Below are 144,179 nucleotides of genomic sequence, written 5' to 3'. Positions count from 1 at the left end.
TTCATAGCACAAGAAGCAATATATATATATATTGAACAATACCTAAAGGACTGATTCTGTGGCTGTAGTACTGGTCCCATGCAGTAATCATGCAGGTGGACAGAGGTATCAATGGCATGCCCGGAAGGGGATACAAATGACAGTTGTGGCTGTATACTATCATCATTTGACAGTTCTAGGTCTAAATCGTCATTGACCGTATCACCATCATCATCATCACCTACGTCTTCATCAAGGAGCTGAAATTGCAAATGAAACTGTATAAGATAAATGTTTTAGTACAAAATCTGCCAGGCTATATGGTACACATTTTTCCAGGCTGTATTTGAAAACAATTCTTTAATCATTTCTTAAATTACAAAATTTACAAATAAGTGCTGTGACATTGTTTTTAAGCACCGTTGATATAACATAATTCATTTTGAGGTGCATGTAAGGAAGAACTTAAACTAATATAAGAAATAAAAAATACCGTTGGCTGGAAGGTTTTGGTAGCACCAGTCTCAGTTGGAAACATAGATGGAAGTGTATGCTGGAATGAAGGTCCTCTGAAGCCAACAAAATGCTCACTACACAATCGTCTGTGTTCATTCCACTGGAACGATCTCATGACCGTTTTACATCGCTGCACCCACACACGTTTTAAACGTTTGTTCTGAGGAAAACGGTGCAATGACACTTTTCTCCCATCAATAACCTTTCCTCTGTAAATTCCTTTACAAATACAACAGTACTTAGGGGTTTTCCTGCCCGTTTTCTTTATTAGTTTTGAATCTTTACTTTCCATTTTCACTTGTTGCTGTTTACTTCCTGGTTTGTGTAGTCCCCGGAAGTAAATTTCCGCTTTTTGCGCATGCCCACTTGAAGAGTATTCAGGGAAAGATAATCGAGTTATCGGAAAGGACAATATATCAAAGTTAAGACTATTTCAGTCAATTCCTTTTTATTCGAAAGTACTATTCGTTACAAAAAATTCAAGGGTTGAAAGCCATATATTTGGAAAGCAAAACCATGTGAAAAGAGCAGTCTTAATATTCAGCAACTACCCTAACACTCTTCCTTACATGTCATTTTCGGGTAAACATACAAAAAGGTGTGTATTTGCAGTCTTTGCCATTCTTGCGGAGAAGTGCCAAATGTTGACGATGCATTTACAGTGGTTGCTAAGCTCGAAAATCAAAAAGTGAAAGAAAAGGGCATCCACATGTTTCACGCCCAAATGGAGAAATTACAGTTACCTCTTCCATCAGCATCGTTAAAAGAGCGCTGCGCTAAATATCGGACGTCTACGCGTAAATACATTCGTACAAATGTTGTCGATTATACCGCCAATGTTGTTGAAAGGGATGCTGAGGTAAGTATTCCAAGTTCTACAATAACATAATATTCATAGTAATGTCGCCTGGGTAGAAGTCCATTTTCTATCGGCGTCATCAACCACAGTCGCAAACTTTCATTTCCGCTCTCTAGTTTGGACAGTACAATGAACGTGTTTACCTAGCACTGCTATTCCAAACAACCAGAGTAAGCTGCCAGGTCGTGGCATCCATTCCAAAGTTAAGGCCCTTGAATTGACAGTTAACTCAAATGATTGTGTATGCTCTCTCTCTCTCTCTCTCTCTCTCTCTCTCTCTCTCTCTCTCTCTTTGAAATTGTCGAAATTTGGCGAATGTGAAGTTACCAAGCACACTCTTCCTCTCTCTCTGATTTTTTACGTCAGGCCTTATTTACTTAAAACAGATGGAAATGTTGCTGTTCTTGTCACAATTGGAAGAAAAGAATGATGCGGAAAAAGAGAAACATTTCAAAGACCGGTTGTTCAGTTTGAAGTCATACGACAATTTGCAAAAAGGATTACGGTTCAAAAGATATGAAGTTATCGGGGGCTATAAGCAGTTCAAACAAGACCTCACCAAGGTTCGGCAAAATTATGAGAAAGCTCTTTCGGATTTTCAACAAGAAGAGGTAACATTTCTTTAGTAAAATAGTTCCACATTGTGCTAGAGCGCATTAGTATAGTTTCAATAACTATTACCCGAAACTTCACGTGGTTGCAATCTACGTTCAAGCCCGCAGTAAGCTCAATGTAGTGATAAGTTTGACACTGTTTCTGTCAAACCTGTAGATCAAAGACCTGGGCAGTGCCCCTTATATAATAGTAGCATATATTTCAGATCGAATTGGTTTGGAGCTCTTTTGCAAACCAACTTGTTCCAGTGGAAACAGAAATCCTTAAAAAAGACAACTCACTTTCCGAAATAGAGAAAAAGAGTAAGTATGATGTAAATCAGTCAGTCAATCAGTCAGTCATTTAGTCAGTCATTCATTCAGTCAGTCAGACAGCCGGTCGGTCGGTCGGTCGGTCGGTCGGTGGGTGGTCAAGGTTTCCGCTTAGTAACTGAAGAACGCTTGTGGCCAGGACACTCATACTAGTTGGTCTTGATTAGTAGATGAGCTTTATTTATTTTGAGGTCAGATGTGCCAGGTGACAGTGACCTTCAAGTGAAAAAATGTCACTAGTCTGTACGTTACTCTTCTTTCTGCTCGATATCTAAAGAACGCTTGGACAAAGGAAATTTAGACTTGGAACCAGGAACTTTATACTTGGTATACAGGGTGGTCATGACCAGTGTGTTCTACTCCAGTCCAAAAGTACAAATGTCATGTCCATTATTAATTATTTGTCACCTACGAAAACATTATTGGGGAGACAAACGATTTTTCACAAAAAGAAATCAACATGTATCTGTAGCAAAAATGGAAGTTTCACCTGATTCATTATTGATTGGATATTACCAAGATGTGCTGAATGGTCCTTATAACATGCATATAAATATATTTCATTCAATCTCTGCTATTAAAATAACTCTTACCTTTACCCTTTATCCTTGATCTAAATGTTTTACACATATAAATTATATCGCCATGCAATAAGTTGAGCTTTTTAATTGGTTATAGTTTCACTCATTTGACTTTAATTATCAAAGCAAACACGGATATGATAGTAGTAGCAGTAGCAGTAGCAGTAGCAGTTGCAGCAGCAGTGGCAGTAGCAGTAGCAGTAGTAGTAGTACTATGTTTTGTTTAATATGTTCACTCACATGCCAAGATCAAGTTCATGAGCAGTTTTGTGAGAATGTAGTAGTGGCAGTGGAAGAAGGTAGTGGTAGTTATAGTAGGAACTAGGCTGTGGTAGTAGGCGGTGGAAGTGGTAGTAAGAAGTTGTTGTACTAGTTGAGGTGGAATTTGTGTTTTGTAGTGGTCGTACTAGTGGTACTGGTAGCACTAGTTGAGCTGGTAGTGGTAGTATGAAGTAGGTTATGGAAGGAGGTAGTGGTATGGTAGTAGGTAATGGTAGTACTAAAGGAGATTGTAGTAGTAGTAGTAGTAGTAGTACTAGTAGATAGTGGAAGTAGAAGTGGTAGTAGGTAGTTGTAGTAAACAGTGGCCGTATCAGTGGATGTGGAAGTTGAAATGGCAGTAGTATTAGGAAGTGGATGTGGTGGTGGTAGTAGTTATGGTAGTGGTAGTGGCAGAAGGTAGTGGCCGTTTCATTGGAGGTGGATGTTGAAATGGTAGTAGTATTAGGAAGTGGATGTGGTGGTGGTAGTGGATAGTATAGGTTGAGGCTGTAGTGGTAGTTAGTAGTGGAAGTAGTTATGGTAGTGGTAGTAGTTATGGTAGTGGTAGTGGCAGAAGGTAGTGGCCGTTTCATTGGAGGTGGATGTTGAAATGGCAGTAGTATTAGGAAGTGGATGTGGTGGTGGTAGTGGATAGTATAGGTTGAGGCTGTAGTGGTAGTTAGTAGTGGAAGTAGTTATGGTAGTGGTAGTAGTTATGGTAGTGGTAGTGGCAGAAGGTAGTGGCCGTTTCACTGGAGGTGGATGTTGAGATGGTAGTAGTATTATGTAGTAGATGTGGTAGTGGTAGATATAGTAGGTAGTGGTAGTAAGTGGGGGTCGTAATTTTAGTAGGGAGTGGTAGTTGTAGTGATAGTGGCAGTAGGTAATGGCCGTGCCAATGGAGGTTGAAGTTGAAATGGTAGTAGTATTAGATAGTGGATGTGGTAGTTGTAGCGGAAGTGGTACCAGTACCAACCTCCTATCATTTTTGGTTCCGGAGATATCTTCGAGAGCATTAGGTAGTGGATGTGGTACTCATAGTGGTAGTAGGTAGTGGAAGTCTAAATGGATGTTGTAGTGGTAGTAGGCTTTGGCCGTATCAGTGAATGTGGAAGTTGAAATGGTAGTAGTGGATGTGGTGGTGGTAGTAGGTAGTGGTAGTATAAGTAACGGTTCTGGTGGATGTTGTAGCGGTAGTTGTAGTGGTAGTTGCAGTAGGTAGTGGCCATATCAGTGAAGGTGGAAGTTGAAATGGAAGTAGTATTAGGTTGTGGATGTGTTAGTGGTAGTGGTAGAAGGTAGTCGTAGTATAAGTGAAGGTTGTAGTGGTAGTGGGTAGTGGAAGTTGTAGTGGTAGTTGTAGTCGCAGTAGGTACTGGTCGTATCAGCGGATGTGGACGTTAAAATAGTAGTAGTATTAGGTAGTGGATGTGGTAGTGGTAGTGGTAGTAGGTAGTGGTAGTATAAGATATATATACTGTAATTATAGTTGTAGTGGTAGAAGGAAGTGGTAATGGTAGTAGGGTATAGGTAGTGTTAGTAGTAGTTGTAGTGATAATAGCAGTACATGTATGTAGTAGTAGTGGATATAGTTATTGGTATTAGGTAGTGCTCGTAGCTATCAGGTAGTAGAAATGACAGTTGTTGTTGTAGTAGGTGTAGGTAGTGGAAATAGGTAGTGATAGTTAAAATTGTAGTATTATAAGGTAGTGATAGTAGGTAGTTGTAGCGGTAGTGGTATTGGGTACCATTACGAATAAAGGGTGGATAAAGGCCTGAACTGAGGCGGAATCGGCGTGGAATCAGTGCGTTCCGCCTGAAGAATGTGCGTTCTGCCCTAAATTTATTGATGTTTCTTGTAGATTCCTAAAGCATATCATTCGACGTTCCAGGCTATAAAATAAAATACGGGCGAATTTATATACTTTAACAAATGTGTGACACGGAATTTCGTACTTCGGTTTTTTCTTAGCAACCTTTGGAGCTGGACATTTTGGTGGAGCGTAAATTCGAATTAGCCTGAAACAGCCAAAAAATATAAAATAATTTGAAAGTCATTAGAAATTATTTAATTGATTTTGTTCTCTTTATTTTACACTTCACACAGCAATGGTAAACGGTGAACATATTCTATGTTACTTTCTGTACACCGCATACTCCTTGTAAAAAAAATGATGCAACACAAATATAAAACTAAACGCTAACTAAGCAAGTTTGTAAACAAAATAAACAAAACAACCACTGAAACATCCTGACCATCATATCAATCCTGGTAATATCAGAAATCTCCGGGATGTGTATTGATATGACTAAAGCTAGTATTAAATCTAAATCACGGTGTATAATATGCTGGTCTTATTGCTTCCTACATGCATAACTATACAAATTACTAGGGAAGCAGCTAGACAGCTTGCTTAGTTAGACTCGTTCTGAGATAAACATGAATAATCTTTAGGCAATATTAAGAAGGGCCTTAAAAATCTCGCCTTATCGTGTGCCAATCTGGTCAGATTTCCCTCTGCGAACCTTACCCTTTAATAATTCCTGTCGTGTGTTTCTCAATATGTCCACACGGAGACCATTACGGCTAGACATACATGTTCATTTATAACAGATAGCTGGAATATTTACCCAGAAAACATTTGAACTTGCGTGGCTAACGTTGTTGTTAATTACGTACGGTTGCGTGTATTTTCCTATTTATGGAACATTAGCCGTGATTAATGAAAATGAAGCGGACTTCAGGATTCTTACAAAATTTGAATCGCAAAATAAAATACATATCCTGTGTGAGACTAGTAGATAATCAAAAGCAACATTTCGAAGGGTACTTGGTAGTGAAAGATAGAGGTAACTTTTTAATTTCTTGTTTTACCAGTTCTAAAATCGATATTGTCAGTTCTCACTTTCACAATTTTTTTATTTACATCGAGTAAAAAATGATTGCAATTAAGAAATGCTTTACAAAATATTTTGTTGGGAATTAATATCAAGGTGGTTACGGCTTTTTCACCCTAAAAAATTAGTTTATCCTTTTTTCTTTGGCATCTCGCAATCATTAAACTTCGCAATGAAATTCGTGTGTGTAACGCAAAAAGCTATCAACAATAACCCTCGACTTTTTGCAAACGTTTCCGAAAAGTTAGGATTGATGTCGGTGTTATCATAAGGAAGCTTGGTGGATTCTGCCAAGTTTATATATAATACTCATTTTAATATGTCCATATAAACAACAGAAAGTTAATTAAGTTCTGCATTATGATTGAATAACGGTTTTGGTCTTATTTAAATAAACAATCTTTAAATTAATAAAGTTATTAAATAGAAATAACTGCATATACATGTTTTCTTCTTGCTATTTCAGCAGCCACTTTAATCATCAGAATGCTCAACGAAGGTATTAAATAGCTTTCTCGTTTAAACCTCTATAGTTCTCAATTATTAAGCATGTATCTTAAATATAATATAAACTTTGTTTTCGAGATAAAATATGCGTAGAAATGAGAGCAGTTATATTTAAAATTGAACTATAGCTCGTGTATACAACTAATTTAAAAGTTAGCTAAATATTTAACTGTTATAAGGTGATTGTTACAATTAACCAATTTCTTTTACAGTTTTTGGAGCAATCTAGAAGGTCACTAAGAAAACTGAAGTCCACCTCCAATTTTGTAACCCCATGCAACTCTGATGTGGTAAGAATACATTACCAGTATTGCAAAATTTCCTATGCAAAAATAAATTGCGTGTTTTAATTTATGTTTAGCGTTTTCAAGAACTTGTCTAATCATCACGTCTTCTGACCCCCAAAACATACAAACAACTGAATGTTAATCAAACGGTGTTTACAGGAGTCATTGTTATCTTAATTAGTCCATCATTGAAATTTCAATTACTATGACAATGTGTTATTAACAATATTCATTAGTAAGAATGAAACCCACAATGTGTTTGCTGCAAGAAACCCGACAAATTGATTTATACCTGTTTGTTTATGGGTTTTTTATAAACTGTTTATTAAATGTTATCTGTATAGGTATGACTTCCTAAAATCGAACCACAAGACAGCAGTCAAGTCTGTGCCATTCTCATGGTTTTCCTTTTTCAAAACAGTGTGCAAAATAATCAACAAAAGGCTTAGGTAACCATTTAAATAATTTAGCATAATAGCACTCTTTTCATAACTCTGTCTTTAATAAAAACAAATTGTGATGTTGTGTGTGTGTGTTTTTTTTCTTTTTGAAAACCGGATGAAGTCTTGTTGAGATAGAGTTGGGATCCCTAATCATTGAATTACTTGGAGTTTAACCTATTAGTTTATTATTGTTTGTTTTATTATTAAGTTTCCTCAAGTTAATGCAGACTTTGATAAGATTTACCTTTTGCGTTTCTAATTTATTCAGGATTGTTGGGATAAGAGTGAGGTTTGTGCACGTTTACTGGTTTAAACCCCCAGTAAATTATATTGACCGTTCCAAGGCGGTACCTTACAATCCTTGATTAGCATACCTAGTTATTTTATATAGTATATATGCACCGTGTTGTTTGTGGATCTTTGTGGTGTTGTTCCATGTTTCTTGTTTGTGGATATTTGTGTTTGTGTTCTGTGTCTTCGGCGCTTACCCTGTGCCATTAAACGGGGTTTATGTCTAAACGTTTGGCTACTGAGCTTGTTTCTGTAGTTTTTCACATAAATATATTTATTGTTTTCGGTTATCTTATGATAAGAAGGTTTGCAATTTCTGTTTAATAAAAAATGATATTTTGTTTTCAGAGTATGTGAACTGACAAAAAATGCTGCCTAGGCGTTCCCTGAATTCGATTTAAAGTGGGTCATTTCTGAAAGGAGCACGTATGCGCGATATCAGTTGGCAAATAATTGATTGTTGAACAATAGGGAAGTACACATATGACTGTGAAGTGTACAAGTGACTTGAATTATGTTTTATAGCCCAAATGTTAATTTAGTGTTACTTTAATTATCTGGTCTTGACATTTTTTCTCCTTTTTCTTTATGGAATTATAATATTATTAAGCTTGTATAATGTTTTTCATTTCTTAATTAATGATTGATTTATATTTGAAATGTAGATTAAATTGAGTAAACTGAAGTATTATTATTAACATTGTCCATTAAATGCTCATAAAATTAAAATTCATTCAACTCCATTTGACCTTGGTATGAAAATCCGCCCATAAACTAAAACACTGTCCGTAACTGAAATTCCGTGTGAATATGATATTCCGCCAGTAATCTGTAATATTCCGCCTGTAACTGAAATGTAGTTCCGGACGGATTCCGCGTCCAACACTAAAATTTCTATTATTTAAAGTATGCCTGAAAAAAAATCTCAGCTCTAAACTAAAAGTTAAATTCCGATCGAAAAATTTCGTCCAGGTAATGGCTGTTTGACAGCAAAATATAACTGTTGTATATGTGAAACATTACCTTGCAGGCATCATTAAGCAAGTCACAAGTTTACATCTTTTTCAAAGCAGTAACATTACAAATAAAAACGGAAACATTACATATACAACAGTAACATTGCATATAAAAGTACGACATTTAGAAATACCACTTTGGAGCGCGCCAACAGAGATTTTAATATCATCAAGATATTCATTGGTAAAAATAATGACAGATGTATGAAACTTCTTTTAATTGTAACAGAGTCAATTTGAACAAGGTTTTTAACATAGCAGTTATTGATCAATACTAACTTCTTTGTGTTTAGAAGAGAAAGATGAAAATGCAAAATTGATGAAACAAAGGGAAGAGGAGATGGCCATCGAAACTCAAAAAGCACTTGATAAGCAAAAGAAGGAACTGCTTGATGAACAAGAGAGGTTACGTGCAGAACGCGAAAGGCAATATAAAAAAGGAGAACAGAAACTACACGAGAAGCTGATAAACATAGCGTCTCTGGCAGAAAATAAAGAAGACGAAACAAATACTCTTAATCAAATTGCAGCACTAGAAAAGGAAAGGAGAGTACTAAAGGACCAATTGGATAAAAAAAAAACTCAAGAAGAAAAGGGATTGTTCGCCAAAATGGTACAGATAGGAAAGAAATTGGTTTGTACTGCAGTTGATAAAGTGATCGATTTTGTCTCTTTTTGAAGACAATAGCGATAACAAAAAGAAAAGAAAACATGAGTTTAAACTTAAATAGAATTCTACAATGGTACTCATGTTTGCCCCGTAATTTGAAAGACTTATCACAGAAGAGCAAAAACTTTCTTCGGATAGTTTGGTTAGTACTTTTTATTTCATCGAACTCGTGTGAGTGTATTAATACCTTAGACGTCTATTGTATGCATATAGTGGGCATTTAAGGAGGCATTTGCATAAGGAAGTAAAGAAAACATTGTCCTTCCTGATTTTAATTATTGAAGTGGGTAGAGATGACAATATTCCTAGACAAGATAGATATAAATTAAATACCGTGTTTTCTGCACCTTTCTTTCAAATTAAACACGGAATCCTTCATAAGAACAACTGTTTTCGATATTTATTTATCCTTTTGGTAAATTACAACAATTGTATTAATTGTGGTTCATCTTATTTGGGAGTAAAGTGCATCTTTGAAATCTGCGTGTTGAGAAAAAAATCATTTCAGCAAAGATAATGTAACACTAATATCTAACTGATTTGTTCATTCTTATGTTTGTTTTGATCATTCAACGGTATTACGTGTTAAAATGCTTGTCTCTGAGTTATTTTAAAGGCATATTAGCTATATTGCATTGTGTGTTTTTTTGTTTTTGTTTTTAATTTAGGGTCATCGTACTAAAAAATGTTGTCGTTTTGTAAAGATACGAAAAAAGGAATCAAATTTAAAAAATGTGCTTGTGTAATGTATTGAAAACGATTGCGGGGATTTTACCACAATATGGAAAGAATATACTTTTTTATGTAAACCGAGAAAAAAATATATATCTACTATGATGTTGTGTAATCGGACAATAGACTTTGTAGCATTAAGGAATTGTTTTTGTGTATAATAATTCAATTATATTAAAAAAATTGGCATTGGGTACACTTAACCATACGCCGGAACGCCTTCATATACGCCTTGGGAAAGGGCCGTAGCTGATGTTGGAAAAACTCGTGAATCAATCCCTTTTTATATCCTAAAGCTTTGTTACATTGCACTGTTTCTTTGTTGTTATCTTCATCATATATTGTGAAAATGTATCGTCATGCAATGAAATATGTTTAAACTAAAACCTCATACATGCACGCACTGAACAATGTCGGACAAACGAAATCACATTGTGCCGCTCAACGAACATTTCTTAGTGGAGAAAAAAGTCTTTAATTTTAGCAGTTTATTGTTGATCTGTGTCCGGCTAACCTTCTTTGTGTTCCGCTATTGGATTTAGCGTTAAGTCAAATCAATATCGTCAAACCAAAAGGATAGGCCTGTCATGAGGCAATGTTATTTATGTCGATGCGTTTTTATTTGTCTGAATTGATCAAATCGAAACGAACATAATTCTTCTTAAGCGTTCGGGTGTATGGTAAATCACGTTTGTGGGAATGTTTTGCTAGTAAATAACAGTATAAGCATGCTTGAATGATATCTGTTTTAGTTTAATTTATAATTGTGCATTTGCTTTTATTGATAGTACATAGCTCAAATAGTTGACATGGCGCCTTCAGGATTTTGTTTATAGGTTTTCAATTAGCAATTTGGGGACATGCAGAATTCAATATAAAACACTACAATACTAATGCATTTTTATACAGTAGGTTGTACTCGACTGGAGTATATTTTGTAGATTCGGATTTTACGATACCCGTAAATGTTTTGGGTTGAGCTGTACATGTCACTGTGCTATACCTGTTTTGTTATATATAATAGTTTCTTTTTTGGCATGAACTATTGATTGTTGTGGTGGTTGAATGATTTCGTTTTTATGGAAGCGTACTTCTAGCAGATTTATATTTTCATTTTGTAACAGGCTCAGGAACAAAAATTACAACATTTTAAATGAAACATCCAAGTCATATCATACAGAACAAAAACATTCATAACGCTATGTTATCAGCAATTTAAAAATATCGTTTTTGTTTGCATATTGTTCTTTCGCTCGCAACACAACATTTTGTTTTAAACAAAACCACTTCATAACGAAAAAAAGTCAAATGTTGTATTTTCATTCCAGTGCTCATGACATAGCGAATACGCAATTCTTGCAAGAAATCAACTACTATGCACTATAAAACAATTCATACAATAGGTTTAATCCTTTGCGAAAGTTTTTCAAATGACCATAACAAATGATAATGGTCCCGGTGTTATGTCAGATTTGTATTGTTTTACTACTTATCGCTAAAGTCTAATGTATTATGAGAGACATTTATGTTGCCAGAAATGCATAATTATTGTGAGTTGCTGTTTGTTTTTATTGTCAATGTAGTTTTAGATTCCAAACTGTTATGTAGTTCTTGCTCTGTGTCTTCAATAAAAAGAGTGTATTCAATTGTTTTCTACTATTACTATATATCCATGACTCTATTTGCGAGTCCAGCCACTATATCATGGTTTACAATTCCTGTCATATGAGTTCTTTGAAAAGAACGTTACTCTACACAGGATATTTCCATCCTTAACAACGGGAGATCGAAGGTGGCAACAATGTTTTAAATTGGTCAAATCTTAAAGATTAAGGAATATGTACTTGTTCGATACAAGTGGTGTGTAGGCTTATTCATACTTGCACTCTTGCCTTGCCCATTCAGCAAGTGCTCTGGTAAGATTGTAAATAATTTAAGGCTTTATGAGAAAAGTGCATAGACAGAATGTAACCTGGTAAAAGCTACCCTGGATCTTTAACGCGCACAAGTGTATAGCACTGTCTCACGGGACCCCCATTTAACGTCCCAAGGAAGACGAGTATTACTTTTTTAGTGGTGCGGCGGAGAATCGAACCCTGGATTGACAGTGTATGTAATAGACCACGGATCCGCCATAATGTTCGTCCTCTGTAATTAAACAGATTTGGTTATTAAATATTAATACTATACTCGGGTAATTATATACAATGCGACATAATATCAGACTAAATTACTGATGTCCACAGTCGCGCATTCATACGGGACTTGAGATGTTGCTGTCTCTCGTGTTTTTCTTACGTTTTACAATGTATAATTCATTTCATGTGATATATTCGAGGACGTCGCCAAGTTTCGTTGAAAGAATTGAGTATGAGAGAAATGCTTTTTGGAATAAACTTGCGATATTGTAACAGACAACTCTCTAAAAATATCAAATGCATCTATTTTATACTTATGTTGTGCATCGGTGACATGTCAATGGGTACAAAAGTCCGCTACTTCCATAAAAGTAAAACTTCATTGACGTCCAAAATGTTTCGTTATCATTTGCTTGGCATTTGCAGAAGATCCTGCACTTGTTCATTGTGGCACGTTTTAAAGACGACAAATTGTAATCAAGTGCGAGAACAAGCGTAAATGTCATGACAAAACAGGAACCAAGTATACAAGGAAAGATGAATGTTTCACTGAATGTTCTCTGAATAACATTTGATATAAAAATATTCTGAAAAAATGAACACATTATTATTATTAAGAAACAATTTGATCATTTTTTATTGTTTTCATTGTTGTGATATTTATAGAACAAATTTTCAAAGAAACGCAGCAAATTTCAAATATCGTGTATTGCTATTCACCAAACTGTATACAATATTTTTCAAATCGAAAGCGATCGTAGCTACCTTTTCGTATTATGCGCAAAAACCCTCGATTTACGACTATTATGATTTTTGTACACCGACAAAACGGACGAGGAAGGTAAAACATTTGACGTTTTGGCAAACGATTTACGAAATTAAGACGAAAAGACATGCTTCCTTACAATGTACAGTGCTTTATTCATAAGTATGTGTAATGTCACTTTAAGGGTGCATGTCAAAATCAGCAATGTCAAGTCTAGAAAGCTGACACGATGAATGAATAAGGGATAGAAACGGCTTCAATGTGAACTAAAGGTAAGGTAAGTTATAAGGATGTTTTTAACCAAAATGGTAATAGTTAATTAATAAAATACTTATTAATTTGGTAATTTCATATTGGCCCAGTTACTTGTCCTGGGTCAGCTGTATTTGCCTTCGCCCTTTCGGGCTCAGGCAATTACAGCTAACCTCGGACAAATAACTAGGACAATATGAAATCACCATATTAATAACATTATAATAGTTATAAGATGGAGATGCACTTCTAAATTTACACCTGTGTCTCTGTTCTAAGGTATCAATGAACAAAAAAGCGTCGCAAATCTCTATAAAGAAAACACATTGAAATTGATAGGTTCATACTGTACAACAAGTAGAAGGCGACCTTTGATCCAAATGGTACGTCAAATAAACTGCGTTCTGCCACAAGGAAGTAACATCCTCTGATACCTCTGTTTTTACCTCTTAAAGTCAACATGAGTGTCTGTTGCATACTTACTATAAAATACAATAATGAGATGTTCGAGACCGTATGTATTTTGAAAATATGTAATAGCCGTAGTTTTATATATATATATATGTATATATATTTTCTTATAAATTTAAGCGAGAAAAATACGTTAGTTATACGTCTTGGCGAAAAGAACCACACATATATGTTCGCATGCTTTTAACATGATTTAAATATAAACCATCTGTATTTACGAATTGTAGAAAAAGCTGTTAAATATGGCAAACTTCCCAAAACTTCAGTGGATCTTGATGTAAGTCCTTGTTTATTTTTGCTGGATTTGCAGTCCTGCCGCGCTCGACAAATTTCTATGGAACGCAAAACTTGAACCCCAAAATAGACAAAGTTGTAAAAGTTATCTTTCTACATTTCAATTGAACCATTTACATACATACAAATTATGATTCTTATAAAAAATGTACCTTTAAAGCCGAGAATCCTAAAATGTATCAATCAAGATCATTTATAAAACCACAAGAATGTTGGCGAAAGAAACAACAAACAAGAAGAAACGCTTCAATAATACAATAAAAACAAAAGGTACTAGTCCAGACATATACACACAAGCAACTGAAGTACGAAGACCAAAAACAAACCACACACTGTTAAAATAGCTTCACCGATAAATAATTGGATAACCACTTTGGAACGGTCAGTGAAACACGCGTTCACTGGAACACGAGTCCCAATACGACATACATTATCAACATATCGTCGATCGTCATTGATGAAAGCTCAAATAACCTCATAGAAATGGTCCGTGTAAACTAAAAGTATGAATTCACTTTCAAATTCATACCAACGTTTACTTCATCATCCTTAAGTATGGATGATGACGTCTTCCCCTTTCCATTAAAAGTTATTTGTGTGTCTATTCCCGGGGCAGCTTTTTACGTCTTGCAGTGTCAGGCTAAATAGATCAAACTAACTCAAATTTGATTTATTTGAACATAATTACATACAGAATATCAGGAACAGCCATGGGTGAAACATTTATTTTTGATCATAACCATAGTTGTAACAATGATATGTTTAATTAAAACGTTTGTAATCTAGTTAAAAAGTTATAAGTGCGTATGAATGAAACAATGTCTACCATGAACAAAGTCGGTAGAGATCAGTGGATGCACACAATGTAGGACTACTCCATAACAGATGAATGAAAAAAATGTCTTCCATGAACAAAGTCGGTACAAATTAGTGTATACAAAAGGTGTATTTCTACTCTTTAACAGTACAAAAAACACAATTCAGATATACTAGTTTAAGACAACTACTGGAACTACGTCATGTAAATGTATATAACGTCACCTTAGTGCAAAAACGCAATATCTGCTTCTATATCTATACGCAGTTATTGAGTTAAGGTGACAACCCTAACACGTGATGTAGATTATGAATTAGTTAAACTATTAGTTCAGTAAAAGATAATCTAAAAACAAAACTTTTTAACAAACAAGATGGCGGCACCGACCAAAGTGAAGGTCACAATGGTAGAACATGGGAGATCACTCGCACCGTTACATTGGTTTGTGTTGCAATAGCAGGATTGTCCGGATTTCATGATATCTCTGCACGAGAAGAATTCACTGTCCAGGAGGTCGGATAGGCTCGAATTCCAACAACTTCGGGTCACGAGAGTGTGCTCTGTAATTGAAAAACATGACCGAACTTAAGTAAGTATCAAAGGTTCTAGACCTCCGGTTCATCGATGTGTGAACTGCAATTCTAAAATATTCGATGTTAATATTTACACTAGTTTCAAAATGTATGCTTGCTAATCAAATATAAACGCTTCCAGTGTTTTTAACACAATATGAATCGGGTTTTTTAAACAGTGGGATTGTAAATAACGTCACTGGTTTCATCGACGTTTTAACGCAATTAAGCGTCATTTAACCTATTAGTATTAGATTAAGAGGTTTCCGAAAAGTTTGCGTTCATCGGGATATGAATTCAATTGAAAGAATATGCTTTCATCTAAGGACGCGCAAAGGGCGTGTAAATATGTAAATATAACCATTTAGCTTTAGGCTCAGGTACATCATATTGTAAAATGTATCCCAGTTTCTATCCCCACAAAGTACATTCGAACTGCATCTTTAGTCGTACAGTTTGTGTTGTGTTGGCTTTTCATTCTGATAGGCAAACAATTTAAAAAACAAAAGTTTTGCATAAGCATCGGAGGTCATCTGAAATAATTCCATGTGAATTGCAAGGTTACACACGTCGTAACGTTAGTAAAAAGAGCACAACAAATTGTTCTTTATACACCAGTTGCAAATATGTAGATTGCCATTGTGAATACTTGCAAAAATGCATGGTAACACCCGTACATGGTTAGTTACATTCAAACTTAATTATTTTACAACGATTGTGAAACAAAATATTACAACACTATATTGATTAATCTCCTTGACACGATGTTACGGGAGAGAGTGGTCTTGTGTTATACATGGTTGTGTTGTGTTTTCTGTGTTTTGGCGATCTAAACTCCCACTTACTGAGGAGAGCTACATGAACACAATAGTTGGATTTCAGCCATTCACTTAAATGAATTCATTTTATTTTATCTCATTTTTAAATCATTCTGTAAGTGAAAGGACGAAATAATAAATAAAGATAGAATGGTAAAACGCCATCACGCGAAGTTGATCAGTAGTTCGTGATATTCGTGACGATTTATATTTCAAAAAAACACTGCACTCTCCTAGATATACCATTTTTACAACTTTTTTATATTTTGTCTTCGAGAGAGCATTTTTTTGCGTAAATATCTGCAAACCAATGATATAAGATTGCTGACAAAAAATCAGATTGTAGATTTTCCTATTTCCGTTCGAAAATTAATGTTTTATGGCTTAATCCGTTACTAACGGTTTAAGAAAAATGCATAAAACATCACTTTTTGAACTTAAGTAGTTGTCAAAACGTTCAACGTAAGAGTGCAGCTATAAGAAAACTTGTCAGAATGTAAATAAAGTTACACATATTACGTTTATTATTGTCTTTATTGACAATCTTCGTACAAGCCACCTGGTCTCCCTCGCACATGCGCAGATACTGGTCAGACTCGCTTTGAGTCAGGGTTAGCGTTTCCCCACATCCGGGTTCTGTCAGGCTGCTGCACTCATAACACTTCAACTTCTGGGCTAATGTGTAAAATAATATTTATCATTAATTGCAGTTTTTGAGTGTTGTACAAATGAAAATTGAAAATAATGGGTTCAATGGTCTTAAATTAATAAATAAATCTGGCGGTTAAAATCTGTTGAAAAGGCTTTCAGTCCAAATTAATAGGTAGTATTTTTGTCTCGAGTAAAGTATTTGGTACAAAAGTGAAAGTTTCCACAGAAACTTTGAAAATCGTAGTTTTGGTACGCAAGCATTTACATTTTTCTTGAACGGGATGCTAGGAATGTGTTTATAAAAATGTTGTTAATTTTATTCGGATGAAAGGTTAAGTTATCGGTGCGCAGGAACGTCTGATTACAATGTGAACTTGTTATTAAAATAAAAAGAACAACTTTTTTATGTTCTTAATATGTCAACAAGTTCCCATTTGTTGTATATGAGAAATGTTTGATATATCTTAATGTACGTACTTCTCTTTATTAATTGCTGGTTTTAATATGTTTATCAAATATGTAAAAATAAGATTCATTTCTTCATAGTAATAAGTATATCTCAATGTACGTACCACCGCTAGTCACTCCAATCAATACAGCAAACAGAACAGACAAAACATTCATTTTTACGATATTCTCCATTTCCTTTCTGTAACTATTCCCCGACTAAACGAAAGGATGTTTTGAAGGTCACCGCCTCTGGCGCAGAAACTGGTCAGGCAGTTCATCAATCTGTTTACGCTCGGTAAATCTCGGAAAATATACGTAATTTTCAGAGACAATCGAATCACACTCGGCTATTGTCGGAAAATATCTTGTGAGATTGCCGAGTTGTTACGATTGTTTCCGTACTTCACGGAGACAGCCGAGATGTTACGATTGGCAGGTCATGTCACCGTTTTTGGACGGGCTGACACTAATGACCATTTTATTTATCATAAATCTAGAAAGGCCTATTACCTGCGAAATTGAAACGTCATCATTGTAGGATACATCCTAAAGCTGGTATGATATGTAATATGCAGTGCTAAACTTCGCCTAAGGGGAATAAATGTCGATATGTATTGTGATTTCGCCATTTGTTAAGTCATTTTATGTCCGTTATAAAACTGTTCTGTGCGAAAGTTGAAGTTCAATAAAATCATTTCAATGTTTAACAAATAGAGTTAGCATAAAAGCTAGTAAATTGACAAAGAAGTCAGAGACAAAGAAAGCAACAATTAATAGAGATGCATATCAATATGACACGAACACTAAATTACAGAAAAATAAGGTCGTTGCTGTCAAACAGAAAAGACAGCTCGTTAAAAAATAGCGTGCTTGGTCAGTGCACGACTGGCCCATGACCTAACGCACATTAAATGACATGTGAAATGTCTTTGTACTTTAAATAGACACTCGTATTCAAAACCAAAACATACACATGTCACATACAAGCAAGTTTAAACCGTACAAATAATTTCGTTTAAACAGAACGGTAGATAACTTGAATATTTATTTCGCATTTAAGATGGACTATTACTTTTTTTCCCGTAACAATGCAATACATAACAGATGCAAAACGAACATCCGTAATCTTTCGGGGCAAAAATTTAATTACTCACATAAAAGCTGCACTCTCACAGATTTACCGTTTTTACAACTTCTTATTTATTGTCTTGGAATTTTTACGTAACTATCTGCAAACCAGTGATAAAAGACTACTGGCAAAAGATCAGATCGCAGGTTTTTATATTTCCGTTCGAAAATTAATGTTTTATGGCTGAAAGCGTTACTAACGGTTTAAGAAAAATGCATAAAACATCAATTATTGTACTTAAATATAAAAATCAGCGATCTATTTTTTTGTCAGCAGCCTTATATCACAGGCGACCATGTATTTTCGCATAAATTGGCTCGTTTCAAGACAAAAAATAAAACAATTGTCAAAACGTTCAATCTGTGAGGGTGCAGCTTTAAGGCCAATGCAAAAGAGAAAATGACACTTTTAACGAATCAGAAGTTTACGTATGTGTAGGTCGAGGTATCCTGCTTTTCTGTAACGTGTCCAAATTCGACTCTAACCACTGGCAGCAGATTTTCTAATTCAATCATTTTTTTGAAATAATACAAAAAAATCTTTAACTTCCAAACCAAAAATTACAATAACAAAATATCGATTTTAAATATGCACTTTATACTGTCTACAGTCGAACCCCGTTGGCTCGAACTCACAAGGTCATCGACGCTCGAGAAATTCGAGCCAAGCGGAAATGCTTACCTTCAGTTTAAAAAAAAATCAGTTTTAAACATCAAGTTCGAGCTAACGAAGAAATCGAGCCAAGCGAGTTCGAGCCAACGGGTTTCGACTGAATATAAAATGTTCAATATTTTTCACATTTTTGGTTGTTGGCATTGGCGAACCCCAGGTTTATTTTACCTGTTAATACTGACACTAGTTTAACAAGAATGGTTTGTTTGAAAAATAGATTGGCTGAGACAAAAAATGCTCTGATACCATTACGGTGCATTCGTCAGAACAGAGCTACGTACAATTAATGAACGGGAAAAGTCCTGAGACTCAAGAATTGTAAGGGTCCTCTTCCTTCGACATTATTTTGAATGATTATCTGAATCTCGCTTATCATGGTGATACATTTATTACAATTTGTTTTGTAATATGTTTAATACCACATTTGACTCGGGAATCTTCCATGAAACATTGAGTTACCAATGCCTTGAATGATATACTAAAAATAAAGAAACCTATTTGCTTTGTAGATGTCAAAAATCATATAGCTCAGTTGATCCGATATTTTCTCTAAAAATGCTTGTTGATTTCTGTAACTGGACAATTCGACACAAAGATAATTCGGACTAGTCGATTCGGCACCAACATATTTGGCCTCTATATAACGAGAAAGATAAATATAATGTTGATATAATTTGTTTCACAAATTTGGTTCGTTTAATTAAAAGAATACCTTTCACAATTGATTCGATCATCCAATAAGGGTATCATGTATCATCTTCTCTCATCACAAATGGTCCAATATTACTGACATATGTACATCTTTGTGTCTATACGAATTGTTTATTTTTTACTATATCTGATCATAACGCCAAACGTATTTCTGCAGTTCAGATTTTAACTACATGTTGCTGTACACAATCATGTATACATTTGAGTACATTTTGCTTCTTAATTCTAAACTAAGATATATGTCAGTAAAACATGCTGACTTTGACTTTAGTAATTATAAAAATCACGTTCATTGGCAAAAAAAATATTCGAAAAAATGTGTACAGTACACAACCTCTGCTTATTGATCTTAATCTACTTGCGTTGATCGCTCTTGTCAGATCTCTGATTTGAGTATCTAGCTGTGCAGTTTTGGAAGTTTTATTATAGAAAGGGACCCTAAATGGTGCAAATAAACGAATATACAGGAAATTGGCCCCTACTGTGACACCAGTGCAATTAGCAGGAGATGCACAGCAGGGGAATATCATGCCAAACATTCCTTAAACTAGGCCTTTAAGTAACACATTTATTCAGATGTGTTTAGGTAAAACTTCAGTGTTGTTTTCCAGGAATGGCTTCGATACCGACAACCGGTGTGTATACCTGTTCTCCTTGTACATCGAAGAGTGGAAAACATCGGCATTTTCGTGTCGTTTAAAGGTTGGAGTTATGCTGCATGTAATGCCATACTTTTGTAAAAAAATGTTTTTGTTAATTGAAACCAGTTTCAAAATTTCAGCGTTTCTCTATTTACAACTTATTGATTTGCTGGATGTTTTTACATCTGTTATTTGAAATATGCAACTGTGTTTGTAACAGATTAACAAACGGCAAATAATTAGGATTTTGCTTATCTGTACATTTGTGATTTATTTACAAGTTTTTTTTCTGTAACGAATCTCAGGTCAATTATCTAATAGAAGGTGTTACGCTTTGATATCATAATTGTAAAAGAGTACCAAAATGAAAAAAAAAGTGTCGGAGACCGGGTTCGAACCCGCGTCGCCAAAATTGAAGTCCAGCGTCTTACTCACTGAGCTACAAAGGCATATTTGGGTGACATTATTAAGCTTTACACCTACCTCGGTAATATCACGTGATAACACCGACTAGCCAATCTCGCCTAAGGAATGAATTCTACCTGGTAGACATACACAGTAATCTTTTTTAATGGAAAAATACGAAATAACTGCTAAACCTAAATAAATTGTAAAATATGTGGTACTTCAGTAAGATTCAATGCACTGGTATTTTATCATACGTGAGACAGCCCATTTAACATGTGTAAATTAGCGTGACTTTTAAGTAATAAAATTGGTAGAAACATATAGATAGGTTATTTCCTTCTGACAATAAAAACAAAAGTATGCTACTGCTGAGGTGAGAAAATGGCCCATCTACTGGAAAATGAACCGTCATGACTCGGGGTGGGTCCAGGATGTGACGTCAAATGGGGCTTAGTTTTTTGGGCGCATCTCAGAGAGGGACCTTTCCCCTCGAAATATAGGCTTTATATTTGATACAGGGGTTTGGAGGTTCTGCTCTTCTATTTTAGATTATATCATTTTAATGCACCAATTTCTTTCTGGTGCCCTTAACAGAATCCGCTAACGTTTGAATGCAGTTATACTAAAATGAACTCTTAGGTGGATGGTGTAACAAAGGTTGTGTCGTCATCGTCCCTAATCGCCAAAGTGGCCAAGCCGGTAACACTGCAAAAGTTCAGTCCGTCTGGCTTGAGTCCTCTGGGGAACAGTATATGGCGAGTCAAGCGCATTCGGAACTCCTCTGCCATTTTTATCGAAAACAACCTCGGATGTATTTGGACGGTTTACATACTCAGAAATCGGTATGTTTAAGTCCGCTGCAAGTAGATCGCGTAGTAACTTAAATTATCAGTTAAACTTAATGACTCAACTCTTTGGAATCTAAATTTTGTTTGCAAAGATAAACTTCACTGGCAATCAATTTAAACTTAGATCAATAAATACAAGCTTAACAACTACATTTAAATATTAAATGATATAATTAAAAAATATACGAACTACTTCAACTGATATTCCGGCATACAACCGAGGTTGTTTTCGATAAAAATGGCCGAGGAGTTCCGAATGGAGACAAGCGTTTATGATATCATTTACTGAAATATTATTGTACTAATCGACTATGTGATTTCGGAAATATATTTTTGAAAAACAATGTCAATGTACTGAACCATTTCAACCCTAGCTGTGGTTTATTTTTCTTTACTTATTTGTATATTGTACTAACGTTTTAGCGAGAATTATTTACTCGATTTCCTCGTGGATTTGTATTAAATACCGTAGGAACAAGACAATTATAACAGGAAGTGAAAAACACAATTTGAAATAGAATTCCAAACCGTCCCAACCCAGAATTGGATTTTCAAAGCACTCTTGCAGAAAGCCGGTTTTCGATTCCTTAAATTTACACATGTAGTTCCATTTTCCATGTCGTGAATGGAAATTGGTTTCGCTCTGTTTTAGTATAACATATGTTTTACTGTTTAAGAAGGGTTTGTTTAGTTATATGTTCTCGAAAGTCTCTGTAGTACGGTATCAGTCGTTCCGGATGTTGGTTTATCAATGCGGGTCGATACCGGGTCATGAGGACAAGATGACACCGAACGAAGATCGTTTTGCAGCCGTTTCCAACCACATGAACATGAATGTATGATGCAGGTCCCGATGATACGATGATACCATCGGAATCATTTCAGGCGCTCATAACAGCAGTAGAATAAGTCGAAAAGACCTGTGTAGTGGCGAAATTTAGCCGATAGTGTATAATAATATTTTTAATCGGATTCCAGCTACAATTTGGAATAACCGGTAAGATTGTTGTGTCATGTCGATGTAAAAATGATTATTCTTTGCGCAGAACGCAGTGATATAGGCTTAGAATTGGATACTAGCTATAAAATTCGTGTCTGAACTGGACGTCTATCTTTTTCATGACGAATTGTGTTTTGGAAAGTTTCTGCTCTTGTCAATTATATATCCGAGTGGGTTTAGCTTTTATAGAAAATTGAAATATCGTCGATAAATCATGATAAATAGTTGTATTGTGTCCCATGACGTAATAAGCAGCCCATAAAATGTTGTATTTTTTATGTTCAGGGTCAAGACTGATATTACTCAACTGAGGCCACAGGCAACTATTTAAAGTAAGCCAGGGGCAGCTGTTGGGATCTGCATCATACTTTCAAGTCTCTGTGTTTCCAACCATATGGATACAGCTTTCCAAATTTCTATGTCAAAAATGTTCACCAAATACAAATACCATTTCAAAGGCTGTTTGTGTTGTTGTGTATTTTGAGATCATGTGAACAATTTGCGTTTTGAGTAAGTATATGTAATATTTATAAACTCGCAAACTCTTCTAGACGGGAAAAGGGAGGCGAAAAGCATAGACTTTTGAAAATAACTTACAATTTCTTGTTAACGACCTACATAGCCCGAGTAAGTAAGCATTGAAAAGACCCTTGTCATGTTGGGCGTATCTAGAGAAAAATGCACTGGTATTAACTGAAACAATACGCGCATCATGTTTTGACTAATAAAGTAGCTCGCTCATGGTTTGTAAAATGCACTTTTTTAATTACTAAATAAAGTGTGGCAAATCATAAGGATTGTTAAAATAAAAATACTAAAAGCATGAACCCTTCAGCATTGTTGATATTTGCTAAAATATCGTATTGGAGCCAGACCACAATTTTAAATCGCGTATTACTCAAATTAATTACGGCTGTGGTGTTGCGTGACTGGTTGATTGGCATTATCACGTGATGCTATTAATGTAACGTTATTACGTCAACATATCCCCCTCTATTGAAAGAGTTCCGCTGGGCGTGTGGACTTGGCTGTTTTCTACGTTTTTCTTGATTTACCGGCGTGGGTTCAAACCCCACTAAAACCAAAATTATTTTTAAGACTATAGTTGTATTTTTTTCTACAATTTCGATATCATAGATTAAAATAACGGAAAAAATAAGTGTTTTCAGATACATTACCGGGAAAACTAATTTTTGGTTCAAAAACATGAGCGAGTTACGTTAAAGTTAAATCGCTGTATTTAATATGATGCATTTATCTTAAGGTTATAGCTCAAACTAGAATCATTGTGAAGATATACTGTGTGAGAAACATCTACGCAATCAACGTCGTCAAGGCACTTATGGTCAAGCAGGAAGTGCAAAGGTACTACATTTTTCCAAAGCTCATTCGATCTGGTTCGATTCTTCAAATGGAAGTTTGCATGCAACGTAGATAGAATGTAGTTGGTTGTTTGTTACCGTGATTGTTCCCTATAAGGTACAGTGGTATGTTATATACGTATGAGAGTAAATATCAAGATTTTTATTAAGCAATAATCTGATGAAAATTATTGAATCCCAAATGTTCAACGCTTCATCTAAATTGCCTACGTGCCCTACTGCGTTCATACAGCATAAACGCAAGAAAAAGGCAATCAATTCTAAAATGTCAAGAATAAAGAAACAGCTTCATTAATTGTATTTTGATTGTACGATTCAAAGCTTCCTCCATTGAACAAACTATATTGTTTACAAGACAAGAACTCAACACAAAAATAATTCATTGTATATTTGGACAGAACCACTACAAGTAAGAATTTATTTTACAATGAAAGTAGATCAGTTCTGTGAAGTTTGGGCAGACAGGATCAATAACGATGACATTGGCACTTAGCATCTACGCAGCGACGCCAGCTATGGGAGCAAGAACCGTGTTTTCCGCTGTCGTAGTACGCATTGCAGTCATCCTTGCTTCCGCAGGCTAAATACAAATGTATGCTGTTATAATAGTTGCAATCATGTTTAAAATGTATACAAGTGTATGTAACACAGCTACTTGTTTAATTATCATATACTAGCATTCTTCAAACACATATATATTTAAACATATATGTAGGATTCATATCCGTGAATAGCCGAACAACCGTAGCCAATGTGATATAATTGCTAAAATTATTATCATTACGTTAAATTTGCTGAGCGGATTTGGAGGGCTGCAGGCCCCATTTTTTTCTCAAAAAAAAGAAAGATATAAGATGCCTCATATGGTAACTAATCAACAAGCTAAATAAACTTCACTCACATGAGGAGTCAACAGTCCTTACGCATGTACAGCTGTTACTCACGTGGAGAGGCAACGGTCCTTACGCATGTACTGATGTTACTCACGTGGAGAGGCAACGGTCGTTACGCATGTACAGATGTTACTCACCTGGAGAGGTAACGGTCGTTACGCATGTACAGATGGTACTCACCTGGAGAGGTAACGGTCGTTACGCATGTACAGATGGTACTCACGTGGAGAGGCAACGGTCGTTACGCATGTACAGATGTTACTCACGTGGAGAGGTAACAGTCGTTACGCATGCACAGATGTTACTCACGTGGAGAGGTAACGGTCGTCACGCATGTACAGATGTTACTCACCTGGAGAGGTAACGGTCGTTACGCATGTGCAGATGTTACTCACCTGGAGAGGTAACGGTCGTTACGCATGTACAGATGTTACTCACCTGGAGAGGTAACCCGGTATCGGTCGTTACGCATGTCCAGATGTTACTCACGTGGAGAGGTAACGGTCGTAACGCATGTACAGATGTTACTCACCTGGAGAGGTAACCCGGTATCGGTCGTTACGCATGTGCAGATGTAACTCACCTGGAGAGGTAACGGTCGTTACGTATGTACAGATGTTACTCACGTGGAGAGGTAACGGTCGTTACGCATGTACAGATATTACTCACATGGAGAGGCAACGGTCGTTACGCATGTACAGATGTTACTCACGTGGAGAGGAAACGGTCGTTACACATGTACAGATATTACTCACATGGAGAGGCAACGGTCGTTACACATGTACAGATGTTACTCACGTGGAGAGGCAACGGTCGTTACACATGTACAGATGTTACTCACCTGGAGAGGTAACCCGGTATCGGTCGTTACGCATGTGCAGATGTAACTCACCTGGAGAGGTAACGGTCGTTACGTATGTACAGATGTTACTCACCTGGAGAGGCAACGGTCGTTACGCATGTACAGATGTTACTCACGTGGAGAGGCAACGGTCGTTACGCATGTACAGATATTACTCACGTGGAGAGGCAACGGTCGTTACGCATGTACAGATGTTACTCACGTGGAGGGGCAACGGTCGTTACGCATGAACAGATGTTACTCACGTGGAGAGGCAACAGTCCTTACGCATGTACAGATGTTACTCACGTGGAGAGGCAACGGTCCTTACGCATGTACTGATGTTACTCACGTGGAGAGGCAACGGTCGTTACGCATGTACAGATATTACTCACGTGGAGAGGCAACGGTCGTTACGCATGTACAGATGTTACTCACGTGGAGAGGCAACGGTCGTTACGCATGTACAGATATTACTCACGTGGAGAGGCAACGGTCGTTACGCATGTACAGATGTTACTCACGTGGAGAGGCAACGGTCGTTACGCATGTACAGATGTTACTCACGTGGACAGGCAACAGTCCTTACGCATGTACAGATGTTACTCACGTTGAGAGGCAACGGTCCTTACGCATGTACTGATGTTACTCACGTGGAGAGGCAACGGTCGTTACGCATGTACAGATATTACTCACGTGGAGAGGCAACGGTCGTTACGCATGTACAGATGTTACTCACGTGGAGGGGCAACGGTCCTTACGCATGTACAGATGTTACTCACGTGGAGAGGCAACGGTCGTTACGCATGTACAGATATTACTCACGTGGAGAGGCAACGGTCGTTACGCATGTACTGATGTTACTCACGTGGAGAGGCAACGGTCCTTACGCATGTACAGATGTTACTCACGTGGAGGGGCAACGGTCGTTACGCATGTACAGATATTACTCACCTGGAGAGGTAACCCGGTATCGGTCGTTACGCATGTACAGATGTTACTTACCTGGAGAGGTAACGGTCGTTACGCATGTACAGATATTACTCACCTGGAGAGGTAACCCGGTATCGGTCGTTACGCATGTACAGATGTTACTCACCTGGAGAGGTAACGGTCGTTACGCATGTACAAATATTACTCACGTGGAGGGGCAACGCTCGTTACGCATGTACAGATGTTACTCACGTGGAGAGGCAACGGTCGTTACGCATGTACAGATGTTACTCACGTGGAGAGGCAACGGTCGTTACACATGTACAGATGTTACTCACGTGGAGAGGCAACGGTCGTTACACATGTACAGATGTTGCTCACGTGGAGAGGCAACGGTCGTTACACATGTACAGATGTTACTCACGTGGAGAGGCAACGGTCGTTACGCATGTACAGATGTTACTCACGTGAAGAGGTAACGGTCGTTACGCATGTACAGATGTTACTCACTTGAGTCGTCAATGGTCGTCACGCATGTACAGATGTTGGACGTACAGCCAGGTGACTCTCCAGTCTGACATTGTTCCTGGGTACATTGGCCAGGGTTTAAACAATATTCGGCAACACACGCCCCTGAAAAGAACACAGCTTTCCGTACTCCTTTTTTGCTAATAAAATCTTCGTGTATAGCCAGCCAAAATTTCAATACATACAAAGGCCTTAACAGGATTATTGGCATCACAACTAGTATAGCATTATTTGTTTGACATGGTGTCAGATTGCACTGCACAAATAATTGTATAGCGTGAAGGTGGTTGATTATGTGTAAGATCGCAAATGTAAGTATTTCACTGGCTGAAAACGTAAACACGCGGGCAACATGGTCAGGCCACGTGACTATATTTACATGTTTATTTTCGGAATTCCTCGGCCATTTTCCATTGAAAACAACCTCGGATGTATATGAACGGTTTACAATGGTAGAAATCTTTACAGATTAACTACGCTGCAAGTAGATCCCGTAGTTATTTCAACTTAGCAGTTAAATTGTATGACTTTACTCTTGGTAATCTTAATTATTTATGCAATAAAACACTTTACTGGCAAACAATTTAAACTAAGTAATACAAAATAACGTTAAACACTACTTTTAATTAATACTACTATTTAAAATTTTACGAACTATTTCTACCGATGTACCGGCATACATCCGAGGTTGTTTTCGATGGAAAATGGCCGAGGAGCTCCGAATGGTGTGAAAGTCAAGAGATGTAACGGAGCAGGATATTGCGATTGTATCCAGTTACATATCCCCGTTGTGCGTAGAATAAATTAGTTTTTACTAAGCTGCCAAATGTCAAAAATGAAAAAAAATTCTAGAATATTTATTTCATTCCAGCAGTACTATTTTTATACATTCAAACCCCGTTGGCTCGAACTCGCTTAGCTCGAAAACCTCGTTGGCTCGAACAGGATGTTAAGGACCCATCTCTTTAAACTGAATGTAAGAATTCCCGCTTGGCTCGAATTTTCCGAGGCTCGATGTATTTTTGCCGGTCCCTGGGAGTTCGAGCCAACGATATCAATACGTATCTGCTGCAAAGCATATTTTGAATTAATTATTTTGAAAATTGAATGTCAAGCACCGTCGGATACCAACTGCTTCCTTATACACTCCATTCATGAACGGATCGCACAAGGATATACGGTGTATGTCAAGCCGATCACAATGAACAGTTTCACGTGTCGACCTTGGACGTGTTTACCAATCATATCGAACTGTTTATAAAAGTTAATGCTAAAATGTTAATAATTACAATTTCATGAATATGTGGTGATAATACCAACTATTTCAACCATACTCTTCAAATAAATAAAAAAAACTTTTAAGACTACTGGGACCGATTTCTCCAAATTACAAAAGTCTGTTATTACACGATTAAGTTAAGCTCACTATATATGTTATTCAATAATTTGTGAAATATATACTTTTGTTTGAAAGGGTATTTTTTACTGTTAAAGTTATCTATCCGATTATAACGAAAAAAAAAATCAAATAAGGTTATAGTAAGAAATATTTATTTACAAATTAAGCTACTCAAGTTCAGCTTAAGAAGTTTCTAGAAATCAGGGCCAGGTAGGCATTAAATCATATTGTAGACTAGTACATGATTCCTTATCTTTAACATATTTCAGAATTTTGAAGTTACCTAAGCAGTGTATCTTAAATCATTTTAATGTATATCACAAATACTCAGAATATATATATTTAAGACGTAAAATAACATATAAATGTTAAGAACTTACCGATGAACACTACCAAAAGCAGTACGGTGATTTTCATGTTGATTTCTCGCAGACTTGTAAAAACTGAATCTAGTGCAAGTGGAAACCTTATCAGTAAACGGGCCGAATATCATGACTTTCGTAGGTCGAAATTGGATGTTTCCAAATTTGGAAATTTGTTGAACATTACACAGTCACGTTGCAGTGAAATATACAGTATACATATGATAGTAGTTGAAATAAGGCATCCGATGTTTGTTCCCTTTGGATGCCTGGTAGCCCCATTTTATTTGGTATCATTTGAAGAGTTAATAAAAAAGAATATAAGGATACGCCTCAAAAATGTTATAACAAAAAACATTTTTGACCTTGAAAGATTGCAAAATAGGTCATTGTTCGTCCGATGTCAGTTCAAATAAAGGACAAAAAAACAACAAATCAGTCTATTTGTAAATAATGTATGTGTAGTCTTTTAATTTAAATATTGAAAATCTGAATGAAAAAACCCATTTCATTTCAAACTCAGGCTCTTAAATTTCGATGGTTCACCAGGCATAAAATAATAAACACTGCCACTCATGGCTCGATACGCTGACAAGCTTTTGTGTACGGATACCTTAAACTTAGTGATTTTGCTATGAAACAACTTCTTCTTTTTGTCATATGGGCCCGTTTAGACTCGTGTCATAAAGGCCCGTAATGACGTACTGAGACAGACTCATGCCCTTTGGGATGGTATTTGATGACGTACTGAGTGAGACACTAGTCATATGGGCCCGTATTTTATAACTTTTAAAGTCTGACTCGGGTCATATTACCCCGTCGAAACGTATTGAGTTAGACTCATATCATAGGGCCCGTATTGAAGTATTATGTCAGACTCAGGTCATTAGAGCTCATGTTAAATGACGTATTTAGTCAGACTGCGGTAATGTGGGCAGTTAATAACGTATTAAGTCACACTGCGGCAATGTATGCCCGTATTAACGTATTGGGTAAGGCTGGGGTAATGTATGCCCGTATTAACGTATTGGGTAAGGCTGCGGTAATGTATGCCCGTCATAACGTATTGGGTAAGGCTGCGGTAATGTATGCCCGTATTAACGTATTGGGTAAGGCTGCGGTAATGTATGCCCGTATTAACGTATTGGGTAAGGCTGCGGTAATGTATGCCCGTCATAACGTATTGGGTAAGGCTGCGGTAATGTATGCCCGTATAAATGTATTGGGTAAGGCTGCGGTAATGTAGGCCCGTCATAACGTATTGGGTAAGGCTGCGGTAATGTATGCCCGTATAAATGTATTGGGTAAGGCTGCGGTAATGTATGCCCGTATAAATGTATTGGGTAAGGCTGCGGTAATGTATGCCCGTATAAATGTATTGGGTAAGGCTGGGGTAATGTATGCCCGTATAAACGTATTGGGTAAGGCTGGGGTAATGTATGCCCGTATAAATGTATTGGGTAAGGCTGCGGTAATGTAGGCCCGTCATAACGTATTGAGTAAGGCTGGGGTAATGTAGGCCCGTCATAACGTATTGGGTAAGGCTGGGGTAATGTAGGCCCGTCATAACGTATTGGGTAACGCTGGGGTAATGTAGGCCCGTCATAACGTATTGGGTAAGGCTGCGGTAGTGTAGGCCCGTCAAAACGTATTGAGTCAGGCTGCGGTAATGTAGGCCCGTCATAACGTATTGGGTAACGCTGGGGTAATGTAGGCCCGCCATAACGTATTGACTCAGGCTGTGGTAATGTAGATCCGTCACAACGTATTGAGTCAGGCTGCGGTAATGTAGATCCGTCATAACGTTTTGAGTCAGGCTGCGGTAATGTAGGCCCGTCAAAACGTACTGAGTCAGGCTGCGGTAGTGTAGGCCCGTCAAAACGTATTGAGTCAGGCTGTGGTAATGTATGCCCGACAAAACGTATTTAGTCAGGCTGCGGTAATGTGTGCCGTCAAAACGTATTGAGTCAGGCTGCGGTCATGTGTGCCCTCATAACGTATTGAGTCAGGCTGCGGTAATGTGTGCCGTCAAAACGTATTGAGTCAGGCTGCGGTAATGTGTGCCGTCAAAACGTATTTAGTCAGGCTGCGGTAATGTATGCCCGTCATAACGTATTGGGTAAGGCTGCGGTAGTGTAGGCCCGTCAAAACGTATTGAGTCAGGCTGCGGTAATGTGTGCCGTCATAACGTTTTGAGTCAGGCTGCGGTAATGTAGGCCCGTCATAACGTATTGGGTAAGGCTGCGGTAGTGTAGGCCCGTCAAAACGTATTGAGTCAGGCTGCGGTAATGTAGGCCCGTCGTAACGTATTGGGTAACGCTGGGGTAATGTAGGCCCGCCATAACGTATTGACTCAGGCTGTGGTAATGTAGATCCGTCACAACGTATTGAGTCAGGCTGCGGTAATGTAGATCCGTCATAACGTTTTGAGTCAGGCTGCGGTAATGTAGGCCCGTCAAAACGTACTGAGTCAGGCTGCGGTAGTGTAGGCCCGTCAAAACGTATTGACTCAGGCTGCGGTAATGTAGGCCCGTCATAACCTATTGAGTCAGGCTGCTGTAATGTAGGCCCGTCAAAACGTATTGAGTCAGGCTGCGGTAATGTAGGCCCGTCATAACCTATTGAGTCAGGCTGTGGTAATGTATGCCCGACAAAACGTATTTAGTCAGGCTGCGGTAATGTGTGCCGTCAAAACGTATTGAGTCAGGCTGCGGTCATGTGTGCCCTCATAACGTATTGAGTCAGGCTGCGGTAATGTGTGCCGTCAAAACGTATTGAGTCAGGCTGCGGTAATGTGTGCCGTCAAAACGTATTTAGTCAGGCTGCGGTAATGTATGCCGTCAAAACGTATTTAGTCAGGCTGCGGTAATGTGTGCAGTCAAAACGTATTGAGTCAGGCTGCGGTAATATGTGCCGTCAAAACGTATTGAGTCAGGCTGCGGTAATGTATGCCCGTCGTAACGTATTGAGTCAGGCTGCGGTAATGTGTGCCTTCGTAACGTATTGAGTCAAGCTGCGGTAATGTGTGCCGTAAAAACGTATTGAGTTAGGCTGCGGTAATGTGTGCCTTCGTAACGTATTGAGTCAAGCTGCGGTAATGTGTGCCGTCAAAACGTATTGAGTTAGGCTGCGGTATTATGTGCCGTCAAAACGTATTGAGTCAGACTGCGGTAATGTAGGCCCGTCGTAACGTATTGAGTCAAGCTGCGGTAATGTGTGCCTTCGTAACGTATTGAGTCAGGCTGCGGTAATGTGTGCCGTCGAAACGTATTGAGTCAGGCTGCGGTAATGTATGCCCGTCGTAACGTATTGAGTCAGACTGCGGTAATGTATGCCCGTCAACACGTATTGAGTCAGGCTGCGGTAATGTGTGCCGTCAAAACGTATTGAGTCAGGCTGCGGTAATGTGTGCAGCCAAAACGTATTGAGTCAGGCTGCGGTAATATGTGCCGTCAAAACGTATTGAGTCAGGCTGCGGTAATGTGTGCCTTCGTAACGTATTGAGTCAGGCTGCGGTAATGTGTGCCTTCGTAACGTATTGAGTCAGGCTGCGGTAATGTGTGCCGTCGAAACGTATTGAGTCAGGCTGCGGTAATGTATGCTCGTCGTAACGTATTGAGTCAGACTGCGGTAATGTATGCCCGTCAAAACGTATTGAGTCAGGCTGCGGAAATGTGTGCCGTCAAAACGTATTGAGTCAGGCTGCGGTAATATGTGCCGTCAAAACGTATTGAGTCAGGCTGCGGTAATATGTGCCGTCAAAACGTATTGAGTCAAGCTGCGGTAATGTGTGCCGTCAAAACGTATTGAGTCAGGCTGCGGTAATGTAGGTCCGTCAAAACGTATTGAGTCAGGCTGCGGTAATATGTGCCGTCAAAACGTATTGAGTCAGGCTGCGGTATTATGTGCCGTCAAAACGTATTGAGTCAGGCTGCGGTAATTTGTGCCGTCAAAAGGTATTGAGTCAGGCTACGGTAATGTGTGCCGTCAAAACGTATTGAGTCAGGCTGCGGTAATGTGTGCCGTCAAAACGTATTGAGTCAGGCTGCGGTAATGTGTGCCGTCAAAACGTATTGAGTCAGGCTGCGGTAATGTGTGCCGTCAAAACGTATTGAGTCAGGCTGCGGTAATATGTGCCGTCAAAACGTATTGAGTCAAGCTGCGGTAATGTGTGCCTTCGTAACGTATTGAGTCAGGCTGCGGTAATGTGTGCCGTCGAAACGTATTGAGTCAGGCTGCGGTAATGTATGCCCGTCGTAACGTATTGAGTCAAGCTGCGGTAATGTGTGCCTTCGTAACGTATTGAGTCAGGCTGCGGTAATGTGTGCCGTTGAAACGTATTGAGGCAGACTGCGGTAATGTATGCCCGTCGTAACGTATTGAGTCAGACTGCGACAATGTAGGCCCGTATTAACGTATTGGGTAAGACTGTGGCAATGTAGGTCCGTCATAACGTATTTAGTCAGACTGCGGTAATGTATGGCCGTCGTAACGTTTTGAGTCAGACTGCGGTAATGTAGTTCCGCCATAACGTATTGAGTCAGGCTGCGGTAATGTAGGTCCGTCATAACGTATTGAGTCGGACTGCGGTAATGAAGGCACGTCATAACGTATTGAGTCAGACTGCGGTAATGAAGGCCCGTCATAACGTATTGAGACAGACTGCGGTAATGTAGGTCCGTCATAACGTATTGAGTCAGACTGCGGTAATGTAGGCCCGTCATAACGTATTGAGTCAGACTGCGGCAATGCAGGCCCGTCATAACGTATTGAGGCAGACTGCGGTAATGTAGGCCCGTTATAACGAATTGAGTTATACTGCGGCAATGTGTGTCCGTCGTTACGTATTGAGTCAGACTGCGGTAATGTATGCCCGTCAAATCGTATTTAGTCAGGTTCGGGTAATGTCAAAATGCGGTAATGTATGCCCGTAATGAAGTATTGAGTCAGACTGCGGTAATGTAGGTCCGTTATAACGAATTGAGTTATACTGCGGTAATGTAGGTCCGTCATAACGTATTGAGTCAGACTGCAGTAATGTAGGCCGGTAATAACGTATTAAGTCAGACTGCGGAAATGTAGGCCCGTCATAACGTATTGAGTCAGACTGCGGTAATGAAAGCCCGTCAAAACGTATTGAGTTAGACTGCGGTAATATAGGCCCGTAATAACGTATTGAGTCAGACCACGGTAATGAAGGTCCGTTATAACGTATTGAGTCAGACTGCGGTAATGTAGGTCCGTCATAACGTATTGAGTCAGACTGCGGTAATATAGGCCCGTTATAACTTATTGAGTCAGACTGCGGTAATGTAGGTCCGTCATAACGTATTGAGTCAGACTGCGGTAATGTAGGTCCGTCATAACGTATTGTGTCAGACTGCGGTAATGTATGCCCGTATTAGCGTATTGGGTAAGGCTGCGGTAATGTAGGCCCGTCAAAACATATTGAGTCAGACTGCGGTAATGAAAGCCCGTCAAAACGTATTGAGTTAGACTGCGGTAATATAGGCCCGTTATAACGTATTGAGTCAGACTGCGGTAATGTAGGTCCGTCATAACGTATTTAGTCATGCTGCGGTAATGTATGCCCGTCAAAACGTATTTAGTCAGACTGCGGTAATGTGTGCCGTCAAAACGTATTGAGTCAGGCTGCGGTAATGTAGGTCCGTCAAAACGTATTGAGTCAGGCTGCGGTAATGTAGGCCCGTAAAAACGTATTGAGTCAGGCAGCAGTAATGTAGGCCCGTAAAAACGTATTGAGTCATGCTGCGGTAATGTAGGCCCGTCAAAACGTATTTAGTCATGCTGCGGTAATGTATGCCCGTCAAAACGTATTTAGTCAGGCTGCGGTAATGTGTGCCGTCAAAACGTATTGAGTCAGGCTGCGGTCATGTGTGCCCTCATAACGTATTGAGTCAGGCTGCGGTAATGTGTGCCGTCAAAACGTATTGAGTCAGGCTGCGGTAATGTGTGCCGTCAAAACGTTTTGAGTCAAGCTGCGGTAATGTAGGTCCGTCAAAACGTATTGAGTCAGGCTGCGGTAATGTAGGCCCGTAAAAACGTATTGAGTCAGGCAGCAGTAATGTAGGCCCGTTAAAACGTATTGAGTCATGCTGCGGTAATGTAGGCCCGTCAAAACGTATTTAGTCATGCTGCGGTAATGTATGCCCGTCAAAACGTATTTAGTCAGGCTGCGGTAATGTGTGCCGTCAAAACGTATTGAGTCAGGCTGCGGTCATGTGTGCCCTCATAACGTATTGAGTCAGGCTGCGGTAATGTTTGCCGTCAAAACGTATTGAGTCAGATTGCGGTAATGTGTGCCGTCATAACGTATTGAGTCAAGCTACGGTAATGTGTGCCGTCAAAACGTATTGGGTAAGGCTGCGGTAATGTGTGCCGTCATAACGTATTGAGTCAGACTGCGGCAATGTAGGCCCGTATCAACATATTGGGTAAGACTGCGACAATGTATGCCCGTCATAGCGTTTTGAGTCAGAATGCGGTAATGTCAGTCCGTCAAAACGTATTGAGTCAGACTGCGATAATGTAGGCCCGTCATAACGTTTTGAGTCAGACTGCGGTAATGTAGACCCGTCATAACGTTTTGAGTCAGACTGCGGTAATGTAGGTCCGTCATAACGTATTGAGTCAGGCTGCGGTAATGACGGCCCGTCATAACCTTTTGAGTCAGACTGCGGTAATGTAGGTACGTCAAAACGTATTGAGTCAGACTGCGGTAATGTAGGCCCGTCATAACGTATCGAGTCAGACTGCGGTAATGTAGGCCCGTCATAACGTATTGAGTCAGGTTCGGGTAATGTCAGAATGCGGTAATGTATGCCCGTAATAAAGTATTGAGTCAGACTGCGGCAATGTAGGCCCGATATAACGAATTGAGTTATACTGCGGCAATGTGTGTCCGTCATAAAGTATTGTGTCAGGCTGCGGTAATGTAGGCCGGTAATAACGTATCGAGTCAGACTCCGGCAATATAGGTCCGTTTTTACGTTTATGTCAGACTCCACTTATATGGGTCCGTTAAAACGTATTGGGTCTTAGACTGTGGTAATGTAGGCCCGTTATAACTCATTGAGTCAGATTGCGGTAATGTAGGCCCGTAATAACGTATTGAGTCAGACTCAGGTCATATGGGCCCATTTTTACGTTTTTGTCAGACTCCAGTTATATGAGTCCGTTAAAACGTATTGGGTCTTACTCAGGTCATATGGGCATGTTATAACGAATTGATTCAGATTCGGGTTTTAGGGGCCCGTAATAACGTATTGAGTCAGACTCCGGTGGTATGGGTCAGTTATAATGCATTGAGTCAGGCTCCGGTGGTATGGGTCAGTTATAATGCATTGAGTCAGACTCCGGTGGTACGGGTCCGTTATAACGCATTGAGTCAGACTCCGTTGGTATGGGTCCGTTATAACGCATTGAGTCAGACTCCGGTGGTACGGGTCCGTTATAACGCATTGAGTCAGACTCCGGTGGTACGGGTCCGTTATAATGCATTGAGTCAGGCTCCGTTGGTACGGGTCCGTTATAATGCATTGAGTCAGACTCCGGTGGTACGGGTCCGTTATAACGCATTGAGTCAGGCTCCGTTGGTATGGGTCCGTTATAACGCATTGAGTCAGACTCCGGTGGTACGGGTCCGTTATAACGCATTGAGTCAGACTCCGGTGGTACGGGTCCGTTATAATGCATTGAGTCAGGCTCCGTTGGTATGGGTCCGTTATAACGTATTGAGTCAGGCTCCGTTGGTACGGGTCCGTTATAATGCATTGAGTCAGGCTCCGTTGGTATGGGTCCGTTATAACGCATTGAGTCAGACTCCGGTGGTACGGGTCCGTTATAATGCATTGAGTCAGGCTCCGTTGGTACGGGTCCGTTATAACGTATTGAGTCAGACTCCGGTGGTACGGGTCCGTTATAATGCATTGAGTCAGACTCCGTTGGTACGGGTCCGTTATAACGCATTGAGTCAGGCTCCGGTGGTATGGGTCCGTTATAACGTATTGAGTCAGACTCCGGTGGTACGGGTCCGTTATAATGCATTGAGTCAGGCTCCGTTGGTATGGGTCCGTTATAACGCATTGAGTCAGACTCCGGTGGTACGGGTCCGTTATAATGCATTGAGTCAGGCTCCGGTGGTATGGGTCCGTTATAACGTATTGAGTCAGACTCCGTTGGTATGGGTCCGTTATAACGCATTGAGTCAGGCTCCGGTGGTATGGGTCCGTTATAACGTATTGAGTCAGACTCCGGTGGTACGGGTCCGTTATAATGCATTGAGTCAGGCTCCGTTGGTATGGGTCCGTTATAACGCATTGAGTCAGGCTCCGGTGGTATGGGTCCGTTATAACGTATAGAGTCAGGCTCCGGTGGTACGGGTCCGTTATAATGCATTGAGTCAGGCTCCGTTGGTATGGGTCCGTTATAACGCATTGAGTCAGACTCCGGTGGTACGGGTCCGTTATAATGCATTGAGTCAGGCTCCGGTGGTACGGGTCCGTTATAATGCATTGAGTCAGACTCCGTTGGTACGGGTCCGTTATAACGCATTGAGTCAGGCTCCGGTGGTATGGGTCCGTTATAACGTATTGAGTCAGACTCCGGTGGTACGGGTCCGTTATAACGCATTGAGTCAGGCTCCGGTGGTACGGGTCCGTTATAACGTATTGAGTCAGACTCCGGTGATACGGGTCCGTTATAATGCATTGAGTCAGACTCCGGTGGTACGGGTCCGTTATAACGCATTGAGTCAGGCTCCGGTGGTACGGGTCCGTTATAACGTATTGAGTCAGACTCCGGTGGTACGGGTCCGTTATAACGTATTGAGTCAGGCTCCGGTGGTACGGGTCCGTTATAACGCATTGAGTCAGGCTCCGGTGGTACGGGTCCGTTATAACGCATTGAGTCAGGCTCCGGTTGTACGGGTCCGTTATAACGCATTGAGTCAGGCTCCGGTGGTATGGGTCCGTTATAACGCATTGAGTCAGGCTCCGTTGGTATGGGTCCGTTATAATGCATTGAGTCAGGCTCCGTTGGTACGGGTCCGTTATAACGCATTGAGTCAGGCTCCGTTGGTATGGGTCAGTTATAATGCATTGAGTCAGACTCCGGTTATATGGGTCCGTTATAACGTATTTAGTCAGACCCCGGTCATATGGGTGCGTTATAACGCATTGAGTCAGACTCCGGTCATATGGGTCCGTTATAACGTATTTAGTCAGACTCCGTTCACATGGGTCCGTTATAAAGCATTGAGTCAGACTCCGGTCATATGGGTCCGTTATAACGTATTGAGTCAGACTCCGGTCATATGGGTCCGTTATAACGTATTGAATCAGACTCCGGTCATATGGGTCCGTTATAACGCATTGAGTCAGGCTCCGGTGATATGGTCTGTTATAACGCATTGAGTCAGACTCGGTGATATGGGTCCGTTATAACGTATTGAGTCAAACCCCGGTTATATGCGTCCGTTATTAGGCATTGTATAAGTCAGGCTCCGCCTATATCGGTCCGTATATGACACTTGTCATGAAATGGCCTTATGTTAAACAAAATATTGAATAAGGCTTAGGTCATATTATTTCGGCTATAAATAACTTATTGGGACGGACTCATGTCATTCGGGTCCTTAAATATGTATTGCGTCAGACTCGTGTCATTCGGGCCTAAAATTATGTATCACGTCAGATTCGTGTCATTCGGGCCCTTAACAATGTATTGAGTCAGACTCATGTTATTCGGGCCCTTAATAACGTATTGAGTCAGACTCATGTCATTCGGGCCCTTGATAACGTATTGGGTCAGACTCGTGTCATTCGGGCCCTTAACAATGTATTGAGTCAGACTCATGTTATTCGGGCCTTTAATAACGTATTGAGTCAGACTCGTGTCATTCGGGCTCTTGATAACGTGTTGTGTCGGACTCGTGTCATTCGGGCCATTAACAATGTATTGCGTCAGTCTCAATTTATTCTGACCCTAAAAAACGTATTGGGTCGGACTCATTTCATTCGGGTCTTTAATAACGTATTGCGTCAGACTCGTTTCATTCGGGCCCTTAATAATGTATTGCGTCAGTCTCATTTCATTCTGACCCTATATAACGTACATGTATTGGGTCAGACTCGTGTCATTCGGGTCTTTAATAACGTATTACGTCAGACTCGTGTCATTCGGGCCCTTAACAATGTATTGAGTCAGACTCATGTCATTCGGGCCCTTAACATTGTATTGAGTCACACTCGTGTCATTCGGGCCCTTAACAATATATTGAGTCAGATTCGTGTCATTTGGGCCCTTAATAACGTATTGCGACAGACTCGTGTTATTCGGGCCCTTAACAATGTATTGAGCCAGACTCATGTCATTCGGGCCCTTAACATTGTATTGAGTCAGATTCGTGTCATTCGAGCCCTTAACAATATATTGAGTCAGGCTCATGTCATTTGGGCCCTTAATAACGTTTTGAGTCAGACTCGTGTCATTTGGGCCCTTAATAACGTATTACGACAGACTCGTGTCATTCGGGCCCCAGTTATGTATTGTGTCAGGCTCATGTCATTCCTTAATAACGTATTGTGTCAGGCTCATGTCATTCGGGCCTTTAACAATGTATTGAGTCAGACTCATGTCATTCGGGCCCTTAAAAAAGTATTGCGTCAGACTCATGTCATTCGGGCCCTTAAGAATGTATTGCGTCAGACTCATGTCATTCGGGCCCTTAAGAATGTATTGCGTCAGACTAATGTCATTCGGGCCCTTAAGAATGTATTGCGTCAGACTAATGTCATTCGGGCCCTTAAGAATGTATTGCGTCAGACTAATGTCATTCGGGCCCTTAAGAATGTATTGCATCAGACTCATGTCATTCGGGCGCGTCAGACTAATGTCATTCGGGCCCTTAAGAATGTATTGCGTCAGACTCTTGTCATTCGGGCCCTTAAGAATGTATTGCGTCAGACTAATGTCATTCGGGCCCTTAACAACATATTGTGTCAGGCTCATGTCATTCGAGTCCTTAATAACGTATTGCGTCAGAATCGTGTCATTTGGGCCCTTAATAACGTATTTGGTCAGACATCATCAACAGCTGCAACACCTTTATTGTTGACTATCAGCAAATACAGAGAATCTAAACAAATACAAATTAGGTTTAATACGTTTTATTTTTATAGTCGCATTATAATATAATATAATCATCAACTTTTTGAAAGGTTATGACAAACTGTTTCTTTTTTTGAATCCATATTTTGTTGTGCATTAATAAATATAACATCTTAAACTGACCAATCATTTCAGGCGCGTAGGTGACTATACGCAAATTCGCAGTTGCGTAATGAATTTTGGACCGGCCGAATTTTTTGTCATACCAAAACCCCCGAATTTGAAATCAAAACCGAAGGGGGTGAAGGGGTTAATATGATGTCCGTCAATCGATCTGCGTAATCCCAAATTGGCCCTAGCTACGCGCCTGCATTTGTTCAAATCATATGGAACAGAAATGTGATTTTGAAAGCTGTTATATCATCTCTTATTGCGTCAAAATGTATTTTTGTTTTGTTTATTTTGTCTGTGAGTCAAACGAAATAAATAAAGTATTCTAGTGTATCTATCTTTTTTTCCTTGTACTGTTCGAAGTGAGGCCAAACGAGGTTGTCTGTCACATTCAAATTTACCCCAATCACTGTCCCAAATGAGGCCAAACCATAAATACAGATGCAGAGAAGACCATCTTATTGTCTTCTCTGTGTCTATGTTATCGTGTTTGATGCCTTAGCTACGATAGGGCACCCGCAACTTTCCTTTTCAATACACGCCCAAAATAATCTCTCTGGCTTTGCTTCCACTCGGGCCAGAGCATTTTACGCAGTTTGTCTCTCATACTGGCGTAGTGTGGATCACTCCATACCAGCTGATGCAGCCTCTTTGTCTCCATGCCAGGCCACCAGTATGTCGGCCATATATTTTCCCTCTGCAGGTATAGCTTCTCCAGCTTGTTCCTCCAGCGGCCCTTCCTAGCCAGTTCAGTTGGAGACATATTCAGGGCTGTCAGCACTTTCGGACATCTCATTATCACAAGAGGACCTTCCTGTATCAGCTCGTCAAGCTTAGCAATCAACTGTTGCTGCTGATCAGGGATCATTCTGCCTGTCAGCAGGTTTCTACTGGGGACCATGTAATAAGGAAGATAATTGGCATGAATGGCGTCCTTGAGATTCCTAAGACATGAGATCACATTTTGAAATAAATGTTGTTTCTTAAATATTTGTGTTGGATTCTGTTCTGTGAACCACAGCATTATATTTTTCAATAGATACGACGATATTACATCGTTTATTGGTTTCAGCTGGGATTTCGTAAGTAACTTGAGCAGAATGTATACTTTGTATTGTTTCCCATTCCAGCTGTCAGTTAGTTTTTGCTCACTGAATATAAAACAGACCCTCCACTCAATGTCTTTATGTTCACTACTTTTACAGCCTACAGGGACCATTTGGGCCTGGAGTTCAGATACTTCTGATATTAGGTCCGATGATGGCCAGTGGTGGTGTCTGGGTCTGTTTATCCACTCCGAGAGCAACTGTTGTTGACTGGTACAGGGGAATGCATAAACATGGTCCCAGCTAAGATATTCCGTACACCCTGTCAGGGCTGGTCCAGAAACTGTTTCATTTGTTTTATCAATAAATGATTTCCTGTATTTTGCACTTGAAATAAATGTTCTGCCATTGTCATGGACAAACAAAGCCTCTTCAATGTTGGAAATCTCCAAAGTCCCGGTGTGTTTCAATTCCAGTCTGAAATGTCCTGGGTGGCAGTGTTCATAGTCCATAATAAACTCATAGTGGGTGTCGGGCAATTGCACGGTGTCATCATCTGGTAATCTGCACAGTGTGTTATTGCTAAGAATAACACAATCAGTGTCACTCTCAAATGGTGCTGTAAATCCCTCACCCTTACTGCCTGCAGTTATTTCGGTTGTTGCCTGTCTTTTACCGCTCATGATCGCATCATGCTCTCTCCATGCCGCCCGCCTGTCGTGGACCATGGACTGACTGTAGCCAATATGGTCCAACATCTCACAAACACGTACAGACAACTCCTCAGAATTGCTAATTCGTACCCTTCTCCCTGTAACCAAACGGTATAACATTGGAAGAAGTAGTGAGCTATTATCTTACATCCCAATCTGTCCTATCCTCCCCCGTCTGTGTTCGACCATGGACTAACTGTAGCCCAGATAGTCGAACACCACACGCACGCACGCACGCACGCATGCACGCACACACACACGCATACAGATAACCGTTCCACATCACTACTATATGTTGATTTGAAACGCGATACTCGATAGTACGATGGTGAAAATGCGAAATCACGGACCTACGATGATGAAAACGCGAAATTACGATATTACGATTGTGAAAATGCGGAAGTACGATGGTGAAAAAACGATAGTTTATCGCGTGATCATCATTGTACTGTCGTATTATCGCGTTTTCATCATCGTACTGTCGCGTTTTGACCATCGTAGTTCCATGATTTCGCGTTTTCATCATCGTACTATCGAGTATCGCGTTTCAGATCAACACATTCATAGGCGATGGCCCTAACGGCAATACATACATCACTGCTTCCCCTTATCCCTTTAAACGGGCACAAATAGTGTTCGATAAAAATGAATTACTGATCAAAACAAAACAAAAATCGTAAGATTGTGAACAGATAAAAAATGATTGAGAATGCAATATTATCAGTTCTTCATCAATTATAACATTTTTTTTCTATTTTATTTTTGTTTTAACTGACCATTTGAAAACTACAATAATTTATTTCCTAGTTTTATTTAAAAATTATAATATGCTGATAACAACTTACGCCTTGATATTTTATTTCCCATCATATACTACCCAATATTCTAATGAGCAAATATTTATATAAACAGCCTGCTCATTGTACCTTCAATAGTGAAAACCCAATTCTGTTACTGTACTGTATGACCTTCCTTATCAGCTGATGTAATGTTAAAAACAAAATAAAAGTGCAAAAATAATAATTTGAAAACTTTCATCATACATTAATGCTAAAATAATTTATATTAAAAATGCTTAAAAATGTAAAAGAATGTTTTGAAAATGAAATGTCAGCTTTCATAATTATACCATATTTTGATATCATATCTTGACTGGTTTTGTATGGAGAAAAGATACGGTTTATAAACAAGTATACTATAAAGACAGCTCGTTTATAATGAACAAACCGAAGGTATATTCAATATATGGGTCACAATTACTTGTATTGATTTGAAAATGAATCAGTGTAAATTTGGTACAGTTTTTGGTCATGTTTTTTTGTCCAATCGTCAAACTGTAGTCTCAATATACAGATAATGTTTTGACAACTGTGTGCGTATCATCGCTAAATATTTACTTAAACACTTCATTTCTTAACAACGGTTGTCAGTTTCACATTATTTCTGAATTAAGTACAATGGTATTTCCCGTTTAAATTTGAGTTTATCAAGGACTAACCGCGCCCGTTGGCTGCATTATTGCTTGATCCCACCGTGACGCCATGGCGACTTGTGTTTGTGTTTAAATGCCATACGTGACATCAGATAGATGTGACAGCAATTTACAGTCAGATCCAGACATTGGAAGACTTGAAAGAAACAGAATGAGATACAAGAGATCCGGGTTCGATACCCTAGCTCCTGGCGAAGAGACCTCTTTGTACTTTAACGTGCTCGGTGTAAATCACAGATACACGGGATACAACTTTCCTGGGTTGAACGAGTACAAAGTAAACCATTTTTAACGCATAACCCTTTAAATGCCAAGCGCTAGGCAAGGAAGCTTCTGGTACCATATTTTAACATATTTCGGTTAGAAGCGGCCGGGGTTTGAACTCCTGACCGTTCGCACCCGAAGCACAAAACACCTGTATTTAAGAAAATGTGTTCAAAAATGCATTTTTCACTCCAGATTGGCACATATCATCCAGAATTCTGAGCCTCTAAACAAGTCAATAGTCTCAGAAGAGACTTGGCCACACTTTGCGAAGTTTTAGTTAAAACATATTTATTTTACAACGATTGTGAAACAAGTTATTACAGCATTATATTAATCACACTCGTTGGCACGATTGCGAGTGTGGTGAAACCGGAGAAAACCCACTTGTCCGGCTTGGTGACCATATACCAAACTCACATGCACCCAAGGCTGGAATCGAACCTGGGTCGCCCAGGTGAGAAGCGAGTCCGCTAACCACTGCGCTAACCGGACAACCTAACTGAGTAGTCTTCCCGGAGCCACCAGGAAGGCGCTCAAAGGCTTTCGACGATAGGCCTTAGGTGTACCACAAGAGTAGTATGAAGAACATACGATCTTGAATGAACAGACATCTGACAACTTAGCTGTAACATGGACATTGTTCATGGCACATGATTAAAGGCTGCAAATCGCACAGTTCATGTGTTCAACTAAGACCGGGCTACCCCAACCCACAAATCACAAACCTATCATTGAGCAAAGCAACCTTGAAATCATTTATAGGTACTTCGCTAATGATCCATGTTCTCAAATACTTAATTCATCGACAGTGCGTATGGTTCAAATGGTATTACTGGGACGATTTATCTAGCACTAAACGAAGATATAGAGGATACTTGTTTGTTTTAGTGTAAGATCGTTATATAATTCACAGAGTAAGCATCAAAAATTATATTTCACGAGTAGCGTAGCCACAAGTGGAATATATTGCTATCTTACACTTAAACAAGCATGTTTTTTTTTATTTTATTATATGCCAAAAATTGGAATTAAGTCATTGAGTTACACTCTTTTTTTTAAAAAAGGCGCCAACTTTTATGCGCATGTTGAAATTGTGTGCCAGCCCTGTCCGCGCTGACGTTTGATATGGCCGGCTTAAATTTCAAAACAGTTAAACATATCAAATTAACATTTTCACTGTCTGAAACAGTGAAATTTAAATTTCATTCACTGATATATCTCTATAAACCACTGAAAAGCATATAATAAAGCAGTATGCCGTGATAGGGTATACGATACAAAATCAATTTTGTGTCTGATGTTTTGTCTGCACAATAAAAATACTATAATAGTTCAATGTAAAATGGAAATAACTCTGGTGTTTCGTGGGCAATTTATCTTCAGATCAAACTTGATCTCACCATTGTAACCACCAACACGGTCACCAATAGTGGCTAAATTTGGTTATAAATATAGTTAGTTTGCACAAGATATGAACCTATTTTAATGTAAAACGGGGCATAACTCTCTAGTTACTAAGGTAATTTATCCGGGTCACGGACATTACGGACCATGGACATTACGGACCAGACATAAAGGACCAGATTTGGGGACATTACCGACCACATTTCGGGACAATACGGACCATATATATTTATTTATTTATCCGACAATCAAACTAGAACGAGACATTATGCCTACCGACTCATCATGAGTTTTATCATGATTGGATTATAAATAATAAAGTTATCAGCCTCAAATAGTTGTGCTGGCACCAAAAACATACCAAGCCATATTTGTCACTACTAGAAGCAAATTTAAAACATTCATGAGCTGATATGTCTCAGATAATCATATAACATATAGCCGAATGCCAATGCAATAATACACATTTTGTCATGTACATTGTATGTTATCTAAGGGCTATTCCAATAAAACATATAACCCACAGGGGAATAAAATACTATATCTATGTGGACGTCTTTTTTCGCTAATTTGGACCCTACAAGGGTAAATTTGCTTCTGTAGGGGGGGGGGGGGGGTGTGCATAATTTAAAAAGTGCCTTCCCCACAGGGGTTACATGTTTAAATGGAATAGCCCTAATGGGAAAATGCAAAAACAGAACCAATCATATTAATCGATTGTGTGTGTAAATCAGAGTAGTTTTTAAAAGAACCCCAGAAGCCTAAAGCAATTTTTATGTCACAACACTGTATACATTTCAAAGTAACAGGACGCACTAGGCATTTACAACCAACATATTTGCTACAGGAGTTTGTTTGTGTCATCCAGATTATTTATAGTAGGAGTGATTTTGCTTTCACTGCATTTGCCTTCAAAAATGTTTAGACTTCGAAAAGTGGAAAAAGATGCCAAAGCAATGATATAATAGCAAATATACGTTTATGTTTTGATTTTTATTAAATGTGCATATTGCATTAAAGCAGATATTGTGCGAAAATGTGTGTTTTAAAGCTGAACTCTCACAGATTTACCGTTTTGACAAGTTCTTTTGTTTTTTGTCTTGGAATGAGCCAATTTTTGCGTGAAACCAGTGATATAAGGCTGATAAAAGATCAGATCACAGTTTTTCTTATTTAAGTTCGAAAATTAATGACTTATGGCTAAAAGCGTTACTAACGCTTTACGACAAATACATAAAAAATATTAACATAAAAATGAAAACCTGCAATCTGAAATTTTGCCAACAGTCTTATATCACTGTTTTTTTACGCAAAAATTGGCTCGTTCCAAGACAAAACAAATAAAAATAAACTGTCAAAACATTCAATCTGTGAGAGTGCAGCTTTAATTCAAACATGGCTTCTTTTTAATCACGGAATGAGTGTCATATTTTAAACATATTTAGAAAAGAGCCAGTTTTTGCTTGGAGAAACAGGCTTTAGAAGGCAGTAAAATGCTTCAAGAAAATACTGAATAATATTATAATATGAATACAATATTCAAATTAAATCTTTAATGAATTTAATTAATTAAAGCAATTATATCACAATCAGTGGTTACATTATACATGTAAAACATAATTTGACTATGACAGGTACATAATATTTACACTATTGTAATAAAACTTTGAATTGGCCACCATTTCTCATCAGGGGCGTGTGTAATATAATAAATATTATAATAAAATATATGTGTAGGCCACTTTCTTGGGGTGTCTCCCCCCCCCCCCCGCCCTCGATTTTTATTTTAGCTATGTTGTGGTTGGTGCGTTTTGTTGTAACAACATTAATAAGAACAACAATATCAATCTTTTTTTACCTTGAATTAAATTTATATTAAGGCGCATTTGTCGGGATTTCAAATTTAAGCCCCTATGCCTTTATTGCAGATTTAGCAATTTTATTAATTTGATTTTCTTAAAAATGTGTAGGCCGCGGCCTACACGACCTAAAGGAAGCTACGCCCCTGCAGTCATGACATGTCTATCAGTCTTCCTTCACAAGCTCAAACCCCAGCTTTTACATGTAACACTTACTGAATATAATAATACATGCTCTATGTCCCTGCTGTTGTGTTTTGTCCAAAATGATGACTAGTTCAGGAGTAGTTCAAGTCTCACTAACAAACGATTGGCAAGCAAAACTATTGCCCCCATTTCTCTGTCATCAACACCAGTGAACATGAATAAACTGTCGCGAACAAGTTTAGAGTCATCACAGCACTAGCAGCAATTTCGAAAAAATATGACTGCTATTTGTTGGCACACACAGTACACATTTCATCTGATAAAGTTGTTATCTTAGTAGTTATTCTAAGTCTTGTCATAATTCTGCAACATTTTTTGAATCATCGTCTATGTGAATGCTGACAATATGATGGCCAGGAATCATCGCTAAACCTAAGATTCGAGGCTCCTCTTTCTTTCCTTCATTTCCTGAATAAAAAATAAACACATGTCATACTTTAAATTTGAACTTTTTTTAACTTGGTGAAATGCACACAGTTGAAATGTTATTGTCCTTCAAAATTACCCCCTTTTCCAATGAATTTAGATACATTGCTGAAAATAACGGCAATTGCCTTAAAACTTATTTAAAGACTGCCATGGCCTTTCCAAAGTCCTCTATTCAAACTAAATAAAAAAAATGAAATTGAAACACATTTTAAGGAATTTTAAGGGAGCACCATTTAGTTAACAAAAACATACAATGAAAGAAAAATATGTTCAGCAGACGTAGGTCCAAAAATCTTTAGATGTGACACAAATATTGTTACCTTTGTCATTATGTTACACTTCTAGGGCCTGTTGCATTAAAAGATCATTGTCATACTTTAAAAAAGGCGTAAATCTGTAGGATCATCCACAATACCAACATTTAAAAAAAACACCCTTCAATTTGATTTCTTATTGCTGGCTTGAATTTAATTCACAAAATTATGCAGCAAAATAATAATTAAATAACACTAAGATAATTTCAAGTAACAACACAGATCTCAAATGGAATGGGCCCCAGTTATAACACAATGGTTTCTTCATTCATTACCTGGTGGCTGCAGATATTCTTCACATGATCCAAGTATTACATTTCTGTCTCGGTCTGTACACAGAAACATGCCTGTAACAAATAAAACTTATCATAGACTTCAACAACTGACGTAAAAAATGCTATTTATAAGTTTACTACAAAAACAGGCATTAATAAATAACTGGGAATACAGGAACATCTCTTGATTTGCAGTAAGGAAGTGCGACACTGTTAATTGACTAGAAAAATTATATTAAAATAGCAAACACCAGTAAAAAACCCGCACCAGACATAGCCACAGGCTTTTTTATTTTGGACATTTTATGGATTCCTGCCATGTGTCTGACAGTTCCAAAAATCGCAGAAAGTCTCATGGTGTCTTTTATATATGGACTACTATCAAACAGTACAAAATGGAAATTATAAATTGGGTGACTAGTGACTAGAAATTTACATTCATATTTCTGTTCTCATCTAAAATAAAAAAAACTAAAGTTGTGGTGGTGGAGAAACAAATAAATGACTCCAACTAGAAGGAGATGATACAAGTAAGTACATGTATACCAATAAGAGTGCGTCCATCAGTCATCTCTACTTTCATACTCTTGTTTAGCCAACTCTGGAGTAGCATCTTGCCCTCACTTGCCTCAGGTTCTGTTTCTGCCACCTTGAAATGAAAATATGAAGTTTGCTTATAGTGGTGAATATGAGCAAACATCTCCAACCCTTGCACTGATAAAAACACTCCATGCTTGCTCAAATTTTTGAAATGTATATAGCTGGGCTTGTTGTATGTATATCTTTAGACCTTGTGGTTAAGGATAACCCGTGAAAGTGCAAGCACTTATTTCCAACGGGGTCCTTTGTTTTTGCTGAAGGGACAGCACGCTGAAGAGACAGTGGTGGGATACAAGGAAGTCCGGGTGCGATACCCTAGCTCTTTTTCGAAGTTCTTTTACATGCTTGGTGTAAAGCACCGATACAACTGTCCTGGGTTAAACCTTTACTGGGTACACCACTTTTCCAAGCACTACCCTTTAAATGCCGAGCGCCAGGCAAGGGCCTACTTGTACCAACTTTCAACGTCTTTTGGTATTACGCGGCCAGGGATCGAACCCACGACCTCCCACTCCATTGGTGGACGCTTAACCACTAGGCCACGGGGACAGTTGTTGACAGGCACTACAGCAAGAATTCAGTCTTGTTCATTCAAGTCTTATTTTGACGACTGAGTTTAAAAACAATAATTTCACAATGTATCATGGTGTTTAATCTGGGCAAAATTTATTTCATGTTCCTAATTTTGTATTGTGGGAGGACATACATGTAGTGTGCCAAAGCCTTTTTAAAAAGGCTCTGGGAATACTACATGAAATAAATAACCTTAAAGCAGAAAACAGGTCAATCAAACCAGTAAACTCAGGACTGTCCACCACATTTCTCTTGGACCAGGGTAGGGATAACAAATCCCCCCTCCCCCCACACACACTCCCTGCCCCTAGTCCAAATAATCGTACGTTGACGGATTTTTTTTAGATTTTTGATATGGCAAATCCTTCACATACAAATTGTTTAGTATCAAAAGTGGGTAGTTGTTCCGATCAGGATTCCGGGTTAAAGCATATAGCGTCTATAAAATATCATAAAAACAAGAAATATTACAAGATAATGTTATTTTATATTAGTTCCGTACGCACACAAAAAAATATCCAACTTATAATTATGAGTTTGACGGCTTTTCTTCATTTCATTCTGTCAAAACATAACGATATATACATGAAGGGCACCTGCAAGGCTCAGGGCAAAGTTTTAAATCGCTCGGTATAAACGAGGTCTATCTCAAAGCTTTGTCGGAGGAGGCCGAGTTATTACGATTGTATCGAGTTGTTCCCCTTCGCATAATTGTTATCTGTGTCAGTCAACTTTCGTTTTATTGGAAAGGTAAATAACTTGTTTTAATGCATTAAATGCTTGTTTAGTGCAAAATAACATTTCACTTACATGGTAAAATATGAATTTAACTCTTTATGATCAATTTCAACCATAAAATACTTCACTTAAAACAATTTCAATATTTTTAAAACACCCCCGTTTTTTGCACATTCCCGTTTAGACGTTAGGGATTGGAAGAATCCCGTATAACACGTCTATTATTTTAGACTATCCCTGCCCCCAGCTGTTGTGGGATAACATATCTAACACTTACATAGGTGCAACTTTTTAAAAAAACTGTTGCAATATTGATGTGTATATTTTTCAGATCAGGCATTTTAAAGAGGACATAATGTAATAGTTATGTGTATCCTTTATTTAAGAAAAGGTTATTTTAGTTTAAGATAACCTCTTTTATATATTTTACTACCTAACGAAAAATTCGTTAAGACACATATTCTTTCTTGTCACTAACATTTGAAAAAGAATTGAATTAATCATTTTAAGTAACGATCGTATCAATAACAGTCATATAATTTGTAAAATACAATAAACCTGTGCAACTTCCGTGTACGTTAACGCCATTTTTTAGCGAAATAAATTAAACGAAATTTTAGTGGAATCAATTGTAAAATGTATATTGACCATTCAGTGATAGGTATTAATTAATTAATTTAATTATATGCATTGATATTTATTATTCAAAGTGAAAATATTCCTTTTCAAACAAGATCATACAAATGATAAAACTATAATTTCGTCTAATCGCTTTGAAGATGTTTACTTTTTCGCAGTTACTTCCCCTACTTTTCCTGTTTACATTGGCAACGAATTTTTGAGAGAAGATTTTAAAAAAAATATGACACGTCCAAAGTATTTCACCCCTAATGAGGTGGCAATACACAACACATTAGATGATCTCTGGGTATCATTCCTCGGAAAAGTTTACAATCTGACCCCACTCTGCGAAAAGTATAAAGGTTTGTGTGATTTTATTCTACCAACAATTTGAAAAAGCTTTCACTTTCAGACTGGACATTGCGTTGAACTAATCACTGCCTACAGCCGGCTACAGGTGTATATTGAGCCCATTTAGATGCAGAATTTTGGAATGTGCATATACAAATAGCGATACCCTAGCTCTTTTTCGAAGAGACCGCTTGGTTCTTTTACGTGCTTGGTGGAAAGCACTGATACACGGGATACAACTTTCCTGGGTTAAACCAGTACTGAGTACACCACTTTACCAAGCACTACCCTTTAAATGCTGAGCGCTAGGCAAGGGAGCTACTTGTACCAACTTTTAACGTCTTTTGTTTTGACGCGGCTGGGGATCGAACCCACGACCTCCTGCTCCGTAGGCGGACGCTTAACCACTAGGAGACAGTATTTTATGAGTTGGTATTTAGATTTATTTAAGAATGGAACACTTTTAATGGATAGTACTACCTGTACATTGATGTTGAACATATAACATTGAAGTGTTGTTTCTTACTGATAATGGTGGCGATGGCCGAGTGGTTTCAGGTTAGCATATCAGTCTCTATATTAGTTGGTCGTTGGTTCAATCCCCACTCAGAGCTTCGTTGATGGTGGAACAGTTTTTAACGCAGGAATGGTAAATGGTTCTTAATCACATGTACATAGAAAACTTTAAAAGCTCTTCATAAATTTGTCGCCAAAAAGCTCTACAGATTGTTATATGTTCTTTATCGTCAATCATCATTGCGACGTAAAATAAATATTACCTGGTAAGTCATAACAAGATGAAACTCAGCTGCTTTACCATAGCTAATTATTGCTGCTAAATCTAAAATTAATGAAATATTTTCATCATTTCAGGGGATGTACTGCTGAAGCCAATAGTACAGGCTGCGGGAAAAGACATTTCACACTGGTTTGACCCAAAAACAAAAGATGTAAGTGATTTATTTTTAGTTTTGTTGTTCACAGTTCTGATCTTTAAAAAAAACACCACAGTGCAATAAAAACCTAGTAAAATACCCTGGATTTGGGGTAGGGGTCACCTCAAGATGACTTAAACTAGGCCTTTAAGCACACTGTGATGCATAAAATAAACAATAAATCAACAATTTTTCATGTACTTCTAGAAATATCTGCTTTGATATATCATACATTTCATGAATACCGGTAGATATTGTCATCCATGTCAATTTTCCTACTTTAGATCCGCACCCATGTTGATCCGCTGACTGGCTGTGTAATCCCATACTGCCCAAATGGTCGATTTCTCCACATCCCTCCTCCGTTCCCAAATGCTGACTGGGCAAACGATTTTGGGCGACCTTGGTGGAAAGATGACAGCTACCTTGTTGGGATATTGTCCAAAAAGACTCGCATGATCAAAATCATCAACACTCTTACTTCACAGGAGCAAGTTATTGAGGTTGGTTTTGGTATGATCTATCTTTGGTATCCGGCAGCCAATTGTATAAAAGGCTGATTTGTTGTACAAAGGTGATCATAACCTGTGTACAACCAATCAAACATATCTTTGACCAAACCAAAGACCAGTTTTATACTATTCGCTGCTTGCAGATGTGAAATATCACAACAATTTATTTGTATTCTATATCGAAAGAAAATTTGATATTCAATACATTATTTTGTCTTTCAAAGAAATTATAAATACATAATATTATACCTTACATAAAAGTGTCCCTTCTTTGTATATATATATATTTATACAAATGATTGGTTTACATAACACTGTATTTAAATAAAAATCCAGTTTTATGATGTCAGTGGTCCATATCATATTTTTGTCCTGTTCTGACCATGCCAAAAATATGGACGGCTGACGTCATGACCGCTGAAGCTCTATATATCTAAGAATTTATAAGAGTAATAAAGGTGCAGTTATTTATAGATTTTGTATCTTAAATGACAACGCGATCATGAAGTAAAATCATTTTATATTTTTAATGTACAACAAAGTGTAATAACTATGTTGTGAGCTGGTCATAAATAAACAGTATCATAATGGGTATGCGTTATGTACTTCAAATGGATTTTGAGCTTTCATTCCCGAATATAATATTCATGATATTAATAAACATATTTCATGTCATTCTATACAAAATTTATCAAACTCCTTGAATAAATGACTAATTAAATGACCATTAATGTAATATCCTCTAGTTCTAACTTGGAAAGGTATATATCTTTGTGACAGGTCTGCTCAGAAGAAATCATGACGGAGATCCTTGAGCGATACCTTAAATTCAATGCCCACGCTGCAAGTTACACCTGGAAATATGACGGACGAAATCTTGATATGAACAAAAATCTGGAAGAGAATCAGATACAGGATGATGACGAAGACTTTTACAAACTGAGCATGAACGATGACACATTCCTACAGTCGGTACATCTGTACTTTAACGATGACCTAACAGAGGCTTAGGGTCTCTGTGACGTGAAATGAATGCGTTGTCAAATATAATTGTTATGTTGAAAATTTGTTTGAATCCTTGTGTATTACATACAGTTCATCTTTGGGAATACTTTTTATAGTGACATAAGAATTTACAGCAATGCCTATTATGTAGCATATAAAATATATATATGCAAAACGCCGGAATAATAAAATAATACCTTTAAAATTGCAGATACATATACAGACTATTAAATATCGTAGAAAGATTGTAATTATTGTAATAACTCGTGGAATTGCATTTTTGTTTGTTGTACATTATTTGTTAATAAACAATTAATTTTTATAGTCAATGGTGCACATCTTTTGTTTCTTCTAATAACTTCATAAATGTATTACTTAAGTTGTCATCTCAAAATACCATCAAAAAATATGTGAACATCCTATTTAATTTCCAAATCTCATCTTTGTACAGCACCAGGCCAAATTCAATCTCCAAACTTCTGCAGAAGCTTAATAGGCTTAAGTGACGTAAGCATAAATTTGATTTTGATAAATGTAAAATGGTTTATTGTCACTGTAATAAAGATCAGAATAAATTATAAATACTCTTAAAGCAGTAAATTTACTCAAGGTATAGAAAAACAAAAATAATGAGCTTAGTATACTCCTGTTATAATGGACCAAGATTTTTTTAGAAATTTGGCCATCATGCAATCTTCAGTCCCTTTTAACCGGATAAAGCTTTATAGATCAATGTTTGAAATTTGGTATAAATTGTGTTAATTTCGATATTGCTAAATGAAAATGATACTTGAACTGGTTAGGCTTATGATACTTTGAGAAATTGGGACCAAGTGCACTTTCTCATGGACGCCAAATATAAAATGGACACCATTGATAATTTCTGCTCAGGGAATTTTCACATGTGTTTTATTCATATTAGCTTACAGTTGTTTTTGCCAGATAATGTGACGTCTGATGTGTGATAGCAAATTCCAACAAATATTTATTAGATTCATGGCAAGTTATTTTTTGTCTTCTGATGGCAGGTTATTAATATTTCTGCAAACATCAGATTCATTAAGCCAAGAGCCATAACTTCTCTCAAACTGCACAAATTGTCAGGCAGAATTGCAGATGATCATATTCCAATGCTAAATAAAACTTTATAGAGCTTCTTATCAGTCTACAGTAGGTCAAAAGGATTTTGATGAGTCTGTATGCGGTGAGCTCAATATATTTGTCACATTGCGGGTTAGGGTATGTTTCATCTAGGTATGCATCTGTCAAATGTTGGCTTGTCCAGGCTGTAAATTGTGTTTTTATAAAGTAACTTTGTATAAATTCTAAAAATTCCTTAAGTTTTGCTTGTTAGGTTAAAAATAATTAGACAAAATGCCAGAACATCACAAAAAATATACCAGGCATATTATACATCATGGACGTAATGTGTACAAATTATCTGTTTGCTCCACAAACCTTTGTCCCAACCAACCATGTATGACTCCAAATATACACACTTCAGACTTTGATTGCAGTGGTATAATGACTTGGCACAAATCTTCACCATGAGAAGACCATGTATCACATTCAATACCCATATCTGTTGTTCAACAGTCATGGTAATACTCCAAGGTCATTGGTCAAAATTCCTTTCAATTCAACTTATAAGGGTTGAAACTTTTCCTTACATACCACTAACATTCCACGTAAAAAACAACAATGCTAATACAACAAAATGTTTTCAAGGGGTGGGCTCGACAGTGTTGGCGTTTCAATGACAAAGCTCTTGTTTTTACAGTAACATGGAATTACAACACAAAGAAAGCCATAGCTTACAGTAAGAAATGTCAAGTAAAACACTGCTAGCATGACTTCATATCTAGAACAACTTTCATATAAAAGATTCAGGATGTCTATGCCAAGTACTCAGAGATGTTAGTGCCCCAAAAAAGTACACCGAAGGCCGTTTCTTTGGTCCTAAGAAATGAAACACACTAAGGCTAGCATGTGCACAAATATTTCTAGAAGAAAGGACAGAGCAAAACTAAATGCTCTCAATACCATAAAACTCAGGGCATAAAAATATGAAAAACTAAGAAAAACAAATACAGAATTTATGGTTTATTCAATTTATAAAACAACCATAAGATTCATCTTACTGGTTTTTTTTGTTTTCAATTCAAATTTACGGACTGGCAACAGAATTTAGAATTCACAAAAATGGATTTGCCGCCTGCCCTGAGGGCAAAGGTCACAGTGATCTTTGACCCCAAGATCAATAGGGGTCATATAATGAGTATGAAAGTGACCAATGTACTAACGAAGTTTGAAGACTCAAGTTGTTCAAAAGTTTTTGATCTGAAGCGAAAGTGTGACGTCGACAACAATGATGTAATGACGACAACAACGGCAGACAAAGCAATCCCTTTGTGTCTGCCATGCTTTGCAGGCAACACCATTAAACACAATCAAGGATTATATATGATAGGTTGAATATAATGACAGCAGTTAACATGCAACTCAAATCACTGAAGTTATTCAAATATGTTGATTTAAATCTGTAATAAAAAAAATGCCCAATCACTATCACAGTATAATACTTTAAGAAAAAAACTTAAGATTGACGTACTTGAAAGGCTGTTCCCTTTAAATTTATCAATTGATACAGAGGGTTTCCAAGTGTTGTTGGATGAGGTTTAAACTAATTCTGAATAATTTATTTAATGGAATGGTTTGTCAATTGCTTAAGTTTAAGTTATATTCATCTTTTTATCTTTAATTAATTGATACCGGTAATAGTGTTTGACATTAATTTTGTTTACAAACAAGTGTTATTACCACAAAATGTTAACCTTTTTGTATAAAAGAATTTTCATTTGCATTTTCAAATTATTGTTTAAAGCGAACATTTCTACATTTCTCTATATATCTGAGCATTTATAATATTAAACACAGAAAAATCAAAATGTAAATAAAACAGCTTGAAGTATAACTTGTATTTTATCAATAGCATTATTGCACATTATCAACAATTTCTACACACGCCACAGATTCATTCATAACCAAGTTCTTAGTGTATTAAGAAAGCCACAAAACGCAAAAATGACCGCCAAATTTCAAATTAACACATTTTAGCTGGCTAGTAAAAAAACTATTCGTGCCAAACACTAAGAAAATCATTATTTATTTTTCCTTACTTTAAAAATCATTCCTAACTTAGCTACGCCCCGCTTATGCTGAATGAATCATTACAATAACTTCTTGTTTAAAAGCATAAATCAATTATTATGCAATGAGTTTAAGGTTGTTGAAAAAGAAACATGTAAAACCTAGATGTTTCTTTCCATTAAAGCTGCACTATCACAGATTGTCAGTTCTGACTTTAAAAAAAAAAAAGTTGTCTCAGAATCTGCTCATTTGGGCATCAATGCCTTCAATTCAATCATATTAGATAATTCACAATAGAACAAATCTCAAATATTTGGTTAAACTGCAGAAATTTTCATTTTTCTTAAACAATCAAAATGATCAATCTGTGAGAGTGCAGCTTTAACCAAATCTAATAGACATAGGTTTAAAATCAACCGTTGCAATTTTATCGATCGTGGAAATAGCAAAGCAGCAGAACAAATGACATGCATTGTACATTCAATATCTGTCATAAAACTAATATAAACCCTAGATGCAGTCATATTGAACATTTTAATGGGCCGATTCATAACTTTGTTAAAGTTAACAACATGGTCAACCAGATCGTTGTTAACTTTTAAACATTAAATAATTGATGATGTGGTAATAAATTCAAAAATAAATCAAGTATAGATGAATCAGTCGTCTACAACTTTGTTAGAAATACAGCAGATCACAAGTGTATCCATTAAACTTCCAGGGGAGTAAATATCTGAAAGTTAACAATGATGCCTTTAACAATGCTGTTTACTTTAACAAAGTTCTGAATAATCAGCCCATTGCTGTACATGTATTTGACATTAACATTTTGGGCCAATCTTACCAAGGAACAAATGGTACATTAAAATATCATAAGCTAAAGAATTTCTGTCAGAAAATCAAGTAAAAAAAAAACTAGTTTCAAAATAAAAAAAAAAACAACCTTAGTTTTTGAATTGATAAATAAAGACTTTACGTAGCTTTTCAATAGATATAATATCAACTCAGAAATATTTGTTTGAAATATGGATCATTCAAAACACGCATTGATAAGATGGCCCAAATAACCATTTTGTTAAAGGAATTCCGAAAATGGTCAAGCTGAAGCTGCAGAGGACTGTTTCAGTAAAGATCTTTATAGATTTTAGTCGTAAATTCAAATTATCTTAGTGTCATAGTTTTATTATATCGCTACATATCTGTGTGTAAGGAACTTTAGCCAGCATTGAAAATGAATAGGAAGTTGAAGAAATGAAAAAATATAATTGATGTATTGCCATATATGTGACGTGTATACAGATTTAAGTAAATTGAAGTTACGACAAACTTAACAAGAGCTGTCACAGAGACAGCGCGCTCGACTATTCCGCCGCTTTTCGGTGTAAGGATTTAAAAGTTTTGGCGAAACATGCATGGATCACTGTTAGATTAGATTTCAATGCAATACACGATGTGCGGAGATAATTATTAACATAAAAGTGGTTACATGCAAAATTTTAACCAGAATTTTTAAGTCTAATAATAAAGGGCCATTATTTGCAAAACACAGTTATCTAACTTGATAATTCAATTAGGTTGGGTGGTTGAATACCATTGTATCAAGTCTCAATGCAATACATCAAGTAGTTGCTGAGATATTATCCTATGTGTGCTTACATCCAAAACCTTAACCAGAATTTCTGAGTCGAATAATAAAGGGCAATTATTTGCATTAAATGCAAACTAGAGTTATCTAACTTGGTAAATTAAGTAGATTGGATGGGTGAGTACCATTGTATCAAGTCTCAATGCAATACCTCAAGCAGTTGCTGAGATATTAACCTATGTGTGCTTGCACGCAAAACCTTAACCAGAATTTCTAAGTCACACCAGCCCCAATATCGAACTTGACCTGTATCTTCTGATGTTACACCTGTGTACCAAAAATTTTTCAAATCTGTCAAGCCTTTCATGAGTTATCGTCCCGAAACCGTTTTTCTATTTTTAGTAACAGTGACCTTGACCTTGGCCCCACCAGCCCCAATATCGAACTTGACCTGTATCTTCTGATGTTACACCTGTGTCCCAAATTTTTTCAAATCTGTCTAGCCTTTCATGAGTTATCGTCCGGAAACCATGCAAATCGACAGACCGACCGACCGACAGACAGACCGACCGACAAGCTCACTCCTATATACCCCCTCAAACTTCGTTTGTGGGGGTATAATAATAAAGGCCTTTTTTTGCATTTAATGCAAACTAGAGTTATCTAACTTGGTTAATTAAGTAGGTTGGATGGTTGAGTACCATTGTATCAAGTCTCAATGCAATACCTTAAGCAGTTGCTGAGATAATAACCTATGTGTGCTTGCACGCAAAACCTTAACCAGAATTTCTAAGTCAAATAATAAAGGCCTATTATTTGCATTAAATGCAAACTAGAGTTATCTAACTTGGTTAATTGAGTAGGTTGGATGGTTGAGTACCATTGTATCAAGTCTCAATGCAATACCTCAAGTAGTTGCTGAGATATTTACCTATGTGTGCTTGCATGCAAAACCTTAACCAAGGGGTGACGCCGACGCAGACGCCGATGCTTGGGCGAGTAGTATAGCTCTCCTTATTCTTCGAATAGTCGAGCTAAAAATCCTTCATTGAAACAGCCCCAATAAGTATAGCAAACAATTAAACACATGAAACTGTTAAATATCATAGTTAGCTACCACCATACTTAATTCCTTTATACTGTACTTATACATGAATACTGTGGGACAATTGACTGACAAAATCTCGCTTTAATGAATATGCAGGAGGTAGAGGAGACAACCTTCTTCCAATAAATACACTTACTACAATTTAATATTCTTCAGTTACCCTGTAGAGTCTGCAGCCTCCGTAAACCAGTGGTCTTGACTGCTGGCGAAATTATTGTACTGAAAAGGCGGACCAGATTGAATTCCGGCTTTCCCCAGATTGTTTTTCTACACGAAAGCTTCTGGTACCTTGCCCAACCATGGAAACTACTGCATTACTTATTCATGTTACAAAATTTTCCCAGTCAAATTGCCAACGGTACACAAAAAAACGTAGTAGTGTATCAGGGGTGTCTGATGACAGTAAAATATATGCAATAATTAAATGCAACTCTGGCACATTAAAAGGACAAAAGTACACATGTACACGAGATATCCCAAACTCAACAGAAATTGAACATAGCATTGGGCTAACAAGCTGAATTTCCATCAAGAATTAACAGTTTTAAATTGAGCCCCCTCGGGTATTGATATCTTCAATTTTCACAGCACACAAATGAACAAGACAATATACAAATATGTTTTAATGTACAAAAGAAACAACATAATAATATGAACATTTTAATACAGCCAACTTTTCTACATATTCAATGGGCCATTCAATGAAATGCATTTATGGGTCCATCTCATCGACGCACATACTGTACGGTACAGTTTTTGAAAAGATATGTTTGGGAAGTTATAATATCTATTTAGAGATGAAGAACTTTATCTGATGGCAGATTTTATTTGAATTTCCAAGTCAAATCTTCCATTTGATTTGTGATGCTTGCTATATGTTCTACTTAAGTTGCAGTTATATGTGAGTCAGTACAGTAAAGCCGAACAGTGTAATTATTAATTGTGACCTAATCCTGAAATTAATAACATTGTACTTTCTGTGGACGAGATAATCTTACAACATTATAAGACATCAACACATTAGTGCCTGCCAAGATCAGGTTTTATCACATGACATTTCTTGTTCTGAGTGAAATACAACCATACCTTCTTATATTTTATGCAAGTCACAGAAATTGCAATGACTTCATTTTGCCCAACTTATTTAGAGTGAAAAATTCACAGAAAATGGAGGCTTAGGTGGCAAATGTGTCAATTAAAAGAATCTGACAAATTTTGCCATAAAAAACAAAATTTTATGAAACTTGTTAAGGAAAAGTTATAACGCTTACTAAAGGCATTTGCTTTATAGCTTTTCCTAAACTTACTTCATAAAGTATTGTAATAAATAGCAACACATTTTCAGATCATATATATTGATGGCCTCGTGTTAAAACGCAGAAGCTACAAAATCCAAAGTTTTGAGTATGTATTTTCTTTTTTTTCTTGGTAATCCGATAACACCTGGTTTGTTCACAGTATGCCAAAGTTTTTATCACAAGCTTCTGCACTTTTTTCCTCACACTTTTTTCTGCATTTTGAAATAACATGCGGCATAGGCTTGCCTTTATAATTTTAGTTAAATAAAAATTACGAAAACCGAAAAAAATACAGTTTCAGCAAAAAAGTGAGGCCATCAATATCTAACCCACTATCTTGTTAAATGACTTTATTATATAAATCAGCCAACCCTTTTTTACCACAAACGTAACTCATATATACATAAAAACGGTATAACAGAATCATACTGACAAAACATTTGATGGGTGATAGCAAAAATGTTCTATCTGCTTTGACTTTTAGTGTCATTTAGAACCTTTTTGCTTTTATACATCAACATTATTGTATGAAAAGCTACTTCTAAGTCAAGTTCTGTAGAATTTTACAAACTCTACTCTTATAAGACATGACAACACTATGACTAGAATCCGTAGAATCACTTGGGCGCCTTTGATTTATTAATCCAATCTTCAATCCTCGTCTTGATATCTTCTCCTAAAAAACAGAATTTTATATTTTAAGTTCAAAAATTGATGTTTTATGCATTTTCCTAAACCGTTAATAACGTTAGTAATTAATTTTCGAATGGAAATATGACAATCTGCGATCTAATTTTTTATCATCAATCTTTTATCATTGGTTTACAGATTTTTACGCAAAAACTTGCTCTTTCCAAGACAAAAAAAAAGTTGTAAAAACGGTATATCTGTGAAGGTGCAGCTTTAAGAATTGTTTATGAAACCAAGGTCTGTACATACTGGGAATGAGATCATCTTCTCTACATGGCTGTCGGTTGAACGGGTCAGTCTGAGAGTTGAGCAGATGGCGCATAATCACGGGGCGGTCCACCACATTACCGCTTGGCAGTTGGACTGGGTCCTTCATTAGTGTGTCCATCAAAGCATCTGAAATATATATGAGAACAGATTGGTCTGAGGGTTGTGCAGATTCAGCAGGTTGCGCACCATCACTGGCTGGCCCACCATTTTTAAGCTTGGTAGCTGGACTGGGTAAAATATGCTATATATTTTATATTTATAAAATATGTTATAACTGCTTTTAGTAAATTAAGTCTTTAATAGAAGCTTAGAGATGTGTATTTTTTAAAGAATGGTCACTGGAAAATTTGGACAGGCTTTATAAAGATTAAGTTTATCAGAATTTTTACAGATCGTTTTCATATTTCATCAATTATGTATGAGATAAAGTTTTGGGTCAAAGTATTTTTTAGTTCAAAACCTATTGCATTTTTCAGAATTTTAAATGCGTTTTTATTCAACTACATGATGTATTTGGAGCACTGGTATACTTCATGGTCTTTACATTGATTTTAAACCATAATAAAACAACAAGTTGTTAAAATACAGGAAATGTTTATAGCAATTTCTTTTATCTTTATGGTAACTGAAAATGGAGTAAGTGCTCACTTCACCATGTAACATCACAGACACATTTATATGAATATTTGCATTAAGCAAGTCAGGTAGTAACAGTACATACAATCATTTCCTTGAACTCTTCAGTGTAACCTTGATTCAAGGCATTCCACATTTAATCCATTTAATTGTGTAGGCTGCTTTTAGCTCATAGCTTAATTTCCTATTCATGTTTATCATGACTACAACAGCTTTAATATGCTGATTGGTGGCTATTAATAGTCATGACATCATCTCTCATAAAAACCTATATACGTTACTGTTAAAATGGTCACCATAGCATGTTGATATGGGCTATCTGGTAAATTTATCAGGAGTTTAATTTGCTTTTATGAACATTTTTTTGCACTACATGCCTAGATTACACATTTATCTTTCCAGTAAATGTACATTTGATGAAAAATATTCTAATATTAAAATTTCTGGCTGGCCAGAATCGGGTCTTGAAAGTGTTGTGTTTCAAAGAACATATTTCTTAAGATTCAACTGGAGCTGAATGAGCGGAGAAGAAGCTAAGAAGCTTGGACTTGTCTTGATCCAGGATAGAAACATGTTTCCACCCACAAGTAATGGGCCCCCGTTTCACTTAAAGATCTTAAAGTCATAACTTTAATGATAATCTTAAATCTGTTGGAACATAACAGATGGCAACAAGTTGTTGAATTCATTTTCAATACAAGCTTAAGTTCAATACATACAAATGCATAGCAAAACAACGAAAACATGACACTAAGGAAATTTAAAGCTGCACTCTCACAGATTTATCCTTTTGGCAACTTTTTATTTTTTTGTCTTAGAATGATTCAATTTTTTCGTGAAGATCTTCAAACCAGTGATATAAGACTGCTGACAAAAGATCAGATCGTAGATTTTCATATTTCCGTTCGAAAATTAATGTTTTATGGCTAAAAGCGTTACTAACAGTTTAAGAAAACTGCCAGCATGGTTTGATCAGTCATGGCTTCCTCAGCTCACCATATAAATGGTTGGTTGGGTATAAACCAAAGACGAAATTTTGAAGCCATAACGCTGTCAAGCCATAATGCTGTCAGCAGTCTTATATCACTGGTGTCTATGCATTTTCACAAAAATTGGCTCGTTCCAAGATAAAAAAAAAAAAGTTGTCAAAACGTTCAATCTGTGAGAGTGCAGCTTTAAATTTACAAATATATTCACCAAGATATTATTAAATCTGGCCTGAAAACGTGCACTATCCCTTTATGCTTTGAATATAACGGATAAAGGTGAATGGCACTTACCCCTGAACTCATCTGGAATCTCCCCATAATCTCTCTCGTCCTGAGCTTTTTGTACGACAATCCTCTCAACCTTTTCTTGAATGTTCCGGAATTTCTCGATGTCTGTCTCGACCTTGATGCACGCTCGCCGCATACGCACAATAGCGTCATCAAACAGCTCCTTGCGATAGGATCTCTGGAATAAAATGGTTTACATCATAAATATATTTGCAAACGGAGTGTATCGTTTAAGGGGAATATTCTTTTTGTTCACAAGACAACAGTTTTAGAGCAAAAAACATGATGGTCAGTATGTCTACAAATCTGTGAAGTGGCACCGATATGGCTGCATTTTTGTTTGACCCAGCCAAAATACTCACCTTGGTTGGTTAAATCAGTCATGGCTTCCTCAGCTCACCATATAAATGGTTGGTTGGGTATAAACCAAAGATGAAATTTTGAAGCCATAACGCTGTCAAGCCATAATGCTGTCAGGACCATGTCTTTCTGATAATCATAATGTTACAAAGTTAATTTGTTCTCAACTTAAAGCCATATTATAAAAAAAATTCATAGTAAAAGTCCTGTAAACTCACCTCATCATTAGCAATAGCCTCTAAAAACTCTGGGCAGTCAAGGTGAAGGTAGATGTCTGTGAGATAATCCAGCAGCTTCTTAGGCTCCCAGCCGTATTTCTCCGGGTTTCGGACCTTAAGATTCTTACACTTGGAACCGCAGAGCTGCTGTAGGTTAAAATTCAACATGGCGGCAAGTCTGTCAGCCAATTCCTGGAAGTAAGGGGATTACAACATCGAAATTAGATTTATGGATGAACAGGCCCGAATTCTGATACTATTGCTTGGCAAAACAAGCCCTGCTTTATAAAATTCAAAGTTTCAGCAAGGCCAGAAAACATTTTACCAGTGCAGTGCTTGCGGGCTTGTGTTTTGAATTTGACCACTAGGGGAAAGGAAATTACATTTTATTTACTAAAATCAGGTGTGTCAATGGATGTGTTAAAATGAAGGTCCAAGCAATATTTTCCATGGACTGACTTTCTCAGCTTTCTTAAGGTTGTAATTCAAAGTATATACCAGTCTGACAGCTTATTCTAGAAAAACGAGCAGTTACTTATAACAGGAATTTCCAGAAACAACTGTTTCACACTCAGGTGCCAGTATTCAAACATTAAGGAAATATGGTAATTACTATATAATGACTCCAATACATACTGGCAGGAGAAAAGGCTTCTGTATCTTGATGGTCAGGTTAAACACAACTGTTACAGATACCATTCGGTCAATTACAATATTATATTGCCCATGGGGTATTCATAATTATAATATATTTATAACTGAACCATAAGTCATAGCATGAGAAAGGCTTTCTGTATTTTGTTCACCTGTGTTCAGGTAATGGAATATATCAACCATCTCAGTGGTCAAGGTTAAATATGATGCTGTTTGAAACCGTGATGCCAATATAACATGGCCAATGGAGAAATAATAATGATCATATATTTATATTTATAACTCTATAATACACACTGGTATGAGAAAGGGTTTCTGTATCTTGTTGGTCAGGTAATGGAACATATCTACTGTCTCAGTGGCCAGGGTCAGGTACGACCGACACTGTTTCTCGTCTGTTGCCAGCTGTCGCTGCTCTGTCTGCTGCTGCTCCTGAATGTATACAAGTTCTAAATGATAGTTACAGTTCATTCAACACATACATATTCATATGAGCATTATTAAGATATTGTGATTTAGGATAACCAATGAAAAGACTCTGTACATATTTCAAATGTTTTTTATGAATTGACAGCATAGTGGAAAAGTCATGGTCACATACATCAGTATGTCAGGGCCCCATGACCCCACCTTTTCTATAACAGACTCCATGGCCATTTTAGTATGCCCTGTGTTAAATAATGATACACAAAAGACAACTTTCCAGTGTTTAACCAATGTCCTTAATAATACAAAGCCCCCTGAACAGTAGTCAAATGCCAAGTGAAAAGTGAGGGAGCCACCATTTCTTATTTAATATAATCTTCGATATGATCACAATGATGCAGCAACTTTGGGAATTTAACCTGACATCTCCAACCTCAAAGTAAATGCTCTATCACTAACTGACTAGCATCTTACTAGCCTGATTATTGACTACACTGTTAGACGGGATTTTAACTAAACATTGCCAACCTAAGTGAAACTTCTAACACTAACTGGTTAGCATTGACCTAGTCTGCTTAATGACAACACAGATAGACATCATCTTTTTTCCTGGTATTTGAAAAAATGACCTTTACCCTTGAAATTGGGAATTTTCCCTTTGTTTTTTCACAAAACTTGGATTTTTTAATACATGATTTTGTTTGTGGAGTATACTCAAATACCAGGTACTCTTTTTTAATAATTTATTTGAGGGCTTATATAGCTTCAACCACAATCAACTACAGTAAAAGTTTTTTGTTACAGATGTTTTTTTTAAATTTCTGATTGGGAATTTTTATTCAATTATTAAACATTTGGAAAAAATATTTCTTTTTGACACTGACAATATTACCAAATATAGACAATAAAAAATGCCAAAAAACAACAACAATAACCTCAGTGAATAAATATACTTACTTGAGATTTCTTGTTCCACTCGTCAGAAGTCATGAGTTCCTGTACCTCGTGTATTCGCTTGAGGCAGTCAAGACTTTCGTCAAGCAGAAATGTGGTGTCGTTCATCAACATGTTCACAAACTTCACAAACTGCTTCCCCTTGCTGTAAATATACAAGAAACAGGAATAAAGGGATAACAAACAAAACTATATATTGGTCTTAAAAAATCTGGTATGAAAATCACAGTGGAATATACATTTAATGGTTGGATAGTCTGTCAGATGGTCAGTCCGTTGGTCACTACGACAGTCAGTATACCAAGTCTTGAGAATGTATTATTTTGTCATACATTTTCAAGAACGGAATCAATAGTAACAGATCAATTTCAATTGTACTGTTCAGCCAAGCCATATTATACTGAGATATTTTGAAATAATATAACTTTGTAAAGATGATGAAATACTACTTTTTAATATTGATGTAAGGTAACCATGGCTAGTTTGACCAAGTTTCAACAAAACATTATACAAATCCAAACTTTCAACAGATGTTTCCAAGTTTTTGGAAGATTGAGTTCAGCATGATGTTATTGCCAGCCCTTCCAAAGACAATTGAATGGCAATGATCTTTTTTTTTCTTTCAAAAACAGATGAGCTAATTAAATCTAGATGTACACTCCTAATTTCCTAAAACATTCTGGTTCTTTGATGATCTTCAGCTGGTGTAACCAATGGTCTACATGACCTATAAGTTTATAATGATGTGGTTACCTTAACTAAACTTGTTAATCTTGTTTGTATAACATAGGCGCTATTTAAACTTATTTACAAACTTTGCTTCTTTGGTGATCTGTAGACGTTAAGCCACACAAGGCCTTGAAGTTAATAATGGTGCGGCAAAGTATTACTTGTTACTTATAGCTTATATAACATAGGCGGTTTTTAAGCTGATACATACCCTACTTCTTCGATGATCTTGAGCTGATGTGAGTGTATGCCCCACAAGGCCTTGAAGTTAATGATATTGCAACATATTATACTAAACTTGTTACATATAGTTTATATAACATCGGAGATAATAATACCGATACATACTCTGCTTCTTCGATGATCTTGAGCTGATGCGAGTGTATGCCCCACATGGCCTTGAAGATGATACTAATGTGGTAGCGTATGCTGAACTTGTCATAAAACTCGTTGCTTGACCCAGTAGACTCAATGTCTGAAATAGGGAAATCGCAGAGATTAATTTATATGATAATAATGATTATTTTCTAAAAATTATACTTAAAGTGACACTTTTATTCAAAATCAATACATACACATGAATAACAAACATAAATTTTGAGTGATATACCTTTAACTACTTCCAAAATAATGAATTAAAAAAAAAAAAAAAAAAATACTGATTACAATACTGTAATTGTGTATTTAATAGCTATATATACGCAAATTTTTTAAATGATTGGTGAATGCTTTAAGATTTACTGCAATCATGTTTTCTGCACCTTTCTTTCAATTTAAACTCGGTATCCTTCATAAGAACCATTGTTTTCAATATTTATTCAGTCTTATTGTTATATCAAATCATTTGTATTAGTTTCGGTAAATCATATTTGGGAGTAAGAGTAAATCTTTAATGTGATAACATATATATACTGGACTTGCTCAAAAACATGTTGCTTGATCTAGTAGATTTCTGGATTAGTAGATTCTTTTTTGGCAGTGAAATCAGATTATTTTTTCAAAACTTATTTTCCTGACAAGTAAATATTAAACTATTTTAATATGACCAATATTGTTTATTTGGCACAAACTACTCCAAAATTTGAGGGGCGGGTAATAAGTTGCTTGTTTTTTACTTCCTAACCACTTAATCTCCATAAAAAAAAAAATAAAAAAAAATTATGAACAGTTGAATATATATTTCATGTTGCACTGCTTTTAAGAGATGTTTTGAAATGAAATGGTCATGCTTTACAATCCATTTTTATTTTTCTGGCTTTAGGTTGCATCATTCTGTTACCTGTGTAGAACTGCATGAGAGCTGGGGCCAGGAACTCCCTGGACAGGTCATGGAGGAGAAGTCGCTCATGGATCTTGTCCATTCTCGGCTGTAGAGAAACATTCCACAGGCTATTATCAATGTAAGTATTCATTACATGCTTTCTGGGGGTTTATAGAGATTTATCAGTGAAATAAATACATGGTAGACAAACCCAATTTGGAATTGGAAAAATATGCCAAAACTACAAAAGATACATTTGTCGTAAGCGATTTTACACATCAGTAAGTAAGATTCAATTCGTTGTACACAACAATATCAAATTTATTTATAAACAAGATTTTGATAAGTATTTTCTTTGCAATATTATCATCTGTGTCTAGTCTCTTTAATAGCATTATTGTAAATTGCTTGTTGAAACCATATCACTGTTGTTCCAGATAATGAATCACATGCCTGCACAAACACATGTTTTAATTTTACCATTCAATTCTGGTAAGGGAGATAACCTCTTTTTATCCGCTTACCTGTACTGCCGGATTGAAGTAAAACATGACTTCGACCAGTTTGGCCAATAGATATGGGTTGTTAACATAGCCAGGACTGCATACAAATACAATCAACAGCTGCAGTAGTCTATCTGTACAGGGGTCTTCTAGTGCCTGGGGCATAGCTCTGTTAACATACAAACATGGGTATATTACAGCAGGTTGACAATGGGGAATAGATAGACTTGAATTTGTTCAATATCTCAAGTTCGATGATTGTGAAAAAATCACCAGACTGATCATCATCTCATTAAAATCAGGGGTGAGAATTGCTGATAGCCAGACATTATGCTGGGGGTGTTAGTAAGGCCCTATTGCAGGTCCAGGACAGCACGATGGTGGCAGGCTGATATTCAGTATTAGTGACAGGCTTGTTCAAGATCTTAATTTTGATAATTGTGAAAAAATCACCATACTGGCCATCAACTCAGTACATGGTTTACTATTAAATTCAGGGTTGAGAAATGCTGAAAGCCAGATCCCTGAATATCACGCTGGGTACTAGTGAGACCCTAGTTAGGCCCTATTGCAGGACCTGGGCAGCATGTTGGTGGGGTTATAGAGGGCAAAGCCTCCTTTAAGCTCTAAGGTTTGGAGCATTTTAAGAGCCTAAGATTGTCCTGCATTTAAACATATCTGTTATAGTTGCCAAGAGTTGTCAAGAGTTATTAAGAGTTGAAAGTTTTTTTAATCCTGTAAAGAGTGAAGTTTCTGACTCCTGTAAGATACTTACTGAGCAACAAAGAGCGTAAATTCCGCTACATCTTCCAGGTTAAACTCTGGCAGTGCTTGGAACAAGGGCGAAACTTCAGCTGGCAGTGGTAATATAGTTCTGAAAGGTAAAGGTAAAGACATATTTTGTGTTAATACAAACAACAAGACAAGTGCATGCAAGTTCTGAAGGGATAATCAAAATTCTAACTATAACGCGCTAACCAGTTTTCAATCCCAAACAAGAAAAACATATAAACAAATAGATACATAATCAGGGTTTATTTCTTTAAAGTAAATTGCAAACACTAGAAACATAAATTCAAATACAGAAAAAAATAATTAAGGAGCACATGAAGATCAGTTCAATACACTTTGGGAAAAAATCTACTGGAACTAATATTTTTTCTCTCAAAATATTCAGTACAGTATTTGTTCAATGTACTCAAAGTAGCCCCTTATCCCTTGTTTATTGGTTCTGTAAAACTGCAAGAATCATATAATGGGAACCAATATTTACAAAGTTACACTCCCCCCACCCCCTTTACAACTTATTTACTTGGTCTGCAATGCACATCAAGCTTTTGTCCAGAATGCTGTAAAACTGCAAGGGTCTAGAATGTTGCAAGAAACTGCAAGAATGATATTCCCTACCCTACCTAACAGCCTTTTACCCCTTATTCACAGAATAAGCAATCACCAGCAAAAACTCTGCCAGAACGCTGTAAAACTGTAAGCATCTACGTAACAAGCTCTTACCCCTTATTCACAGGATCAGCAATCGCCAGCAGGTACTCTGCCAGAACGCTGTAAAACTGTAAGCATCTACGTAACAAAGATTCATCCATAATGGCAGCCTCGGCACACAGCTTGCTCTTCTGTAACCTCTGGAGAAGAAATTGTTAAGCTTAGTTTAGTTAACATTATATCTTACACTCTCATTTCCACCATGTTACACCCGTGTGTTAAAATTTACTGTGCGGGTTCTACACCTCTTTACTTTCTCTTTCAATTTATTTCATTCAGTTTACAAAGCTAAGCAGTACAGACCTGGAACTGTTGTTTATATTTCTTCACAATCTGTCGATTGCGAGCTGCCTGCGGAAAGTGTTTCCAAATGGGCTCAGAATTCTCAAGCTCTTCAACGACCCGGGAGAGGTCACGTATCGCCCGTACGCAGCGCTGGTGTCGCTGTACCACGGGTAGGATTGATAGGTGGTGGGCATTGACAGTCAGGGTGAAACACTCGGTCGGGAATTTTGGCTCTTGCCAAGGTGGAACAGGGTCTGACCCTGCAATCATAGCCATAGTTTCAAAGGATGACAATAACGGTCTATACAACTGTAGTCTGGTATCCAAATAAAGGTTAAAAGGGGGGAAAAAATGGTTAGTTTAAAACACTACATTGAAAACTTCCTGGGACCTCCTGCCTAAAGCAGCTAAAGCATGACTAATTTCACCAAAACTTTAAAAACCTTTAAAGCACAGTTTAAGAAATGTCTCAATCTGTCTTGTTCATCCCCAGCTGACCAGGTGCTGTTTTTATGGACGTGATGCCACCACAGGGTGTCAAATATCCTGTGTATTGTTTACTGGCTAATTGCCATTTAGGGTTGTGTTTAAAGATTAAGGGTTTTGCTGGTTATGCGTTAACTGATCAATATTAGGGATGTAAACGAATGGGAAAATTGATATTCGAATATTCGGTGATTCTTTCGATCGAATATTCGAATATTCGATTAACAAAATTAATATTTAAGAAATGTAGTTAACTACTATTATTATATTCTACATTTATAGCCGGGGCTTTTGCCATAGCCGGTACACGCGACGGACCCTGATAAATCCAACAAAAAGCAAAATATTTTGAACAAATAAAAAGCCAAATTAATTTCAATTCCACAGCATTCATATTTGCAAAAAAAAACATGATCGTAAATTCCCGGTCGAATGTCGTGATCACCAACGGAGGGTCTTTCCGTAGGACGAGAGCCTCGTTCTGGGATTGATCTCTACATAATATATCTATGTAAATCCAAACCTAATGGGGGATTAGTTCAGTAATAAAACGAAAATGACCCTGAATTTTGACTCATTTATTGTACAACATTATCCTAAAACGCTATACTATACAGTTACATTTCATCGCACGAGCGACATTTTGAAACATGAAAGATAGTTTAGAGCACATAACTAGCACGTGTCATTCATATTATTACGGCGATTTGAGCTATATTGCACAACTTAATTGGCAACCATGACACCACTTTGGTTGCTGTTTCCGTATATCTTTTATTGGCATGGTCATTAAAATTTACCGAAAATAATTGTTTGATGTCACTTGTCTAATAGCCATTTTTCGTAAATTTACGGGTACTGTTTATATAGTCGCCGACGATATGTCCCTTATTAACATGTGACACGTGTATAGTGTCATAGCGTTCACGCCCCTGGCATAAGGGATCAGTCGTTGTAAAAAGACAAGTGAATAAATACAACAACACAGTTGTAGGCAAAAGGTTTATTTGTTATCAAACAAAAAAAACATCGAATATTCGAATACCGATTTTGACATTCGAATATCAAACGTTCGATCGAATATTCGAATATTCGAATATTCGTTTGCATCCCTAATCAATATTCATTGATCTGAAATTTGGGATCTAGAACCATGATTATGGACAGTCTCTAATTGGAGTTTACAAGTGGTAAAACTGCTAATCTTATAGTGAGGTTAAACTAGGCCTAACACTCTGGCAATTCATTGATAATTTTCAAGAAATGCATTTATATTTTTTGTTCCCTGTTCAAAGTGATATTCGTATTTAATAGCTGAAAATGCACAAATATTAAATGATTGGTGGGTCCAAACATGGTATCATTCTTAAGAACCGTTGTTTTCCATATTTATTTATCCTTTTTAAGTTAAAACAATTGTATTAATTGTGGTAATTCTTATCTGGGAGTAAGAGTGCATGTTTAACACTGTACATACTGAGCTTGTCCGTGTAAGCATCGGCTTCCTGAGATGAGAGTTTGAGTCGAGCTTCTGAGCGGAGCTTTACACGGCACTGCGGGTGAAACATGTAGTAAGGGTCCACCTAAAAATAAGAGCAGAAAATAGCCAGTGCATGGATTTATAAGAGCCTGTGAATAAATAGATATTTTTGAAATAGTCTGGAAAGAAAACAGCCAACAAACATTTAATCAAGAGTTTGAAAATGACTTCAGTTTAAAAATGTGTTGTTTTATCGATACATGTATTTTAAAAAGAGACAAGGAAAAAAAAGGAAATCTATCAAGTAATTACTACATATGACCAATGACCAGTGAGATACTTAAATTAGGAAAATCACTCAAGTTTGAAAATGGGCTGTTTTATCAATACATGTGTTTTAAGAAAGTCAATGAAAATAAAGCTATTCAGATATAATCAAGTAATATGACCAGTGCGATACTTAATATTAGAAAAATGATGGAATGCCTGTTGTTAGGAAATGTGATATTTCATGAATACATGCCCTGCCATTACCTCACAATCACTACCAGTACCTTATCGAGAGTGACTTTCATAGCAAGCTTCTGCAGCACACTGAGCAGGTTTAACATGAATCCATCTCCCGCTACATGTTTGTTGTTTACCTGGTAAAGAAAAACATGTAAACACACATTAGTACAAAAGAAAATCTATCACAGATCCAGTTTTCAAAATTAGCATAAATACGCAAGCCCTGCACATGTAAACACTTTCTTGGCTTGCTAAAATTCTGAATTTTATACAGCAGGGCTTGTTCAAATATGTAATGCCAAGCAGTAGTATATAAATTCGGGCTTATTCACCCAAAACACTTATTTCGTTGTCTGTTTAGATCTCGAAACATAGTGATACCCTGGTATAATTATATATATCCTTTAAAGTTAAGAACATAAACTCATTAAAAAATAATATAATCCATGGAAGCTAGCTTTTATATTTTTATTTCTGTATGATTCGCTTGTTGAAGAAACTATCACACAATAAGTTTTAAGTTAGGAATATAACCTTGCATATTTCAGCACAAACCTGTATTTAGATAAGAAACTGACCATTTTAAGCAAACTTCAACTAAGCCATGCAACATTAGGATGTGTATCCTTTTTTGTAAAATTCCTTAAACCATAGGCAAAAGACTACAGATATTTAAGTCTTTCAAACTTAAATCCAATCTCCAGTATTTTTTTAAGACTTAAATTAAGAAATAAAAAGACGAGAACTTATTACATCTGTTAGGCAATTGGGTGTAAGATTAATGTACACTAGGTACATGTAGGTTTAACACCAACCACATACCACAATTTGTGATTTCTTGCCGTTTCTCTCCAAGGCCGTGGCTATGTACGTCATGGCAGCTTCTCGTGTTTCTGCATTAACTAACACTGCGTGAAGGATCTTATATAACTCTTCCTATAGGGTTAAAAAACATTTTTCAAATTCAAATGTTTTGATCAAGTCCTTCATTTGCCATATATTTTATGCTTCCTCAGTCATATAAACAAATCAGACCCAGGAGCTTGTGAGTCACTTTGGTCAGTCTTTCAACCTTGACCAATTTGCACAGACCTTGGGGCTGATCTTTTGTTCCGAGACAAACATACGTATGTTTGATTTTTTTTTCTTGCATATCCTAATTTCTACTTTTGTGTAAAATCGATGTAGAAAAGGACATTTTTGTGCATTTACACCAAATAGGGAGTGCAAAGTTGTTTCATGACGTCATAGAGCATACTAATTTAAAAGAAACATTGACATCAAATAGTTCCTCAAAAGGCACATTTTGAAACGTATTTTATTTTTTTTACACACTTTCATAACAACTAGAACTCCGTGAGTCGACTGTGTCACCTGACGAATTATTTACTGTTGACTTTATAGCTGTTTAATTGGCATATTATTCATTTATAGACAATGATGTTGCCATTAAACTTTCAATTGTAGGTGGCATTTGAACTGAAGGTAATAATGTTAAGCTGGACAAAAGTTAACAACAAACAAGAGCTGTCACAGTATGTGACGAATGCCCCCAAATGTGACATTGACCTATGAACAAGGTCAGTACATGAAAAGTTAAAGATCAAACAAATACATAGGGCAAGTTATTTAAAATTGCCTCTGAACATAAAAAAATACCACCCATACATGACAACCCACATTCTTATGTCCTTATATTAAGCATTCCATTGTGAATAAACACAAAGTGTATCTTTCACCTTAGAGGTAGGGACATGGGTCTTGGTAGGGACATGGGTCTTGCACGTGACACATGTGGCAAGTAATTTTAAAATCTGTCCATACAAAAAAAAAGTTACAGCCCAGACATAACAACCAATACTCTGTATCCTTATATGCAGCACTCCATTGTGAATAAAAACCTAAGTGTGACCTTGACCTTCGAGGTAGGGACACGGTTCTTGCACGTGACACGTTGTCTTGGTATGTCGAACTTGTGGCAAGTTACTATAAATTCTGTCCATACAAGGGAAAGTTACAGCCCGGACAAGACAACCTACACTCTATGTCCTCATATGCAGCATTCCATTGGGAATAAACACTAAGTGTGACCTTGACCTTAGAGGTAGGGACACAGGTCTTGCACCCGACACGTCTTCTTGGTAATTCAAACACATGTGCCAAGTTATTTTATAATCTGTCCATACAAGGGAAAGTTACAGCCCGGACACGACAACCTATACTGTATGTCGTTATATGCAGCATTCCATTGTGAATAAACACTAAGTGTGACCTTGACCTAAGAAATATGGACACGGATCTTGCACGCGACACGTCGTCTTGGTATGCCGAACACATGTGCCAAGTTATTTTAAAATCTGTCCATACAAGGGAAAGTTACAGCCCGGACACGACAATCTATACTCTATGTCATTATATGCAGCATTCCATTGTGAATAAACACCTAAGTGTGACCTTGACCTTACAGGTAGGGACACGTTTCTTGCATGTGACACGTCATCTTGGTATGCCAAACACATGTGCCAAGTTATTTTAAAATCTGTCATACTCTATGTCCTTATATGCAGCATGCCATTGTGAATAAACACTAAGTGTGACCTTGACCTAAGAGGTAGGGACAAGGGTCTAGCACGCGACATGTCGTCTTGGTAATTCAAACACATGTGCCAAGTTATTTTATAATCTGTCCATACAAGGGAAAGTTACAGCCCGGACACGACAACCTATACTCTATGTCCTCATATGCAGCATTCCATTGGGAATAAACACTAAGTGTGACCTTGACCTTAGAGGTAGGGACACAGGTCTTGCACCCCACACATCGTCTTGGTAATTCAAACACATGTGCCAAGTTATTTTATAATCTGCCCATACAAGGGAAAGTTACAGCCCGGACACGACAACCTATACTGTATGTCGTTATATGCAGCATTCCATTGTGAATAAACACTAAGTGTGACCTTGACCTAAGAAATAGGGACATGGTTCTTGCACGCGACACGTCGACTTGTTATGCCGAATACATGTGGCAAGTTATTCTAAAATCTGTCTATAATATTCTGAGTTATTGAGTCGGAGTGACGGATGGATAGACGGACAGACATTGCGATTTTAATATGCCCACCTTCGGGGGTATAAAAATTAAAAAATGGCAATAACTCTAAAAATATGGAATCAAGAGTTACAGTTCTTGTGCACTGCACTTGCCCTTAATAAGATCTATCTACCTATTAAGTTTCAGGTTGATACCTCTTATAGTTTACGATATACGCCCTTGACAAAAATTATACTTGAAAATTAACAAAGGGCAAAAACTCTAAGCATATAGATGCAAGAGTTACAGTTTTGTGCACTGCACTTGCCCTCAAAGAGATCTATCTACATATGATATTTCAATTTGATACCACTAATAGTTTATGAGATATTACCCAGACAAGTGAAAACAGGACACAGACGCCAACAAAGGGCAATAACTCTATAAATATGGAAACATGAGTTACGGTTCTTATGCACTGCACTTACCCTCAATGACATCTATCTACATTTGAAGTTTCATGTTGATACCTCTTATATTCTTTAAGATATGCCCCGGATAAAACTTTAAGCATGAAAATTAACAATGGGCAATTACTCTAAAACTAAGAAAGCAAGAGTTACTGTTATTGTGCACTACACTTGCCCTCCATGAGATCTATCTACATATGAAGTTTCAAGTTGATAACTCTTATATTCTATAAGATATGCCCCGGATAAAACTTTCAGCATGAAAATTAACAATGGGCAATTACTCTAAAACTAAGAAAGCAAGAGTTACTGTTATTGTGCACTACACTTGCCCTCCATGAGATCTATCTACCTATTAAGTTTCAGGTTGATACCTCTTATAGTTTACGATATACGCCCTTGACAAAAATTATACTTGAAAATTAACAAAGGGCAAAAACTCTAAGCATATAGATGCAAGAGTTACAGTTTTGTGCACTGCACTTGCCCTCAAAGAGATCTATCTACATATGATATTTCAATTTGATACCACTAATAGTTTATGAGATATTCCCCAGACAAGTGAAAACAGGACGCAGACGCCAACAAAGGGCAATAACTCTATAAATATGGAAACATGAGTTACGGTTCTTATGCATTGCACTTACCCTCAATGACATCTATCTACATATGAAGTTTCATGTTGATACCTCTTATATTCTTTAAGATATGCCCCGGATAAAACTTTAAGCATGAAAATTAACAATGGGCAATTACTCTAAAACTAAGAAAGCAAGAGTTACTGTTATTGTGCACTACACTTGCCCTCCATGAGATCTATCTACATATGAAGTTTCAAGTTGATAACTCTTATATTCTATAAGATATGCCCCGGACAAAACTTGCATGAAAATTAACAAAGGGTGATAACTCTAAAAATATGGAAGCAAGAGTAACAGTTCTTGTGCACTGCAATCGCCCTCAATGAGATCTGCCCTCAATGAGATCAATCCACATATGAAATTTCAAGTTGATACCATTAATAGTTTATGAGATATGCCGCGGACAAGTGAAAACGGGACGTGACCGCCACCACCGCCGACGAAGACAACACAAAAACAGACTTATGAAATATATGATATTACCTCGATTTTCTGTTTTATTCGAAATAAAAGCCAAGCTAGCGTAAAATGTTTGGGCTGATGACTTAGAATGCCAAAATGGCAATTACCCTGAGATACTGCATCCGGTGTTGTAGTGACTGATGGACCAGCCGTACATTGTCTGGGGTCAGCTGATGACCGGAAAAGTGCTTCTCCACAACCTTTGTCTGGAAAAAACAAAACCATTAATATAGGTTTTACATATATCCTAAATGTTTACACACATAAGTAAGTTTTGTTCTAGTAAGGCCACCATGACCATGACATTAAACTCAAAATAAATAGTGGTCACATCTACTGGCCATAGTGCATACCAAAGTTGAAGACTCTCCTTGAAGCAGTTCAAAGGTTTTTGGAAATGAAAGTGCACTTTTTTGTATTTTCCAGTCCAGGTCACAATGACCATGACCTTTGATCCTCAAAGCATTACCATCACACTCTGACCATGATCTATGTGCATCAAGTTGTTCAAAGATATTGTATAAAGGCACCCATAATTTTCTAGTAAGTCATCATGAAAGTAAAATAAAAAGAAGTCACATCTATCGACCATGACCAATCTTCATACCAAGTTAAGACTTGCAAAAGAGTAAGTCATTTACTTCTAAAGTATTTTTGAGAAACCGGCGCATGATTTTTAGCAAACTACATTAACTTCAAATGTATATACAAAACTAGAAGCGCCGCAATGCGACGAAACCAGGTTTTTGTTATGGGCAATAAGAAATTATAGCCAATTAATTTGTTGTATGAGCAAGTTCAATCTGCAGCTTCATATAAGCTATATTCACACTAAGATTCATCACTATTTATCAATTCTAACTAAGTTGTTGGGCACAAAAAAACATTTTTCTATTTTTAGGAACAGTGACCTTGACCCCACCTCCCAAGCTAGCTCTTCACATAAGCTGCCTTCGCTCCAAGTTTCATCAATATCTATCAATGCTAACTAAAGTTATTGGGCAGACACCATTTTTAAATTTCAGTAACAGTGACATTGACCTTATCCCCACCCCCCTCAAAAGCAATCCCAAGCTAGCTCTTCCTATAAGCTACCTACACACCAAGTTTCATCAATATCTATCAATGCTAACAAAAGTTATTGAACAGAAACCAATGTTTGACGCCTGCCCGCCCCGCCCGCCCAACGACAACCTCATTCTAATAACCCGGTTTTCGTTGAAAATCTGGTTAAAAACAAGTCATTGGGGAATTCCAATAAGATCTCTTTTAACATTTATCTCGTGACAATATTGATCTTCCAACACAAGCAGCTCTTGAATAACAAAGGAATGATTTAAGCATGGAAATTTGGAATACGAAATTAGTAGACTTAAAGTTATATAATTGCAATATACATATTCTGTGATATAAAGAATAATTTTCATGGGAACCAATTTTAAAAAGAACTGAACTATGGATAGTGATAGGGAGAGTGAGAGACTGTTTTCCCTGCGACTGTCCCAGGTGATGGGGGATATCGAGGTCAACAGCTTAGTGACTTCCAGGAGGAGGAGAACATACCTGATGCAAGAGACATTGTCAAATATTGATGGCGTTTTGAGAGATGATATTTGTACTACATATATATTTGGTAGTCAGAGTGAGGCAACGACAACACCTGGGATGAACTCTGATACTGACAGTTTGTTCTGTGATGGCAAAATAAATGTGGCTCTTGATTGGAGTGAGTGGCAGTTTGGAAAGCCAAATCTTCTAGTGTTAAAGAATGATCTCACTCCTCCTCAGCACTGCTACTTGCAGAGAATGAGAAGTGACTGCCGACTTCCAGCATTAGGATATTGATGATATACTAGATGTAGAGGAGAGAGTTATATTGACTAGTACTATGACTAAACAGGAGAAATTTGAGAGGAGCTTATCTAAGTCCGGTAAAATATATAGACATGGCCCATTAATTTCAGCTGATAAAAACTATGACAAGGTCTGGGCACACAAATGTGGCCAGCTACCCTAGGAATGCCAGTTCATGTTCCACAGACCACGCCCTGGACACTGGCCCAAGCCTGAGACATTAGCCAGAGCTAGGGAGGTTGGAGTCTTCCTAGTGCCACAGGGCTACACTGAGAGCCCAACTAAACGTGATCCTCCTATAGGATTATTGGTTCCTTCAAAGTTAACTAGTTATTCCTATTCAAAATGGCAGTGGAGATTTTCAACCTCATTGATGGAACGAGATCTAATGTTTGATTTTAGCCCTGTTCAAGTTCAAACATATACACTCACCAAAATAATTAGGAAAACTTTATTTAAGCCTGAGTTTGATGATAGATTTAGCACTTTTACATTAAAACTGCAATGATGTTTACAATAGAAAACTATCCAGCTGAGATATGGAGGGAAGACAATATTGTGAAATGTGTGTGTCTACTTTTGAAAACAATAAAACGATGGGTCAAACAGAAATATTATCCCCACTTTACAATCTCTGGAGTTGATTTATTTGTGGGAAAGTTGGACTTTTGGGAGCTTCCAAAACTATGCAGCATTATTTCCAATCTCTGTCATGATCAACACGAAACTACAGTGCTTGATCAACACTCCTATGGATGAAATTGGTTTTAGATTGCAACAATGTTCAGGTGTTGCAAACATACCACATCAGAAAGTGAGTACAAGAACCCAGGCCTGTAGTGCTGTTCTACATAAACTACTGTTAATGGAAATATATGACCATAAATTGAACAATTTGATAACAGTTGATACTTCAGTTGATGGCAATGTAAGCCAATTGAATACTCTAGAGAACATGTCTGATAACCAAAGTGACCTAGAACAGGAAGTATTTTCTGGGCTGACTCCATTCCTGCACAACATGCTTGCCTCCATGCTGGCTTCAAGGTGCATGGAGCGCGGACAACCAATCACACAAGATATCTTTAACTTGTATCAGTTTTCACTGGACTCTGACCGTATGTCAAGTAAGTTAAAATTTGCCTCCATGTTGTACTGCGCATGGCAGTATGATGAAGCTGCAGAAGTACTGACCCACTGTGAAGGACTGCTGGGTCCTGACGTGGGGCATTGCTGTGCACATCAGGAAAAGGATTATCCAGAAACAAGCTCCGAGTTTAAAAACAAATTGCTCATCAACTCCAATACAGAGATGCTAAAAAAATACACAACGATGTGTATACGCTTCACAAAAAATGAAATATTCTGTGTTCCACCAGATCTTTTAGATGAACTGTTCAGCATAGAAGGTGACATTGACCGATATATTGACTGTATCCCTTTCCTGTACTACCTTCAACAACTCACCTACACGAAACTGGAACAGACTATGAAAGCACATATAGCCTTTAATTACCTATTTAGACCTTGGGATGAATGAAAAACACTTAAAGCAACTTTGCTACTTTTTATACAAATGCTGCAATTGTTTTTAATAAATATCACTTTACCATTTCAGTACATATGTTTTAAGTACTTGTATGTGTGTTTTCATGAGTTATTAAATTAAGTATTAGGCAGATTGTTCAGAAATTTGTTAACATTAACATCAATGTTGTTAAAGGGGCTGTCTCACAGATGATAAAATAGCGGAAAAAAAGAAAATTGTCGAAAAATGACATAAACTTGGCATCGATGTGTACAATGCATTGAAACTTACTTATTAAAGTACCACATAGTTTACAATTTATCAAAGTTCAGCAGTTATTTCGTATTTTTCCATTAAAAAAAGTTACTGGGTATGTCTACCAGGTAGAATTCATTCCTTATGCGTGATTGGCTAGTCGGTGTTATCACGTGATATTACCAAGGTAGGTTTATAGCTTAATTATGTCATCTGATTGGAGTAAGCCTTAATAGCTCAGTAAGTAAGTCACTGGACTTCAATTTTGGCGATGCGGGTACAAACCCGGTCTCCGACACAATTTTGTTTTTACATTTTGGTACTTTTTTTACAATTATGATATCAAAGCGTAACACATTCTATTAGATAATTGTCCTGAGATTCGTTACAGTAAAAAACTTTTTTTGGTGCCAATCTGTGACACAGTCCCTTTAACACTGTCCAGTTTGGTGATCTCATCATTCTATTTATAGCAAATATATGCATGTGTGTGCAGATGATGTCAGCCGGCTTGAAGGTGAAGCTTGTGATATTGTAATATAATTTAATATATCAATGTTTTTTTCCTAATTGATATCTCCTATCTGATTAAATGATTGTTTGATATATTACTTTATTGCACATAATTGTTATTTATGATCGCATGATTCACATGATTCCCACTTTTTATGTACAAGGACAGCAGATTTCAGGGAGGCAGGGTTTTACACATTATCGGTGTCAATATAAACATAACCATTCACTACCATGTGAAATTGTTTAGTTAAAATACTTTGAGGAATACAAAAAAATATGAAAAAACAACAATTTTATAGCTGAACTATAAAGCAGATTAGTAAAACTAAGAATGCAGGAAATGACATAAATTGCAGGGTACACCCCACCATACCCACCCCATTAGTTAGTCCCTGGCAATGGGTTGAAAGATACTGCACTTGATAACTATATGCATTAAAACAGCATTTACCAGAATTCTTATTTGGTTTTAAAACAATCTTTTTCAGACAAACATTGACTTCTTAAATTTAAGTCTTCTAAAAGTCTTAAAATAACTAAATGAGAGGACACAGGACTTTGATATAAGTTTCCCAAAATTTCTACTGGATGATGTTACCCCTAAAGCAACACTTGTATTTAAAATCAATACAACTGCATGTATGAAAAAAAATAAAATAAAAAAGCCTATCTTCCATACCTGTTTTTGAAAAGGATGTTACCCTAATCAAACCATTTTTTTGGCCTGGGGCAAATTTACTCCAAGGGAAAACGTTGATCTTTTAGAATAACCTCGTACAGATTAAAAAAGAAATGTCAGTTCTTTTCTATAAAAAAATACAATGGTAAGGTAAAAAGTACCTAATAATAATGATCTAACTTTGTACTCACATTATCCTCGGCAAACACACCAAGTGCGAAGAATGGTCCCAGGAATGACAACCTGGCCACCTCCATACCGCCAGCCTGGCTGAACACATCTGGTAGCCAGTTAGAAAGTTCAACCATCTGTAGGTAAAAAGAGAACCATTTATGATAGCCAATGGATGGTGTAACAGTATATAAGGGGTGTATAGCCACTTCCATACCCCACGCCTGGCTGAACACATCTGGTAGCCAGTTAGAAAGTTCAACCATCTGTAGGTAAAAAGGGAATCATTATAACCAATGAATGTTGTAAAGGTATATAAGAGGAGTATAACCACAAATTGAGGTAAAAATATAAACTGGCCACAACTCATCAAGATGGAAAGGTATACAGATTGATAAGGGTCACTTTATATCAGCTAGACCTTTGTCAGCAAAAGCAAAAAGCACCATGTGCACTGCTGAATAGAAATAAGGAATCAGTTCTGTGAAAGGTTGTAAAATTGAATATCAAAGCGCTTTTATGAACATTGAACTTATTTTGTTTTTTTGGCTACTCATGGTAAACATTTGTGAAAGGTCACTTCAATTTAAGTTTGCCCTTGACCTTTGACCAACAGACTTAAATCTCACACACACAGTCACGATGTGGTGAACATGTGTGCAAAGTTAAAATCCACCGATGCATGGCTAAGTAACATCCTAGACAAGTCAAATTACAAGAAACTTTGACCAATGCCTTCATAAAATCTGATTTCAGAGTACAGATTTTGTATTGGTTATACAGGAGGTAAAACTCTAACTCATCCAAAGATACATGATTTTGGTGGATCCGTGTGATTTGACTTACATTCTGTTGGTGCACTATGCTTCAAAAACCTAAAATGTCTTAGAATCTTAACAGAGCACTTATCAAAGGGGCTTTGCCCGAGTGCCACTATAATGATAGCGTTCAAGAAACTTACCAGGTTACAAACAGGCCTGGCTGGCCCACATTTGATCTCTACAAGCTCCGACAACACTGCCACCACCTCGCGATAGTCATCAGTGTCCAGGGATAACGTCTGTACGTATCGATGTAATGACTGTAGTAATGGCTCAAACACCTGGTATAAAGGAAAATCAATAAATGGACAGATAATTATGACCAAACAGATTAACATGTGTGCATGCGGTGATAGAGACTTGCATTTGCAGATAGGTATTTCACTCTTGCGCACAGGGGTCAGAAATTGGTTCAGGGTGAGCATAATTTGATAAGCATTTAGAGAGCTGAATTTTCTATTTTCTGTACCCTGTGCGTAGGAGAGATTTACCTTCTTAAACATTTTTAGTTTGTTAAAGATGTCAAAGTTACTTAAAACTATAAAAAGTAATGTTTCTTGTAATTTCTGTATTTCAAGTTAACATGGTAATACATATATGACACACCTAGATTATACAAGTAAATTGATGAAAATATTCCTAGATGAAAATATACCTACTTGCCAACCACCTCAGAAGAGAGCCAATACTTCTGTGCCTACTGAATACAAGTGGTTTAACTCGGCACCCCAACCCCCATCCCCTACAGTTTATACAGGATATGATACAGCACTGGTCATTTTTCACTTTTGTACATGAGGTAAAAATCCACTTAAAAATCCACAGACCTTTCTGAATGAGTCTATACCCCCATAAGTGCTGAACATCAACTCTTGAGGAACCCTCGTTGTAGATTGCATGGGTAAAAGTATGGCTTCCGCCAAGTTCTTTTTGGTATCAGAGATAGAAAAATCTGCCCACTTAAAAACCACATACCTTCCTGAATGAGTCCTTATCCCTGTGCGTGCTGAAGACCAACTCTGTGATGAAACCCCGGGGCAGGTTGTGTGAGAGAAGATATGGTAACAATAGGGAACTGGCTGCTAATGACCTGTAAAGTATCATTTTTATTATGATATTCCCAAAAAAAATATTTCTTATAGCATTCATATATTTACCAGGGATGCATTTCAATAATGATTTTTGTCGTAAATTAAAATTATCTTAGTGTCCTAGTTTCATTATTTTGTTACTTATTTGAGTGAATTGAACTTGAGCCAGCATTGAAAATGAACACGAAGTAGAGTAAATAAAACTAATCGATGTACATGTATAATAATTGCTAATCTTTATACAGATTTAAGATTGTTGAAGTTACAACTAAAATCCTTTAATGAAACGGCCCCCATCTATTATTGACATGCTTTATAATATTTATGTCAGTGAATTGTTTTGAATACGTTACTTTGTTATTCATTCATGGAGACTATGTTCACAAAATTGGGAAAATTATAATGATTTTATTTTGGTGAAAATGGACACCTTTTCTACAAAAAGAAACAGCAGAAGGCAGTAATTTGCACAAAGAAAAATAACTGAATGTGTTTTATTTAGAAAAAAAATACAGAGTAGTAAAAAAATCATTCATGTGTAACTGGATATTCGATGTGTATATAGCGGCACTTATACTGTCTCGCTATAGAGCTAGCTTTTATAGCGATGCAGTAGAGTGTCCACTTGCAGAGCGAGAGGTCGTGGGTTCGAACCCAGACAGGTGCACATAGCAATTTGTGCAGTCTGTTACACACATGTGGCAGCCATCTTGGTAACTAGTATCGTCACCTGACAATTCATGAGGTCATAGCATGTGCAGACAGGAGCGTTGATTTTATCTGATGCCAAATATATTGACAGCAAGGTTTCCTGTTTAAATTGCCTAAGGTAAATATTGCAGTTGTTTTTTTAAAGACATTTAATAAATAAAAGTTAACATTTTAATTTACTCTCCCTAAAACACAACCCCCTTTCCCACCCCCTCACATACCTAGGTTTAGTAAGCACCCCCTGGAGAACAAGCGAAGTATGACAGGCACACTGGTGTCTGGCCGACGCCAACATGTCACTCATGGGTGGAACACTCGCCCTCTGTAACCAACACAAGTTATGTAATCTAAATGAATACATTAAACCAGGTTATATCCATTTTCCTTGTTTAAGGAACTAACATTTACATTTGTTTATATGTTAAATAAAACTCTCAAGTTTTTATCTGTCTACAGTGTGTAATGGATATGGTCCTAGACTGCAGACCTAGAGAACCCAGGTTCAAATCCTGCTTCTGGCATAATATTATCATCTACTTGTTTACTTTTGCTGTGTAAAACATGGTGAAATATATATAACAAGACAAAGAAGAAATTAGATTAATAGTATAATAATGATTATGTTTTTAAAGTCTTAGGTTTAGAAGAGGTCCGGTCAAAAATGTGATAAATTGTGAATTGGACACACACATTTTAACATCTACATCTTTTATCATCAAGTATCAAAATAAATCATTGCAAATTAACAAGCAGATTTTATAAAGAGATCATTACAGTAACTTATAGCTCTACACAGATAGAATACTAAATGAGCTTGCTTCAGTTTTGAAGAAAAAAGATTAGCAATGCGGACAGACAAGATTGATTGATAAGGCACATGCTATTTTTGTGGGTGGCCCTTATATTGGCTGACTAGTCTACAAATATCACAAGAAATCTTCCAACCTTAGGAGCAAGTCTCTCTTCTCCCGCGACCCTCTCATAACTGTCAAGGAGATAGTTGACCATTTCCACCTCCTTACACTGGGGCTGGGGCATCTTACTGGTGAATTCCCTTCGGGGTGTGTCTGGTGTCGGCATCATAGGGCTTCCTCTGTGAAATGATAAAGAAATTAATTATCCATCTCATAATTTTAAAGGTATTAAGTCTCCTTTTCAATGTTATATATTCTTTAATTATACAAATTTCCTTTGTCTTGATTATGATGAAATACCTTTAGTAGCACTAATTAACAAAAATATGCTGTAACTCTCACTTTGAGATAGTTACATGAATATGAATTTCCCTATAGTAAAAAAAACAATATTTTTTTAAAACTTTAATTTATAAGTTACCTGCTTAGCTGCAATACCTAGGATTTCCCAAACACAGAAAAAACCAGAGTCCCTAATTTGATGATTTTGTTAGGGACCATACAAACTTACAGTGCAAGTCTGTAACTCCCCTACTTAACTTTTTTAAAGTAAAACCATAAAAGGGTACCAGATAGAATTACCTGACCCCGATTTGTCAACCTTGAGGGTCTAAGGACCCTCAGCTGCTTAGACCCTCAGCTGAAAATTCCTAAGGAAATCCCTAATCAAGGAGAAATATCTGGTAAACTTCTACATATTTTATGATGTATATACCTTCCCCATATGACTGGAGCCGTACTGTTTCATAGAAGAACTTTCTGGTATAATGTCAACCTTGAAGGTCTATTGACCTTAAGCTAAAAGCTCCTAGGGGAATCCCTGGTAAACTTTAACTTATATTATAATATAAATACTTACCCCATAGGACTAGAGCCATACTGTTTCATAGGAGAAATATCTGGTGTAATGGGCTTAAGCTGGAGTACAGGGTTTGTGTCTGAGTCCTTGATTTTGAACAGCACTTCCATCACAGTCTGGTTAATCACTTCTTTCTTGTCCACACACTCTCCTGAGAACGGAAAGTAATCAGTTACATGCCCATATCATTAATAACAAAATAACGAGGTTTTGAATTTCTTTGCAACAGGTCAGATAGTATGACATTTAATTGAGATGAGTATAAGGAATATGAGTTGAACATGTAAACCACAGTGTTCTCAGTATTTAAGTCGCCTCTTACACTGTAGCATGGCTAGATCATAGATGAACAATTCTAATTTATATTAACATCAGAACTGTTTCAGACCTTTATGTGAGAGAATATCAAAACAATCAAGATTGTTCCATGTTAGCGCAGTGTTTCTCACTGAGGCGTCCAAAATTTGACTCTCAGCATGGGAGTATGAGTATGGTTTGTTGTCACCAAGATGGCTAAGTGTTGTTTTTTCAGGTACTCAAATTTCCCCATAGAAACAAAACCACACTCTTGTATAACATTATGCCAAATGAGTGATCAATATTATGCTGTAATAACGTGCTTCACAATCCTAATATGAATAAGTTTAAACCAATTATCCAGAACTCAGTTACCTTGTGAGAGCGTCTCTTCAAGTTCAGGAAGGTGTATAGCGGCAGGGCTGGGTTCCTTGAACGACACTTGGAACACTCGGCAGATAGAGTTTATCATCTGATCCTCACTTGCCTCAGAGCCAATACTGGCATCCTAGGAGATTCAAGATATTTTCCAGAGTGAAAATAAATATAATATTGTGTTCATGTTACATAGTGTATGTAAAGGAGCATCCTAATGTTTGCACTATTTTAGTTCTTTCATTTTAATCTGTAAAAGTTTGTCTAATACAATAATGTAGCCTTTTTAATGGCTGTTTATTTTAACAGAATTCAGTAAAAGTTATGGGTAGTAATTTCAGGCATTATGTTAGCCCTTCTTCATCCCACCAACATAGTTTATGGTAACATACAGCTAACCTTTGAATCATTGCATACATGACTTATAAAGACACACACTGCTACCGAAAATCAAGGACCATTGAATTAGACTAATCAGGCAACTCATTTTTTAACATAACAGCATGGTTTGATTAATAAATTCCACCTTTAAAAAGCACATTATCTTGTGAATTAATTGCTCAATATTCTACAGAAAAGTATTTCTCAAGCAAAAATGTACTTGTGTATCAACTTTTTTTTTTAATTGGACGCGAGTACAATTTTTTGCTGTATAGTCACTTTTCTACATATTAACACTGAATTTCTTATCAACATAATCTATAAGAGAATGCGCTTTTAAAAAAGTAAGAGATATAAAAACATGCAATGTAGCTATGTCAAAATGAAATGAGATTGGGAATTTGCTGTAGTATTTGTGTGATATTGAGGCCATGTCTTATGGGGAACCTGACTTTGGTGATTTATTAACCCATACATACCCTCCTACGTTTGACATCATGCTTCATCTCCACTTCATCTACCTCCATTGTCTCAATGCCAGAATCTACATCCATCTGAGACTGGCTTCTGTGAAATAATGGCTTTTTATATTTCTGATATTGAAATATTCTTCAGAGGAATTTATTTATCATAAAAGCCTGATTTATCAGCTGTTAAGGCCTAAAAAAGTAGACAGATTGTAAATTTTAGCAAAAGACCAATAAAAATATGAGCTGTCACAGGAATGTGACAAATGTTCCCGAAGCCTTATTTGACAGCCAATAGTATATGGGCCTGTATGGTTAGCTAGACTTGAGTTTGTGACTTATTTCTTGATGACCTAACCTACTTTCACAAAAAGTTTGAAAATATTGATTCGTAACAATTTTAAATAGCACAGCATGCACATGAAAATGATAAGTCACTCAAGATTGAGTGGATGTCAACTCATCTTTGGGCCTAAGCATTCTTTAGTTTTTGATAAGAAATAGATTTTCAGCAGAAGGTCACCACAAACTTGACCTTTGATCCACTGACATCAAAATCATATGGTTTCATCTGCAGGTCATTACCAACCTGCCTACCAAGTTTGAGGTCTCTGGGCCTTAGCCTTCTTCAGTTACTGATGGGAAACCGCGGAGACAGACAGTCTGATTACTATATGCTGCCCTTCAGGGGCATAAGAATATAATTATATATATTTCTTCTTTTTTATTGGTCTACCACTCGGTCCAAAGGGATTTGCAGCTTTGCAAATACGAATGTAAATCTGATTTGAAATGGAAAGAAGTGGTGTAATTCAATTAATTGCCTTGCAATCATGTATTTTTTTAAAACCCAACCAGAAACAAACCTCTTTTTTTGAGGCCTAAATTTTTTTTTATTAATATGTTTATCTTCAAAAATAGAGAATGCGATCACAAAACAACTTTTTTATGGTTGACATGAGGAAAGAGGTAAAATACCATCAACTGGCTATATATAATTCTTAAACAGTCAAATTTTTACTAGTTAAACTTACTGTTTCTCTGAGCAGTCCATTTCAGAAGAAGGTGTATGCAATTGCGGTGTGCTGTCAACTCTTAATGACCCTGAAATGCACAAAACCATGTTCTTTACATTTAATTGCTTAACAAGGGCAGGCACCATTTTCAATATCTGCATCAAAGAGTATATATACACTAAGGGAAAATGGCAACAAAAATTAAAAGCAATTCTAGTAATTCATTAAGATCAAATCCAATATTAAACACAAAATTTATTAATAGGAGAAACTTCCTATCACTTTAACTAAATTTAGCAAATGCTCTGTCCCTGAAAATATGCCTTTGTTGAAAGATACTACCTGGAGGGGTCCTGGTGCTCGGTGTTGACATGACTGAGCTGGAAGAACTGTTAGATGCCTCACTCACCAGGCTGGGAGGGTTCACAGCCTTAAAATTGAATGAAAATGTTAATGATTATCAGTTACATTTATGGCCATATATTCAGTCATATTGTGTTTCTGACGTTTGTATATAATTATGCAAGCCATCTAAGGCCAGCCCCACAGTTGTGGCTAAAGGTGTTAGGGGCAGGAGTCCCTTCTTTATATTCTGGATACTTACTTTTGTTACAACTCACAGTGCATTAAGCTCAAAGAAGTTCAGTCAAATATATAATTTTTAAGGGCTCACTCATATCCCGTTGTCGATGAAACCCAGATTAAGAAGCAAACCAGGCAGTGACATTGGCTAGGGATACGAGTGTGGTGAAATCATTTCAAAATCTGACCATCAATGACGAAGTTATAGACAGGGTTCGAATTTAGACTCGCATACTCGCAAAATGCGAGCGACATTTACAAATTGCGAGTGACTTTTATTCAAGCTCGCAAAATTCTGCGAGTGACTTTTTCTAGACCAGAAAATGTTTAAAGGAAAGCAGAATAAACATTAACTTTACTCCGCTATGTAGTCGAGTGTCAACAGCCTATAAGTGGCATGTTTACACTGCCAGTATGAAGAAGAAGACAGTACGGAGTCACGCTCTAGTAAGTTTTCAAAAATAGAACAAATACGGAAAAGGCCGAGTTTTATCTTGAATCTTTCCGGGATGCTCCGAGGCATGCATTATACAAAGTGAATACGAATGACGTAATCACCTAGTTCAATCATTGGCTAAATTTAGGGCTTTCGCGCACTATATGTAAACCCCATCATCCTTTGAATATATTTTCGCCCAACTGTCAAAATGAATAGACTTCGTCGATCGATATATTTCATGGTCCAGAGTATCCACGCTACATTTACTGTTGCTTTTTTTTATTTGAAATCTATAATGTTATTGATTTTAATACTTACAGACTTAATGAAATCTGTAGCGTGCTTGTCGAATGGGTATTAAATTACCCGATGGCAAGGGTAAATATACAAAGTGAACAATGTCAAATTATTGGACAGCTTTGTTATCAAAAAGCTGCCAGCATCAGATGAGTCTTCCCATACCCACCAAATAGAATAAGCCATCAACAAGTTCTAGTAGTCGAGTCACTCAAGATTGATACTTTTTAATATTCATAATATGTCTTAGGTGTAAATTTCTACTTTAATTAGACAATATTATAAGGGAATAAAGCAAATAATAAAATTGCAAGTGGATTTTTCATTTTGCAAGTTGCTTCAAAATGCACTCGCAAACTTTTGCGAGTGCTCCTCAAAGTTAAATTCAGGGCTCTCGCGAGGGGGCGACTTGGGCGAAGTGGTCGCCTAAAATCCCCAGACTTCGCCCATTTGTATCATCAAAGCGACATTGACTTCGCCGAAAAAAATAGCACATTGTAAATCTGTCAATCAGCGAGTATTTGACCACTGTCACATTAGTCAAAACACCGCAATTTGCCATTCATAAAATTAAGTAATCTCCTAATCCGATAATTGGCCCGTGCCATCCAATTACCAAAACATCACCAGTAGGCGGAGCTATTGATGGTCAACCAATCAGAATGTACATTGAGAAGTCCCTGATCAAATGATATAAGTTCGTTTTAATCAGATTGAAAAGGCGACAATCTTGTCAAGCATTAAAGAAGTTAAAAAGTAATTGATAAATGTATTGAACAAACAATGCAAGACATTTTAAACATTGTTGTTTTTGAAGCAGACGGTCATAGCCATCACGGGCCATCGGCAAGGTGGCGCTAAGAAAATCAATAACATGACGTATCAACAAATATTTGATTGGTTTTAGTATAATGTTCATGATAAAAAAATGATTTGTAAACACAAAAATATCTTCTTTTTTTTCTTTTTGTAGTGTTTACTTACAGTATTTTTCTCCTGTTTATGACTTAAAAATCGGCGAGATCGCCATTTTGTCAAAACAAATTTCCGAGTAAATTTCTCAACCTTCCATTATGTATTGATAAAAATTTCATCAAGAACAGTGATTTAAATGTCATTTGGTTCTTAAATGTCAGCATATTGAAAATTATTTAGCCAGAGACAAGTATATAACAGCATAGCTGAATATGACATTCGTACCCATCCCGAACGTACCAAAATAAGATTCGTCCCCCTACTATATTGACAGTTCATTTATAAGGTCATTTTGATTGTTTCAAATCCTTAGCTGTCTTGGTTTTTGATTCATTTTAGATGCTATTTGGAGACAAACTATGTGACATTGACAAATACACTTTTGTTGAGCCAAAAATGATACATTATTTGTGAACATTTTATATAGTAAGTTAAAGCAATTAATTTGAATGTGAATATAAACTTAGGTGTGTGGTATGGCATAAAAGTATCAGGTGTTACGAAAGTATCACTTCTCCCTAAAGTCTCCACACTTCTCCCTAAATTGACTGAAGGGAGAAGTCACTTCTCCCAAAAATTTCAGCCTAGTGAGAGCCCTGAAATTCGAACCCTGATAGGCCAAACATGAACACTTATCATCAGAAAGGTTTATATCGGTGATCATAAACTTTTTAAAGCTAGGGTCCCAGGACTCACGCATGACATGTCATCATCTTATGGAGGTCACTTTTGCCAAAAAAAATATAAATCCCACCACAAAAGAAAAAGTTATGGATGGGACAATAATGCAGGGCGGACAGATGTGACATAATGCTTGATTCCTATATAGCCCCCAATTAACTGGGAATATCAAAACATAGAATTCCACAACACCAAAGCTGATGCTGACAATAATGCCTAACAAAGTTATTTTCCTGAGGCAACACAAAAGCTGGCAAGTCTTGAAAAAAATGTTTTGCCAATCTATTTCAGCTATACCTCATCCTGAGCTGGTGTCGAAGCAGTGTTAGCTTGTGCATTCTCTATGGAAGGGGCAACAGGACTTGACTGAGCGGGGGGTGAAGACGATGACCCTCCATTGCCCTGAAGCCTCGCCAACCTCCTACGCCGTACCTTTAATCAGTTAAAAAAACAACAACATTAAACTTTACCTACAATTATTATCAAATTAATTATTCTCGTATAGCTTGAATTATTTTTTACACTTGAATGATTGTTTGACAGAAGAAAAAAACAGAGAAAACAGCTGATGAATTACCTCGTCTTGAGTTAATTCATTCATGATTTGGAATGAAAAGTTGGATGTTATGGGCTGAAAATAGCCTGATTTATGAAATTTCTATTATGATTAGTGAGCCGGTCAAATCATACGCATATTATTTGTGTGTTCTGAATCAAAACAGTGACAAACAAAAAGGTTGAAACGTCTGGTTCACCCGGAAGTAATTACTTTCTAAAACCTACACCCAAAGGTAAACTTTGACAGTAGTTAGACAAAACGGCAATTATATAAACGGCCAGTAAGACATCTCCCTCAAACTATACCTTTAATCTAAAGTATCAATCTTATCTCACTTAATCGCAAATATCTTGTTACAATCTCATTTCAGATCCCTCATGTCACTTACCTGTAAGCAACTCCTTGCCTAAAATAAATTCTCAAAGTATTGATGAGCACCTTTTCTCCCAACTACAGATAAGTAGATCCAATAATTTAACCATGCTAAATATTATTTTCTCCCACCTCAGATAAGTAGATCCAATAATTTAACCATGCTAGAAATTCTTATCTTACCCACGGGCGAAGATAAAATGCCCGTATGGAACTCCTTTTTAATGGTCATCACTTTGTAATTACCCCCCTTGTTAAAGAATGTCGTCTGTAGCATCATGGAAACCTTGTCTTGTGGCAATATTTAGAATGCTGATTAATTATTTCTCGCTTCAAATGTCACCATAAAACAGTTTTCACGCACCATTAAAGAAATAATGCTTCATTCGCCTTATAACTATTTAAAAAGACCGATTTGACTATTAACATTAACTGGATCACTGCGCGGATATCCATGACAACCACGTGCTATCGCATATCCATACGCAATTATTTTCACTAAGCACAAAAGAGTTCCAGCAAAAAAATACATTTTTACTTAATTTTGTTTAACTGAGGTGGGAGAAAAAGCATCTACCATAGCCGCTCGTGTAAGATAGGTTCATCCCGACCCTCGCGCAAGGTGTTTTGCGGAAACTCGGTAAACCTCGTTTCCGCAAAACACCTACGCTCGGGTCGGAATGAACCTTTCTCCCACCTCAGATACGTAGATCCATTAATTTAACCATGCTAGAAATTCTATCTTGCCCACGGGCGAAGATAAAATGCCCGTATGGAACTTCTTTTAATGGTCACCACATTGTAATTACCTCCCTTGTTGAAGACTGTCGTCTGTAGCGCATCATGGAAACCTTGTCTGGTGGCAATATTTAGAACGCTAATTAATTATTTCTCGCTTTAAATGTCACCAAAAAACAGTTTTCACGCACCTTTCAAGAAATAATGCTTCACTCTTCTTAGAACTATTTAAAGATAGATCAGACCATTTACACACGCTGAATCACTGCGCGAATATCCATGACAACCACGAATTAATGCATATCCGTACGCAATTTTTTTCACTAAGCACAAAAGAGTTCCGGCAAAAAAATACATTTTTACTTAATTTTGTTTAACTGAGGTGGGAGAAAAAAGCATCTACCATAGCCGCTCGTGTAAGATAGGTTCATCCCGACCCTCGCGCAGGGCGTTTTGCGGAAATTCGGTAAACCTCGTTTCCGCAAAACACCCTACGCTCGGGTCGGAATGAACCTATCTTACACTCTCGGCCATGGAAGATACTTATAATCTTACACTCTCGGCCATGGACGATACTAATAATCTCATCTCACCACACCACAATTACCAAAAATATTCGCTTTGAACAACTCAACTCACTTTATCATTCTAAATATCACATCTTATAATCTGACTTATACCGTATCTCATTCGAAGTCATCTTATTTCATGCCACTAGCAATTCTAATTTTACCCAACCCACCAATACCTTATCCAGTATTTTACCATCTCATCTAAATTCACCTCACCTCTCCTCACATTGACTAATTATCATACAACTCATTAAACTTCGTGTCACTTAAGTTCACATTATATTACTAACCTTAACCTCATCTTACCTCATCTCATTTAAAAAAAAGCTTGTCCAATATCATCCAATCTTACCTCTCTCACTTCTTTTTATTGCATCTCAACTCATCTCACTCCACTTAATTTCATCTCATTTTACGTCTTGAGACCTCATCCCAATTCACTTCACCTCAACTTATCCTTATCCATCTCAATTATTCTTTTCTCACGTCCTCGTACCTCACTCTCATTTCACATCAAGTACCTTAAAACACCTCACCTCATCTCAAACTATATCAACTCGCCGCATCTCACTAGATTTCACCTCAGCTCATATCATCTTACGTCAGCTACTCCACTTCCTCGCTTCATTTCGCTTGATCTCATCTCACCTCACATCATCTCACATCATATAAAAAACTTACACCATCTAATATTAACCCATATATTTCCCCATATCGCACAATTTAATTGTACCCCACTGAACCTGAGTCTGATAGTAACTCATCTTTCCTCACATCAGCTTATCTGTTTTGATATCATCTCACTTTACCTCATTTTAGCCGACAATTTCTTCATCTTTATTTCATCTAATTTCAATCCATCACGGCTAATGTTACCCGTCATATAATCTCACAACACTTTACCTCAGTTCAGTTCATCTTACGTTATCTGATAATTTCTTTGTATCTCACCTCACCTTAATCCAGGTCATTTCGCCTCATCTTATCTTGCCCGACATGACTTCATCTCACATCAGCTAATCCTATCTGAACTCATCTCACTTTACCTTAACCCACATCACATCACTTCACTTCACCTCATTTCACCCTATCTCACCTTATTACACCTTACCTCACCCCATTTCACGTCATCTTTAATATTTTCAACTCACTTGAACATCTCCCGTCATTTTATATAATATAATCCTATCTAACCCAATCGCACTTTACCTGACATAAAATCACCTCACTTCACTTCAAACAACATCATCTCACTTCATATTACCTCACTTCACATAATATCACATCAACTGAGGTATTCTTATCTCCCTTATCTCAAGTGGTCTCATCTAACTCACACTTCACCTCACATTTTCATACTAAGTAATATAAAACCCTTACCTAATTTTACATCATCTGAACTTACCACACCACATGCTAGCTCGCTCACTCCCCATACCTAACCACCTTACATCAATCTCTTTAAGTTACGTTCCTCATTAAAGCATTTGACATCAACGTCCAATACTTCCAAAGTTCTAGTTACGGTATAGTACAGTAGCAATAAATTCCCTTGCTTGCCATATGAATAAAAGGTTCAGTATAGCTGCTGTACATTATGTATTTGAACATTTATTTATTCCAAATGCATATATATACATTGTACCATTATTTTTGGTATCTGTTTCACTACGTGCCTGTGTAAGCACGAGTTATCGTGCATATGATATGAGAAATGCTTTAACTAATGGTGTTTGTTAACCGTTTTAATCGATTAACGTCAATCAAGACAGTCTGTCAAAGTCACAATTGAGAACGACACATTTCGTGACAGAACGTCCTTTTATTTTAATTGACTGTTTTATCAGTTTACACTGACCTAATAGTGTCAACACATAGGTATGAGCCGGGTGCACTCGGTCGGTAGTTGACATATGCTGAAGGTACTCCGAATGAGCGCGGACAAAAGTCTGCGTCGCCTCTCAAACTTGCATGGCCTGTGGGTGGGGCAGGGAAAATCTCCCAGATCTCTACAGATTGAACCATGCAGGTGCTGCTCTAATACTGTGAAAGGTAAAAAAAGGAATTTCCATCAAGCCCTATTTTGTCATAGTTTAAACATGATACTACTTTGGTATAGATGTAGTAATAATTTATTTTTGTATTTTGTTCTCCAGTTATGTAACTTTCTTACTTTGTGTACTGTTTTGAGTGTCCCAGTTGGTTCATGTATCCGTTTATTTCTGATAATATCAGTATTAATGTCTAGTTATTTTATTAACATATTTCAATGATTTGAGTTTTTTTTTTTTTTGGGGGGGGGGGGGGGGGGGGGGGGGCGGGATATAATTTTATGATGATACACTTATGGTATCTGATGTTCCAGTAAGATTTTCATTTTAGCATACATTTACACTTATTGTACTGTAATATGTCAATTCCCTGGTGTCCATGTTTAGTATCATTTGAAAGGGTACTGCTTATCTTTATCTATTACTGATATGTAAAATAAATGACTGGACATTACAGATGTTGTTCAGCAGTTTGTTTTTTTGTTCTTCATTTTTGTTTTTTATTTTTGTACTTTATTTCAACAGAAATTGGAGTTGAGATGAAAGACTTTTCAATATTTCAAGGTCATAATAGCATGTATGCAGTACAATATTTACATATTCTTCTACACATTGAAGCCTTTCAAATGATACCAAAATAATATGGGGTCATATATGAAATTCATTAACTTAAGTTGTTCAAATTCTTCACTGACAGACACAATGTGCCATTTTCTCTCTTAGCACCCTGTCCTTTTTCTACAGCACCCTATCCTTTTAAAATACCTGGCTTAAACCTTATATAATTGTACATCTGAGTTCAAGAAATTTATAGTCAAAACCAAATTTTGTTGATTTATACATTTTAAATAATGGTATCGTTTGTTTCAGACCCAGGCCAAGTGAGTATTGGAGATGTCAGTGTAGCAGTCAAGCCGCCACAACATCCTGAATATGTGCCACATAAATACTGTATGTGGATTTTAAACAAAATACATTGTATTGATTGAATAAAATAGGTTGCATTTATTTTTTTATTTAATCGTAAATAAAGACAATTCAACAAAATTTATTCAAAACTAGTGTTCATTGTATTATAAGTTGTCTGAAACTGGGCAAGTATCAAATTGCCAAGTAAATGGGTTTATATTATCAGATATCGCTGTTAAAATCTGGCCTTTAAAGTTAAAATATTTGAAAGGCTTTTATTACAGTTTGAAACTGATTAACCATTGACTAATATTTACATGGTGAATCCAAATAAAATAATCAATTTCGGTACAGTTTTCAATTTAATAAAATAGTTTTGTATGATTTTTTTTTTCTGAATTTCAGTGAAAAAAAAGGCATCACAGTCTACTCTGAGGCATTTAAGATGGATTATGCAGAAGGTATGCATACATTTTTTATATCTTTTTAAAAAAAGTACCAAAATCATGCAACATGTATACTGGCTGTATTTGAGTTTTGTTAAGGAGAAAAAGAGATTGATATATAATTGCAAACAAGACTTCATGGTCTCATAAAAGTATTTTTATTATAAAAATATTTTATAGAAACTTACATACCGACAATGTTTAAACAATGCATCTGCAAAAAGAATTGCATGTAACATAGTTTACAAAATAATGATGTGTTCCTATGATGTTTCACAATTTGAGGACCAATGATGTTTCATATAATTTCAGGACCAGCTTGGCCAGGATGTGTTCCTATGATGTTTCACAATTTAAGGACCAATGATGTTTCATATATAATTTCAGGACCAGCTTGGCCAGGATGTGTTCCTATGATGTTTCATAATTTAAGGACCAATGATGTTTCATATAATTTCAGGACCAGCTTGGCCAGGATGTGTTCCTATGATGTTTCACAATTTAAGGACCAATGATGTTTCATATATAATTTCAGGACCAGCTTGGCCAGGATGTGTTCCTATGATGTTTCACAATTTAAGGACCAATGATGTTTCATATAATTTCAGGACCAGCTTGGCCAGGATGTGTTCCTATGATGTTTCACAATTTAAGGACCAATGATGTTTCATATATAATTTCAGGACCAGCTTGGCCAGGATGTGTTCCTATGATGTTTCACAATTTAAGGACCAATGATGTTTCATATATAATTTCAGGACCAGCTTGGCCAGGATGTGTTCCTATGATGTTTCACAATTTAAGGACCAATGATGTTTCATATATAATTTCAGGACCAGCTTGGCCAGGATGTGTTCCTGATAGGCCCACCAGGCCCCGTGAGACGTCAACTAGCCATGATGTACCTGGTAAGATTTACTTGCTCTCAAATTTAATATTAATGTGGGAGAAAATATCATATATTATCTAAAAAAAGTGTCATATATTATATGAAGAAAGTGCCGTTTGTTATAATTATGTTTGAAATTATCAGAAAAAGGTAACTTTTTGTTCATTGACCATGACTGTGCCCTTTTGTTTACCTTGTGATTTTAATCATGTATCATTTTATTACTTTTTTTTGCCAGGATTTAAAAAGAACAGGGTGCTACAGAAAAGTGACAGGGTGCTAAGGTTGAAAAGGGCACATTGAATCAGGCTATGAATCATGTCTATGAAGCAAGAAACACAAATAATGCAGACACTATTTTTTCTTAAAGAATGAATTTTGAACAGGAGCAGACAGAGAAAGGGGTTATGTGTTGCTATCATGGGACAGAACTAAGACTGGCCTTAATCAGAGGAGGTTACACATATATGCGTTAAACTATTATAATACTTAATTTTGTGTGAATTTTTATTGTGAACAGGAGCTAACAAAGAGAGAGGGGGTGAATGTGGTTCTATCAAGGGACACAGCTGAGGCTGACCTTAACAAGAGGAGGTTAAACACAACCATTATAATTAATTTTGTTGTTAACAGGAGCTGACAAAGAGAGAGGGGGAGTATGTGTCTCTATCAAGGGACACTACTGAGGCTGACCTCAAACAAAGAAGGGAGATCAAAGCTGGCACTGCCTTCTACCTAGATCAGGTAGGTTATTTCATATTATTTTACTTCTGGCAATTAGGTATGCAGTCATTGCCATTTTGATTGAAGATAATAACACAATCTTGACCCCGCAGCTTTCAAAGGTCGTGCTCTGGTATAAGACGAAAAAAGGAAAGTATCATAGTTATGAACAAAGTTATAAACATTTACGGCAAGGTGAAGCAAATAAGGCACTGATTCTCTTGTTGGAAGGTTTCTGGAAAGCCAACATAATATAGTTTGTTGGTATAGTAGAATACAAAGTAACAATGATATTGAATTTTAAACCCTCTATAGGCAGCAGTGCGAGCAGCAGTCGAGGGACGTGTTCTTGTGTTGGAAGGTATTGAGAAAGCGGAGAGAAATGTGCTCCCCGTCCTGAACAATCTGCTCGAGAACCGAGAAATGCAGCTGGAAGATGGCAGGTTTCTCGTGGCACCAGACAGATACGACAAACTGCTTAAGGTGAGTTATTGCCCCTTTTGCCCTGAATTCAATCACCTTACATATTGAGAATCGTGAAATGCATATTGGAGATGGAAAGTTGGTTGCCACGGACAGATATGACAAGCTTCTTAAGGTGTGCTTTATTAGCAAGGAAAATATCATATTGGGTCAGATTCCCATCAGTCATTGACAACTTTACTAGGTAGCATAATATGACATCATTTTGTAATCGTTCTTTACTTTGTGGCGTCAATTTCCTTCATGCCATGTAAATGGTACATTTAAGATTTGTTTTTAAAGCCTGAATCTCAAACTCAAGACTCAAAGAATAAGTGATTATTTGCTGAGGTTTTAATCAATTTTTATACGTCTGAAAAAGACCATCATCAAGCAATTATTAAAGATCTGATTTTAAAGAGGTTCTCTCCTTACAGGATCACACAAGAGAAGAGTTAGAAGACCTGAAACTTGTACGAGTGGATGAGCGATTCCGAGTGATTGCCCTCGGTCTTCCTGTGCCTCGTTACCAAGGCAACCCATTGGACCCACCTCTACGATCACGATTCCAAGCACGGGATATTAATCCTCTACCATACCATGTATGTGCTGTATATTTTTTCTGTTTCTTAACTAAGTTTGTTTCTTTATTTGTTAGATTATGTTTGTCATAAATTTCATTTTTTGCTTGAATAATTCATTATGATCACATACTAGTACTACATCTAGTATTATTTAGACTAAGTTACAGGGGTTCTTAAGTTGAGGATAAATCAGGATTGAGAGCTTTTATCAGCAGTCTAAAAGCAAAACAGATTGAAACAGCTTGGTTGCCGTAGTTACATTGCTTTCTTTTCTTTTCTGGAGATAATAAGTTTAAAGTCTTTGACTAGAGCTTGAAGTTGGACCGTGACATCGATACAGTCAGCGCTATGACCTGTCACTGTAATAACATAATAAATCATTATATTCAAAGTAAGAGTTAATCAATAGAAGGATTCTTAAGTTCAGGTTTAATACTGTAATCATGATTAAGAGGTTTTAACATAAGACTATTGTAAAGATTGTTTTAAACTTATTCTTTCATTGTTTTATTGTTGTAAAAGAGTTTTTTTCAAATGTTGTTTTTCAGGAGCAATTAGAGTTGTTACAGGAGTGTGCCCCGAACGTTAATGTGGATAAGTAATATAGTTTCATGTTATTAAAGGGGACAAGTAATATAGTTTCATGTTATTAAAGGGGCTACACACCAGATGGTCCCAATATCAGCAAATACATTAATTCCACAAAAAATCCTTGAGTTGTCAATATGAGCTAGTATGAGGCTGATAATACATCATTTTACATGAATGAAATAATATTTTCTCGCTGTTTTAGCTGTGTTTACCAGTTTAGAAATAATGCATAATACGCTAAGATACATGTGTTGTAAGCCATGTGATACATCAGTAAGCAAGATTCAATGCGTTGTTACACAACGATATCAATTTTCTGCGAGTTTTTGACAATGTTCTTTTTTCCTTGCAATTGTATCATCTGGTGTATAGTCCCTTTAAACATATTAAAAATCACATGTGACTTAACAGTTGCTGTAAATGATGATATCTTTGAAAATTTGTATGAGAATTGTAATACTTGCATTATAGAACAATTATTACATGTACAACTCATATTCCTGAAATGATAAAAATGCAAACAGAAATTCTTTTAAAGAGAAATTGTTCAGCAATGCTCAACAGTTTTGTTGGCTGAAAAAATGGAGTGAATCTTTTTATTTGACCCTTTTTTATATTCTTCTACCCAGACTGAACCAGGTGCTGATGTTTGCCACTACTCTCCTCACAGCTGAATCTACAACACTCGGACTTCCGGACTTTCCCGTCGCAAACTTACCAGAACTCGCTAAAATACTGGTATGTGTATGTTCATGTAAATTGTTTACTTGATTTTTTTGAGATGTCTTCATAATTCTTAAGTCAGAGGTTCTTAAGTTCACGATTAGTTCTGAAATCTGGATTGAGAGCTTTTAACTTGCTATTATACAGTTGTATAGATAGTTGTTTTGCTGCGACATTTGCATAAAAAAGTAGGAAGTACCTTGAAATAAATATAAAGCCAAAAGGACTTTGGAAACATTTTTAAAACAAGTCTAAGCCCCTTTACCCTGCATGGGCACAAACCCCTCATTCTCAAACAGACACCTGGGGCAGTACTCGTAAAACTTCTTAAGTCATTTCCTCACTTAAGTCGCTTTTCTAATTTTAGAATCTCTTTAGTCATATGAAATGAAAAAATGAAGAATTTCCAAAATACATTATTTTCATTGACGTTTTTGTAAAAAACATACATTAATGTTTAAAACTCTTATACATTTCTTTTAATTTGACTATGAAAATTTTAAAAAAATGACTTTAAAAAAAAGAGGCTTTATGAATACGGCCCCTGGTTAATTTATTGACTATTATCAGTTGTTAGAAACCCGCTTTAGTTCAGACTGCAACATTTAAAAATCAACACATACAAATCTCTTTGGATCACAGACGTTTTGCCAGATTTGTATTAGAAAGATTTATAATGCACTTTGAAGTCATGCATTTTTAAAGTTGATTAGATTTTAAATGGATTGTTGTTTTTCTTACCTCCAGAATGTTATGCCAAACACTGATGTCCATTCCCTTCTTCAACGACTCTATCCATACATGGCGATGTTAGGGAAAGAGGGACAAACAGCCGTTACGGACGCATTACAGGTTGTGTATTTGTGATGCCATTGGCGAAAACCAAGCCATTTGCGAACATATAATGCAAGTCCTGTTTTTTACAACAGGCTGTTTGACATTGTTTTATTTTTACCGACTCTTTGTTAATTGACAGTTAAACATAAACAACTGTTAAAATGAGAGATGAATCCAAAACGGTTCTATCTGCCACAGTATTTAATGTCATTTAGAACAGTTTACCTTTCACTCCTTAATATGCTTGTATATTTGTATAGTTAACCAACTTGATCTGAAATCTTTTTTCTATTTATGCTATGATTTCTTTTGATGTATTGTTGTTGACTGAAATTGATATACACCATATTTAAATGAAAATCTTATAGATATATTTCTTCCTCTAATAGAAGTTTAACGTACCCCTTGCCAAGACTACTGAAGGACAGTTGGAGTCAGTGGACAGACAGACGAACAATGCCCAGGTTCATGTTACACTGGGAAACAGAGCCACAGATTTTGAGGTAATTGATGTCGGCCAAACAATTATCTCTTCCTGAGCAATAACTGTATGCATGGCTTCAATTGACTACTATACTAATACTAATACCAAGACAGAATTGTAGACTAGTTGCATGAATGGAGATGCCATAATTGTAGACTAGCTGCATGAATGGAGATGCCATAAGAATTTGCAGTCTTAGTGGCAGTGCATATGCTACCATTAGCATTTTGCAGTCTATGCTGTGTAAGAATTGGCAGTCTATGTGCTGTTGTAAGCATTGGCAGTCTAGGCATTGTTGTAAGCATTGGCAGTCTAGGCATTGTTGTAAGCATTGGCAGTCTAGGCATTGTTGTAAGCATTGGCAGTCTAGGCATTGTTGTAAGCATTGGCAGTCTAGGCATTGTTGTAAGCATTGGCAGTCTAGGCATTGTTGTAAGCATTGGCAGTCTAGGCATTGTTGTAAGCATTGGCAGTCTTGTTGTACAACTGCAAAATGAAGACCGATTTAGAATTAGCAAAATTTTGTACCTTTGATAATTTTAATCTCAGTTGTTTCCACAAAATGCAACTGTTCATTTATTAATGTATACAAGCCTCATTTGACATGAGTATTTCCTCTATTTCAGGTATCAAAAGGCACGCTGGATGGATCGGGACACCAGGATCACGCTTTTATAACGACCCCATACCACAATACCTTCCTAACTGACATGCTACAGTCTCACATGGTCAAGGACTTCTGTGTCATTGGACCCAGGGTATGTTGAGATTTCATTTACACTATTTTGCGGGAGGGGGGGACAATGGACAATACCTTTACTATGACCCCTATTACAATGCTCTTCTTATTGACAAGATTCAGTATCTCATGGTGTATAACGTCTGTGTCATTGGTCCCAGGGTAAGCTTGGTTTTAGTCCGATCAAGTCATGGTATTGTGATGGCTGTCGTGGCTATCATGGCTTTGTTGTCAACTTCAGTGGCTTTGTGTTATACTTAAATTGTAGTTAGCATTAGCATTTCAGGTCCTGTAGAAAGCATTGGTAGTCTGGAAAATTGTTCAATATATTAACATATACAGTTACTAATTTATGGCTAAAGTGGTTTTTTAATGTTTTTATAATGTTATGTCCCTTGTTCATCATCTGAGAAGAACAACATGCTTTGACACCAGCTTGCAGTTCTCTTTTTTATTAAAACACACACACACACACCATTATTTAGTGGAACAAGTCAGCCTATGTTGGCCAATGTGCTTCTACATGTCGGCTACAGTAAGGTCGTAATGCTCTACCAGTGTATGACATCACAGGACATGCTTTAATGCGACACTCCCACAGATTGACCCTTTTGACTACTTTTTTTATTTTTTGTATTAAAATCAGTCAATTTTTTGCATTAAGGGCTGGACGTAAGTATGAAAACTGCAATCTGATCTTTTGTCAGCAGTCTTATATCAATGGTTTCCCGAGTTTTATGCAAAATTGGCTCATTCCAAGACAAGAAATTAAAAAGTTGTCAAAACATTCTATCTGTGAGAATTAAGCTTTACCAACGTGTGATGAGTGATTTTGTGTCACTAACCTTTGTGCTTTATTGCCATAGGGGTGTGGCAAGTCAGCGCTGGTTCGTCAGTTCGCTTCACTTCTTGGTTACCACAGTGAGGTCGTAATGCTCTACCAGGATATGACATCACGCGACCTGCTTCAACAACGAACAACAAGCCCTAGTGGGGACACAGCCTGGAGATTATCTCCCCTTGTCACTGCGGCACTGGAGGGAAGTCTTGCTGTGTTGGACGGGGTGCATCGGATCAACCCAGGGTCATTCTCAGTTTTACAAAGGTAGGAATACTGGTTCAATATCATTATAACTTTCTAAAATATATATAATATAAGTTATGCTTTTAATGTTTATCATGTGTTTTTCCACAAATGATTAATAATATCTGTCATGTGTTTCCGGCTATGCAGCATGTTTATGGAAAGTCTTAAAATCTCATAATTATGGTTACATAAAGTGTATAATAAAAGAAATAAAAAAGTATTACATCACAGAGCGTGACTCATCTGGCATGGGGGGGGGGATGCCAGTCTGAATTTTCCAGCACGGCTGAATTCACTGGAAATGCCTATCCGGTGTGCTAGAAAGAGTTTTCCAGCACCGCTAAATTCTCCCAAATGCCTATCCCATGTGCTAGAAAAAATATTTATGAGTTTTACCCCTTGATAGACTGATAAGAAAGGAGGCTTTTCTGATTGGCTCTAAATTCTACTGTGTATTTCAGACTGGTTCATGACCGGGAACTTCAGCTGTTCGATGGCTCCAGGTTGTTGGGAAAAGAGAGATATGAGGCCGTTAAGGCAGAGAACAACCTCACAGATGCTGAAATGGAGGAGAGGTATTGTCAAATGCTTAAGTTTCACGGTTGTTAATATTCATGTTTTTCGCAGATCAATCAAATTGTGAATTTAAAATTTGTGGAAATATTGATTTTCAGATAAACGACAATATGGAAAACCAAAGCAGCACAAGTTTTTACCCTCACAAAACTGATCAAATAAAACTATTGCAAAAAAGAACCTTGCGAAAAATACATCCATCTACAGTAAGGGCTATTCCAGAATAACACATAACCCCCGGGAGGAAGGCAATTATTTCAATAGTATATAAGTGGGTGTCTTTTTTCTATTATTTAGACCCCACAAGGGTAAATTTGCATGTGTAGGGGGGTGACAAAATTTAAAAGTGCCTTCCCTCCTGGGGTTATATGTTAAATGGAATAGCCATAAATTTTCTGCTTGTGTTAACCATGATACTAAAGTATCTGACTTATACTCTTACATTCCAGGGGTATACTCCGTATCCATCCATCATTCCGTATCCTGGCTCTAGGGGAACCACCGGTTACAGGCTCAAGCACTGGACAGTGGCTCAGCCCGGAGATGCTGTCACTGTTCCTTTATCACAACATGAGGCCTCTGACACACAATGAGGAGGAGGCTGTCATCTCTCAACTCGTGAGTTGGATTGTTGACAAAAAATGTATTTAGGAAAATTGTTTCAGTGAAAGATACCAATATATTTCACTAAATGAGCAACAGATGTTCCCCTCCTTTATGTCAAGGAGGCAATTCACTATCTCTTCAAGAATCCAAACAAACACTCTCATGGCTATAAATCCATCATGCTTTCAAGGATTTAAAATTACTTGACAAAAATCTTCATCACATCATGATAGTGCTTCACCAATCAGATTAAGGCCATTGTCACCGTTCCTTCAAAAACAAAATTCAGTTTGTTGTCAGGAGCTGAAAGAACTTCAAAACTTTAACATTTTGATTTTTTCATCCAAATGATCTCTGCCACTCAGTGTGTTACATCACGTAACAGAGTGGCTATGTGGTTCATCTATTGTTTTCCATTGAAAATTGTGTCTGCTCTGTGCATTGAAAATTGTGTCTGCTCTGTGCATTGAAAATTGTGTCTACTCTGTGCTTAGAAACCATGTTTGCTCTGTGCATTGAAAACCATGTCTATTCAGTGCATTGAAAACCTTGTTAGCTCTGTGTTGTTTATTATCTTATCTGTTATAGGTAAAAGACTGCCCGGACCTGACCAAGCTTCTCACCTTCACCCACAGACTGAGGAACTCAACAGACCCCACTGTATGTATGGGTGAATAAATGGGTTGAAGATGAAAAGATCTAAGTGCCATTAAATAAAGATACATTCACCCCTTAAAATGAATATTTTAATTTTTTGGGGGGGGGGAGGGGGGGCTTCTTTTGATAATTTATAAATCAAACCAATCCAAGGGATAGATGCTATTTGATGTACTTTAAATGTATTTGTTATTGAGTACAGAAACTGTTAGATTGGTATGCATTTCACAAGAGCTCTGTTTGTATGGAAGCTGATTTTGGATGAAATATTTTCCAGATATCTTCTATAGCAGCCTCACTTTCATCTCGACAGCTGATCAGGGTCGCTAGACGCTTGGCAAACTTTCCTACAGAAGATCTCTACAGCATCGTACAGAAGGCCTGTCTTGCAAGGTATAATGGTGTGGCTATGTACGGCCATGATAACTACATACCATATAATACTATTTATAGGACACTAGCATTGATAGGATGCAGGCAAAAAGGTAGCTTGTTTGGTGAATCCTGACGGACTTTTTTTTTTTTTTTTCATTAATATTTAAGGGTTACTAAATGAAAAAAAGCAAATTACAAATAATCTCTTGAAGACTTATTTATTAAAACCATAGCTTGAAAAGGCCTTTGACAACATAAAGAAATCTTTCACTTCTTTTGTGGTGTTTTTAAATGGCCTTTTCTCTGTCCCAGGTTTTTGCCCCGCCTGGCGAAGACTGCCCTGGAACAATCACTTGAGGACTTATCCATCACACCCCCAGCTCAGCCAACACAGTCCATTGACAACATAGAGAAGTCCATCACATGTAAGTGGTTTGCTACAAGCTTGGCTGCTTTCAAAAAACAAGTCATTTTTTTCTGCTTTTAATGTTTAACTGTTTTAGCATGTCATTCTTTAATATTCTTAATTTTAGAGAAATGATTGTTACAAGTTGATGGTACTTTAGATCAGAAGAGTTCTACCTTTTTTCTATACAAAATATGCTGCGCAAGGATATTCAGTATCATTCATGTGTTTGCTGTGCAGATTAGAAAATCTTACACAAAGGCATAAGTGGTGTTCACAGTATAAATGCTGATCTGTTTTGCAAGAAAAATGCACACATAGATAAGTTATTTCTTCGAGTGATTTCATATTTTGAAGTATACCTGTAAAACTGTGTATTTTTCCTGTTCTAAGGTGAAGTGAAGGACAACAAGGTTCGCATTGGGACCACCGTTGCCGACGTGTATGACCCCGACAACAAAACCAAGGTTCCCGATGTCCTCTTCTATGAGAATACTCAGGTATGGCTTTGTATTATTAGTAAAACAGTTGTCTTAATTGTTTAATATTAAAGAAATATGACTTCTGTTGTTAAGTAATAGTTAAGGCTCCTTTAATGGGTTGTCAATACTTAATAAATGGTGTGCGGTATAAATGAAAAACATTGTAATTAATCATGTGGTACTGCTCCTATATGGCAGTTAATGTGTTTACAGAAACAAATATCATTTTTTAAAAATCTCTTTGACATTTAATGCTTTTGAGGTAAAAAAACGTTAATTACTGAGTATAGGTGGCTAGCATGGCTAGGACACAGAAAAAAACAACTAAATTATGTGTAAAAAGTTATGTGTACCAAAGAATGTTTGCCCACAAATTGTATGCCATTATTCCTATCACAATTTCTTCCTTTGGCTTTGCATCACACTATCTTTGTTTGTGTTTGATAGTGTAAAATATTCTCTACAAACTTGTTTTAGCACCTGTGTGTGATGGAAGACATGTTAAAAGACTTCCTACTTGGCGAGCACCTGCTACTGGTTGGTAACCAAGGGGTTGGCAAGAACAAAATTGTTGATCGCTTCCTCCACCTTCTCAATAGGCCTCGGGAATATATTCAGTTGCACAGGTATCAAGAAGTTTAACCCAAAATTTAGTATTTTGTGAATTTGTTGATTCGAGTATATCAAGGTCTGCCTGCACCCATTGGCTGCAATATGACTCGACCCGGCTGTGATGTCATCATGACTTAAATTGTGTTGAAATAACATAAGTTACATATGATAAAGGTGACTGCAATTCCCAGTCAAATTTAGAGTTTAAAGGACTTGAAGAAACAGAGTGAGATACAAGAGTTCCGGAAGCAATACCCTAGCTCTTTTGGAAGGGATCTCTTGGTTCTTTAACGAGCTTGGTGTAAAGCACTGATACACAGGGTCAAACTTTCCTGGGTTTAACCTATTCAGTGAATAGCAGTGCGGCTTTATTTATGTGGAGCCTATGGTCAAATGGAGTGCTAAAGAGTTCTAGATACAGGAAAAACTGAGGATAAATAATTTAATCGTAATTGAATCAATTAAAAGGATTTTATTTAGGAGAACGGAATTATTTTGTTTCCTGAAACATATTTTTTAAGCAAGGTAGCAAATTTAAATATAAAGACCTATTTCCAATTATTTTCCAGAGATACAACAGTACAGACTTTGACATTGCAGCCGACAGTGCAAGATGGAGTCATCATTTATGAGGACTCTCCCTTGGTAAGTGCAATATACATGTCACCAATATGACAAATAATACTTGCAGCAATGGCCTATTTAAATTGTTTAGGTTGTTTACAATGCAACTTTAACAAAGATCAAAACAAACAGCCAAATGGCTTCAAACTATAACTTAGTATTAAGTATACAGTATCTTACTGTATTTAGATTTAAAATTGACATACATGAACACTTGTGTAATTTAAATCCGTTTAAAATTGATTGTGTATTTCAAAAGATATTTATACTTTGTAAAATACTACAAAATAAAATTTCTGCCTTTGGCTTTGCTTTATCAGAGACCTGTTCATAATTCATATTCATAAACATTGGTCCTCAGGTTCGGGCGGTGAAGATGGGCCATGTGTTGGTCGTCGACGAAGCAGACAAAGCCCCAACTCATGTGACATGCATACTTAAAACACTTGTGGAAAGTGGGGAAATGCATTTAGCTGATGGACGGAGAATTGTAGCAGGTAAATTGTAATTTTTAGGTTTCTGTGCCTTTTCTCATTTGATATGGATACTTAAAAACTGCAAGAAATGAAAGTGTATAATTTAAGTTTCTCAAGCCCTTTTTATGTGACATGCAAACATAAAAGATCTGTGAAAAGCAGAGAAATGCATTCAGCTTGTGTTTGAAGAAAGGTAGCTGGCAAAACTAAATATTCAGGGTAATGGGCCACACCAGTTTCCCTTACAATACCAGCCAGATCGGGCTTATGGCCCTTGAATTAGTCAAAATTGCTATAATTGACACTGTTAACAAGATAATGTCCTCATGTATTATCTGATGTTTATCAAACTTGTACAGTAGCTAGATATATATGGGAGCTCAGTTCCTTTTGAAAACCAGTCAGATCCTCAAGCATAACTTGATTATGGCCCTTGAAATAGTCAAAATAACAATAATAATTGAGCTGGTGAAAACAATAGAGCCTTCAATTATTATCCTATGCTTACGGTAGTAAGATATCAATGAGAGCTAAGTTCCTTTCAAAACCAAGTCAGATCTATCAATGCATGACTGGATTATGGCCCTTTTAAATTGGCAAAATTGTTAAAATTGAACACAATAGCCCCTACATTTATTACCTGATGTTTACCAAACTTTTACAGTAGCTAGATATCTATGAGAAAACCAGCCACATTCATCCATGCGTGACTGGAAATGGCCATTTAAATTTTAAACTCGGGGAATGTAGGTATAGAACTGTTTAAATTGATGCATTGTTTTGGCAAGTTGATAACAAAAAAAGACTTTAACTCATGACCAGCTATTTTGCATTTCAGCTGACAGTGGGCTGGCTGTCTCGGACAAGATTATCGTATCCCACCCAGACTTCAGAATGATAGTACTCGCTAACAGACCTGGATTTCCCTTCCTGGGCAACGACTTCTTTGGAGCCATGGGTAGGTAACTTTAGATACAAACTGGGAAAAAATGATGAGATATGACATGCACAACCTGTCTATGGTCATATGCTTATTTAATAAAAAAAACATCCTGAGGAACAGTTAAAGATGCATTCTTACTCCCAAATAAGCATTATCATCATAAATACAATTGTTTAAATTCACCGAAAAGGTAGAATTAATATTGAAAACAATGGTTCTTATGAAGGACACCATGTTTAATTTGAAAGAAAGGTGAAGAAAACACAGTATCTCTACCTTATGGGACGATAGTTGATCACTGTAAATCTTTTAGGACCCACCAGTCAATTGATATTTGTGCATTGTCAGCTATTATATACACAGTTACAATCTTGTTTAGTAACTAGTTAAAGGTTTATCTCTCAAAATTTTGTTAGTTATGCATGTGAATGTATTGATTATAAATATGAGTATCACTTCAAATAAATGTCAAAATTAAATTTCTTCATGGCTGCATTATAATAAAATTTTCTAAACCAATATTGAGAATTCAACAAATCTAACACTGATCTGTAAGAGGCTAATCACAATCATTGCCCTGTTTAAAATTATCCTTATTGATCATATCAATAAATTTCCCCTCTAGGTGACATATTCAGCTGTCATGGCATTGACAACCCTGACAAAGCCTCTGAGATGGCTATGTTGCGCCAGTACGGGCCAGACGTCTCTGAGCAGGTGCTTGAGAAACTCGTGCTTTCGTTCGGAGAGCTAAGAAACATGGCAGACCAGGGGCTCATTGCGTACCCTTACTCCACACGAGAGGTTGTGAATATGGTGAAACATATACAGGTAGGTGCATCACTGTCTGATTAATTATCAAATTTGTCCACTTACATAAGGCATGGAAAATTTGCGTCACGTGAAGCTCCAAAAGTAATGATCTTACACTCATGAAAGGAATGTTTGTCAGCATGGAAAATCATGATAAACACATTAAACATTTCACTTTGCCAACCGCTAGAAACTTGGCTTAGTAAAGTATGGTCTAAAAAAACTTGTGTCACAAGCAGCAATTCACAAATATGTGAATATGGATGCTTAGTTTATTTGGATATTCTAAAGGGTTTTATGTACAGAATAGTAACATTTAGAATAGGACAGAAAAGAATATAACAAACAAGATTCTTTGCCTTAAAAAGTTAGCAAATTAAGTCAGTTTATGTAAAGGGTGAAAGTGGTCAAGTGGTACAGGTGTCCATCTTTCACCCAAGAGGTTGTGGGTATGATCACCACAAAAGTTAACCTCAAACAGCCTCTCAGAATAGACACCAGAACTGGTTTCTTCACAGGTAACAAACTCAAGCATTTTTTTTTTCAGCGCTTTCCGGATGAGGGCCTTACAACTGTGATAGGGAATGTGTTTGACTTTGACTCTTATAACTCTGAACTTCGCGAGGTGCTCATTAGTACCATGCAAAAACACGGAATACCTCTCGGGGCGAGACCAGACAGCATACAACTGGCCAAGGAGTAAGGATGATGATCGAGTGTTATTGATCGAAGATTACTTACCATTGTTCATATTGTAATTTTTTAGCTTGTCTGAAAAAAAGATCAGGCAATGTGGTAGTCTTGGTGACCTCTTCGACGTCATTAAAAAACTTACAACTTGAGTCACGTAACAACCTTGTTTCAGATATTACATGTATAACTTTATCCAACAATAGAAGTTAGCAGAAACTTTATGTTAATCATAGCTTGAAAACCATTTAAGATGTTGATATGAAACTTGGTACATATGTTCACAATTGAAATATGGATGTATTGGCAAGTCCAATCACTTTAACAGTAGTTGAATTACGTCTTCTGGTTAACCGAAAAAGAAGCAAAGCTTTTGTGTCCACCTGACGTTGCTCTTGTTAGTAGATGTTTTTAATGCATCAGGAACCATTGGGAATATGAATGAATGACTATAAGAAAAAGGGCATTTTTCCAACCTGGTTTGATCTGAATTTACATTTTTAAAAGGAAGAATTGGGCCTTATTCAGCCAAAAATAGACATAAAAATGTCTTTAGAAGTAACAAATAAACGAGTTTTATGGAAATGTATAAATATGCAATAATAATTTTATGTTTTGTGATATTGGATGTGTGAAGATTTTTAAATTTAGTTTTAACATAAAGTTTATACGTTGTCAATGACTCATTCTGATATTGTTGCATTTTATTATCATGTGCACAAAAATGGAGATTTGAATAAATATATCCAATTGACATCACAAAGATCTTGTGTTTTTTTGTTAAATTCAACTATGTCAAAAACAGTGTGTAAATGTTATAAAGTAAAACAGTAAACACCCAAATATATATTTAAATTGGATATATTTATTTATTGAAGAGTTCATGATTTCGATTCTTTAGAAAAACAATATTTAATTTGTATTTAAAAAATATTTATGATTTCAAGACTTTATTGAATATGAAATAGTCAGTCTACATTTTGTTGTTAAGTAACCAATCTTTTTTCAACTAAAATAAACCAGTCTAGCCAGTCAGCATTTACACACTGTTTCAGACTTCCCCTTCCACGTCTTGAGTTGACTGGTCAGTGGACAATACAGGGAGACGGTGGACGTCGACGCACCTCCTTGCTAAAATTGCCAACAGAGACATACAGGATTGGTGTAAAAGTATGCTCATTTTATAATGTTTTCTTATTTGATGAACCAATTTGGCAGGCCGCGAGGTATTATGCTTTTACTGCTGGAAAACACCTTCCCTAGTGAGAAGAAATATGATTGGCCCTAAAGGTTTTTGGTCCGAAAGGTAGCCATTTTTATCTATACATTATCAAACAATCACTTTTAATTAGACTATTTTCGGAAGTAAAGAATTTGATTTAAAACAAAAATCTTTGATTGGTAGCTTGAGACAAAATTAATTTTCTTTTGACTAAAGGCACATCGTAGACCTTATAAACCTACAAACACCATTGAGTAAGTACTGAATGACATACTTAACGCGATATATTACCATTAGTTCAGGTCGGCTAGGCCATTTGGTTTGGTATGAACTACTCTCGAATGAAAGACCATACAAAATTTGGTAATAAAAACACCCTGGAATAAAACATAATAAAGAACACCATTGCCAGTATCATTTGACCTAAAGAGCTTGCGGATTTGAGTCTCGCCAAGGGCTTGGCTTTTCTAAACAGCCAATCTGTACTGGTTTACCAAGAAAATTGATTTGATTAATATCAGCTTGATGTTTACAAAATCAAGTGAAGATAAATTAGAATACAAATATTTTGACCCCACATGAACCTCTACAGGGCCCAGTCAGCCTACGTGTAGAAACAGAGACCCTTGAGAGGACGGAAGCCCGGGCGGACAAGTTCTCAGAGCAGGAGGCGTACTGGCAGGTTCCTCTACATGAGTCCAACATCATATCTGACCTTGCTGTGTCACTAGGTAGGTTAGAATTATTTGCCGGCTGTGCATTGGTGTAAGCTGATGCTTATGAAACTTGAATAGAAACTTTGTTTCTCATTTGTTGATTGATAGTTTTTCATGGCTTATGCTAATTGTTGAACAAATTCTGTCAGTAAATAATTCTTGAACTTGCACCGTGAATGAAAATAATTGTACATATATGTTGGTTATAGCTATCTTTCAATCTGTGTTATATTAAAACTTAAATATCTCTTACAGGATTTAAGCTTGAGATTTCATTTTAAAGGAGAACTGAATCTTCATTATTTTCTAGTTCTTAAGTTTTATCCCTTGTTTCTACTAAAGGCGTTCAAGTTGTGTATAAGAAAGAGGCACAAATTTTATTTCTATGCCCTGCCGTTTCCACGAAATCTGGCCTCTGTCCAGTCCATTTTATGGTTTCTAGATGAATTAATGACCTTGAAATGATGGGACACTTTGTTATCTTCCTTTGTTTAAAGTGTGCATGCCCAGCGTATACCACAATGCACCATTTACCACAATGCATTGCCTCAATTTCCTGAAAATGTTTGTTATAGCTCTTCCTTCAGCTTTTGAAGAAAAAAGTTTCGGTCATAGTCTTGGTGTCATTTTTGGCTTAATGTAGATATTTAAATGAAATTTAGTACATTTGGTACACATTCTACCAGAAAATATACACATGTCTTGTAAGGCCCTTGACTGAACTTTAACAATTTTTAAGTCAAGTTATGGTCCTTTTTAGACTGGAAAAAGATATTAATGTTGGTTTCGCTTGGCGTGCTTTCTCAAATACAGTTTCACACAAAATAAAACTTAAATTTCTAGCTGCCAATCGTAGTCCAGGCCACCAGACGGATGTCATCCATATCGGCACAGCCAACCCAGTGGGCCTCTACTCAATGTCAACGCGCGCAAAGTCTGCAAACCATCTTGACATGTATGACATATTTCCCATGGTGACGGGCTCATACAGGCCGCACGTGCGACTCATGCCGCTGGCCGCCCCTCTTGATGACACAGTTGTACTGCATGAGGAAGTGGTATGAATGTTTAAAAGAATAGACATATTTACCTTACAATTACTTATAAAATTGTTTATATTGATTCCTTTTTACATTGTAGACAATTCTGGCTGTAAACTATGAGAATGGTGAGATTAATAAACTGGTTACACAATCTTTGCCTCAGAGAGCTCCTGAGAGGCATAGATATACTTTCTTTGACAAGTAAACCAGTCTGTAAAAATGTTGTATATGTTTTTACCATTGCTTATGAACACAATTCTGACAGTGAACTATGAGAATGGAGAGATCAATAGGCTGGTTATATCGTCTCTGCCATAGACAGCTTTTGAGAGGCATAGATATACTTCCAGGAACAAGCAAACCAGTCTGTAAAAATGTTGTATTCGATTTTCCATTGTAGACCAACACAATTCTGGCTGTGAATTATGAGAATGGAGAGATCAACAGACTGGTGACACCCTCTCTGCCACAGACAGCTCCTGAGAGGCGTAGATTTACTTCACCAAACACAACAAAGACTGTAAGTTACATGATAAGTAAACCTTTAAAAATATTTGATTTGATTTTCCATTTCTGTGACAACCTTGCTTTTTGTTAGATAATAATTAGTAGTACATTAGTTTTATTTTAGGGGCTTGCAGAAACTTTATTGTTGGTTATTACTTATGAATCATTTAAGATATTCACAAAAAACTAAGAACACTTACAACTAGTGGCAATGTACATTTAGTAAGGCCTGTAGCTCTTTCTTAGGGAATTGTTCAGTAATTTCCTTTGAGCAACGGAGAAAAAATGAAGAGTATTGTCATATGCTTGCAGCATTTTTGTGGTATAATTCTGCAGAAGCCATCTTAATAATGATTGTATTGTATGCTCACTTTTTCAAATCAATTAGTCTTGGTGGTAATTAGATATTTTTTAAACAAATAAATAAACCGAAAATGTTTGACTACATTTTTATGATTTTATAAGTTTTATTTCTGACACTTACTTTGTATTCAACTGGATTAAGGGATCTTACAGTATTTTGTACGCTAATTGATAAGATCATAAAATGGCCCCACTATGTAAGCCAATAACAAGCCCCAATTTCTCATCAATTCTTAACCATAACTCACTTAAGTATCTTATTTCCTTTAAATAGCAATATTACTGACTTCAAATATGATTTTATAACACAAAAAGTAGTTTTTCTCATTAATCTCAAATATTATTTCCTTTTAAAGCCTTAAATCTCTTTAAAAAGAATATTACACAATTTATACCCATTCACAAATATTCTGTTGAGCTTGATCCTGTTATAAGGGACTTAAGATGTTTCGGGAAATCAGGGCCCAAGAACTGTGTGCTGATTCAAAATGCTTACTGTTCTACAGAGCCCTTATCGCATGGTGAAGTCAGATGTACCTGATGAATACGGAACAGTTGTCTTCTTTGAGAAAAATGGGTGAGAATGTCATTTTTTAATATATTACACGGTTGGTAAACACTTTTAATGAATATGAACAAGGCAATATTCAATTTGAAATATATAACAAAGGAATAAAAAATATTTTCTCCTAAAGAAGGATGACAGAGAAGTATTCATAAGTAATTTCTTAACTTAAGTCTTTTCCCAATTTAAGTATCTCACTGGTCATAATTTGTTTATGATCTATAATTACTTAAAAAATTCTGAAAGACTTTAAAAAACACATTTTTATGTTTATAAAACTTAAACACTTCTTTTTATTTGACAATAAAAAAATTGACTTAAGAAAATAATTAAATGTGATGATTTATGATAACGACTCAGGTCATGTAAATGATTGGGGTCAGGTGAAAATGCTTGTCATTTACATATCGTTACCTTTGTTCAATTACTGAATACTGCATATAGAAATAAAAGCAGATATTGAGTTCTTGCACTCAGGTGATGATATGTAGTATTAGCTCCTTTGTTTTAAAGAAAAAGAAGTGTGATAGCTTTGATGTTGGTGTCATTGTTGTGGCAAAACCCAAACCATCCCTATAACAAATAATATGTTCAAGATATTCATCTTAAACTTGGTACAGATGTTGCCAATTGCTGGAGTTGAAAAAAATTGGACATGTACAGCAAGGCCATAACTCTGGCTATAATAAATGTTGAATGATCACCCTTGTTTGAATGGAAAAAACAACAACAACAGATGAGCTTTTACACTCGATCCACCAAGCTCATGTTTACTATCTCAGTTTCTCTGAAGATTAATATAATTATGTGTGTATATTTCAGTGATTTCCTCGAAGTGTTGGGCCTACTGGAGGGGATTTCTCAACATCTTCCTCTGCCCCTGAAAGTGGCCAACGTGACACAAGTAGGGTCACAGACCTGGATGTTGAGTGAGGACAAAACAAACAAGTAAGGGGATAAAAGATATATATAATAAGCCTGTGGTCTAGCCGTATTGGTGTCTGCCTCTTACTTCAGAGTAATTATACCCCTAGATAGATGGGGATACATAGCTCACATCTTGTCATGTTATGTCAAAAAATCTTGAACCTACACACATTTAACTTATTGTTTTTTCAGCATGGAAAATTGTGCACAGAAAATTGTGTGACATTTAGCTTTGTCTAACAAGGGTAATGGCCCTTGACTTAGTATAATATTGTCTGAAAAAGTTTCACAAAATCTTTAGATGCTTGTTGCTTCATTGTTTTGCATCTACATACATCAAAATTCATAGAATTGTTGGTCAGCATGGGAATTTTGTGTGACATTTCTCTTCATCTATTAATTTGATATTTTAATAGCCATTTACTTAGTAGAAAATGGTCTGAAATATATTGTGATGCATTTAGCTCCAAAAGTATTGCACCTTATTGACCTACAATCAGGAAACTTCATAGGAATGTTGGTCAGCCTGGAAATTGTTTGCCATTTCACTTGGTCTAACATTAACATTAATGGCCCTTAACCTGGGCTGAAAATTTTGTAATTATAAAAATATTGTACCTACACTAAATATTGCACTGCATGTAACTACACAAGTATCACATATCAAATTTAATAAGAATAAAGTTCGGCACGGGAAATTGTGCACCTGACGCCTGTGACATTTCACTCAGTCTAAGAAAAAAAATTGGCCTTTCACTTAAAAATAGATCTGAAAAATGTTATGTCCCATGTAGCTCCAAATTATTGCAGAAGGGTTTTCGTGACATTTCACTTGTTACGACAAAAGTTATGGCCCTTTACTTGTAAAGATGGTCTGAAAAATCTTCAGGCCGACATAACACTGGCAGAATGTTTGTGAGTTTTATAATGGACATGCTCATGTTGTTCTTGTGAAGACACATCATTTAACAACTTTTGTGTATAGGTTGAAATTGAGTATTTGCCACTTTTGTGTAGATGGGTTTGAGTCTCACGGAGGGAACTTTCCAATTTCCTTTCAAAATTACACCAGAACTGGTTTCTATCAAGGAAGAAAATTGCATTGAGCGTCTATAAACTATAATCTCTCATAAAATCCTTTTCTTGTATTCATATTACAAATTATGAAAAAAATTATGTGTTATCACTCAAAATACTTATTTTTTTTACTGTAAAATTACTTAGATACCAATAAAATGTGCTCTAAGATCAATATTATCAATTACACCCATTTTTGAATGCTTGTTTGTGATTTCAGGAAGTTTTTGGTGTCCAGATCTGGTGTTGCAGATTTTACTCTGCAAGCAATAATGGAAGGTATGTACCTGAATAGACCATCATTTGGTTTCATATAATCTCAATTATTCATTATTATCTGAAATAAAAACCTTTTAGAAATATTTGTAGCTTGTCTGTTTTTTTTTAAGAATAGAAAAATCTGACTTGAGGGCACCTGCGTTGCCAGGTAATGAGGCTTGCCGAGTTACCGGCTATGCAGCGTGCCTGAGGGTTGGATTCTAGCATACCTTAAATCACTTCTTTTGTGAAAAAAAAAACGACATAGAAACATGTGTGTGCGATGATGTTAATTGACATGTAGTGTATAATAAGAAATAAAAAGTATTGTGTCACAGTGCGTGACTTATCTAGCATGGTGGGTGCCAAATAGAGTTTTCCAGCATGGCTGATTTCACCTGAAATGCCTCTCAGATGTGCTAGAAAACAAAGACGGTATTATCATAACCTTGGTGTTGTCCATGTCATCAGTATCTTAGTCATTTATAAACTTTTACCTTGGCCATGACTGAAAAAATGCTCAAAACATTCATATGAAACTTAGTAGTAAGGTCTCTAACACTGGCTTAGATTATTGTTGCATTATTATGTCTGATTTACTGAGAGAGAAAAAACACATCAAAAACTGATAATGTTGCTTTTGTTTTATCTTATTTGTCACAAATACATAGAATTGGACCAATAGGAATTGCATACTTCCACTTAAAGTCATGGAAAACTTGTATTTCTGTACCATGTGTTTTCTATTTTCAATTATCATATAACTTTGTTATTTCTATTCCTTAGCATGGCAGACATATTATGAATCATATTGTCCTTAATTGTCTGCATTGTCATTCTTTCTTGTACATTTTCTTCCAATCTTTACCAAACTTGTTTCCTTTACAGATAATGTCCAGTCAGTTCTGGGATCCTCTGCAGTGCCCATGTCTGATGCGACCCTTTCTGCATCTCTTGGTGAACAGACGTCAGGGTCAAACAGGGTCCTCTCAACCCCAGAATCATATGCAAGCATTGCACTGGGATTCCCAGAGGCGGTATGATAATATATGACAAAATTTCATTTTAAGTGTACCTAAAATACCCCAAAAAGACACAAAAACTAAAAGAAAATCAGAATATGCGCATTCAAGAAAAACTACCTCTTTTGGCCCAAACGTACCTTTCTAGACAAACAAATCTACTTCTCTGGCACAGCCAGAGGTTCACATGTCTGGGTATGAGCATTTAAATAGCTTACTTAATTCATGACTTTGTAAGAAATTATGTCTATCTCCTTATCTCCTTCATCATCATCATCATCATCATCATCACCATCATCATCATCATCATCATCATCATCATCATCATCATCATCATCATCATCATCACCACCACCACCATACAAACACTTTAATGATGGCAACCATCGGATTTCATATAATTTAAAAAAGATGACGTTTTCACTTTCACTGAATATATATTTATAATGCAGTGTTATTAGCAAATCCAATCACGCTGGCTAACATATGTTTTATGTTTTCCACTTGATACACATCTCATGCCATTACAGAATTCAGAAACCAGTGGGAGATGGTAGTAATAATGATTCAAGATTTGCTATTGGGGATGCTCTGGAAAAGCAGGGACCATCACACTTTTCCATCAATGGTATTACATGTGTATTAATGTCATAGTCATTTACACAGGGCACCAGTCGTGTGTACAGTAGTCGAAGACCCGCTGGAGAGGGGGGCAATACTGACCAGGATTCCTTGCTAGGACGAGTCACTGGCAAATCTGGAGCCCCATCCCCATCCCCCTCATCCGTGTATTTGCCTGGCTGTGCCCAGCTTGTGCGTACACTTCCAAACTGGAAAGCTCCTGAAGGAATCCTCTCAAAAGGTAACAGTTCAATGATTATCAGCAGTATTATAAGATTGAACACTAACAATTTTACAAAGATTGTGAAGAAAGTTATAATAATTTATACTAAGTCGCTCTCGTTGGCACGATGTTTGGCAAAGAGTGTGGTCATGTGTTGTTTGGGAAACCAGAGTACCGTGAGAAAACCCACTTGTCCGGCTTAGTGACCACTTACCAAACTCACATTGGCCTAGGTCGGGAATCAAACCCCGGTCACCTTGGTGATGCAATAATTTGGTTTCCCAACTGAAAACAGGCAACAATCTAAGACATTTAGAATGCATTAGTGCAAATCTAAATGATTACAAAGGGTCACTTGCTCCACACCTTTTTATCATTCAGATTTTAACTAATGTGTTATTACTATTTCTTATTATTTTCACCAGGGTTTTTTTTTCTCCAGCATTGGATAAAGATACTTATTATGTCAGGCAATTTCAGATTTCCCAAAATAATATTAGAAAGCTTCTTTTACAGGTACATGTATTTTCACAATTAAAAGGCTATGCAAATGCTTGTTTGATTAAAGTTAAATGTATGAATGAATAATGGATATATGATTATTGATCTTTAATAACTATAATAATTATTTTAACCTTTGGGATAAACAAACCTGAAAGTTTTGAGTGCGTGGTGACCCATTAGTATTTGAAATTCCTTTTGGTGCTGAAAAAGAAAAATTAAAAAAAAAAAATACCAAAAATAATGTAACAAATGAGTCTTATTGTTGGCCTTCACAGCTTGTAAAATATGTCATTACATTATCTACAGATCAAATATGCTATGACAATATGGCATAAGATCATGAACTATATACGAAGCGAGTGTAAGAATTAAAATTAAACATTTTAATTTGTTAATCTAAATTAACATAGAGTATTATTTCCAGCCAAACTTTCTGTTTCAAAATATATTTTGTTACAACCAATAATGTTTAGTTTAAAAACTTGATCGAACAATACTATCTTTGATACAATTGCTGTCTTTTTATAATGTACTTTCGGTGATTTGTTTTTCAACATTACTAGTCTTTAACAAGCAAATATTATCAAATGATACAAACATTGTGTGGGGTCATCAGGCATCAAATCTATCATTCAGGTTCATGGATGGCTTCTTAGTTGGTCTGCTGCCTTATTGGTTGGTAGTATTCAATCATGAATGTGACATTGTTTCAGATCAGCGAGCGCACACAAGTGGTCTTCTGGAAGTTGCTGATCTACCCAATCAGAAACTACGATATGTTCCTGTGCCCGGGTAACTATTTATTGATTCATTGTGCTAAAAAAACTTCAAATTTTCAGACTTTCAAAGAAACCATGAAATGCTTTAGTAATTTAATTGTTTTTGGTTCATATTTTTAAGACTTTTTAAGTAGCCATATTATTAACAGCATAGCTTTCACTAGGCCATAAGGCCTTGGCCTTTACATCAATTTGCCTATTTTTTTTTTTAAATGAACACTTTGTTCAATTGAAACTACTCAAAAGTCTTATTTGCAAGCTATGCTTTCAAAATTTCCCCCTACTTTTATGCCTGCACATCAAATTGTTTCTAGCTTGCCCCTGGAAATGCTTGAGTAAGTTTACTGTCTTTGGTTCACATTTTTTAAGACTTTCGAAGTAACCATCAGGTATTTTTCCCTGCTTTATTAGAGACCGAAAAGTCAGCTACCTCCCAATTGAAAAAAGTATATTTTCCCCTTATTTATAAACATGGGCTTCCCAAAAAAAATTAACAAAGAATTAAAGAACTATTTAAGCTTAATGTATTACCAGGGCTACTTGCCAGCTATTGCACTCCTATGCTTGCTGGCTTACTCACCAAAACCCTAGAGTGCTTGTGTCCAGGCAGTTGGAGTCCTGGCTGGTGATATTCAAATGCATTAAGACCAAAAAAAACACATTTTACTTTATGCATCAACAGGGCAACTCGCCAGTCTCCTTATGCCTCATGGCTTTTCAACCTGCACGAAAGCAGCGTGCTTGTGTCCCGGAGGTCAGCGGACGGGCTGGTGACGGTTGACGTCGGTGGGTGTGTACGCCTATGGGAGACAGGTCTGGAAAACCTCCAAAGAGCGCTGAATGAGTGGCGACGCATGATTGGACTTCATGATGACAAACCACTTCAAGTATATCATGAATCTTTTTGTTTGTCATTTAATTTATACTTGATTGATGAAAAGACTCTTTTCTTCAGCTGGCATTTAATTTATACTTGATTGATGAAAAGACTCTTTTCTTCAGCTGGAAGTGAAAATTCTTATGTTTGAGTTTCATGTATGAATTATACTTCATTCCATTTTCTGAGTGACATATAAAGAAGGGAGTAAGCAGACGACAGATTACCAAAAGCATTAAGTATATGCTTTAGTTTCTTAGGTATCTATCATGTGTTTCCGGTACAGATAGAAAAATCCGACAGAGGGCATGCGTATCAGATTTTTCAATTTGGACAGGAAAAACATGATTAATATCTTTTCTTGCATATCTAAAATTATCAATTTGTGGAAAATTGACATAGATAACACACTTTTTACATTTCACTAAAATGTGCGAGCGATGTTGTTTACTTATGTCATAAAGCACAGTAACTTTTCAATCGCTATTGACGTCAAAGAGTTCCTCTAAAATTGGAGTTTTTACGCTTATTTATTTATAAAGTTATTCAATACATAGTTACAATCTCATTATCAGTAATTAATATTTTCCATATATGCATTATTTAGTATGTTAGTAGTGAAAGGTTTATCCCTCAGAATTTATGTTTGTTATACATGTGTATGTATTGATTTTGAATAAGAGTGTCACTTGAAGAGTTGTAGTCTTAAGTGTCGAACTCAGACTCAAGAGGTAAGTGAATATGGAACAAGGAATAAGAACAGCTGAAAATAATGTGATAACATAAGGTTATGCCTTTGTGGGTTGTTGAATTCTTTATTTTACCACACATTTTCAGGTCACATATGAGAAAGAGAGTGAACGAACAGCGGACGGTCCAAAACACGGGAAAGAAGATAAAAACAATGATCCCCATGTTGGGGGAAATACCTGGGCCGGGGGAACTGGTGAGATGTTTGTTGTTTGTGTTTATCATGTGAACCACATTAAGGGAAAATATTTATTTTATAGTTAATCTTCTTTTTTTTTTAAAGTTATACAGGGGTTCTTATAGCTGATAATTTTCAATCCTGAAAAAAGCCTGGAGTCTGTTTGAGGATAAGTGATTTATGCCCAAAGCAGGGTTATCGGGCTTAAAACCCATTTAAAATTGTTTCCAAAGTCATTTATATTCATATCAAGGTTCTTCCTAGCTACTGTTTTTGAAGCAAATGTCCAAGCCAAATTTTTTACAACTGTATTATAGTCTAAAGATGAAAGTTCTGAATCTTGATTTCAGGATTATTCCTGAACTTAAGAACCACTGAGTAAAAGTGAATTTGAAATTTTCATGTTTTGATGTATTTTACCTTTGACATATAGGATTTGATTATTCAGAATGGTGAATGAATATTCAAATATTTCTTGACATTCCAAAATTTAATAAAACACGTAATATCTTACTTCAGTGTACTTTTCATCACCGCAGGTGGCATTAACATGACAGGCCGTGGTGGGCTCAGTGGACCAATCTGCCTAGAAGCGGGGCACGACGTCATGCAAATATCTTACTTAATTTCCTGTCTCAACTCCCCAGGTGGCAGTAACACGGCAGGTCTGGGTGGGTTCGGTGGACCATACCGTCTGGACGCGGGTCACGATGTCACGCAGGTTCCACAGTGGCAGAAAGACAGTGTTCCTGAACATGTTCGCCAAGCTGCACGGGAAATGGGACAAAAGGCTTTCAAAGAACGGTACACCTCTTTTTTAACTTGTTTTCAGGAAAAAGTCAGGATATTGTTAAAGCCTTAGTATCACAAACTCTCTAACATAGGTCATTACCCAAAAAGGGGTCAAGTTATTCAAATGATATTCACACATTAGACAGTGTGTACATATTAAGCAAGGCCTATTACTCTGGCTTTGATAATTGTCCAGTTATTCCCCTTGTTCGACACATTGGCACTTTATTGATGTTGCGATATTTTAAGATTTAAAGATTATTTTTTTTAAATCATCATAGTGAATGGACTAGCTTGAAGTTCCTTCAAATGCCTTATGTTCATATATTCAAATTCAAAAATGCTGCAAATCTGTACTTTATTTATACTTGCATTTTTGCTGATCAATTTGATTGACTAAACCTTATCTAAAACATAGTTTTAAAAAAACACACTGTTTTATGTTAAATAAACAGAATAGCCACATATAATCTGTCACACAAATAACACAACAAACATTTAAACTCAGCAATGATTATAAATGATAACTATTACTTCACCCACAACCCACCGAGTTATTGAAACTATGCACAAAGATTCAGCGCAATTGTATAAAAGTATAATTTCAACAAAAGGGTGGAGTAACTGTTTTGTACCATGTGGTCAACTAATGTTCAATAAATAGCATGCAAAAAAGTGAATAGCATTGTAATTTATCTATATTATAGTTATTGTATGGTTAAGCTCCACCTGCTTGTGATCATTCCAATATATGGGAGTTAATGTATAAACGAAAACAAAGAAAATACTTTCAAACTTGGTACTAAATAAGTCTTTATGATTGTAAGTGATTTTTTTATTAGAGGACTTTAGACAAATGTTAAACATACCGTACTTTTTGCTTATTATTAAAGGTTGCGAGAGATCCAGATGAGTGAGTATGATGCGGAGACGTACGAGACTTTTTCCAAACATGTGAGGCGTCAGGTGCAGGCACTCAGGGTTGTCATTGATAGTCTACAGGTAAGCAATTCTGTTTGTTTTTTTAAGGGTCTTTATACTTTTGAGAGTTTTTCACATTACATGCAACACTAGAGGGCATAAGAATTTGGAAAGTTTGTCTTAGCATGAAGGTACGGTATGCATCGTCGAAAGCCATGCCATAATATTCTTATTTGTTTATAGAATTTACCGTGGGAAAATAGGCTTGTGAAACTTGATTATGCGTGAATATTCGTGTTCAATCATAGCTTTTTGGATATTTCCGTATTGCCTGAGGTGTGTCTCAGCCATCTAATCAAATGTCTGGATTTCACTTCATTAATTATTCATGACTATGAGGTTTCTGCAGTCAATTTTATGAAGGGTACTCATAGGAGTTAGACATTATGAATAAACTGGGTACCTAGAATGGAACATAAAAAGACGCAACCCTAAGTCATTACCTTATGGACAATTTTTGAAGTGTAAAGATCTTGTGAATTTGCAAGGGAGGAGTTACATTGAAGAGGGATGTGATAAGTAATATCATGGGATTATTATACATGTGTTTCTACAGTTAGATGCTATAATATACTCTTACACCTGATCATATGGCCGAATCCTTATTTCTCAATCAATCTTAAGTCCCTTTTAACATGATCAAGCTGTGTACACTATTACTGTTTAAAGTGAATAATCCTTTCCCTAAAGAGGGTTTTGAAACTTTAAAAAGAAAATATTTTGTGGATTATCATGATAAACAATTTCATTCTTTTGGTAAAAATCAGTTATAATTTGGATAATTGAGATTAGATACATAAACATGAGGATTTTTCGAGAAAATGGGACCACTTGTAACATAGCTCATTATGAATCCTATCTTTGATGACAGTAGTGTTTATACATGTGTTTTATATTAACATTTCAACTTAGTTGATTTCTTATTAACAGGCCAAGAGCAAGGAGCGCCAATGGCTGAAGAATCAGCCCCACGGTGACTTGGACGATGCCAAGTTGATTGATGGTCTGACGGGGGAACGTAATGTCTACAAGCGTAGGGGAGAGAAGGAACCAGAGGTACTTAACTTTTCCTATTTCTCCAGTGTCTGTAAGCCGCTGCTTGAGGTGACACGATGCGATACTTAACATGTTTGGCTAGTTTCTTTCTAGCCTTTATTAATGTATGACTTTCTACATTAATCATTGGTCAGTAGTTATAGTTTAGTTTATACTAATTTCTTTTAGTTTGACTGTAACTAAAGCTGATTACTGTTGATTGGAGCTATAAGATAATGAATAAGTGTGATTACTTTCCAGATGGGAGGTCAACAGGAGCATCCAAAATTACTGCGTCTGCTAGTTGACTGCTCAGGAAGTATGTACCGATTTAATGGCCATGACGGTCGATTGGAGCGTGAGATGGAGGCATCAATAATGGCTATGGAAGCCCTAGAAGGACACGAGGAGAAAATCAAGGTATTGAAGTGTGAAATAACCACATCGAGAGTTTAGTCACATAAGATATAACCATGAAGACTAATATTTAAAAGAATGTCATTATTTCTATGCATTTAAACAATCACAATTACAGTGACGTTTTAGTTCTTGAACATGCTCAGGGAAAGCACAGATACACAGAATACAACTTTCCTGGGTTGAGTCAGTACTGAGCTCACAACATTTCCAGTACTAGCCTTTTAATGCCAAGCACTAAGCAAGGGAGCTACTGGTACCATATTTTAATGTCCGTTTGACTCCCCTTCTTCAACACCTGAAGCAAATGTTCTACCTCTGAGCTAGTGTGTTTGTTTTAAGTATGTGTTTATTATCAAGGATAATTTGGCTTGAATTTAAAGCAAATGTTCTCAATTTTTCCAAAATGGTTGTTTATAAATACAATGCTTAACTGTAAGTGAAAATTTTATTGATTTGTTTTTTAACTTCACCATTTAGTATTCCAATGAATTTGTGATAAATGAACGTGGCATGTGTACAAGTATTCTTATATAAAATATTCTTCATAATTTCATTTGTGTTGTATAAAGTTAAACAATCGATATTAAACAAAAATAATCGATATATGTTCCCATGTATGATAATGATTTTACTTTGGCAATTTTAAGTTCACATTTCATTTATTTCAACTGTCCACAAGACTTTACAGTCTCACCTGTTTGCTTCCACTGTTTCTAGTTTGACATCTGGGGCCACTCTGGGGAGGACCATCGTGTAGCCTTGTCCACATTCGATAAGCCACCACATAACAACAAGGAGAGACTCCAGGTGGTGAAGGTGAGGGTGAATCGTTCCTTATATTCCACTTCTTAAAGGCTAAACTTCTTATAGCCCATAAAATTATTGTTAGCCTTTGATATGCAGCCCCTTCTTCTAGACTTTGGTTGTTGAAGTAAAGTATGAATCCACTTCTGTTAGGTTATACTCATTCTTTATAAATCAATTGTGAAGACAGCTTCGAGCTGATATTTATCAATCTCAAGTCTGTTTCCTGTAGAAACCAGTATTGATGTGTGTGTTTTTTAGGGGCCATGAAAAAGTACCTCTGATAGGTTTTTGGTCAATAAGCTCTTTGGTGAGAGGCGGACACCTATACAACTATGCCAATAAACACACTTCTGTTGCAAGTCCTTTATTGTGATTGTTGGTTTGTTTATCACTCAGCCAAACTTGGATAATGTGTGTTAAGGCCTTAAATATCGCTGCCTGGTTTGATAACCAGCCATGTCGCTCAAATCACTTTTAGAGTTGAATTGCTTGAAATAAACAAACTCTTTGTTGTCAATGCTATAACTTGGGGAGCTTTTGTCTGATCCCAACTTGAGCAATGCTTGTTTAGCAGAGTAGCTCGGCCAAGTTTGATCATAAGCAATGTAGCCCAAGTTACTTTATAGTTATGCCCCTTAAATAGCTTTAGTTACACACACTTTATGATGTCTGCACAGTATCTTGAGAATGGTTTTACCTCCCACAACGTATTTATATTTGTTGATTACCCTCTATGACTAGATGACTATATTACTATAGTACGACAAGGTCAAGGGTACAGTCAACAGTATATGAGATATATGGAGCATTTTCTCACTCTTGTCAACTTAAATTCTTTTATTTATTTGCCTAAGACATAGTAATACACTATGTCTATGAACTATGCCAGATAAAAAAACAACAACAAAAAAGCTAAAAATAAATTATTTAAAGCCATATAATTGATAATGCCTTGACCTTGTGCCTATAAACAGTGTCTTTGTTACACATTTAGCTCCTGTGTATGTTTCCATTGTATTACAGATAAACCTGAATGAGTGTTCTTGCTTTTATTACAGACAATGCATGCACATAGTCAGTTCTGTCTGAGTGGTGATACAACACTGCAAGCCACAAAGCACGCTATCGAGATGCTTGCAAAAGAAGATGCAGACGAACGATTTCTGATCGTTCTCAGTGATGCAAACTTTGACCGCTATGGTATTCCGCCCTCTCGATTTGGGGAGATTCTTCGATCACACGATGAAGTGAATGCATTTGCCATTTTCATTGGCTCACTTGGAGATCAAGCTACACGGTATGTTAATCTAAGATAAGATAAGTTTAGTTCTGTGTTGGCAAGACATATTACATACACAGATAAGATATTGAAAGCTTTTAAACTGCAAATCTCCATTAAACTCTGCAGACATTTTGGAAGTCTACTCAAATGATTATTTGTCTCAAAGTCATGATTTGCCATTGCTAGCCTCTTCATTTGATTTGCCATTGATAACATGTCTGTTTTCTACCTCAGTGTTTTTGTGATAATACCCATTTCACATATAGCAGAAACAAAACCAAAACAATGATTTTAAGTGTACAAAGCTTGACATTAACACAGCCAAACAGGATAGTTGTATACAAAGGGCAAAAATATGGAATTTTATTGGTGGTGTAGCTTTATTGTCTTAAGATTTCAACTTAACAAATCACCTACCTATGGCCACACATTTGCAGCTACCTATGGGTCATGTATCCATAGGTCATGAAATCGACTTTCCTAATCAATTATTTCCAGCTTGACAAATCACCTTCATGTGGGCCATGCATTTGTTTCTCTAGAGATTTGTTTAGAATTTCTTTACTAATTATATTCAGACAAAGGAAGCAGCTACCTAAGTAGCACACATTCATTCCTCTGAGACAGCAGTTTAAACTTGTTGTATAATTTCAATTTAGTAACGCAGTTTCCTATGAGCCATGCGTTTCTTTCTCTAGACAGTGGTTAAAAATTCCCTTATCAATATTTTCAGGCTGACAATGCAGCTACCTATGGGTCACACAACTGTTTGTCTGAGACAGTGGTATAAACTTGTCATATATAATTTCAATTCAACAAAACAGCCTCTTAAGAGCCTTGCCATTTGTTGTGTCTTTAAATTGGCTTAAAATGGCTGTGTCTTTCTTTTTCAGAACGATAAAGCAGCTTCCTATGTGCAATTTGTTTGTTTCTCAGAGATGGTGGTTTAAAATTACATTTTCAATATTTTCAGGCTGACGAAGCAGCTACCTATGGGCCACTCGTTTGTTTGTCTGGACACGAAGAACCTACCACAGATTCTTCAACAGATATTCACCTCTACCATGCTGGCCAAGTAGAAGGAGACTCTGTGCTAATTGAAAACTTACCCATGCTTAAGTGGCCGCAGTTTCTCAATAAATCTTAACCGTAGCATTAGTAACACTTTTCACCAAAGGCTTAAAGGTTAAGTTATCCAAATGTTTGAGTAAGAGTCCTTGTGGGTGTGAGGTTTTGTTGTTAGTATTCTAATTTCCCTGTACAGGTGTAAACCCCACTAAAAATAAAATTTCTTTTTATGAATTAAATGATTTCTTTTCGGCAATTTCGGTATCGAAAAGTAAAATAGTTATTGTATGATATAAGTGTTGTTTAGATGCATGACTGAGAACAAATTTGTGCAAAAACATTAGCAAGTCCTGTCATAGTAATTTTTGGATAAATAGTGGCCAATCAATAAATATTCGGGATAACTTTGACTAAAACAAACCCTTGACGTTCATTTTATTCTTTAAGCACTGCATCTTTAAATGATGATTCATTTGGTAGATTCCTTTTCAGATGATGCAGTAAATGGCCATGTTAAATAGAGTGTTTTCAAATTCAAATACCTAGTGTACACAGACAAGGAATATTACATGGCAAATTTGGCAATTAAACATTCTGCTTATTACAAAGTTTGCTGTTATTTTTAGTTGAAGTTTATTATTTAAGAATGTAAATCTAATTTTTATAAAAATACGTAATGATGTATTGTTTTGGTCATGATTTTTGGGATCACTTGTACAATTGTTTTGTTTACATTATTTATTGCTTAACCGTGTAAATTTATGAAAGAAAATGATATTAAATAACGATACTGACTTCATATGGTTAATTATGTGTTTGTCAAACTTTTTATAAAGGCAATGTCTAAGATAATAGACATGCAATTAGTTTTGGTATGGGTTTTTAAGTTTTAGATCAAATTTGAATGCATCTTTAAATCTACAGAGTGGAACATATCCATCTCACAAGGTTAAAAAAAACTTGTTCTATTCAAACCATAGATACCTCTCACACAAAATACATAAAACACTGAGTAATCCTTTTTTTGTACATGTCCACAGTTTTATGTTTTCTGGAACCTCACATAAACCTTTACATCTGTCCTTTAATATGATGGTAAAAAACATTGTTAATTGAAATATAGTAAACTCAAAGCTTGGACGGGAATCAACAACTAGAATCTCCTGACGCTATATATCTTCCTAGGTTAAACCAATCATGCATCTGGGATAACTGCACCACACTACATTGAATCTGGTATAACTGCACCACACTACAATGCATCTGAGGTAACTGCACCACACTACGATTCATCTGGCGTAACTGCACCACACTACGGTGCAACTGAGGTAACTGCACCAAACTCGATGCATCTGAGGAAACTGCACCACACTACCATGTATCTGGCGTAACTGCACCACACTACGATTCATCTGAGGTAACTGCACCACACTACGATGCGTCTGGCGTAACTTGACCACACTGCGATGCATCTGGTATAACTGCACCACATGACGATGCATCTGAGGTAACTGCACCGAACTACGATGCATCTGGCGTAACTGGACCACACTACGATGCAACTGGGGTAACTGCACCACACTTCGATGCAACTGGGGTAACTGGACCACACTACGATGCATCTGGCTTAACTGGACCACACTACGATGTATCTGGCGTAACTGCACTACACTACGATTCATCTAAGGTAACTGCACCCAACTACGATACATCTGGCGTAAATGGACCACACAACGATGCATCTGGGGTAACTGCACCACACTACGATGCATCTGAGGTAACTGCACCACACTTCGATGCATCTGGCGTAACTGCACCACACTACAATGCATCTGAGGAAACTGCACCACACTATAATGCATCTGAGGTAACTGCACCACACTACGATGTTTCTGGCGTAACTGCACCACACTACGATTCATCTGAGGTCACTGAACCAAACTACGATGCATCTGGTTACTGCACCACACGACGATTCATCTGAGGTAACTGCACCAAACTATGATGCATCTGGTGTAAATGCATCACACTACGATGCAACGGGTAACTGCACCACACAACGATGCATCTTGGGTAACTGCACCACACTACGATGCATCTGAGGTAACTGCACCACACTGCAATGCATCTGGTATAATTGCACCACACTACAATGCATCTGAGGTAACTGTTCCAAACTATTATGCAACTCGGATAACTGCACCACACTACGTTGGATCTGAGGTAAAGGCACCCCACTACGCGCAACTGGGATAACTTGACCACACTACGATACATCTGAGGTAAAGGCACCCCACTACGTGCAACTGGGGTAACTGCACCACACTACGATGGATCTGAGGTAAAGGCACCCCACTACGTGTAACTGGGGTAACTGCACCACACTACGATGGATCTGTGGTAAAGGCACCCCACTTCGTGCAACTGGGGTAACTGGACCACACTACGATGCATCTGGGATAACTTTACCACACAACGATGCATCTGAGGTAACTGCATCACACTACGATGCATCTGAGGTAACTGCATCACACTACGATGCATCTGAGGTAACTGCACCACACTACTAAGCAACTGGATAACTGCACCACACGACGATGCATCTGAGGTAACTGCACCAAACTACGATTCATCTGGCGTAACTGCACCACACTACGGTGCAACTGGGGTATCTGCACCACACTGCGATGCATCTGGGATAAATGAACCCCACTTCGGTGCATCTAATATAACTGCATCACACTACAATGCATCTGAGGTAACTGCACCACACTACGATACATCTGGGATAACTACACCACACTACGATGCATCTGGTATTACTGTACCACACTACAATGCATCTGGGTTATCTGCACCACATTACGATGCATCTGGGGTAACTGTACCACACTACAATGCATCTGGGGTAACTGCACCACACTACGATACATCTTGGGTAACTACACCACACTACGGTGCTTCTTATATTACTTAACCACACAACGATACTTAGGGTATAACTACCATACACTTAAAGCCTGAATTAGTTTCCTTTGAAACCATTGGTGTCCTTATTTACCAAATATATCGTATGGAATTTTATCATGTATGCAGTTTTGCAAATTTATTTGAAGCTATTTGCAGTACTTTCCTCGCATGCCGTTGGCAATAACCTTATGACCGACATTCTTGTGTTTGAGCTTTGATACTCAGGTGGGCGATAGCATAAGAAACGGGGTGAGTAGATGACCCGATATGGGAGCTCTCACCCGATACGGTTTCCTTTGCCTCGTATGTTCTATATCGGGTCACCATATCGGTTCGCATATAGACGATAAAGACAAGTAATTAAATAGGATCCGTTTATTTAATAAGCACACACATAAACACACATATAACATTAAAAAAGAGCCATGTTAGTTATATATATGACAAATGAATATTTACCTCTAAATCACAGAATAACAAATAATAACAGAATCGCTCACAATACATGCTATCGCTTTGGAACATCAAAGGTACAGAGAAAAAACAGCAACAAAAGAAAGAATTATTTTCTCTTCGCAAGGGTTAAACCTCTATTGTTTAAATGATCTAGAATATACGGAGGTTGATTTCTGCCAGGTTCGTCAATTCGTTTTGAATCGACGATATTGACTCTTTTGTCATGTCGTTTAGTTGCGGACGTAGGGAACACGCACACTGTAGTAAAGAGAATGCTATGTACAGGTACAAACTTTTTTAGCCACAATCTTCACAAGTATTTTACTCCTTATATATTTAATGTGTAACAAAACAATGAAGATAGGTCAGTTTTGATGTACAACGTTTAAAGCTCGTAAATCAAAGATTGATACTAAATAGTGATAAAATTCTCATTGAAGTTCTACACTTTTTAACAATCTTTCAGACCCCTAATCCGTGCAACCTTCTATACATGATTCTCTTGTACTTGAACCGGCGCTACCTGACTCTTAATTTAGATTAAGTCCATACTCGCTATTCAAAAACATGTTTAACAATTAAAAGTAATAAGTTGAAATTCATGAAAAGGTGTACAAAATTTGCGTAAAATGTACAAACCACAGATGATAATAATGATTTGAATTGATTGGCTGACGTGATAATGTAAACATAAGCTTATACCATTCAGTTTAAAAAATACACTCAACTAAATATAGTAAGTACTTGTACAATGCATAACTATTTGCATGTTTGCATAAAATTCCATATAAATGTATAATTATGATTATCACATACAACCTCAGCTATTAACAGTGTAACGTATTATAGTACTAATACTAATAATAATACAAAACATAGCAAGAACCAAAACCAAAACACTCAAAAATAGAATAATGATTAAATAAGCATACATTCAATGTTAAATAACATGGAATGCTAAAGCTGTTGTTATTATACAGGCCCATACCGCAGACGTATGTACCGGATCTGACGCAGACAATATGTAAATAATTAACACATTAGAGGATCATTTTTATCAGACAATTATAAATCGGCACCAATTGAATTTGCCCTGTTAACTTTGTCAAGCTAATCTTTGATGCATGTTGATTTTGATTTTGACCTTACACAAAATCTGGAAGAAGGATTTGTTCCAGATCGAAGCTAATGCAGAAACGGCCGGTGTATGTGTTTGACATGTTTGAAGGTTATGTGAAATCATTTGTCGGACACAAACCTTTTTCTCAAGCGACCAACGCATAATCGACAACATTGAAAACCGTTGCCAACATTTCTTAATTGTATTTGTTATTTCATTTGTAATTGGAAAATGCACGTTATCTATAACATATAAGTCGGTACACACACCAAACATTGTTAAAACAAAATCTAAAGCTTTGGGTGTGTTGCTCCTTAAATATTATTGTTGTTATATTTCTAATGGAAAAATGCGTGAAGGTGTCATTTTTGTTTACTTGGGAATCATTACGTAGAAAAAGAGACCAGGTCATAGTAGCATGGGGTAAGTATACTTTGGTATATGGTCAATTAAAGCCAAAGAAAAGAAAAACAGCACACTTATATAATAAGAAACGGGGTGAATAGATGACAAATGAATATTTACCTCTAAATCACAGAATAACAAATAATAACAAAATCACTCACAATATATGCTATCGCTTTGGAACATCAAAGGTACAGAGAACAAACAGCAACAAAAGAAAGAATTATTTTCTCTTCGCAAGGGTTAAACCTGTATTGTTTAAATGATCTAGAATATACGGAGGTTGATTTCTGCCAGGTTCGTCAATTCGTTTTGAATCGACGATATTGACTCTTTTGCCATGTCGTTTAGTTGCGGACGTAGGGAACACACACACTGTAGTAAAGAGAATGCTATGTACAGGTACAAACTGTTTTAGCCACAATCTTCAAAAGTTTTTTACTCCTTATATAACTGATGTGAAACAAAACAATGAAGATATGTCAGTTTTGATGTACAACGTTTAAAGCTCGTAAATCAAAGATTGATACTAAATAGTGATACAATTCTCATTGAAGTTCTCTACTTTTTAACACACTTTCAGACCCCTAATCCTTGCAACCTCCTTTATATGATTCTCTAGTACTTGAACCGACGCTACCTGACATTAAATTTAGATTAAGTCCATACTCGCTATTCAAAAACATGTTTAACAAAGTAATAAGTTGAAATTCATGAAAAGGTGTACACAATTTGCGTAAAATTTACAAACCACAGATGATAATAATGATGTGAATTGATTGGCTGACGTGATAATGTAAACATAAGCTTATACCATTCAGTTTAAAAAATACACTCAACTAAATATAGTAAGTACTTGTACAATGCATAACTATTTGCATGTTTGCATAAAATTCCATATAAATGTATAATTATGATTATCACATACAACCTCAGCTATTAACAGTGTAACGTATTATAGTACTAATACTAATAATAATACAAAACATAGCAAGAACCAAAACCAAAACACTCAAAAATAGAATAATGATTAAATAAGCATACATTCAATGTTAAATAACATGGAATGCTAAAGCTGTTGTTATTATACAGGCCCATACCGCAGACGTATGTACCGGATCTGACGCAGACAATATGTAAATAATTAACACATTAGAGGATCATTTGTATCAGACAATTATAAATCGGCACCAATTGAATTTGCCCTGTTAACTTTGTCAAGCTAATCTTTGATGCATGTTGATTTTGATTTTGACCTTACACAAAATCTGGAAGAAGGATTTGTTCCAGATCGAAGCTAATGCAGAAACGGCCGGTGTATGTGTTTGACATGTTTGAAGGTTATGTGAAATCATTTGTCGGACACAAACCTTTTTCTCAAGCGACCAACGCATAATCGACAACATTGAAAACCGTTGCCAACATTTCTTAATTGTATTTGTTATTTCATTTGTAATTGGAAAATGCACGTTATCTATAACATATAAGTCGGTACACACACCAAACATTGTTAAAACAAAATCTAAAGCTTTGGGTGTGTTGCTCCTTAAATATTATTGTTGTTATATTTCTAATGGAAAAATGCGTGAAGGTGTCATTTTTGTTTACTTGGGAATCATTACGTAGAAAAAGAGACCAGGTCATAGTAGCATGGGGTAAGTATACTTTGGTATATGGTCAATTAAAGCCAAAGAAAAGAAAAACAGCACACTTAAAAATGTTCGTGGAACTAGTCGCTTGTGACATTGTTCTGTCAGTGTAAATGTGAAGAAAGTCCGGATTATGTTTAATTGTCGCCAAATACAACACACAATACATAAAATTAAACTCTAAACAATAACACATTTTCATGGTTGCTTTTTCTAAAATCCGATTACATAACAGTTATCTAAAAAGAAAGATTTTTACTGTTAACATAAAAAATGCACCTTTCGTTTTGTTATTTGAAATATGTTATTCTCTCTGTATTATTAAAAATATACATAGGTAACACAATGCTCTAAATTTTGATTTCAGACTTGATATTTTTGTATCTTTGGAGAAAAACGATATTTATTTAATTTATAATCGAAATACATGGTGCAGTCATGTTGTAACTCAGTTTTCAAAATTAACATAATGGTGCATCTGCCTCCATTAGTTATTACATTTTCTGACGATATAAAACAACAAAAAGCGAAAAAATGAAGCAGTCGTTATATGTTTGGTCGGGCGAAAGGTAGCAGTAATTTTGAGGAACGAACTAGTTCAAAGTGTATGTTCATACTAAACATTGATATGTATTATCACAAGTATGCTTGTGATCGACGTTTTCTTTTAGGATCTTAGATATAAATTCCCCATACATAGTAGTAATTCTTATAATCGTGAGTATAAAGTATTACAACATATCGCTAACCCTCTCATATAATGACTCCATTACACAACTCCAAACCTCGTTTGTAATGCTTTAACACACACATGTAAATATCATTTTATCATCACATGTAAACATAGAAAAAAAGAACATTGACACCATGCCTTCTTTACATTTGCCATTAAATCGCCTTCTAATGAATGTGTAAAGTGTCTTCTACTGTACGGTCTGTATGTTAGACATCAATTCATAGCAGTATATCCTTTAAATGACTTTGTGCAAGCTTGTGCAAGTTTTCCATTTTATGTTAAATTGAAACATAATTTGTTAATGTTCCATGTCCTTATTTCCTTTAAGGCTATATCTCATTTCATTATTTTAAAGATTTTGTTTTGTTATGAAGATGCTGTCCAAAAACATGGTATTAATCAAAATCAAAATATTTCCTCAACTTTTTCCATGCATATATATATGGGTGTTGATCCGGTGTCCTACACTTCATTGATTTTCTAAACTCGTCTAGTAGTCGTTCTGTCTCTCGTCTTGCTTTAGATATAAAATGACTCACTGTTTTAGCAATAATTATGGTGAACAAAGTACCAAAACTCAAGAATATATTTTATACTCATAGATCAAACAACTTTATATTATTTCTTATATTTTATACATTAAAGTAAAATTTGAAATAAAAATGATGATGTTGTTCTTCATAAAAGCATTCAAATTCGACGGCAAACGTCTTATTTCCTTTATCGTATTTTTTGCGGAAGTCGAATTAAACATGCACACTAGAGTACGGATTTTGTTAACACATGCACTATTTAAGACGGATGTATAAAATAAAGAACAATACATACAACTTGTTTTGTGTTTTTGTATATCAACCCCAAAATGTATTGATCCATTACCTTTACATAAGGATTCTCTTGAATAGTGACTGACTGGACTTCCAAGCCAATGCTTTAGCCATTTAATATCGATATATGGTTGTAATGGGAGTGGTTCTAATGGAGATTTTGATTAATTTATCATAGTTGGTGCGTTAGGTGGTCGTTTCAGTATAAAAGTGAGTTCAACTACTTGCTGATCCGTATCGTTTTACAGCAAATTATCCTAATATTATGTAAATTATATAAAAATTATACTTACTTGAATTTTGTTTGAAATCCATTGTATTCAATTCCATTTTATAAATTAATCGACTAGCCTCGGACAATTTATAAGGAAACATATCTGATTTGCAATTCAAACTAATTCGACTCATTAAAAACAAAAATCGAATACAATTGACATACACCAACATTCAAGTAGACTTAGAGTAAGTTTAATTTGATTTCTAATTATTGAACAATATACTGTAGCACGGTACGAAACATTTGATGCCAAGTTGTAATTTGTGGTGTCCAACTGTGCATGTATACTTCCTTTTATATCGATTTTGAGGATGTATTTGCAATAACTGTCAAATAATTCTTTTCTATTACACTCACTCGTTTGCTGTCGATGTTAGAAACCTGAAACTGATTGACGTTTTTCAATTACCAATGTTTTGATGTAAATTCACGCGCACGGTGCTGTTTAAGCGCCAAGAGAGCTAAACTGTATATGAGAAAATATATTTACTATAGGACTTGTATATAATATATGTTTTTAACAGATCCATTATTTTTGAAGTTTTGAAAAAGATACTAGTTCCCTCGTTCAAGTAACATCGACATTGACCTTGACGCTTAAAATAATTCAAAGGAACTTGTTCAGAGAAGTTTATTACTCAACATTCACTAGTATATAGCAATACCATCTCTGCTGTACCCAGATGCGATACCAATGTTCTTCACATTTACATTTTTTATTTAAAACTTCAACTCTGTATGTTTGTTTGTTATTTAATACACCTTGATCCCACCCTTTACACATCCTAATCTGCGTATTCACGTAAGGTTTGAGCGCAAACCATTTCTTTTATTTTAAAAAAAGTGACATTCACTTTGGTCCATCCAACCCAAAATACGATCCTAAAATACGTTTGTACAAAAGTTATATACACATCAAATAACTTAACCTCATTGTTATCTTAAGTTTATCAGCGTAAACCGTTTTCTATTTTAGTTAAATTGACATTGAAACTGCTGACCCAAAAAGAAATTCATATATTTACATAAGCTTCCTACATACCAACTTTCATCAGACTAGTAATTTATATCGACAGTTTAAAAGTTATATCATTTTTCTATCTTCATTAAAAGAGACCTTGACCTTTAACCTTATACCATTATAAGCAATCCCAAGCCTCGTATTTACATAAGGTACCTGCACACCACGTTTCATCAAAGTCAATTACATTAAAAATCTTCTTTTTTACAGCGACCTTGACCTTCTGACCCCAAAAGCAATGCCAATTAACGTCTTAACATAAGCTGCCTACACACCAAGTTCAATTACTATCGATCAATTTTAGTAAAAGTTATTGAGCGGAAACAACAGGTGTAGTGCAACCACCAATATAAAAACGACGCTCCACAATCTCTTTATAGAGGCTCCGTTTTATTTTAGGACTCTATTCTATTTTATTTATTTAACTACTGAGACCTTTTTAAGTCGAAATTTGGTTTATTTGCTTCAAAGGAGATTTTTAATTGTCTCATTAACTTCACTGACTTTATAATAGACACACGAGCATTTTTTTTAAATAGGTCAGTGTTGAATGATGTAGGTCAACATGACCAGTTTTAGATATTAAGCATAAGATGTACTGCTGGGATGGGGACTTGTTAACCGTCACCATCGGGTAATACCCATCTTGCAAGCACGCTACAGTTTGCATTAATCTACAAAAATAATATTGTTTAGCCGATCATCATTGAAAAAAGATGATTCAATAGTGTTAAATACTCATTTGTTTTGAATAATTTTCAATTGATGCAGTGATGAATATTACTTTGTTATCTTTTATTATATCTCTTCATTCTTTGCATTCATCTAAAAGGTGTACCGACGAGCAGGATGAATGATTCACGAAAAAAAAATCCTCAGGAAGGAAAAAAAGTCATTTTCTAACTTAACATATAATAACAATTTCATTTCCAGACGTTTTCCATTTTTTATCAAGGTATGAAATCAGTTGCTGAACTTACATTGTTCCTCTATCATCCGTTCATCAAGTATCGTCCCTATTCCGTCTACCCATGACAACAGGTCTTTGGTCTTCTTATCGTGATTAAATTTGTAACGCGTGGCACGGTTGCTCATCTCTATTTGCATTATCAAAGTTCGCATATCGTCTAACATCTTCTGTGATTGTCTTGCTTCTACATAGAGCTGGCTAGCGTTCATATTTTGAGATTGAAGCATAGCCGTCGTCTTAGCTAATGTTGATTTCGCAGTGTTTATATATCCTCGCAATGACTGTAGGCGGTCAGTGTCTTGTATTCTTGCATTGTCAATGGATTTCTTGAGTGTCTGTTCTCGTTTGTCAAGATATTCGTTGATTTTAACCCTAAAATCTTTAATCTTTTTTAGTTCGACTTTACATAAGTCCATGACCACCTGCTCGTTTGCATTAAGTTTTTCTTCACTTTTTTTCAAATCTTCCTCCAATTTCAAAGATTTTTCCAATATTATATTGAACTCTCTGCTTTTTATAAATTTAGGCGCAACTTCCCGTATGTAATCAACCTTGCAAACCCTGTGGTTTAGAACAATGCAATCCCCGCAAGATAAGTGCGCATGTGTTGGACAGAAGAACTTGATTGCTTCCGGTGGATGTTCTTTGCAAAGTTCCAACCCCGAGACGTCTGGAGCCTTTCTACTTGATGGATATTGAGAGGGCATTTTCTGCTTGTCAAGAACAGTGTGATGTTTTGTGGCTGTCAGGTTTCCATGCACATTGATGCAAGACGGACACATGTACTCATTGCAGTTGTTGCAGAAGCCATGGGCCTCTAGTTTCTTCCCATCGGCCCGGCAAGGCTCACAGAGGGGCGTTACTTCCGCCGAACATGAAGTAAATTCTGGGTCGACTTTCCGTTCAGGAACCTCCATCAACCTTAAATGTAGACCTAAAATTTAAAGAATACAAGAAGGCATGTTTATTTTTTTTTTCACATTTGACAAATCAACGAACAAAAAGTGTTTTGGGTAGGCTTTTTATGAACAGCAACATAAAACTGCTTTTCACTGTATAATCTCACCAAGTATGATTTAGGATGTTTAAAGTGTAAACGCATGTTTTGCAATAATAATCTTGTTCCTTATTTATATATTTTCGAATAAGTTGATCTAGCATTTTTTATAATTCCTCCAAAATTTTATCTTAATTATGTTGTCATGAAGTTTCAACACTAATGACCTCAAATACATATAAAATTTTCGGCATTGCAAATTAAGACACTATTACATTTTGGTTTATAAGATAGTAGACCGCGTGGTGTTTGTCTACAGTCAGTTGGTCACGTGACCGCGAAAGCTAATTCGTTTCTATTCTGAAATGTCAGAGGAAAAACAGAAATTAATAAAAACCACTCGCACGTAAAATTCAATTACGCCGCATGATATTGACACTAGCAAAGATAATTGGTCTGATAATCTACATGTGCACTTACTCAACCGGCAATTGCTGAAAACATTTGTATCATAGAACTACAGTTAATTCTATTTCTGTGGTGAGTGACAATAGCTCACTTGCAACAGAAATAAATTACCATTTTGCCGGTGCAGCTATATAATTCCAACACGTTATTCTTTAATTTATACATGAACTAAATCCAATAAACATGTGACGTTTGTTTGTAATCACTCGTGATATTGAACCATGACCTGTGCGACTTGCGGAATATTTGTTAAATCATTTGATAATATTTGGTGACTGATCAATGTTTATCCACTTTAAAAATATTTTATGTTTTGAAGTGATATTAACGCATTAAACTACAATATATTTTACTGTAAACGTATTGAATACAACTGAACAGTTTTGAGAACTATTCTGGACACATTTTAACATAAGGACCTAGTGCGCCGATGATAAGAGGAACAAAACACAGTTGTCCCCGTTTTTTAATTGTGTCGTGTTTTATTAAACACAATAACAGGATAAATAGAATACTAGGTTAATGCCGTGCATGAAGAATGTTTATCTAGCTTTACTACGGAATTTATCGGGTTCGCCTTCGGCGATGAGTTGATGCAAATTTTGGACTGCAATCAAGCATTAATACGTTAACATGTTTTAGTTAGCCAAACATGGTAAAGTACTGAAAACATTTCGAGAAAAATCATATATTTTTTGTCAGAAATTAAACTATTTTAAACAACAAAATAAAACTACTTTACATGTAAAAAGTCATCTTCCAAGCATGATTTAGGATGTCTTATATGTCAAAATATGTTTTCAATAACTACTTTGCTCCATATTTATAAATTCTAGGGAATAAAACTTTAATTCAATACCGAAACATAAACATCTTTAAACTTAACCTACGAACATTAAAAACATCCTCCAAAAACATTTTTAAATACTGTTTTCATACACAAAAAAGTTTTAACATCTCTCTCTTAACAAAAAGTTTAAACACGTCCCAATTCATATAAAATAACGCCCTTTTCAAATTACAGTATATCCAATTGTAACTCGGAAATTCGGATTAAACGTTAATAGGAAAGGCTAGCTTTTAAACTTTTGTTAGGATACAAGTGTAATTACAAATAGAGGCATTTTCGTAAATATAAAACTATATAACAAACCAGATTATGTCTCTGTTGCAAACACTTTATACAAATAAAATGACCGCACAACTAACTCAAAACTTAGAAGGGAAGCAAAATAAAACTATAAATGTTATCATGTGAAACCGAAAGATATTTAGATTAACTGAATGTTAAACCATAGGTGTCATTCAGAACTGTGAATAAATAGTGTTTACTAGTAATATTATTATATTTTCATATATAGGAAAGGCCTTCTGTTTTACCCATTTGCCCAACTTATAAACTTTTCAATGGGCACATACATGTATTAGCCTCGAAGAGTTTAGAAGAACAAACATTTATGCCAAAACCGTGTTGATTTTTAAGTCTAACATCTGCATAGCCGCTTGAATCGGACAAAGAGCGTAATTCGATGCGTATAAAAAATAAAAGCGATTCTTCCAGTAATCAGCCAGTTGTTTGTTGAGATTGTGAGTGGTTTCGTGAAAAATAGAAACAATGGACAATATGTAAGAGTATCCTGTTCTATGGCATTCTTTAACATTTACGTGTATTGCGATTTTACGGACATTTTATTTTGATAAAAAACATCAAAATGATTTCATAAACAGCATTTTTATAGGAAAGCCGATTCTGGCTGATA

The 144,179-nt window shown here is 36.5% G+C and overlaps 8 protein-coding genes across 8 annotated transcripts in view; 2 read left to right on the top strand and 6 right to left on the bottom strand.

Annotated features, from left to right (window-relative positions):
- LOC128202788 (uncharacterized) overlaps window positions 1–778 on the bottom strand; it is a 2,008-nt gene extending 1,230 nt beyond the window's left edge. Inside the window, exons 1-2 of the mRNA XM_052903922.1 lie at window positions 473–778; window positions 43–239 (exon numbers count right to left, since the gene is read on the bottom strand). Coding sequence (XP_052759882.1) covers window positions 43–239; window positions 473–610 — 335 coding nt within the window. The 5' untranslated portion in view covers window positions 611–778. The remainder of the gene's footprint in view (window positions 1–42; window positions 240–472) is intronic.
- Window positions 779–36,292: 35,514 nt separating this feature from the next.
- Window positions 36,293–38,023, bottom strand: LOC128202787 (uncharacterized). The gene has a single exon (XM_052903921.1). It carries the CDS (start codon window positions 38,021–38,023, stop codon window positions 36,293–36,295), a length of 1,731 nt encoding a protein of 576 aa, XP_052759881.1.
- Window positions 38,024–40,236: 2,213 nt separating this feature from the next.
- Window positions 40,237–42,857, bottom strand: LOC128245342 (uncharacterized). Its single transcript, XM_052963468.1, has 2 exons — window positions 42,848–42,857; window positions 40,237–42,100 (listed from the first exon to the last, which is right to left on the bottom strand). The coding sequence occupies exon 2, from the start codon at window positions 42,045–42,047 to the stop codon at window positions 40,746–40,748; it is 1,302 nt and encodes a 433-aa protein (XP_052819428.1). The 5' UTR covers window positions 42,048–42,100; window positions 42,848–42,857; the 3' UTR covers window positions 40,237–40,745.
- Window positions 42,858–45,926: 3,069 nt separating this feature from the next.
- LOC128202939 (N-alpha-acetyltransferase 38, NatC auxiliary subunit-like) lies at window positions 45,927–50,745 on the bottom strand. Its single transcript, XM_052904136.1, has 4 exons — window positions 50,719–50,745; window positions 48,796–48,898; window positions 48,250–48,321; window positions 45,927–47,639 (listed from the first exon to the last, which is right to left on the bottom strand). Exons 2-4 carry the CDS (start codon window positions 48,860–48,862, stop codon window positions 47,527–47,529), a joined length of 252 nt encoding a protein of 83 aa, XP_052760096.1. The 5' UTR covers window positions 48,863–48,898; window positions 50,719–50,745; the 3' UTR covers window positions 45,927–47,526.
- Window positions 50,746–50,952: 207 nt separating this feature from the next.
- Window positions 50,953–53,911, top strand: LOC128203175 (cytochrome b5 domain-containing protein 1-like). The gene is made up of 4 exons (XM_052904470.1): window positions 50,953–51,143; window positions 52,006–52,082; window positions 52,352–52,570; window positions 53,360–53,911. Exons 1-4 carry the CDS (start codon window positions 51,023–51,025, stop codon window positions 53,588–53,590), a joined length of 648 nt encoding a protein of 215 aa, XP_052760430.1. The 5' UTR covers window positions 50,953–51,022; the 3' UTR covers window positions 53,591–53,911.
- A 1,763-nt stretch (window positions 53,912–55,674) lies between these two features.
- On the bottom strand, window positions 55,675–93,221 carry LOC128202746 (ubiquitin conjugation factor E4 B-like). Its single transcript, XM_052903849.1, has 28 exons — window positions 93,058–93,221; window positions 92,778–92,912; window positions 89,849–89,936; window positions 89,525–89,594; window positions 88,503–88,590; window positions 87,643–87,775; window positions 86,971–87,121; window positions 86,143–86,290; window positions 85,419–85,519; window positions 84,371–84,485; window positions 83,536–83,676; window positions 82,595–82,711; window positions 77,679–77,777; window positions 73,787–73,900; window positions 73,009–73,098; window positions 72,452–72,557; window positions 70,507–70,748; window positions 70,216–70,343; window positions 69,479–69,577; window positions 68,725–68,872; window positions 68,219–68,306; window positions 67,288–67,414; window positions 66,214–66,355; window positions 65,128–65,262; window positions 64,177–64,368; window positions 63,602–63,776; window positions 61,665–61,811; window positions 55,675–61,401 (listed from the first exon to the last, which is right to left on the bottom strand). The coding sequence occupies exons 1-28, from the start codon at window positions 93,079–93,081 to the stop codon at window positions 61,343–61,345; spliced, it is 3,402 nt and encodes a 1,133-aa protein (XP_052759809.1). The 5' UTR covers window positions 93,082–93,221; the 3' UTR covers window positions 55,675–61,342.
- A 3,288-nt stretch (window positions 93,222–96,509) lies between these two features.
- Window positions 96,510–131,331, top strand: LOC128202942 (von Willebrand factor A domain-containing protein 8-like). The gene is made up of 44 exons (XM_052904138.1): window positions 96,510–96,773; window positions 97,643–97,723; window positions 98,087–98,142; window positions 98,961–99,035; window positions 99,650–99,760; window positions 100,055–100,222; window positions 100,639–100,803; window positions 101,334–101,383; window positions 102,006–102,114; window positions 102,847–102,951; window positions 103,326–103,439; window positions 104,047–104,178; window positions 105,026–105,264; window positions 105,708–105,821; window positions 106,272–106,440; window positions 107,017–107,088; window positions 107,363–107,478; window positions 107,773–107,885; window positions 108,260–108,366; window positions 108,826–108,974; window positions 109,530–109,605; window positions 109,946–110,081; window positions 110,899–111,018; window positions 111,629–111,834; window positions 112,364–112,515; window positions 113,562–113,676; window positions 114,321–114,459; window positions 115,288–115,502; window positions 115,888–116,007; window positions 116,864–116,934; window positions 117,745–117,870; window positions 119,147–119,205; window positions 120,073–120,221; window positions 120,873–121,068; window positions 122,268–122,346; window positions 123,016–123,220; window positions 124,048–124,156; window positions 124,786–124,942; window positions 125,824–125,932; window positions 126,842–126,967; window positions 127,208–127,366; window positions 128,084–128,182; window positions 129,232–129,470; window positions 130,429–131,331. Exons 1-44 carry the CDS (start codon window positions 96,635–96,637, stop codon window positions 130,532–130,534), a joined length of 5,652 nt encoding a protein of 1,883 aa, XP_052760098.1. The 5' UTR covers window positions 96,510–96,634; the 3' UTR covers window positions 130,535–131,331.
- A 9,616-nt stretch (window positions 131,332–140,947) lies between these two features.
- Window positions 140,948–141,871, bottom strand: LOC128202786 (E3 ubiquitin-protein ligase TRIM33-like). The gene has a single exon (XM_052903920.1). It carries the CDS (start codon window positions 141,869–141,871, stop codon window positions 140,948–140,950), a length of 924 nt encoding a protein of 307 aa, XP_052759880.1.
- Between the last annotated feature and the right edge of the window lie 2,308 nt (window positions 141,872–144,179).

This window comes from Mya arenaria, chromosome 9 (assembly GCF_026914265.1).
Source record: "Mya arenaria isolate MELC-2E11 chromosome 9, ASM2691426v1".
Classification (NCBI taxonomy): domain Eukaryota; kingdom Metazoa; phylum Mollusca; class Bivalvia; order Myida; family Myidae; genus Mya; species Mya arenaria.
Note: the sequence above shows the minus strand (reverse complement) of the source record. Positions and strands in the feature narration are given on the sequence as shown.

What these genes read in the sequence shown, in the direction of transcription:
- LOC128202786 (XM_052903920.1), bottom strand. Translation starts at nt 141,871, where the DNA reads ATGGAGGTTCCTGAACGGAAAGTCGACCCAGAATTTACTTCATGTTCG.
- LOC128202746 (XM_052903849.1), bottom strand. Translation starts at nt 93,081, where the DNA reads ATGAATGAATTAACTCAAGACGAG. An exon ending in AAGAGAGACTTGCTCCTAAG is followed by an intron (nt 85,520 to 86,142) that starts GTTGGAAGATTT and finishes TGTTGGTTACAG; the next exon opens with AGGGCGAGTGTTCCACCCAT. An exon ending in GTGTGTTTGCCGAGGATAAT is followed by an intron (nt 77,778 to 82,594) that starts GTGAGTACAAAG and finishes TGTTTTTTCCAG; the next exon opens with ACAAAGGTTGTGGAGAAGCA.
- LOC128202787 (XM_052903921.1), bottom strand. Translation starts at nt 38,023, where the DNA reads ATGCGTTATAACGGACCCGTACCAACGGAGCCTGACTCAATGCATTAT.
- LOC128202939 (XM_052904136.1), bottom strand. Translation starts at nt 48,862, where the DNA reads ATGCTACTCCAGAGTTGGCTAAACAAGAGTATGAAAGTAGAGATGACT. An exon ending in TGATGGACGCACTCTTATTG is followed by an intron (nt 48,322 to 48,795) that starts GTATACATGTAC and finishes TATTTGTTACAG; the next exon opens with GCATGTTTCTGTGTACAGAC. An exon ending in AGAATATCTGCAGCCACCAG is followed by an intron (nt 47,640 to 48,249) that starts GTAATGAATGAA and finishes TTTTTTATTCAG; the next exon opens with GAAATGAAGGAAAGAAAGAG.
- LOC128203175 (XM_052904470.1), top strand. Translation starts at nt 51,023, where the DNA reads ATGACACGTCCAAAGTATTTCACCCCTAATGAGGTGGCAATACACAAC. An exon ending in ACTCTGCGAAAAGTATAAAG is followed by an intron (nt 51,144 to 52,005) that starts GTTTGTGTGATT and finishes TCATCATTTCAG; the next exon opens with GGGATGTACTGCTGAAGCCA. An exon ending in TTGACCCAAAAACAAAAGAT is followed by an intron (nt 52,083 to 52,351) that starts GTAAGTGATTTA and finishes TTCCTACTTTAG; the next exon opens with ATCCGCACCCATGTTGATCC.
- LOC128202942 (XM_052904138.1), top strand. Translation starts at nt 96,635, where the DNA reads ATGCTGAAGGTACTCCGAATGAGCGCGGACAAAAGTCTGCGTCGCCTC. An exon ending in CCGAACGTTAATGTGGATAA is followed by an intron (nt 101,384 to 102,005) that starts GTAATATAGTTT and finishes TCTTCTACCCAG; the next exon opens with ACTGAACCAGGTGCTGATGT. An exon ending in GATGCTGAAATGGAGGAGAG is followed by an intron (nt 105,822 to 106,271) that starts GTATTGTCAAAT and finishes CTTACATTCCAG; the next exon opens with GGGTATACTCCGTATCCATC.
- LOC128245342 (XM_052963468.1), bottom strand. Translation starts at nt 42,047, where the DNA reads ATGTTGGACCATATTGGCTACAGTCAGTCCATGGTCCACGACAGGCGG.